Source organism: Suncus etruscus, chromosome 3, assembly GCF_024139225.1.
Source record: "Suncus etruscus isolate mSunEtr1 chromosome 3, mSunEtr1.pri.cur, whole genome shotgun sequence".
NCBI lineage: Eukaryota > Metazoa > Chordata > Mammalia > Eulipotyphla > Soricidae > Suncus > Suncus etruscus.
The window spans coordinates 97,446,761-97,588,130 of NC_064850.1; the positions used below are offsets into that span (position 1 = coordinate 97,446,761).

At 42.9% G+C, this 141,370-nt stretch overlaps 5 protein-coding genes and 1 non-coding gene across 6 annotated transcripts; 3 read left to right on the top strand and 3 right to left on the bottom strand.

The window, feature by feature from the left end:
• The first annotated feature begins 11,831 nt into the window (after window positions 1-11,831).
• LOC126004408 (tripartite motif-containing protein 75-like) lies at window positions 11,832-22,808 on the top strand. Its single transcript, XM_049770846.1, has 2 exons — window positions 11,832-12,701; window positions 22,254-22,808. The coding sequence occupies exons 1-2, from the start codon at window positions 11,832-11,834 to the stop codon at window positions 22,806-22,808; spliced, it is 1,425 nt and encodes a 474-aa protein (XP_049626803.1).
• A 9,478-nt stretch (window positions 22,809-32,286) lies between these two features.
• On the bottom strand, window positions 32,287-33,711 carry LOC126004409 (tripartite motif-containing protein 75-like). Its single transcript, XM_049770847.1, has 2 exons — window positions 32,605-33,711; window positions 32,287-32,532 (listed from the first exon to the last, which is right to left on the bottom strand). Exons 1-2 carry the CDS (start codon window positions 33,709-33,711, stop codon window positions 32,287-32,289), a joined length of 1,353 nt encoding a protein of 450 aa, XP_049626804.1.
• Window positions 33,712-38,666: 4,955 nt separating this feature from the next.
• Window positions 38,667-40,091, bottom strand: LOC126004410 (tripartite motif-containing protein 75-like). Its single transcript, XM_049770848.1, has one exon. The coding sequence runs from the start codon at window positions 40,089-40,091 to the stop codon at window positions 38,667-38,669; it is 1,425 nt and encodes a 474-aa protein (XP_049626805.1).
• Window positions 40,092-50,235: 10,144 nt separating this feature from the next.
• LOC126004412 (tripartite motif-containing protein 75-like) lies at window positions 50,236-53,948 on the top strand. The gene is made up of 2 exons (XM_049770849.1): window positions 50,236-50,298; window positions 52,518-53,948. Exons 1-2 carry the CDS (start codon window positions 50,236-50,238, stop codon window positions 53,946-53,948), a joined length of 1,494 nt encoding a protein of 497 aa, XP_049626806.1.
• Window positions 53,949-60,532: 6,584 nt separating this feature from the next.
• Window positions 60,533-61,906, bottom strand: LOC126004413 (tripartite motif-containing protein 75-like). The gene has a single exon (XM_049770850.1). It carries the CDS (start codon window positions 61,904-61,906, stop codon window positions 60,533-60,535), a length of 1,374 nt encoding a protein of 457 aa, XP_049626807.1.
• A 36,569-nt stretch (window positions 61,907-98,475) lies between these two features.
• Window positions 98,476-98,582, top strand: LOC126004603 (U6 spliceosomal RNA). The gene has a single exon (XR_007493873.1). It is a non-coding gene; the product is annotated as a U6 spliceosomal RNA (small nuclear RNA).
• The last annotated feature ends 42,788 nt before the right edge of the window (window positions 98,583-141,370 follow it).

Consider the following 141,370-nt stretch of genomic DNA (forward strand, 5'->3'; position numbering starts at 1 on the left):
CATATGGTCCCCCAAGCCACGAGCGACTTCTGAGCTCATAGCGAGGAGTAACCCCTGAGCGTCACCGGGTGTGGGCCCAAAACAAACAAACAAACAAAAAAAGAAGTGCCCTCTAGATCCTGAACACAGTGGGCACTAAATTAGAAATGAAGTTCCTCCATGACTTCAAGAAACCAAAATTGTGTACTTATTGCTTTGTGTGCCACCAATCCAATAACTGCATTTGCTGCACTGATCCCTACTCATCTAGGCTTGACTCTGGCTTGTGGAGTCCTTGGTGCTAAACCTGTGCTCACTTTCCTTGTAGGCATGGCCTTCAGTCAGACACTCCAGAGCATAGTATGTGCACAGCAGTGACCACAGCCTTTATATATTATTGTGGGTGGATATCTAGGGAGATTCCTGGGTAGGTAGGGTGGGTCTCAACTGATAAAGGAATTTTCCCATGCAATTGATTAGGTCCAACAACTGCAGGAACTGTTCCTCTTCTGTGAGCACTATCACCTTTTCTTATTTCATGGACTTATGTGTTCTGAGAACCTACTTCATATTCAAAATCTTACTTTCACACAGTAAAGCAACTCTTTACTTAATTGTTGCTCTACCCATTAAGCTCATTGATACCAAGAAATATTCCATGTATTAGAAAATTTGGGCCCTTGTTGGAGAGACAGTATAGTAGGTGAGGTACTTCCCAGGAGTGATCCCTGTGTACATAGCTTTCACAAAGCCCTGAGCACTATAGGATGTGGCACCAAATCAGAACAAACCCAACTGCAAACTGTCATGCAGGACTTAGGTTCACTCTCTCCCCAAGAAGTGTAATTGGGGAAAGGAGATCTCTCTCTCTCTCTCTGAGACTCTACTGATACAAGGAGGCCTTGGAAATTATATTAGTCAGTCCTACTAAGAGAAATCCTGATTTCAGTCCTATGAAACCACAACTTTAGCCACACCACAGTCTAGGTCCCCTTCTCTTACCTTCTGTTCTTTTTTCTTTGGGGGAGTGTGTGTGGCTTACACCTAGTGCACTCAGGGGTTTTTCCTGGCTCTCTGCTCAGCAATTATTTATGGCAGGCTCCGGAGACCATATGTGATTTCTGTATTCAAACCAGTCTCTCCTGTGTTGGCTTGTGTGCAAGGCAATTGCCATAGAGCTATACTATCTCCCTGGCCCTTATCTTCTCTTCTTATCTTATTTAGTGCCCTATATGTCTGTGAGTAAAAACCCTTTTCTTGTGAAACCCATATATCAGTCTGTTTTAGATAATACTGTGAAAATATTTTTGATTATATTGCTAAGAATAATGATAATATGCCAAGAAAAGGCATCTCTGATACAGTTCCTGTTTGGGATTGACCCAAAATTGGATTCATACAGTGCCTTAACACTTCAGTGACTCTCTAATTCTCTTATAAAGTCATCTGCAACTTGGCTCAGAGGAGTCAGTATAAGGTCATGCTCTCAGCCCTGAAGGTGCTGCTCCAAAATGCCTTGGACTTTCTGCATTTCCTCTGCCTCCTTGGCCACAGCTCAAAGCACCTTCTTTCCCTTGGCACCCCAGGACTGACTGCTGTACATGGTGACCCACAGTACCTTCGACTCCAAGTTTCTGCTAAAGATGCCAAGATGCTCCTTCTCACCTTGCTTCAGACTCATGTCTACCTTCAGGTTCAGAATTGTAGAACCAGAGCCTCCCTCTTCCCATGTCAGGGATGGCAAGGGGCTTGCCAGCCCCTGGGCCTGGGTGAACGAGCCTGCCAGGTAGAGCTTGGGCTGGAGCCCAGAGAGGTGAGGCTACTTGAGGGTGCTTTATATCCTTAACAATATGTGAATTATTTCCTATGTCTGTGTATTTTTCAGACCCATATCTCCCCAATCCCCTGGGATTGAGGCATGAGGCTTCTGCTAAGTTCATATAGTAATATATTGATTGTAGGTCAAAGTCATTTGAGATTAAGCAAGACAATTTGTATTTGCTTTATTTTTTAATATTATAAAGTGTACTCTAAGTCAGGTGAAATATCTCAAATAACTGAAGTGAGTATTGTGTATAAACAGGCACAAGTTCAAACACCACACTATGAATTCCCCAAAACTGCTGAGGTTTTCACAGAGTACCACAAAATATAGACAATAAATTAAAGGAACCAAAATATTAAAAACCAACAACAAAATATATACACACAATTAAGTTACTAGGATAATAAACTTCCACAATCATTCTTAGTACATAACAGATGATCAAACTTGCTACATATCCTTGTTCTTCCCAACACTTTGAGACTAATTTGTACACAGTAACAAACTCTAAAGCCATCACTATTTGTTTAAATAATTTCCAACACTAATATTTTAAAATAAAAGCCTGTGGAGATATTTGCAATAATATAGCAGAAACTACCTGCCTTCCATGTGGCTGACTCAGGTTTGGTTACCAGCATTCAAAATGGTCCCTATAGCCCTATTAGGTGAAAGGTGAACCCTTACTGCAGAGCCAGGAGTAAGCCCTTAACATTACCAGATGTGGCACACACACAAACACGCATGCACACACACACACAAACACACACACACAGTTATATAACTAAATAAATAAGTAAAATAAAGGACTGCATGCTTTAAGGCCAGAAATTTAGAAGTCCCTTTGGTGCTTGCCTTGTAAAGAGTCAACCTGAGATCTCATGACTGGCAATTAAATTTTTTAATTTCCTATATATCGTTTAAGGGGCTACACACAGTGTTTCTCAGGCTATATTTCTGATTTGCACTCAGGAATTATTCCTGGCAAGTTCAGGGCAAACAACATACCTCCATGCTATCTCTTTGGCCCACTTTTATATTTTCTTGTTGTGATACATATTGGGGATCTCTCCTTCTTCAGATAAGCCTACACTCTCCTGAATGCATTACTTTCCTTCTCTTTGTCTTTATTTTCCTCTCATTCCCCTTTCTCTGTATGTCTAAATATAGCCTGAAAAAAAATGTTCTTGAGGCAGGCTGAGTAATAGCACAGCAGTAGGGCTTTTGCCTTGTATGCTACTGACCTAAGATAGACTTATTTAAATTCCTGGGTGTCATATGTCCCCCAAGCCTGCTGGGAGTGATTTCTTAGCACAGAGCCAGGAGTAACCCCTGAGCAAGCCTGGGTGTGCTCTCCCCAAAAGAATAAATTTGTTTATTTTTTAACTCCCCCAAATATATTTAACCCAGAACTCAGTGGGTGCTGCCCTCATTTGACCATGTGAGGTTGCATTTCTCCATGTGTATATTTACTTTTTGGTTTTATACTTGATAGTATATCATTTTCCAATAATTTCTTTCTTTCTTTTTCTTTTGGCTATCCTGGGCAGCAATCAGGGCTTACTCCTGGCTCTATATGTAGAAATTCTCCTCTAGACTCAGGGGACCAAATGAGATGCTGGGAATCCAATCTGGGTCCATCCTGTATAAGAACATTCTATTGCTGTGCTTTTACTTCTGGTCTCAAATAATTTCTTGTTAAAAAAAACTGCCTTATGCAGAATTATCAAGAAACTAACTAGATTTTTTAAGAATTCAGGTAGATTTGATGAAAGGAGGGGACAGAGGAATAGCACAGTGTTAGGGCATTTGACTTGAAGCGTACAACTGTGGAATTATCCCACCATACCATATGGTCTCCCAGTCCTGCTAGGACTGATGTTTGAGCACAGAGCCAGGGATAAACCCTGAACACCATCTGGTTTGGCCCACACCTACTTTTCAAAAAAGGAATAAAATATATTGGATGATAGGATACAAAACTTCAGGGACAAGCAATAGCCAAAGGAGTCACTGCCTTGGAGCCAATCTTACAGGAGAAATAAGTTTCTTTAAAGGACAAAAAAGTTGTCATGAGTGTAGCTTTCCCTTATTGTGCTTCTGAGTACATTATTCTGTGTACATAATGCACATCTGTGCTCTCTGAACATTAAGGAAAGGAAGATTACTCCAGCTTGCTTAGGTATATTATACATCTTTATTAATGAGTCAACACCTACTTAATATAAAATTTTTGTCTTATTAGTCTCTTCAATATTCCCTCTCTCAAGAAAAATATTTATACTTTCGTAGGCATATTAATATTTTCCTACATTAAATTTTATTAATTAAAAAATTAATGTTCGAGGTGGGTCCCTTGGAGGAGTTTATTAATTTTCCTAGGCTTTCCCCCTTTCCCTCCCAACTCCAAAGGGAGGGTCTGGGGGTGGGGGCTCTGACCTTCCAGCCTTCTAGCTCGGGAAGGATCTCCCTTACTTCCTGGGAGCCTGGAGGTTTGGCCAGCATGGCATTTGGCAGCCCTCCGCCATGCCAAGGGCCTCTCTAACCGGGCCTAGGAAGGGGTGCAGGATATGGGTCACCCAGCACCCCTCTACCTCCTTCCTCCAGTGCTCCAGGGCTTTTCCTGGCCACATGGCTGGGCAAGCCAGCGAGGTGGGTCCCTTGGAGGAGTTTATTGGTTTTCCTAGGCTTTCCTCATTTCCCTCCTGGCTCCAAAGGAAGGGTCTGGGGGTGGGGGCTCTGAATTTTTGGCCTTCTAGCTCGGGAAGGATCTCCTTCCTTCCTGGAAGCCGGGAGGAATAGTAGCACAATAGGTTCTGGCAATAAGACTTACCAGGAAAGTTTCCTTATTAAACCTGTGCATTGTGGAATCTCGCGCAGGCTAGCTCCTCCGCGCAGAGCATTATGACAAATGTATGAATATCATTGTGTTTCATTGCTTGTCATTATCTGAATGCCGTCCAGGAGCACGTCTTATTCCTTTACTACCTCACTCCCATCTCTTGTTACCCCACATTTAAGCATTTTCTGTACTAATGATTTTTGTTTTGGCCAAGGTGGATTACATATCTTTCACAGTAATTTTTTGGGTGGAGTCTGAAGCTTCAGCAGGCAATGCATCATGGCAAGGTTTTATGCTGTAGGCTTTTTGGCCAAGATAAGGTGAAGATGCAGCCTCGGCTGCCCCTCACAGCTTTCTCTCTCCTTCCTCCCCGTCCCCAGGGTTATTTCTGGACACCTGCTCAGGGTCCCAGCAAGTGGGTTCTGGTGAGGTGGAATTTAAAAGAGACCTCGCAGGCTTCCTTGCTCCTGCAAGGGGTTGGGAGGGGACTGGTGAACTTTCAACTTCCAGCAATTAGGAAGCAAACGACTCTCGGGGAGTCTGAAGCTTCAGCAGGCAACAAGGGGAGGACATGACTCCATGTTCTCTTCCCTTGTCCAACTCACAGACCAAAGTGGTGTCTCAGAAATACCCCCCTCCCTCTCGACTATTTCTAAAACACAAAAGGGACACGTGTATCTCTTTGTATATCTCAGATGTATTTCCTTAACATCAATAACCCTGTATGGGAGACTTCTGCTTCGATCTGGATGTTAAAAAGAGACCTCTAAATCTAGAGGTCTCAGTCTGTCCACAGTTCAAGGAGTGGAACTTATGATGAAGACTTTCTTTGTGATTTTAGAAATTCTGTTTCCTCGATGTCATTTTAATCTGTCTTCTGTGGTTAGTGGTCTTGGACCTTGCGCTGAAACTCAGATGGAGCCTGGGATATCTTCTTTCCTTATGTTTCCAGAAGACCCGTTCAGTTGCAATTGCCTCAGTCAGGACTCTGGAATTGGGGGTCATGATTGTTAGGCAGGACGTAGACCAAACCCTAGACTAGGGCTTTCTTGTTGGTCCCAGAATACATACTGCCTGGTCATGGTTCTATCAGCCGGTCATCTGTAGATCACGTTCTTGGCTTTTGCACAGCCCTATGGGTGTGGCAAGCCTTCTGATTTTGTTTTATCATTAGTTGGTTGGGTAGGATAACCTGTTCTTATGTCCATTTATTCCCAATTTCCTCGTTGTCAGAATATCATATTAGAACTGGCTCATGTTGGAGATCAAGTAGTATTCAGGATGTCCCAGATGGGCTTTGGTTCCTGTAGCTGTTGTGAAAAACTTTGTTGATTCTATGTCTGGGGCTAGGATTCAAGTCTGGACGTTCGGTGTATAATCTTCTGGCGTCTAAAATGGATCCACATGACATATTTTCAAGGTGGGAGATTCCACTGTATTGTAAATAAGTATGCTTTCTTATTCCTAGTAGATAAGAGCTTGTTTATTTATGTGGGATTTCCCTTTTTTAGTGTGCCTTTGCAGAAAGAAATGGTGCTTCATTTGGGGGTGAAAAGAACAGAGAAACAAGTCACACACCCAAAAAACATAAAAATAGAAATAAAATATATATATTTGTTCACATATGTGTAGTGAAAAAAATGATTTTAAATAAAATGAAATAAAAAATAAAGAGGTAGTGTTATACAGGTCTTATACTTATGATGGAAGTATAGGTTTCCCCATTGCCTTTTGAGATTTTCTTGTGGGGTGTAGGTTCCCAGGCACCTTTTCATCGCACACCCTGCCCTTCCTGAGATTGGTAAAAAATTTGAGGGGGGGTCTTGTTTTTCAAACATCCTCATATATTGACAATTTTGCCCACTGGATTTGTTGTTTGATTGATTGATTTTCCCCCTTTGAGATCTGTTTTATAAGCAATACAGGTAGAAGAGTATCTCTGTATAGATTTCATGTTTGAACCAAGTTATGGGGAATGTTAGATTTCATTTGTCAGCCCCCAGAATCAACAACAATATGAATGCTTATAAAAATTGTAGATTAACAAAGACATCAAAGAAATGTTTGAACATGTTTTCTTAGTGATTATCAACAACTTTCCTCATATGTGAGACTTTTCTGAGAAAATAATTCTTAAAATATTCATTAAAGTTAAAATTGTAAGACATTACCACTGTGAAATATTGGTAATGCATTAACAAAGAAAAAAATAACAACCCATACAAAAACAACCCATAAAATTCATGGTCCAGATTGGTAGCACTCACACTTGGCTTACTTTCTCTGAATTTTGACAAAATGACTAGAATTAAACAGAAGTGACCCCTGAGCAGAGCGAGAAATATGCATTGAACACACCTATGTGTGGTCAAAACAAAGCAAAAGTTTTACAGGGTAACAAATGGTAAGACCAGAAATGCACACAACAGGAGCCAGAGCAATAGCACAGGGAGTGGGGCATTTGCCCCACTGGATGAGACACATCCAGGTTTGGTCCATAGCATTATATATGGTTTGCAGAGTTTTCCTAGAGTGATTTCTGAATTAGGAGTAACACCAGAGTGCCACCAACTGTGGCCCAAAAACCAAACAAATAAACAAAAACCCCACAAACCAAAACATATGAAATGTTCCTGATTAGAGGGTGTAAAGTACAAATTCATTATATGGCTTGATAAATAATGCAAATTATTCACCTGCTCGATTGTCAATTAATTATATATTAATGAGGGAGGGGCTGAAGAGATAGCACCCTGAGCACCTACAGGTTTGGCCTAAAACAAACAGCAAAGCAAACAAGCTAAAAAGAGTTATTGGTTATTTGACTGGTTATTTGGGGGTGTTTTGTTTGGTTGTTTATTTGGTTTTTGGGTCATAATTGGCAGCGCTCGAAAATGACTCCTGACTCTGCACTCAGAAATTGCTCCTGTCAGGCATGGGAGACTTTATAGAATGTTGAAAATTGAACCAGGGTCCATCTTTTGTTGGCCACATGCAAAGCAAATGCCATCCCGCTGTGCTATCTATCCAGCCCCAGGTTTGTTTGTTTGTTTGTTTTTTGGTTGTTGTTGTTGTAGAGAGGTTATTAGTATCTAGAGTTTACACAATCTAGCCCTGAGGTTTTCAGATATAACAGAATTTGCTTTGTTCAAGTTAAGAATAAACCTTGCATCAATGACCCTAATATAAATACCAAGTTTTTATTTTAATCAATAAATAAGAGAATAAAAACAAAAATGAAAAATTAATATATAACAATCAAACCCAAGGCATCACATATTATAGGGTAATTTCTAAAAGTTATACAATTAAAAAGACATAGGTCTCATTCTCTAGATGTGAAATTTTCCAATTCAAGTTATTTTTAACAATGAGTGTTAATCAGGAGATCCTCATTCATAAGAACTATTTTATTTTATCTTGTTTTCATTTGTAAACTGTCCATCCAACTCTACTTGTTACTCTCAAGCTGCAGAAGAAATGACATAGCACATTATATATAAAAAGCAAAAAGTAACCACATAGAGATTCTGCTTAATTAAAAATCTCTATTAAGTGGCCCGAATGACAGCACAAGAGTTTTAGCATTTGCTTTGCAGATGGCAGAGTAGAGTTCAATGTCAGGCATCGCTTGTATTCTCCCAAGCCTGCTGGAAGTGATTGCTGAACAGAGAAAATAAGTAACGCCTGAACACTGCCGTGTATGATACAAAGCCATAATCTTTGTGTATAAGCTCCTGAAACTTCCAGGTTTCAGCCAAAAGAATCCTGAGGAATCCATGGGGTGATGTAGTACTCTCCTGGGCCGAGCCTAAGCCGCGCCAGACGAGGGACAGACATTCATGGCGAATGGGACCGATCTTCTCGCTCTGCCAGCGGGCCCCTCGCTTCTCCCCGCACCGGGTGTGTCGTGGGTGGGCGCAGGGGTGCGCAATCTGGCCCGACCTCGCTCTCTTCACTGAGGGCTGGGGTTCCTTTGACGCAGCAGACAGCCCTCGCGTGGTGGTCTTCTCCAACCGGCCCCCCATCCCCGCCTCCGGGGGAGGTGCAGAGGGGGCCGGCGCCCGGCGTTGCGTCTTGACGCTTCCACCCGGTCTTCGGTGGAGCGCTCCAGGTCGTCCATCAGGTGCCCAAAGCCAAGCTGGTGGCGTCGCTTCCCAGTCCCTGGCGCTGTGCTTCTGGTGTCAGACTGGGCTTTCCTCACTGACATACTTGCCCGCCGGCGCGGTGTTGGTGATCTTTTCCCCGAGGACGGCTGGGGGTGGGAGGGTCCGAGGCGATCAAGCTCGCCGATGATGGAGATGTCGGGCACCGTCCTGCCGTGGCCGGCCCCGGGCGCGTGCCCGCACACGGCCAGCATAGTCCCACGACAGTGGTGGGTGCCGTTGTGTTGTGTCGGCGGGGTCCCCTCGGGACGACCAGGGCCTCTTAAAGATAGGCCTCCCGAGCCCGTCGTTGCTTTCCCCCTTCTCCTCGTTGGGGGAGAGCCGGCCCCTCGTCCAATGGGACCAAAGGCCGAGCTGCCGTGGCGGGGGGGACGCGGGTCCCCCTGCGGGCTCGGCGCACACGGACCTGACCGCGGACGCTCGCGCCTCTCGTTGTGACCCGTACCGCAGCCCCCCCCCCCCCAGTTTCTTCTTCCCTATGGGGAAGTCCGACGGGTGTCGCTCGCCTTGGGTTTCGGGGGTGGCGCCCCCTCGCGGAGGAAGCCTTCTCTAGCAATCCGAGAGGGTGCATTCCGCCGGTTTGTCCTTGCGAGTGCCTTGGTCCCCACTTGGGGTCTGCCGGCCCTCCTTCCGCCTCTGTGCTGTGCCCACCGCCACTCGGGCCCCATCGGCGGGGGTTGCTGAGTAGCGCCTGCTCCTCTGGCCTATAGTGGCCCGCATCTCCCCCCTCTGAATCTCCCCCCTCTGAGTCGCGGGAGGGTCCCGCCAGGCCGAGCTGGCATCCCGGAAATTTTTTTGCGAATTAAAAATAAAAAAATTAAAACAACAACAAAAAAAAGAATTCTGAAGAGCTTGTAGAGTGTTTATGAGTTCCAGGCTCCCATTCTGCTAGTTAATCACATAATCACTACTATTGGATGTCTGGAATAGTAAAAAGGAAAGGTAATTCAATTAGCTTAATGATCTAATTGGTCTGGGTCGGGGAAAGTAAAAAAATAAAAATTGAGTGAAGGTTTTTCTTGTAGATCAGATTCAATGCCAGCACTGCACATTCCCATTGGCATGTGGAGAGTGAGACCAAACACAGAGACACATTTAGCCTAAATCAAAAATAGAAAAATCACACAACTATCTCCTTGAATCTTCTGCACTAGGAGGTAAATGGAAATACAGGTACTTTTAACTCCTGCTCGGATATCAACTTGAAGGTATCAGAAATGAAATCATACTTTTTATTATCTGGGTGCCATACCCGGTGACATTCAGGGTTTAATCCTGAAATGCTCCTGCCTTGGTGGACGATATGGGATGCTGGGGTATCTAACTGCAGACTATCCTAGGCTAGTGCGGGAAAGGCAGAGGCCTTACAACTTGCGCGACCACTCCAGCACCATGAAATTGAATCTTAGTTTAGTAACTGAATAAGAAATGCAGAAGCTGGTAGTATGTGTATTTTTTGAATATTGCTTTGATTCTTGGCAATAGAATGGGAAAATCATTTAAATATTATATACCACTGAACTGATTTATAGGTTTCATCTGAACAGGACTTTTGCTCACAGACTTGTGTCCCTAAATGAGATCACTGAAGAAGTTAGAGCATGGGCCCAAAACAGGGGTATGGCTACAGCAGTGCCAGTTTCATAGGACTGTGCTCAGGATTTCTCTTGATTGGACTGTGTAAACTTGAGTGAAATCAAAGAATTATACAAAGGCTTTTATGTGTCAATAAGGAAAACCTAAATTAATATCTCAACATCTACAGAAGTGTGGGGAAATTCGTCATTTATAATCTCATATATGAACTACTGATTAAACTCCTTATGAAGGTACCATGATTTACCAAGTTTGTCATGGTTGAGTTTGTGGCACACGGACTTTTGTTACCAGCCCCACAATCATCTTCATATGCTGCCGCTCAAGTTACTAACATGAGTTGGAGGAAAAATGCCATCCATGGCCTCACTGAAGCACTGAGACTCAGAGAAGGAGAAACTCTGGTCGTTTTACACTTCCCTGGAGAGAGTAAACCAGAAGACCCACCTGATAGTTTGGAATGTTGATTGTTTTAATTTGGTGCCCCACCCTACAGTAATCAGGGCTTTTGCAGGCTTTGTAGTCAAGTTTCACTTCTGAGAAGCCCTTTACTAATTGAATGGACTTTCTGCTCAAGAGCCCAAATTTTTTATGCATGTACTATTTCTCTATACTTCATAAGTACGAAGATGAAGGGCAGGGCCACAATTAAGCAAGGGCTTGCTATATTGTGAAAAAAAAAAAGACTATTATTAAGAAAATAGGTTTCCTGGGAGTGAAGGTAAATCAAATATGCAAAGAATTCTTCCTAACCAATCTCACTGAAAATCCAATCCTCAGCCAAGCCCCACCCTACCCATCCATCACTCTTTCCTGGGTGGGTCCCGAGGCTACACCCACAGATCTATATAAAGACTGGTCATTGCTGGCTCACAGTTTGCTCTGCTGTGCCAGGCTGAAGGACATTCCTGCAAGGAAAGTCAGCTCAGGACCAGCACCTGAAGAATCTCCAGGCAGAAGTTCGAGACCTAGGTGAGAAGGGATCAATGCAACAAGGACACTTAAAGATTTGGGGATGCACAGAGCAATGGTGGGTAGAGAATGGGTATGGTGTCCCGGGGAGAAAAGCCTAGGACCGCCTTAAGGTGCCAATGAGCTTGTCTGATTCAGTGCTGATGCTTTCTAACCTGTAGAAATTGTTATTTGCAAGAGTCCATCTCTTTTACAGAACTCAAGACTATTGTGCTTGTGCAGAATGACCCAGGATATCTTGGCTTCATAACAACCATCTGAGAGAAGTTGTTGTGGTGAAGTTCTACTGTCCTCTAGGGAGCAGGGTGGCCAGAGAGACCACCGAAGTACTGGGAGAAATACACCCAGAAAGTGGGGAGCAAGACTGAGTGTCTCTGTTTCTGGCAGTAGTGAGCCTTAAACTGAGCCTTGTGAGTTGCCGACCACCAAACTGCCCTCCCCACATCTGAGGATGGAGTTGTCAGCAGGCCTGGCCAAACTGCAGGCAGAGGTCATGTGCCCCGTGTGCCTGGACTACCTCAAGGACCCGGTGACCCTGGACTGCGGACACAACTTCTGTGGCGCCTGCATCGAGAATTCCTGGAAGGAGGTGGAGGGCACGTTCCCCTGCCCACTGTGCAGGCAGCCCCGCCTGACAAGGAGCGTCAGTGCCAACCCGCAGCTGGCGAGGCTGGTGGAGCTGGCCCAGCTCCTGCAGGGCTCCAGGCCCCTTGCAGGCGAGGAGGCGCAGGCAGAGGCGCGCAGCTGTGCGGAGCACCAGCAGGAGCTGAGCCTCTTCTGCGAGGACCACCAGGAGCTGCTGTGCCCGCGCTGCGCTCAGAGCGCGGCCCACCAGGGCCACCGCGTGGCGACGGTGCAGGAGGCCGCGCGCCGGCACCGCCAGAGGCTCGGCGGCTACATCGGGCCCCTCAAGAAGCGCCTGGCCCAGGTGCAGAAGATGACGGTGGCGCAGGACAGGACCCTGCGGCAGCTGCGGGAGGACGTGGACCGGCAGAAGCGGCGGCTGGCGTCGGAGTTCGAGCAGCTCGCGGAGTTGGTGGAGCGCCAGCAGGACGCCGCGCTGGGCAGGCTGGCCGAGGAAGACAAGCGCCTGCAGAGGCAGCTCAGCGCCAACATCGCCGCCTACTCGGACCACATCGCCCGGCTCAAGGGCCTCATGAAGGAGGTGGCGGAGCGCAGCGTCATGTCCGAGGAGATGCTGCTCGCGGGCCTCGGGGGCGTCGTGCGGCGCTGCGAGGACCTGCAGCCCCCGGCCGTGGCGCCCCTGAGCTGCAGGCGCCCCGACTACAGCCTCCCTCCTCTGTGCTCTGCGCTGAGCAACCTCATCCGCAGGTTCCGCGAGCCCGTGAGCCTGGACCCCCCGAACGGCTCACCCCAGTCTGCGCGTGTCCGAGGACGGCAAGTCCGTGTCCTGGGTGCCCAAAAGGCTCAGATCGCAGACGAGCGCCAAGTTCGGAGGCAGCAGCGCCGAGCTGGTGGTCCTGGGGCCGCGAAGGCTTCTCCTGTGGCCGCCACTACTGGGAGGTGCAGGTGGGCGACAAGCCCGAGTGGGCCGTGGGCGTGTGCACAGACGCCCCTTGCAGCCAGGCCCAGGGCTTCCCGCCAGGCAGGAAGGGACTCTGGGTCCTGCAGCTGCAGGATGGCGTCTACCTGGGGGCCGGATCTGCTGTAGAATCCCTGGCTCTCAAAGACAGGCCCAAGGTCATAGGCATTTTCCTGGACTATGAGCTGGGCCAGCTTTGCTTCTACAATGCGAGCGACAGGTCCTACCTCCACTCTTTCTCGGAGACCTTTGCTGAGGTGCTGAAGCCCTACTTCCGTGTGGGGCCCGACTGCACCCCTCTGACCCTGAGCACTGGGAGTGGAGACCTGGACTGACCTGGTCCTAGTTTTTCTCCCCTGATGTAAGGGAAGCTGTTTTGGTTCTCACTGTCATGGACTGGTTTCCCAGATATTCAAGTCAGGGAAGTTGTGCGTTTCTGGTGGTGGGACTTGGGTACATGGTGTGGTTGTCTTGTGGTTATCGTGATTCACGTATTTTTTGCAACTCTTTGTAGAGTAAATCCATTATAATCCATTGTAATAATCAAATGTAATAAATTGTGATTTTAATGACCTAACAAAGTTATATTTCTTTTTTTCTCAAGAGGCTAATACATAGAAGGGCATTATACACATTTTCTCACCACTCTAGTATTAATAGCTTATATATGAGTGGAAATTTGGTCTTTAGATCAAATCTGTATTTTTCTTAGAGAAACTTTCTATTTGTTCCCTTTTCCAAAAAATGTCATAACATATTAATCTCAGGAAATTTCCTAAATATTGTATAAGGAGTTTTATTTAATACAAGTAGGTAATGTCTACCACGTAAATATTAAATCACTACTATAAAACCAAACAGACATTTGAATCAAGAAATAATATATTAGCTTCTTTTCCAAAGGGAGTCAGATTTAAAATAGGTGCACAATCACAATACCACTATTCAGATATGGATGTTGTCCTGTTTATGTAAATGATTTTCTTATACTGCTGATATTTTTATAGTTAGATTATATCCTCGTATAAATTTATAAATATTCTAAATATTTTATTGCTTTAGCAGTTTCTTTTAAAATCTAACTCAAAATCTATGGTAAGAAACATTTCCTTAGATGACCGCTTACATGATTACTTATAAATATATGTAAAATAGCTACAATGACTAGTTCTCTTTTGTCTGTCTGAGAAGCTCAGCCTTTACATCTTAGCAGTGTTCAGTTGTCCTGCTTTCAGGCAGCTTCAAGGATTGCTGAAAAACAACTTCCCATCTAGATCACATATGACCACTTGTGGCCGGAGCAGTGGTTCAAGCAGTAGGGCATTTGCCTTGCATGTGCTGACCTAGGATGGACCAGACCGCAGTTTGATCCCCAGGTGTGCTAGGAGCGATTTCTGCGTGCATATCCAGGAGTAACCCTCAAGCATCACCAGGTGTGGCAGAAAAAGCATAATCAAACAAACATAAAAACAAATATCAATAGCCTCTACTCTATGTCTAAGTGCCTATCATTTTCACTGCACACGTGGAAATCATTATCCCTCACTAAAACTTCTAGAATGGGCTCCCAATTATGGATCTCCACTTTATAGCAGGAAAATCAACACCATTTGGGTAATATGAGATGCTGAATGATGCATGTTGGGAAACATGGCCACAGTTCAGAGACCCTTGTGTACTTCAATGGAAAAAAGGTAGGCTGAGTGATAGCACAGCAGTAGGGCATTTGCCTTGCATGCTAGTTATCCAGTAAAGACCTATTTCAATTCCTGGATGTCATATGTCCGCCAAGCCTGCTGGGAGTGATTTCTTAGTGCTGAGCCAGGTGTAACCCCTGAGCAAGCCTGGACGTGCCCTCCCCCAAAGAATAATGCTGTTCATTTTTTGACACCCCAAATATACTTAACCCAGACCTCAGTGGATGTTGCCCTCCTTTGTCCATGTCAGCTTTCATCCCTCCATGTGTATATTTTCTTTAAAATAGATGCTTTTTGGTTTTATACTTGATGATATATCAGTTTCAAATCATTTTGTTTCTTCTTTTTTTTTTCCTATTTCTTTTGGCTACTACACCAGGCAGGGATCAGGGGTTACTCCTTCTTCTGTACTCGGAGATCCTCCAGCAGGTTTAGGGGACCAAATGGGATGCTGGGAATCAGATCTTGGTCCAACCTGTATAAGCCACGTGCAAGTCAAACATTCTATTGCTATGCTTTTGTTTCAAATAATTTCTTGTTGAAAAAGAACTGCGTTTCACAGAAATATGAAGAATCTAACTAGATTATCCAAGAGTCCAGGTATATTTCATGAAATGAGGGGCCAGAGGAATTTCACATTGGTAGGGCATTTGACTTGAAATTGGCCAATGTGGACTTATCCCACCATACCATATGGTCTCCCGATCCTGCCAGTTCCAATTTCTGAGCACAGAACCAGCGCCATCGGGTTTGGCCCATACCCACGTTCCAAAAAAGGAAAAAATATATTTGATGGAAGGAAAAATAACTTCAGAAACAAGCAATAGCCTAAGGGAGTCAGAGCCTTGGAGCCAATCTTACAAGAGCCTGAAATAAGCTTCTTAAAAAGACAACAAAGTTGTCATGAGTGTGGCTTTCCCTTATTGTGCTTCTGAGTACGTTTTTCTGGGTACATAATGCACATCTGTGCTCTCTGTACATTTAGGAAAGGAAAATTACTCTAGCTTGCTTAGGTATATTATACATCTTCATTAATGAGTCAACACCTTTTTTTTTTCTTTGAGTCAACACCTTCTTAATATAAAATTTGTGTCTTGTTAGTCTTTTCAATATTCCTTCTGTCAGAAAAAACATTTGTACTTTTGTAGGCATATTTATATTTTCCTACATTAAATTTTATTAATTTAAAAAAATAATGTGGTCTATTAGTTTTTTCACTCACTGCTGGTGGGAATGACGTTTAGTCCAACCTTTATGGAAAAAATATGGATATTCCTCAAAAAAAATGGAAATAGAGTTCCCATATAATACAGTTATATTACTCCTAGGCATATACCCTAGGGAGACAAGAACTCAGTACAAAAATGCTTTCTGCACACCTTTATTCATTGTGGCACTATTTACAATAACTTGTATCTGGTAAAAACCAAAGTTCACTTCAACAGATGAATGGCTAAAGAAACTGTGGTACATATACACAATGGAATGTTATGCAGCCATCAGGAGAAAAGAAGTCATGAAATTTTCCTATACATAAATGAACCTGGAAACTATTATGCTGAGTGAAATTAGTCAGTGGGAGAGAGATAGACACAGAAAAGTCTCCCTCATTTATGGGATTTATGAAAAAGTAAAGACATTATTGTAATAAAGACCTGAGATAAGAAAGATGAGGGCTTCAAGGACTGACTCATGAAATGAAGCTCACCACAGAGTGGTGAGTGCAGTTGGAGAGTTGTTGCACTGACAACCATGTTGGTGGGTGGAGGAGTTGATTGCTTATTTTCAGTGTAGGCAGGGTGAGGGGGAGGAGGGAAATGGAGGACATCAGTGCTGGGGGTGTTGTACTCGTGAAAGGGGGTGTTCTTTTGGTGATTGGAACCCAACTAAAAGCATGTTTGTGATAATGGGGCTTAGATAGAGATATTGTTTCAAAAAAATTAAGAAAAATGAAATCAACAATTTTATTTTTATTTTTATTTGTTTGGTTTCTGGGTCATACCTGGCAGTACTCAGGAGTTACTCCTGACTCCACACTCAGAAGTCACTCCTGGAAGGATCAGGGAACTATATGGGAGGCTGGGATTTGAAGCAATGACCTTCTGCATGAAAGGTAAATGCCTTACCTCTATGCTATCTTTCGGGACCCCAATAATTTTATTTTTTCTTTTCACCCTTATTAAATTTTAAAGCTGTAAACTTTACCTAATTTATGTAAATATAAAATAGTTGGGTGAAGAATTTAAAAATAAATTTTATTAATGACAGGGAAGAGAAGATTATTACAAAATGAGGCCCATAAAACAATAATTGACTATTCATATTTACATCAGTAAGTTTTTAATTCTAAAATATATTGTATTAAATATGATTTTATACTTCTAGTATAAGGAACATGCCAGCATGTGTTAGTTTGTGTGGATTATCTGAGATCTGTAGAAACATAGTAATATGCTACTATTCCTTTACCTTTTCCAATGTACCTGACATAGTTTGGTGAGAAATCTAGAGTTTAGAACCAGGTTTAAAGGTAGAAGGAAGTAAAAACACATGAATGAGGCCACAAGAATTTGCTCAGTGTTAGCACACTTGTGTTGCTTATGCTATTGCTCTGGGAGTTTTCTGTAGGACAATGACAAATTAAAATTAGTTGTAATACTCAATTATCTCTAAACAACTAAAAAATATTTGTAATATGGATGCTATTTTAAATAAATAATGTATCTTTAAAACTCTGCAAATAATATTTTATATGTTAAAATATCGGCATTGTGTTTATTATTTTGTATAAATTATTTTTTATTTATTTATTTAAACAAATTTATTACATACATGATTGTGTTTGATTTTCAGTCGTGTAAAGAACACCACCCATCACCAGTGCAACATTCCCATCACCAATGTCCCAAATCTCCCTCCTCCCCACCCAACCCCCGCCTATACTCTAGACAGGCTTTCTATTTCCCTTGTACATTCTCATTATTAGGATAGTTCAAAACTTAGTTATTTCTCTAACTAAGCTCATCCCTGTTTGTGGTGAGCTTCATGAGGTGAGCTGTAACTTTCAGCTCTTTTCTCTTTTGTGTCTGAACGTCATTGCAAGAATGTCTTTCATTTTTCTTAAAACCCATAGATGAGTGAGACCATTCTGCATCTTTCTCTCTCTCTGACTTATTTTTTAATTTATTTCAGTTGGCTTTGGGGGATGCAGTTGACAATGCTAAAGGTTTACTCTGGCTCTAAGATCAGGGATTACTCCTGGCAGGCTCTGGGGAACTTACAAGGCCACACTTAATATAAAGGATTAAAAAGTTTATTTAAAATGAACTTTCGGGGGTAGAGCAACAGCACAGCTGTAGAGCCAGGAGTAACCCTTGAGTCCTGATAGGCATGGCCAAAAAACCCAAAAACAAACAAACAAAAAAACTTTCAAAAAACACATACTACTTTTATCATAATTTTGTTCTCTATTATAAATATTTGTTGTATAATAGTGGAATTTACATGAATTATGAATGGTCATAAAAATTTGTAGATTAACAAAGAAATCAGAGAAACATTTGAGCATGTTTTCTTAGTAATTATCAACAAGTTTCCTCATATGTGAGACTTTTCTGTGTAAAATATTTCTCGTTTTGTTTTGTTTTGTTTTGGGGCCACACCCGGCAGTGCTCAGGGTTATTCCTGGCTGTCTGTTCTGAAATAGCTCCTGGCAGGCATGGGACACCGGGATTCGAACTAACCACCTTTGGTCCTGGATCGGCTGCTTGCAAGGCAAACACCGCTGTGCTATCTCTCCGGGCCCGTAAAATATTTCTTAAAATATTAATCAACAAGAGAATTGTAAGACATTACCACTGTGAACGATTGCTGATTCATTAACTAAGGAAAAAATTAAAACAAGCCATGAAATCCATGGTCTAGAAGAGTAATACCACTCATACTTGGTTTAACTTTTGTGAATTTTGGCAAAAATTCTAGAATCAAACAGAAATGATCTCTGAGCACAGAGTGAGGAGTATGCATTGAACACATGTATGTGTGGTCAAAAACAAAGCAAAAGTTTTACAGGGTAACTTTAGAATATTGAAATTAAAAAAAATATATCCCAACTCTTGCATATGGCTGACTTGGTTTTCTTTATAGATCATAACCCTGCCCAAAAGTTCACTTAAGAATGGTATAAAAGCAAAGCAAAACAAACTACCATAGGTAAATAAAAACTCTCAGAAGGAAAACTTCTGTGCATAAGCATACAGTATATTCAAAATGACAGGAGTGACATGATATAAGCCAGAAGTGAACAAATGGTAAGCACAGAAATCCACACAACAGGAGCCAGAGCAATAGCACAGGAAGTGGGACATTTGTGTTTCATGAGATAAATCCAGGTTTGGTCCATAGCATCACATATGGTTTGCAGAGTTTTTCTAGAGTGATTCTGAGCTAGGAGTATCACCAGAGAGCCACCAAGTGTGGCCCCCAAGAACAAACAAACAAATAAACAAACCCCCCACAAACCAAAACACATAAAATGTTCCTGTTTAGAGGGTTTAAAATACAAATGCATTATGTGGCTTGATAAATAATGCAAATTATTTACCTGCTCAATCTTAAAGTAATAATATAATAATGAGGGAGGGGCTGGAGAAATAGCACAGCATACAGTATTTGCCTTGCAATGGCCCACCCAGGACAGATTTGTGTTAGATTCCTGGCATTCCATATAGTCTCCCAAACCTGCCAGGAGTGATTTCTGAGCACACAGCCAGGAGTAACCTTTGATCACCTACAGATGTGGCCTAAAAACAAACAACAAAACAAACAAACCAAAGAGTATCTAGTTAATTTGAGTGGTTATTTGGGGGTTTGTTTGTTTGGTTGGTTGGTTGGTTTTTGGATCATACTTAGCTGCGCTTAGAGGTGACTACTTGCACTGTACTCAGAAATTGCTCCTGTCAGGCATGGTGGACCATATAGGATGCGGAGAATTGAACCAGGGTCCATCCTTTGTTAGCCACATGTAAAACAAACGCCTTCAGCTATGCTGTCACTCCAGGTTTTTTTGTTGTTGCTGTTGTTGTTGTGATTGAGAGGTTATTAGTATCAAGAGTTTATACAATCTAGCTCTGAGATTTTCAGATATAACAGAATTTGCTTTGCTCAGGTTTTGCAATTTTCCTTGCATCAATGACTCTAATATAATTATATATTTTTATAATTCTTTGTGATTTTTATCATTCTTTGTGATTTTACTCATTTGGAAGCTTTAAACAGTCCAACCAGAGAAATCCTGAGCACAGTCCTATGAAACTGTCACAAAGAATAACGCAAAGGCTTTCAGATGTGTTAAGTAAAGACCTAAATTAATATCTCAACATCTACAGAACTGTGGAGAAAAGTTGGTCATTTTAGAATCTCATATAAGCTATACTGATTAAACTACTTATGAAGGTATCATGTTTTACCAACATGGTCATGGTTGAGTTTGTGACACGTGCACTTTTCTTACCAACCACAAATCATCTTCATGTGCTGCCGCTCAAGTTATAAACATGACCTGGAGGAAAAAATATCATTCATGGGCTCACTGCAGCACTGAGACTCAGAGAAGGAGAAAATCTGGCCATTTTGCACTTCCCTAGAGAGTAAACCAGAAGTCCCACATGATAGTTTGGAATGTTATTTGTTTTAATTTGGTGCCACACCCTACAGTAATCAGGGCTAATGCAGGCTTTGTGCTCAAGTTTCACTTCTGGGAAACACCTTACCTATTGAATTGACTTTCTGACCAAGAGCCCATATTTCTAATACATGTACTATTTCTCTATATTTAATAAGTACGGACATGAAGGACAGGGCCACAGTTAAGCAAAGACTTGCTTTACTGTGAAAATCAGATATTTATTAAGGAAATAAGTTTCCTGAAAATCCAATCCTCAGCCAAGCCCCACCCTACCCATCCATCACTCTTTCCTGGGTGGGTCCCGAGGCTACACCCACAGACCTATATAAAGACTGTGGTCACTGCTGGCTCACAATTTGCTCTGCTGTGCCAGGTTGAAGGACATTTCTGCAAGGAAAGTCAGCTCAGGACCAGCATCTAGAGAATCCCCAGGCAAAAGCCGAGACCTAGGTGAGAAGGGATCAATGCAACAATGACACTTAAAGAGTTGGGGGTGCACAGAACAGTGATTTTGGAAATACTTGCTTCTTATGAGGCCAGAGGAAGCCTATTTCTTTTGTCCATAATGCTTGCAGTGTGCAGGGTCTATAGGGCACGTCTTAATGATCTGCATTTTACTGAGTCCAAAGACTAAGTTCTGATCCATCTGATTGAAATTGAGTGATTTCCTGGTGGGCCAGTATGTGCCTGTGGAGAATCTCACTATAATAATGTGCACTAGTGTGTGGGGCCGTGAAGTGGATTTGATCTATGGTGGGTAGAATCTGGGAATAGTGTCCTAATCTGTACAAATCTTTATTTGCAGGGATCCATCTATATTCCAGAACCAAAGACTATTGTGGTTGTGCAGAATAATTTAAGATATATTTGCTTCATATCAACCATCTGAGAGAATTAGCTGAGGTGAGCTCCTAGTGTCCTCTGTGGAGCTGGGGGGTCAAAGAGATCACTGAGGCACTAGTAGAAAAACACAGAAAGTTGGGGACAGGACTGAGTGTGTGTCTGTTTCTGCAGGAGAGAGCCTTGACTCAGCCTAGTGAGGTGTTGATCAACAAATTGCCTTCCCCGCGGCTGAGGATGGAGTTGTCAGCAGGCCTGGCCAAACTGCAGGCAGAGGTCATGTGCCCCGTGTGCCTGGACTACCTCAAGGACCCGGTGACCCTGGACTGCGGACACAACTTCTGTGGAGCCTGCATCGAGAATTCCTGGAAGGAGGTGGAGGGCACTTTCCCTTGCCCACTGTGCAGGCAGCCCCGCCTGACAAGGAGCGTCAGTGCCAACCCGCAGCTGGCAAGGCTGGTGGAGCTGGCCCAGCTCCTGCAGGGCTCCAGGCCCCTTGCAGGCGAGGAGGCGCAGGCAGAGGCGCGCAGCTGTGCGGAGCACCAGCAGGAGCTGAGCCTCTTCTGCGAGGACCACCAGGAGCTGCTGTGCCCGCGCTGCGCTCAGAGCGCGGCCCACCAGGGCCACTGCGTGGCGACGGTGCAGGAGGCCGCGCGCCGGCACCGCCAGAGGCTCGGCGGCTACATCGGGCCCCTCAAGAAGCGCCTGGCCCAGGTGCAGAAGATGACGGTGGCGCAGGACAGGACCCTGCGGCAGCTGCGGGAGGACGTGGACCGGCAGAAGCGGCGGCTGGCGTCGGAGTTCGAGCAGCTCGCGGAGTTGGTGGAGCGCCAGCAGGACGCCGCGCTGGGCAGGCTGGCCGAGGAAGACAAGCGCCTGCAGAGGCAGCTCAGCGCCAACATCGCCGCCTACTCGGACCACATCGCCCGGCTCAAGGGCCTCATGAAGGAGGTGGCGGAGCGCAGCGTCCTGTCCGAGGAGATGCTGCTCGCGGGCCTCGGGGGCGTCGTGCGGCGCTGCGAGGACCTGCAGCCCCCGGCCGTGGCGCCCCTGAGCTGCAGGCGCCCCGACTACAGCCTCCCCCCTCTGTGCTCTGCGCTGAGCAACCTCATCCGCAGGTTCCTCGAGCCCGTGAGCCTGGACCCCCGAACGGCTCACCCCAGCCTGCGCGTGTCTGAGGACGGCAAGTCTGTGTCCTGGGTGCCCTTGAGCCCCAGAGCACAGGTGACAGTAAAGTCCGGGGGCAGCAGCGCCGAGCTTGTGGTCCTGGGCCGCGAAGGTTTCTCCTGTGGCCGCCACTACTGGGAGGTGCAGGTGGGCGACAAGCCCGAGTGGGCCGTGGGCGTGTGCACAGACGCCCCTTGCAGCCAGGCCCAGGGCTTCCCGCCAGGCAGGAAGGGACTCTGGGTCCTGCAGCTGCAGGATGGCGTCTACCTGGGGGCCGGCTCTGCGGGGGCGCCCCTGGCTCTCAAGTACAGGCCCAAGGTCATCGGCATTTTTCTGGACTATGAGCTGGGCCAGCTTTGCTTCTACAATGCGAGCGACAGGTCCTACCTCCACTCTTTCTCGGAGACCTTTGCTGAGGTGCTGAAGCCCTACTTCCGTGTGGGACTCGACTGCACCCCTCTGACCCTGAGCTCTGGGAATGGGGACCACGACTGACCTGGTCCTTGTTTTTCTCCCCTGCTCTCAGGGAAGCTGTTGAGTTTGTAAATATCATGCACTGGTTGTCCAGATATTCATCTCAAGGAAGTTGTGAGTTTCTGGTGGTGGGAGTTTTGGACATGGCGTTGTTGTGGTGTGGTTTTAAATATGTGGACCTTGTACCACAGATATTTGTCTCACAGAAACATGTGTGTGTATTATTGTGGTGTTTTTACAGATATATTTTTGCAACTGTTTTTCATTCCAAATCCATTGTGCCCTCTATTCTAATAAAATGTGATATTAGTGACCAAGAAAAATTCATTTTATTCAGAACCAGGCTTATATACTCACTTTATGAACAATTCATGGTCACTTATAATTAATATGTTATGTATATATTGGAAAGTTTTGTCTTCATGGTTCAAATTTGTACCGTACTTAGAGAAATTATATAGTTACCTATTTGTGTAGAATTTTATCACATTAAGATGAATTTACAGGAAGTCCCTTTGCATATCTTGCAAGTTTCATCCCCTATGTTAATCTTCGTGAGTCCCACAAATCAAAATTTTAAGAAAAATAAGTTAATAATGCTTGTTTCTATAAATAAATTCTTCATTCATTTTTTGAATAAAGTATCAGACTGATTGCTACCTTTAAAAAGTGAAGTAGGACTAAAATAACTTATGCACTCACTAGTTCTCTCCTCAAGAATAATTTTCTTTCATTTCAATAATTAGGTTCTTCTCTACATTCCACAGCCCACTGAGACTTCAGGTGGCTAAATTTATTTGCTTGCAAGTAGATCATGTGACATTCATGTATATATTAATGGCTGCAATATGAAGCTAGAGAGATCTGCTTCCTATAATGCTTATGTGCTCTTGGGAGATGCTCTCAGTCCTTGACTCAAATTTGGCATTTCTGAGACTGGCCCAAAGAGATAGAGAGAAAGTGACAGAACCCCATATTACTACTATTACTTCTCTTCTCTCCTCTTCACCTAATAACCTTCAACACCTAAAATGAATCAAACACATCATGATATAAAATAAAACATTACATGCAAACCAGTGATAGAATTTTTTTGTTTCTAAAAGCCAGAGAGATGCTGTCTAGAATCTAGAGACAAGTTAATTTTCCTCTGTAAAGCAAGTTTGGATCCAATTTGCTTGATTTCTCCTCACATTTGTTCCACAAAGCCCTCTTACTTGCATTGGAAGGAACCTACTATAGCTTGTTAAGCTAGGGACAGCCAGGTCCTTTTTAATATAGGTACAATCGCACTTAGAAGATTCTAACTGCTAACACTTAGAGATGACTTAAACTAGAAACCATAGCTATGCTTTGCGTGTTCAAAGGTTAAATAAAATGAACTGACATATCATAGTTCCAATCAGAGAAACAAAATATCATCTGTAAAAATTTAAATAAGAGTAGCTGGAGTGAAAGCAGAATTGGTAGGTTATTGTCCTTGCAAGTGGCCTAGTAGGGTTAGATCCCCAGCATCCAATATGGTCCCTATGATATATATACACATATGTATATATACCTATATACATGTATATACATGCATATATACATACACATACATATGTATCCATACATAAATATGTATATGTGTGTATTTATGTATATACATAAATATGTATAAATATCTATACATATGTATAGAAGTTAGACCTACAGTTTCCTAAAAAGAATAAAACCACTATTCTAAAACTTTTCAAAGAAAGATAATTAATAATCTGGAAAATATTCATGAATTATACACTAATTTCCTTTTTAGAAATCTAATAAAGCACTAGTTTGCGTAAGGTTTCATACAATGAATGATACACTAAGTCACATATGACCTATTCTGGGAATAGAATTCGATTTTTTTTTCCTAAAATAGACTTTTATCCCTCTCCCCCCTTGAACTGGGGGATATTCCCAAGGCAAACGGGAACCACATATACAGAAATAAGGTTCTCTAAGAACAAAACACCGAGTTAATCCCAACTGATCTGGACAACAGGGAACGAGCTTGGACAACAAAACGGGTCAAGTCTGTGTCTGCCACTCCCACCCCAAGTCGCCTCCAGGAGCCCACTGGGCCAGCCCTGGATGGCAAAGGCACCCGAGCAGGGCACCCACGTGCCGGAGGTGGGGGGCTGGCCCCAGCAGCTGCGGGGCACAGAGTGGGAGGGCCACCTTCAGCCCCTACATCTCGGCAGCATCTTCATCCTCCTCGTTATCATCCTTGGCCCGGAAGTGCAGCTTCCGGAACTTCCTTCTGCTCATGGACGGGCATGCGGAGGACGCAGGGGGCAGGTCCTGCATGAGCTCCACATTGCCGAAGAAGCAGCTGACGGGGAGTGGCTGGCTACTATCGTCTAGATACACGTCAGGGTCCAGGTGCACCAGGGGTGGCTGGGTTCCATGCTCCCCTGAACAGGCCTGGCTCTCTGCTCCCAGCTCCGGGAACACGCCAGTGGCCCCGGACGCAACCCCATTTCCAGCTTTGGGGAGATCTCGGTGTTCTGAGCTGCAGCGGGCTTTGGGGGGGCACTCGGGGGGTGCCAGGGCTCTTCCAGGCTACCCGCTGCAGCTGGGCCTTGCCCTGATGTCCTCGGTCAACCTTGAACCTCTTGGGAGTGCGGCCGGACGAGGTGGGCTGGCATCCCGGCCTGGCAGGTGCAGCGCTGGGGACGTCCCTGGAGCTGGACAACCTGGCAGAACAGCTTCGGGCATGGAGCCGTGCAGATGCCCGCAGGCCAACTGCGAGCTAGAGCAGCGGTGGACACCAGGGGCTGGTCACCAGGATGCAGCAGCACCCTGGGCTCAGACACCCAGACATGGTAGGGGAACCCCCACTATGGCTGCCGTGGCCCACAAGGAGCAGGAATAGAAGGGTGTCCTTCCAAGTCGCGCAGCGCCCACCCCGGAGAGGCCTCTGCTCAGGGCTCAGACACAGCCAGGCTGAGAACTGGGGGGCACCCAGGGCAGAGGGAACGACAGGATGTCTCCTGCAGAAGGGCCACAAGCATGTAAAGGGATGGCACAGCGACCAACTGAGTCCCAAGGCAGGGAAAGGGGGTCCCAAAGGTGGCACCTTCCTAGCGTGGAAGGAAGACCAGGTCGGATCCTCTGATGCGAGCTGGGGTACAGCTGTGGGAGGTGCTGGGAGGTCCCCGGGGTGCAGCTGTGGGTGGTGCTGGGGGGGGGGTCCCCTGGGTGCAGCTGTGGTGATGCAGAGGGGTCCCCGGGGTGCAGCTGTGGGTAGTGCTTGGAGGGGGTCTCCTGGTGCAGCTGTGGGTGGTGTTTGGGGGGTCTCCTGGGTGCAGCTGTGGGTGGTGCTTGGGGGGGTCCCCAGGGTGCAGCTGTGGGTGGTGATTGGGGGGGTTCCTGGGGTGCAGCTGTGGGCGGGGCAGGGCCAGGTCCCGGGTCTCCCCCCGGGGCAGACACCGCCCCCAGCTCTCCGGGCCGCCCGGCCCACCTTGCGACTCCTCATGGGTGCGAGTGGCAAGGCCGCCTGGCGCCTCTGACCCAGCGCACAGACCAACGTCCTGGGACCAGAATTCGAAAAATTTAAAAATGACATTAGTAGCTAAGGCATATATGAAGATTCAGCCTCAGTATCACCAGGATATTCTCTACTTCTCAAGACAGTTCAGTACTGAAAAATTAATTCAGGGAATGGGGATAGACAGATGTTACACAGATGCCTCTGTGCTAAGAGCTCCAATAACTCCTAGTGTTAAGAGATACATTTATGGGGTGGAATTTTCCATCAGAGAATGTAAGTCTGAACACTTTTGTTTAAATGACTTCCTGATTTGGAATCCTGGATGGACATAAAATGTGACCAGATAACATCATTTAATTGTGGAAAAAATTACTCAAAACTTCTCCCTGCCTCTGAAATTTATGAACTACATTGTACCTGGGAATCACCATAATCATGAAAGTATGGGTGAATAAAACATAGTAATAAATTGGTGAACTGTTTTTCTAGAAACAGGCAACAATTATATAAGAATGTGCTTCATTGCCCTAGTCCAGTGGTGAGCAGCCGTTTTTTCAACTGAGAAAATCTCGCCAAAACCACGATTGAAATTTATTTTGAGAGCCACATTTTGAAAACCGAAAATGCATAGAATGGTACGCTGTTTTTAGTTTTAATAAGTTTTTATTGAGAATATTCTGCATGCAAGTATCCACATAGGTTGGGAGGATACAAATAGCACAATAAAATAAAAATTTTAGAATGATATTATTTATCGATAACGTTAAATTCTTTACAATTTGCCTTACAATGACGAGAAAATTACATCCTGACAATGACTGACAAAATCACAAACACTAATGTGAGCATTGGCCTTGCATTTCCTTGGATAGTTTGAGTAAGTCAGGTTTGTATGTTGTTGTTTTTCATTGTAGGCACGATTGCAGGTTCTCATCGATGAGACAATTTCTCAAATTACTCTTGATAAGATTCATGCTTGAAAATGATTTTTGCATAAATATGTAGACCCGAACAAGGAAAGAACAGCAAACACTAGCTTTTTTAATTGATTATATGAGTCAGGAATACTATTTCAGGTGTTAAAAATCAACATATCTTCCTTCTCCAGGTCTTTCAAAGCAGACCACTTGTGCTGTGAACTAAGTTCACATTTGTGTTTCTCCAATCTTTCTAAATTAGCACAAAGGCATTCCAATTTCGAGCTCCACAGTTCTTTGTTTTTTAAACCCAACAATTGCATTTCAAAGTTGCCAATGTCGATATTAAAGGGAGAAAAAATTAATTCTGTTACAGTGGCATCCAGAGGTTTTTTAAAAAAAGGCCAATGTCGCTTTGCTGTTTCTGAAATCCTGAAACCTCTTGAGAAAAGCTTCCCTCATATTTAAACGAGCTGTTTTAAAATAGGTAATGTCAATATCAGAATTATTTTCTTGGCGATGTTTCAACAGCCTTGGAAAGTGAATCAAAGTTTCTCTGTCAAAATCTTGAGCAAAAACAGACAATTTGTTTTCAAATGAAATAACGTTTTCTAACATCAAAAAAAGCGTGTTTCCTTTCCCCTGTAGTTTATGATTAAGCTGATTTAGATTTGAGGTAATCTCCACCATAAAATACAGTTTTTGAATCCACTGATCATTCGTTAATTCTGGATAGCGAACACCCTTCTCGAGGAAAAATGCTTTGATTTCTGATAATAAGGAAGCAAAACGTTTCAAAACGTTTCCTCTTGATAACCAAAATGTGCTGAAATTTTGAAACCCTACAATATGGAAATGAAACAGGTAAAAGAGAAAAACCTTTTAACTATCTTTAAAAGCAAGAAGAGTGTTCCAGAGAAAAGTAGTGATTTCACTGAAAGGAAAAAAAAAATCTACTGACACTTTAGTGTGTGCTGCAAGAAACCAAACTAAAATACACACAAAAACAAAAACAGCACTTTGTTAAAGGCATATGACATCATATCATAAAGGGATTATGATAGAGTACCTGACACATTTTTAAAATAATTCTTAAGCATATTTGTTACAAATTATTCATACTTGCATTTCAATCATAGAATGTACACCACCCTTCACTAGTGCACTTTCCCCACCACCAATAACCCCTTGTTCCCTTCCCCTTCCCCCTCCTCTGCCTATGTCAGGGGCAGGCATTTTGCATTTTTTCTCTCTATCTCTTTTCCTTTATGACACAATGGTTTGCAATATTGTTGATTAAAGGTACCATGCACGACACTTATCCATTTTCAGCATCCAGCTCTTGTCCAGAGTGATAAGTTTCAACTATCAAATCATCGAATGTACACCACCCTTCACTAGTGCACTTTCCCCACCACCAATAACCCCTTGTTCCCTTCCCCTTCCCCCTCCTCTGCCTATGTCAGGGGCAGGCATTTTGCATTTTTTCTCTCTATCTCTATTCCTTTATGACACAGTGGTTTGCAATATTGTTGATTAAAGGTACCATGCACGACACTTATCCATTTTCAGCATCCAGCTCTTGTCCAGAGTGATAAGTTTCAACTATCAATGTCATAATGTACCTTCTCTATTCTAACTGAACTCGCCACTTTTAATGGCAAGCTTCCTATCATGGACTAGTCCTCCTGTCCCTCATCCCTATTTTTTTCTAGATATTATTACCATATTGTCATTTACTATTCTTATATGCCAAAAATGATTATTCTGTGTCTACACCTCTCCTTCTGACTCATTTCATTCAGAATAATAATCTGATGTGTATGTAGAGATGATGCACTGTGCATGATTCAGTGTTTTTGTGTAGTCATAAGAAACAGAAGTTGCTAACCCTTACATTGTATCCACTCATTGTATGATAGACTGGATTAAAGAAAAACCTCCATACTGAACTAAACTCTGTGACAGATGACACAGTAAAGATAATTTGTGAAATTCACAATTGTGATCAAATTCAGGCTATTCACCACCCTGGGTGAGAGTATGAATGCCCACTACTAGAATCTTCTCCATGAAGAAGTGAAGTGGCTGTTCAGGGGAAGGGTGCTCTCTCGCCTTGTTGGCAAGTAGGAAGAAGTAGTGCAGTTCCTGTGAGAGCAGAACTCTTTGTACAGCCCCAGTTGGACAAGGAATGGGTAGCTAAGCTTGTGTATTTGGCAGACATTGTTCATTTTCTCTATGAACTTAATAATTCTCTGCAGGGGAGTTTCATAAGTAGCTTTTACAGTGATACTTAAGATGGATGTGATTCTGGGATAGCTGTGTCTGAGAAGGAGATATTGAAATAGTTCCACTCTTGCAATAAAAATTCTGATTGACACTTATATCATGCAGAAAGTCATAATCAAAATGAAAAACAGCATTTAAGGGCATTAGCTCACAACTTTAATCATGAGTACTCTGAACATGAGAATCCACGGAAAAGAAAACTCTGGGTTGAGAATCCCTTCATGGAATATGCCCACTCTTATGCAAAATAAAATATGTGGTTTAAGATCACTCCAGGCACTGTATTTCTAAACGCCACCCAACCTGGTCTGAATAATTAGGGTAGCAGGAAAGAAATAATAAATCAAGCTAGCCAGGAAAGGATGATCATGGAGTCCATGGCCTTTTACCTTGTACTTGTTTCCTGTAGCTGTTGTGAAGAATTGTGTCATTTCTATGTCTGAGATCCAAGGTTCAAGGCTGGACAAATGGTGTCTAATCACCTGGGGTCTAAGTTGAGTAGTGTGGAGCAGATTTTTATAGTTTTTTTTGTACAGGTCCTTCACATATTTGGTCAATTTGACTCCAAGATAATTGAGTTTGTGTGGCACTATTGTGAATGGGGTTGTTTTCTTAATGTCCATTTCTTCTCTATTATTATTGGTGTATAAAAAGACCATTGATTTCTGTATGTTAATTTTGTAGCTTGCCACATTGCTCTATGAATCTATTGTTTCTAGAAGGTTTTTGTTAGAGTCTTTAGGGTTTTCTAAGAAGAGTATTATGTCATCTGAAAACAGTGAGAGCTTGACTTCTTCCTTTCCTATCTGGATTCCCTTGATATCTTTTTCTTGCCTAATTGCTATAGCAAGTACTTCCAGTGCTATGTTGAATAGGAGTGGTGAGAGCTGACAGCCTTGTCTTGTACCAGAATTTAGAGGGAAGGCTTTTAGTTTTTCTCCTTTGAGGATAATATTTGCCATTGGCTTGTGGTAGATGGCCTTAACTATATTGAGAAAGGTTCCTTTCATTCCCATCTTGTTGATAGCTTTGATCAAGAATTTGATCAAATGCTTTCTCTGTGTCTATTTATATGGTTGTGTGATTTTTATTTTTTTGTTGTTGATGTTGTGTATTATTTTGATAGATTTATCAATGTTAAACCATCCTTGCATTCCTGGGATGAAACCTACTTGATCTTAGTGAATGATCTTCTTGATGAGGCATTGGATCCTATTTGCCAGGATTTTGTTGAGGATCTTTTATCTGTGTTCATCAGAGATATTGTTCTATAATTTTCTTTGGCAGCATCTCTGTCTGGTTTTGGTATCAAGGTGATGTTGGCTTCATAAAAGCTGTTTGGAAGGGTTCCTGTGTTTTCAATTTCATGAAAAAGCCTGGCTGAGATAGGTAGCAGTTCCTCCTGAAAGGTTTGAAAGAATTCATTCGTAAATCCACCTGGGCCTGGGCTTTTGTTTTGGGAGAGACATTTGATCACATTTTTGAATTTTCTCAATAGTCATGGGGGTGTTCAGATATTCTACATCCTCCTTATTCAACTGTGGAAGGTCATGAGAGTTCTAGAATTTATCCATTTCTTCCATGTTCTCATGTTTAGTGGTGTAGAGTTTCTCAAATTAGTCTCTGATTACCCTTTGAATGTCTGCAATATCTATTGTGATCTCCCACTTTACTTTTAAATATTAATATGTGGACATCACCCAACTATAATAAAGAAAACTCCTTACATCCTAGTCAAGACATTCACCTCAAAATTATAAAATCTTGTAGAAAAATGGAACAAAGTTTCTCTAATGAAAATACAAATTTGAACTATAAAAACAATTATTCCCAGCATAGATATAACCTACTAATGCTAAAGTGGTCACAAAGTTTTTAATGCAAACACACACACACACACAGACACACACACAATATTTACAAAATTCCCTGAGATTCATAATGTCATAACATTTTGGTGAAAAGGGAACAAATATGAAGTTTTTCTTAAAAAAAATACAAATTTGATAATAATGAACAAATTCCCACATTAGAGATAAGCTATTAATAATAGAGTGATCACAAAATATGTATAATGCCTTTCTATATATAAGATTCTTGAAAAAAAAGAAATATAACTTTGTTTAGTCATTAAAAATCACAATTTATTACAACTGATTAAATATAACAATAGGTATAATAATGACTTACAGTACAAACATTTGCAAGAAATATATTAGTCACCAGTCACCACACAACTGTTGCAAGTCAGCCCCTGAAGAGGTTGACTGATGGAGGGATGGAGGATGAGGTCTTTCCCCTTCAGCTCAGAGCAGGCGTCTGCCAAACTGTCTAGCCTATGGTTCTGAGGTGAAACGGCGGGAAAACAGCTCTCAGACAGTCAGGTTTGTGGAAATATTAGCTTTATTCGGTGGACAAGAAGTCCAAAGCCTCTCGCCTTCCACAGACCCTTGTTTTTATCCCCCAGAATCAGGTACCACCCAATGGTGGGAACAGATACCACCCAATGGTGGAAGCAGAATCAGGTACTACCCTAGGGTGGGGGCAGAATGCCAGGTCACACCCTATGGTAGGGCACAATCACCGATCAGGTTAGGGTCACTAACATAATAATCCCCTAAAATATTTACATACACAACAACCACAACAACGCCTTGTCCCAAACTCCCAACACCAGAACTCACAACTTCCTTGAGATGAATATCTGGACAACCAGTCCATGACATTTACAAACTCAATAACTTCCCTTACAGCAAGGAGAAAAACAAGGACCAGGTCAGTCCAGGTCCCCACTCCCAGTGCTCAGGGTCAGAGGGGTGCAGTCGAGTCCCACACGGAAGTAGGGCTTCAGCACCTCAGCAAAGGTCTCCAAGAAAGAGTGGAGGTAGGACCTGTCGCTCGCATTGTAGAAGCAAAGCTGGCCCAGCTCATAGTCCAGAAAAATGCCGATGACCTTGGGCCTGTCCTTGACAGCCAGGGGCGCCCCCGCAGAGCCGGCCCCCAGGTAGACGCCATCCTGCAGCTGCAGGACCCAGAGTCACTTCCTGCCTGGCGGGAAGCCCTGGGCCTGGCTGCAAGGGGCGTCTGTGCACACGCCCACGGCCCACTCGGGCTTGTCGCCCACCTGCACCTCCCAGTAGTGGCGGCCACAGGAGAAGCCTTCGCGGCCCAGGACCACCAGCTCGGCGCTGCTGCCTCCGGACTTGGCGCTCGTCTGCGATCTGAGCCTTTTGGGCACCCAGGACACGGACTTTCCGTCCTCGGACACGAGCAGACTAGGGTGAGCCCTTTGGGGGTCCAGGCTCACGGGCTCGCGGAACCTGCGGATGAGGTTGCTGAGCGCAGAGCACAGAGGGGGGAGGCTGTAGTTGGGGCGCCTGCAGCTCAGGGGCGCCACGGCCGGGGGCTGCAGGTCCTCGCAGCGCCGCACGACGCCCCCGAGGCCCGCGAGCAGCATCTCCTCGGACAGGACGCTGCGCTCCGCCACCTCCTTCATGAGGCCCTTGAGCCGGGCGATGTGGTCCGAGTAGGCGGCGATGTTGGCGCTGAGCTGCCTCTGCAGGCGCTTGTCTTCCTCGGCCAGCCTGCCCAGCGCGGCGTCCTGCTGGCGCTCCACCAACTCCGCGAGCTGCTCGAACTCCGACGCCAGCCGCCGCTTCTGCCGGTCCACGTCCTCCCGCAGCTGCCGCAGGGTCCTGTCCTGCGCCACCGTCATCTTCTGCACCTGGGCCAGGCGCTTCTTGAGGGGCCCGATGTAGCCGCCGAGCCTCTGGCGGTGCCGGCGCGCGGCCTCCTGCACCGTCGCCACGCGGTGGCCCTGGTGGGCCGCGCTCTGAGCGCAGCGCGGGCACAGCAGCTCCTGGTGGTCCTCGCAGAAGAGGCTCAGCTCCTGCTGGTGCTCCGCACAGCTGCGCGCCTCTGCCTGCGCCTCCTCGCCTGCAAGGGGCCTGGAGCCCTGCAGGAGCTGGGCCAGCTCCACCAGCCTCGCCAGCTGCGGGTTGGCACTGACGCTCCTTCTCAGGCGGGGCTGCCTGCACAGTGGGCAGGGGAACGTGCCCTCCACCTCCTTCCAGGAATTCTCGATGCAGGCGCCACAGAAGTTGTGTCCGCAGTCCAGGGTCACCGGGTCCTTGAGGTAGTCCAGGCACACGGGGCACATGACCTCTGCCTGCAGTTTGGCCAGGCCTGCGGACAACTCCATCCTCAGCCGTGGGGGGGGTAGTTTGGTTGTGGCACCTCTAATGCTGAGTCTAGGGCTCTCTCCTGCCAGAAAGAAAACACAAACTCAGTCCTTTCCCCCACTTCATGTGTGTGTTACTCTCAGTGCCTCAGTGGTGTCTTTGTCCACCAGCTCCCCAAAGGACACTAGGAGCTCACCTCAGCAACTTCTCTCAGATGGTTGATATGAAGCGAAGATATCCTGATGATTCTGCACAGCCACAATAGTCTTGGGTTCCGGAAGAGAGATGGGCCCCTGCAAATAAAGATTTCTACAAAATTTCTACAAAGTTTCAGTACTGTATAAGAGGAGCTCACTAGCACCTTAAGGCATTTCCACACTTCCTCCTCCTTTGACACCATTCCCAGATTCTACCCACCATAGGCCATATCCACTCAAAGACCTCACACACTATTGCATGTTATTAAAGTGAGATTCTCCACAGACACATACTGGCCTACCAAAGAAATCACTCAATTTCAATCAGAGGGAAGGAATTTAGTACTTGGACTCATTAAGAGGTGCCCTCTAGACCCTGCACACTTCGGGCATTATGGCCAAAGGGGAGGCCTCCTATGGCCTCAGAAGAAGCACTTATTCCCAAAACCAGTGCTCTTTGTATCCCCAACTCTTTCAGTTCCTTTGTTGCATTGATCCCTTCTCACCTAGATCTCAGCTTCTGCCTGGGGATTCTTTAGGTGCTGGTCCTGAGCTGACTTTCCTTGCAGGAATGTCCTTCAGCCTGGCACAGAGGAGCAAACTGTGAGCCAGCAGTGACCACAGTCTTTATATAGGTCTGTGGGTGTAGCCTTTGGGACCCACCCAGAAAAGAGTGGGTGGGTAGGGTGGGGCCTGGCTGATTATTGGATTTTCAGAGTGATTGATTAGGCAGAGTTCTTTGCATATTTGATTTAGCTTCACTTGCAGAAACCCATTTTCTTAATAAAAATCTGGTTTTCACAGTAAAGTAAGTCTTTCCTTAATTGTGGCCCTGCCCTTCATGTCCTTACTTATTAAATATAGAGAAATAGTACATTCTTTAGAAATATGGGCTCTTGGTCAGAAAGTCAATTCAGTAGGTAAGGTGCTTCCCAGAAGTGAAACTTGAACACAAAACCTGTAAAAGCCCTGATTACTGTAGGGTGTGGCACCAAATCAAAACAAACAACGTTCCAAACTATCAGGTGGGACTTCTGATTTACTGTCTAGGTAAGAGCAAAATGGCCAGAGTTTCTCCTTCTCTGAGTCTCAGTCTTGCAGTAAGCCCATGGATGATATTTTTCCTCCAGCTCATGTTAGTAATTTGAGCAACAGGACATGAAGATGATCGTGGTGTTGGTAACAAAAGTGCATGTGTCACAAACTCAGCTATGACCAACTTAGTATATCATGGAACCTTCATAAGGAGTTTTATCAGTAGATAATATATGAGATTTTTAATATGACCAAATTTTCTCCACAGTTCTGTATATGCTGAGACAATAATAGCAGAGTGTAGTCATTGTTGTTTGCATTATAAAAATGGCAGTTAATATAGATGGTCTGGGGGCCTGAGAGAATGCATGGAGGTAAGGCATTTGCCTTTCATGCAGAAGAATGTTGGTTTGAATCCCGGCATTCCATATGCTCCCCTGTGCCAGGGGCGATTTCTGAGCATAGAGCGAGGAGTAGTCCCTGAGTGTTGCCAGGCGTGGCCCCAAAACCAATATGTGTGTGGATAGATAGGTAGATAGATAGATAGATAGATAGATAGATAGATAGATAGATAGATAGATAGATAGATAGATAGATAGATAGATGGTCTTGTGTGAAAACAGGTGGGCACAGAGCCAAGCAAAGTCCAGCAGTTAGGGTACTTGCCTTGTACAGAGCATACACAGGTTTGATCTCTTATTGGTTCTGCAGGCCCAATAGTAATAATTTCTAGGTGCAGTACCAAGTGTAAACCCTGAGCACAGTTGAGAGTGACCCAAAACAAAACTTAGCAATAATAATAAAAAATATGAATGCCACTTTAAATAGTAAAAATTACCTGATAAGTACTTGATTGACTTGTATCTTAGTATCAAGAGTAATGTTCTACAAAGGAGGTAGGGTTACATTTTTTAAGTTCATACAAACGGTGCCCCAAATACATGTGGCCCTCATCTCATCTCTTGAAATGTGAACTTTCATGCTTTTGTATTTTTATGTTATGCTATGTACTGGAGCACTCTCCAACTTTGGAGAAGCCTGCACTCTCTTGAATGCATAACTTTCCTTCTATTTGTCTTTCTCCTCTCTCATCCACTTCCTCACAATGTCTAAATTTAACCTGTTTTAAATTCAACAAATTCTGGATGTGACCTGACAAACAAAACATAATTTTGTTCATTCTTTGACTCCCCCAAACATATTTAACCCAGACCTCAGTGGGTACTGCTCTCCTTTGACCATGCCAGCTTTCATGCTTTTTATTTGATGGTTTTATCAGTTTAAATAATTTCTTTTCTTCCTCTTCTTCTTTTTTTCTTTTGGCTAAACCAGGCAGCACTCAGGGGTCATTATTGGCTCTGCACCCAGAAATCACTCCATCAGGCTTAGGGCATCAAATGAGGTGCCAGGAATCTAACCTGGGTCCATCCTGTATCAGTTGTTTGCAAAGCAAATACCCTATGGCTGTGCTATTACTCTGACCCTCAAATAATTTCTTGCTGAAAAAGCTGCCTTCAATAGTAATATCAAGAATCCAACTAAATTATTTAAGAATCCAGGTAGATTTGATGAAAGGAGGGGCCAGATGAATAGCACAGTTGTAGGGTATTTGACTTGGAAGTGGCCAACTTGGGACCTATCCCACTATACCATATGGTACCCCGATCCTGCCAGGGATATTATCTGAGCACAGACCCAAGAGTAACCCCTGAGTGCCATCTGGTTTGGCACGAAATCCCCTTCCAAAAAAAGAAAAAAACTAAATTGATGTATGGTTCCAAGCCTTCAGGGACAAATAGCTGATGGGAGTCACAGCCTTGGAGCCAAATTACAAGAGCATGAAATGAGCTTTTTTTAAAGGACAGAGAAAACTTGTCATGAGTGTGCCCTTCCATTATTGTGCTTCTGATACATTATTCTGCACATCTGTGGCCTTTGTACATTAAGGAAAGAATATTTACTTTAGTTTGCTTAATTTCCAGCATCTTCTTGGCATAATGTCTTTATTCTTATCAATATAATTAAAAATATTCTCAACTTATTATCTCAAAAAATAATCTCAACTTACTGTCTCCAACAAACCAATTTATAGGATTCACCAGAAAAGGGATTTTGCTCACAGACTGATACAGCTCTATTTGAGATGAAAAGAGAAGGTAAGGGGCCAGGGAGATAGCACTAGCTCTAGTACATTTGCATTGCATGCAGTCAACCCAGAACTGACTTTGGTTTGAATTCTGGAATCACATATGATCCCCTGAGCCTACCTGGAGCGATTTCTGAATTGATAGCCAGGAATGACCCGAGAGCTCACTAGGTGTGACCCCCCAACAAAAGAGAGAGAGAGAGAGAGAGAGAGAGAGAGAGAGAGAGAGAGAGAGAGAGAGAGAGAGAGAGAGAGAGAGAGAGAGAAGTGAAGGTAAGAGCAGGTTGCCTAGACTGGAGTGTGGCTACAGTAGTGATAGTTTCATAGGACTGAGCTCAGGAATTCTCTTAGTTGGACTGACTAAAATATTTTTCAAGGCATCACTGCATCAATATAGACTCAAAAAGACATTTTCTGACCAAATTACACATCTTGGGGAGAGTAAACCTGAGTCCGCACAACAGTTTGCAGTAGTGTTTGTTCTAATTGTGTGCCACATCCTACAGAGATCAGGGCTTTGTCAAAGCATTGTACCATGAATCACTTCTCCAATCAAGGGCCCTAATTTTCTAGTACATGTCATATTTCTTGTTTTCCATGGGCTTAAAGGGTAAGAGCAACAATTAATGAAAGGGTTTCTTTACTGTGAAAACCAGATTTTGAGTATGAAGATAGGTTCTCAGAACATGAAAGTTCAGAGTGAGAAAAGGTGATGGTCCTCACAGAAAGGCGCTGCTCCTGCAGGTGTTCCACCTAAACAATCACACTGGAAAAATCCCTTCATCAGCAGAAACCCACCCTAACTACCCATGACTCTCCCTAGAGATCTACCCACAGAACTATATAAGGCTGTGGTCACTGCTGTGGGTGAAGGCCTTTTCTACAAGAAAAGTGAGCAGAGGACTAGCATCCAGAACTCTACAGGCCAGAGTCACAGCAGTATAAGAAAATAATTTATATAAACAGGACAACATCCATATCTGAATAGTGGTATTGTGATTGTGCACCTATTTTAAATCTGACTCCCTTTGGAAAAGAAGCTAATATATTATTTCTTGATTCAAATGTCTGTTTGGTTTTATAGTAGTGATTTAATATTTACGTGGTAGACATTACCTACTTGTATTAAATAAAACTCCTTATACAATATTTAGGAAATTTCCTGAGATTAATATGTCATGACATTTTTGGAAAAGGGAACAAATAGGAAGTTTCTCTAAGAAAAATACAGATTTGATCTAAAACCAAATTTCCACCCAAGATATAAGCTATTAATACTAGAGTGATAAGAAAATGTGTATAATGCCCTTCTATGTATTAGCCTCTTGAGAAAAAAAGAAATATAACTTTGTTAGGTCATTAAAATCACAATTTATTACATTTGATTAAGTATTACAATGGAGTATAATGGATTTACTCTACAAACAATTGCAAAAAATACGTGAATCACCATAACCAAAAGACAACCACACCATGTACCAGTGTCCCACCACCAGAAAAGCACAACTTCCCTGACTTGAATATCTGGGAAACTAGTCCATGACAGTGAGAACCAAAACAGCTTCCCTTACATCAGGGGAGAAAAACTAGGACCAGGTCAGTCCAGGTCTCCACTCCCAGTGCTCAGGGTCAGAGGGGTGCAGTCGGGCCCCACACGGAAGTAGGGCTTCAGCACCTCAGCAAAGGTCTCCGAGAAAGAGTGGAGGTAGGACCTGTCGCTCGCATTGTAGAAGCAAAGCTGGCCCAGCTCATAGTCCAGGAAAATGCCGATGACCTTGGGCCTGTCCTTGAGAGCCAGGGGCGCCCCCGCAGAGCCGGCCCCCAGGTAGACGCCATCCTGCAGCTGCAGGACCCAGAGTCCCTTCCTGCCTGGCGGGAAGCCCTGGGCCTGGCTGCAAGGGGCGTCTGTGCACACGCCCACGGCCCACTCGGGCTTGTCGCCCACCTGCACCTCCCAGTAGTGGCGGCCACAGGAGAAGCCTTCGCGGCCCAGGACCACCAGCTCGGCGCTGCTGCCTCCGAACTTGGCACTCGTCTGCGATCTGAGCCTTTTGGGCACCCAGGACACGGACTTGCCGTCCTCGGACACGCGCAGACTGGGGTGAGCCATTTGGGGATCCAGGCTCACGGGCTTGCGGAACCTGCGGATGAGGTTGCTCAGCGCAGAGCACAGAGGGGGGAGGCTGTAGTCGGGGCGCCTGAAGCTCATGGGCGCCACGGCTGGGGGCTGCAGGGCCTCGCAGCGCCGCACGACGCCCCCGAGGCCCGCGAGCAGCATCTCCTCGGACAGGACGCTGCGCTCCGCCACCTCCTTCATGAGGCCCTTGAGCCGGGCGATGTGGTCCGAGTAGGCGGCGATGTTGGCGCTGAGCTGCCTCTGCAGGCGCTTGTCTTCCTCGGCCAGCCTGCCCAGCGCGGCGTCCTGCTGGCGCTCCACGAACTCCGTGAGCTGCTCGAACTCCGACGCCAGCCGCCGCTTCTGCCGGTCCACGTCCTCCCGCAGCTGCCGCAGGGTCCTGTCCTGCGCCACCGTCATCTTCTGCACCTGGGCCAGGCGCTTCTTGAGGGGCCCGATGTAGCCGCCGAGCCTCTGGCGGTGCCGGCGCGCGGCCTCCTGCACCGTCGCCACGCGGTGGCCCTGGTGGGCCGCGCTCTGAGCGCAGCGCGGGCACAGCAGCTCCTGGTGGTCCTCGCAGAAGAGGCTCAGCTCCTGCTGGTGCTCCGCACAGCTGCGCGCCTCTGCCTGCGCCTCCTCGCCTGCAAGGGGCCTGGAGCCCTGCAGGAGCTGGGCCAGCTCCACCAGCCTCGCCAGCTGCGGGTTGGCACTGACGCTCCTTCTCAGGCGGGGCTGCCTGCACAGTGGGCAGGGGAACGTGCCCTCCACCTCCTTCCAGGAATTCTCGATGCAGGCGCCACAGAAGTTGTGTCCGCAGTCCAGGGTCACCGGGTCCTTGAGGTAGTCCAGGCACACGGGGCACATGACCTCTGCCTGCAGTTTGGCCAGGCCTGCTGACAACTCCATCCTCAGCTGTGGGGAGGGCCTTTTGGTGGTCGGCAACTCACAAGGCTCTGTTTAAGGCTCACTACTGCCAGAAAGAGAAACACTCAGTCCTGCTCCCCACTTTCTGGGTGTATTTCTCCCAGTACTTCAGTGGTCTCTCTGGCCACCCTGTTCCCTAGAGGACAGTAGAACCTCACCACAACAACTTCTCTCAGATGGTTGTTATGAAGCCAAGATATCCTGGGTGATTCTGCACAAGCACAATAGTCTTGAGTTCTGGAAAAGAGATGGACTCCTGCAAATAACAATTTCTACAGGTTAGAAAGCATCAGCACTGTATCAGACAAGCTCATTGGCACCTTAAGGCGGTCCTAGGTTTTCCTCCCCGGAACACCATACCCATTCTCTACCCACCATTGCTCTGTGCATCCCTAAATATTTAAGTGTCTTTGTTGCATTGATCCCTTCTCACCTAGGTCTCGAACTTCTGCCTGGAGATTCTTCAGGTGCTGGTCCTGAGCTGACTTTCCTTGTAGGAATGTATCTCAGCCTGGCACAGCAGAGCAAACTGTAAGCCAGCAGTGACCACAGTCTTCATATAGGTCTATGGGTGTGGCCTCGGGACCCACCCAGGAAAGAGAGATGGATGCGTAGGGTTGGGCTTGGCTGATGATTGGATTTTCAGTGTGATCGATTAGGCAGAGTTCTTTGCATATTTTATTTTGCTTCACTTGCAGGAAACATATTTTCTTAATAATATTTTTTTCACAATATTGCAAGTCCTTGTTTAATGGTGGCCCTGCCCTTCATCTTCGTACTTATGAAGTATAGAGAAATAGTACATGCATAAAAAGTTGGGCTCTTGAGCAGAAAGTCCATTCAATTGGTAAAGTGCTTCTTAGAAGTGAAACTTGACTACAAAGCTTGCAAAAGCCCTGATTACTGTAGGGTGGGGCACCAAATTAAAACCATCAACATTCCAAACTATCAGGTGGGTCTTCTGGTTTACTCTCTCCAGGGAAGTGTAAAACGACCAGAGTTTCTCCTTCTCTGAGTCTCAGTGCTTCAGTGAGGCCATGGATGACATTTTTCCTCCAGCTCATGTTAGTAACTTGAGCGGCAGCATATGAAGATGATTGTGCAGCTGGTAACGAAAGTCCATGTGTCACAAACTCAACCATGACCAACTTGGTAAATCATGGTACCTTCATAAGGAGTTTAATCAGTAGTTCATATATGAGATTATAAATGACGAATTTTCCCAGCACTTCTGTAGATGTTGAGATATTAATTTAGGTTTTTCTTATTGACACATAAAAACCTTTGATTTTACTCAAGTTTACACAGTCCAATCAAGAGAAATCCTGAGCACAGTCCTATGAAACTGGCACTGCTGTAGCCATACCCCTGTTTTGGGCCCATGCTCTAACTTTTTCAGTGATCTCATTTAGGGACACAAGTCTGTGAGCAAAAGTCCTGTTCAGATGAAACCTATAAATCAGTTCAGTGGTATATAATATTTAAATGATTTTTTCCCATTCTATTGCCAAGAATCAAAGCAATATTCAAAGAATACACATACTACCAGCTTCTGCATTTCTTATTCAGTTACTAAAATAAGATTCAATTTCATGATGCTGGAGTGGTCCTGCAAGTGGTAAGGCCTCTGCCTTTCCCACACTAGCCTAGGACAGTCTGCAGTTAGATACGCCAGCATCCCATATCGTCCACCAAGACAGGAGCTATTGCAGGATTAAACCCTGAATGTCACCGGGTATGGCACCCAAATAATAAAAAGTATGATTTCATTTCTGATACCTTCAAGTTGATATCCGAGCAGGAGTAAAAGTGCCTGTATTTTTCAATCACCTCCTAATGCAGAAGATTCAATGAGATAATTGTGTGTTTTTTCTATTTTTGATTTAGGCTAAATGTGTCTCTGTGTTTGGTATCACTCTCCACATGCCAATGAGAATGTGCAGTGCTGGCATTGAATCTGATCTCCTACAAGAAAAACCTTCACTCAGTTTTTTTACTTTCCCTGACCCAGATCAATTATATCATTAAGCTAAATGAATTACGTTTCCGTTTCCTTTTTACTATTCCAGACATCCAATAGTAGTGATTATGTGATTAACTAGCAGAATGGGAGCCTGGAACACATACACACTCTGTACAAGCTCTTCAGGATTCTTTTTTTGTTTGTTTTATTTTTTTTTTTATTTTTAATTCGAATAGAAATCTCCGGGATGCCAGCTCGGCCTGGCGGGACCCTCCCCGACTCAGAGTGGGGAGATGCAGGCCGCGGTAGGCCAGAGGAGCAGGAGCCGCTCAGCACACCCCTGCCTCTGGGGCCCGAATGGCGGTGGGCACAGCACAGAGGCGGAAGGAGGGGCGGCAGACCCCAAGTGGGGACCACGGCACCCCCAACGACAAACCGTCCGAACGCACCCTCTCGGATCGCTAGAGAAGGCTTCCTATGCCGAGGGGGCGCCACCCCCGAAACCCAAGGCGAGCGACACCCGTCGGACTTCCCCACAGGGAATAAGAAACTGGGGGGGGGGGGGGCTGCGATACGGGTCACAACGAGATGCGCGAGCGTCCGCGGTCAGGTCCGTGTGCTCCGAGCCCGCGGGGGACCCCTGTCCCCCCGCCACGGCAGCTCGGCCTTTGGTCCCATTGGACGAGGGGCCGGCTCTCCCCCAACGAGGAGAAGGGGGAAAGCAACGACAGGCTCGGGAGGCCAAACTTTAAGAGGCCCTGGTCGTCCCGAGGGGACCCCGCCGACACAACACAACGGCACCCACCACTGTCGTGGGACTATGCTGGCCGTGTGCGGGCACGCGCCCGGGGCCGGCCACGGCAGGACGGTGCCCGACATCTCCATCATCGGCGAGCTTGATCGCCTCGGACCCTCCCACCCCCAGCCGTCCTCGGGGAAAAGATCACCAACACCGCGCCGGCGGGCAAGTATGTCAGTGAGGAAAGCCCAGTCTGACACCAGAAGCACAGCGCCAGGGACTGGGAAGCGACGCCACCAGCTTGGCTTTGGGCACCTGATGGACGACCTGGAGCGCTCCACCGAAGACCGGGTGGAAGCGTCAAGACGCAACGCCGGGCGCCGGCCCCCTCTGCACCTCCCCCGGAGGCGGGGATGGGGGGCCGGTTGGAGAAGACCACCACGCGAGGGCTGTCTGCTGCGTCAAAGGAACCCCAGCCCTCAGTGAAGAGAGCGAGGTCGGGCCAGATTGCGCACCCCTGCGCCCACCCACGACACACCCGGTGCGGGGAGAAGCGAGGGGCCCGCTGGCAGAGCGAGAAGATCGGTCCCATTCGCCATGAATGTCTGTCCCTCGTCTGGCGCGGCTTAGGCTCGGCCCAGGAGAGTACTACATCACCCCATGGATTCCTCAGGATTCTTTTGGCTGAAACCTGGAAGTTTCAGGAGCTTATACACAAAGATTATGGCTTTGTATCATACACGGCAGTGTTCAGGCGTTACTTATTTTCTCTGTTCAGCAATCACCTCCAGCAGGCTTGGGAGAATACAAGGGATGCCTGACACTGAACTCTACTCTGCCATCTGCAAAGCAAATGCTAAAACTCTTGTGCTGTCACTCTGGCCACTTAATAGAGATTTTTAAGCAAGCAGAATCTCTATGTGGTTACTTTTTGCTTTTAATATATTAAAATTAATATATTATGTGCTATGTCATTTCTTTTGCAGCTTGAGAGTAACAAGTAGAGTTGGATGGAAGTTTACAAATGAAAACAAGATAAAATAAAATAGTTCTTATGAATGAGGATCTCCTCATTCACACTCATTGTTAAAAACTTGAATTGGAAGATTTCACATCTAGTGAATAAGACCTATGTCTTTTTAATTATATAATTTTTAGAAATTACCCTATAATATGTGATGCCTAGGGTTTGATTGTTATATATTAGTTTTTTTTGTTTTTATTTTGTTATTTATTGATTAAAATAAAAACTTGGTATTTATATTAGAGTCATTGATGCAAGGTTTTTTCTTAACTTGAGCAAAGCAAATTCTGTTAAATCTGAAAACCTCAGGGCTAGATTGTGTAAACTCTAGATACTAATAACCTCTCAACAACAACAACAACAACAAAACCAAAAAACCTAAGGTTGGATAGATATCACAGCGGCATGGCATTTGCTTTGCAGCTGGCCAACAAAAGATGGACCCTGGTTCAATTTTCAACATTCAATAAAGTCCCCCATGCCTGACAGGAGCAATTTCTGAGTGCAGAGCCAGGAGTCACCTCTGAGTGCTGCCAATTATGACCCAAAAACCAAATAAACAACCAACAAACAAAACACCCCAAATAACCAGATAAATAACCAATAACTCTTTTTAGCTTGTTTGTTTTGCTGTTTGTTTTAGGCCAAACCTGTAGGTGCTCAGGGTGCTATCTCTTTAGCCCCTCCCTCATTATTATATTATTAATTGACAATCGAGCAGGTGAATAATTTGCATTATTTATTAAACCATATAATGTATTTGTACTTTAGACCCTCTAATCAGGAACATTTCATATGTTTTGGTTTGTGGGGTTTTTGTTTGTTTGGTTGGTTTTTGGGCCACATTTGCTGGCACTCTGGTGTTACTCCTAGCTCAAAAATCACTCTAGGAAAACTCTGCAAACCATATATAATGCTATGGACCAAACCTGGATATGTCTCATGAAAGGCAAATGCCCCACTCCCTGTGCTATTGCTCTGGCTCCTGTTGTATGCATTTCTGGTCTTACCATTTGTTATCCCGTAAAACTTTTGCTTTGTTTTGACCACACATAGGTGTGTTCAATGCATATTTCTCGCTCTGCTCAGGGGTCACTTCTGTTTAATTCTAGTCATTTTGTCAAAATTCAGAGAAAATAAACCAAGTGTGAGTGCTACCATTCTGGACCATGGATTTTATGGGTTGTTTTTGTATGGGTTTTTATTTTTTCTTTGTTAATGCATCACCAATATTTCACAGTGGTAATGTCTTACAATTTTAACGTTAATGAATATTTTAAGAATTATTTTCTCAGAAAAGTCTCACATATGAGGAAAGTTGTTGATAATCACTAAGAAAACATGTTCAAACATTTCTTTGATGTCTTTCTTAATCTACAAATTTTATAAGCATTCATATTGTTGTTGATTCTGGGGGCTGACAAATAAAATTAACATTCCCCATAACTTGGTTCAAACATGAAATCTATAGAGATACTCTTCTACCAGTATTGCTTATAAAACAGATCTCAAAGGGGGAAAATCAATCAATCAAACAACAAATCCAGTGGGCAAAATTGTCAATATATGAGGATGTTTGAAAAAAAAGACCCCCCCCTCAAATCTTTTACCAATCTCAGGAAGGGCAGGGTGTGTGATGAAAAGGTGCCTGGGAACCTACACCCCTACAAGAAAATCTCAAAAGGCAATGGGGAAACCTATACTTCCATCATAAGTATAAGACCTGTAAAACACTACCTCTTTATTTTTTATTTCATTTTACTTAAAAATCATTTTTTCACTACACATATGTGAGTAAATATATATATTTTATTTCTATTTTTATGTTTATTGGGTGTGTGACTTGTTTCTCTGTTCTTTTCAACCCCAAATGAAGCACCATTTCTTTCTGCAAAGGCACACTAAAAAAGGGGAAATCCCATGTAAATAAACAAGCTCTTATCTACTAGGAATAAGAAAGCATACTTATTTACAATACAGTGGAATCTCCCACCTTGAAAATATGTCATGTGGATCCATTTTAGACGCCAGAAGATTATACACCGAACGTCCAGACTTGAATCCTGAACCCCAGACATAGAATCAACACAGTTTTTCACAACAGCTACAGGAACCAAAGCCCAACTGGGACATCCTGAATACTACTCGATCTCCAATATGAGCCAGTTCTAATATGATATCCTGACAACGAGGAAATTGGGAATAAATGGACATAAGAACAGGTTATCCTACCCAACCAACTAATGATAAAACAAAATCAGAAGACTTGCCACACCCATAGGGCTGTGCAAAAGCCAAGAACGTGATCTACAGATGACCGGCTGATAGAACCATGACCGGGCAGTATGTATTCTGAGACCAACAAGAAAGCCCTAGTCTAGGGTTTGGTCTATGTCCTGCCTAACAATCATGACCCCCAATTCCAGAGTCATGACTGAGGCAATTGCAACTGAACGGGTCTTCTGGAAACATAAGGAAAGAAGATATCCCAGGCTCCATCTGAGTTTCAGTGCAAGATCCAAGACCACTAACCACAGAAGACAGATTAAAATGACATCGAGGAAACAGAATTTCTAAAATCACAAAGAAAGTCTTCATCATAAGTTCCACTCCTTGAACTGTGGACAGACTGAGACCTCTAGATTTAGAGGTCTGTTTTTAACAGCCAGATCGAACCAGAAGTCTCCCATACAGGGTTATTGATGTTAAGGGAATACATCTGAGATTTACAAAGAGATACACGTGTCCCTTTTGTGTTTTAGAAATACTCGAGAGGGAGGGGGGTATTTCCGAGACACCACTTCGGTCTGTGAGTTGGACAAGGGAAGAGAACATGGAGTCATGTTGCCTGCTGAAGCTTCAGACTCCCTGAGAGGCATTTGCTTCCTAATTGCTGGAAGTTGAAAGTTCACCAGTCCCCTCCCAGCCCCTTGCAGGAGCAAGGAAGCCTGGGGGTCTCTTTTAAATTGCACCTCACCAGAACCCACTTGCTGGGACCCTGAGCAGGTGTCCAGAAATAACCCTGGGGACGGGGAGGAAGGAGAGAGAAAGCTGTGAGGGGCAGTCGAGGCTGCATCTTCACCTTATCTTGGCCAAAAAGCCTACAGCATAAAACCTTGCCATGATGCATTGTCTGCTGAAGCTTCAGACTCCACCCAAAAAATTACTGTGAAAAATATGTAATCCACCTTGGCCAAAACAAAAATCATTAGTACAGAAAATGCTTAAATGTGGGGTAACAAGAGATGGGAGTGAGGGAGTAAAGGAATAAGACGTGCTCCTGGACGGCATTCAGATAATGACAAGCAATGAAACACAATGATATTCATACATTTGTCATAATGCTCTGCACGGGGGAGCTAGCCCATGTGGGATTCCACAATGCACAGGTTTAATAAGGAAACTTCCCTGGTAAGTCTTATTGCCAGAACCTATTGTGCTGCTATTCCTCCCTGCTTCCAGGAAGAAAGGAGATTCTTCCCAAGCTAGAAGGCCAAAAGGTCAGAGCCCCCACCCCCAGACCCTCCCTTTGGACCCAGGAGGGAAATGGGGAAATCCTAGGAAAACCAATAAACTCCTCCAAGGGACCCACCTCGCTGGCTTGCCCAGCCATGTGGCCAGGAAAAGCCCTGGAGCACCGGAGGAAGGAGGTAGAGGGGTGCTGGGTGACCCATATCCTGCACCCCTTCCTAGGCCTGGTTAGAGAGGCCCGTGACATGGCGGAGGGCTGCCAAATGCCATGCTGGCCAAACCTCCAGGCTTCCAGGAAGGAAGGGAGATCCTTCCCGAGCTAGAAGGCTGGAAAGTCAGAGCCCCCACACCCAGACCCTCCCTTTGGAGCTTGGAGTTAAATGGGAAAAGCCTAGGAAAACCAATAAACTCCTCCAAGGCACCTACCTTCCACATTAATTTTTTAATTAATAAAATTTAATGTAGGAAAATATAAATATGCCTACAAAAGTATAAATGTTTTTCCTGAGAGAGGGAATATTGAAAAGACTAATAAGACAAAAATTTTATATTAAGGAGGTGTTGACTCATTAATAAAGATGTATAATATACCTAAGCAAGCTGGAGTAATCTTCCGCTCCTTAATGTACAGAGAGCACAGATGTGCTTTATGTACCCAGAATAATGTACTGAGAAGCACAATAAGGGAAAGCCACACTCATGACAACTTTGTTGTCCTTTAAAGAAGCTTATTTCTCCTGTAAGATTGGCTCCAAGGCTGACTCCTTTAGCTATTGCTTGTCCCTAAAGTTTTGTATCCTATCATCCAATATATTTTATTCCTTTTTTGAATAGTGGATGTGGGCTAAACCAGATGGCGGTCAGGGTTTACCCCTGGCTCTGTGCTCAAACTTCGGTCCTGGCAGGATTGGGAGACCATATGGTATGGTGGGATAGGTCCACAGTTGGACGCTTGCAAGTCCAATGCCCTAACACTGTGCTATTACTCTGGCCTCTCCTTTCATCAAATCTACCTGGATTCTTGAAAAATCTAGTTGGTTTCTTGATATTTCTGTGGAAGAGAGTTTTTTTTTTTTTAACAAGAAATTATTTGAGACCAGAAGTAAAAGCACAGCGATAGAATGTTCTTATACAGGATGGACTCAGGTTGGATTCCCAGCGTCCCATTTGGTCCCTTGAGTCTAGTGGAGAATTTCTACATATAGAGCCAGGAGTAAGCCCTGATTGCTGCCCAGTATAGCCAAAAGAAAAAGAAAGAAAAAAGTTATTGGAAAATGATATACTATCAAGTATAGAACCAAAAAGCCTCTATTTTAAATATTTAAAGTAAATATACACATGGAGAAATGCAAGCTCTCATGGTCAAATGAGGGCAGCACCCACTGAGTTCTGGGTTAAATATATTTGGGGGAGTTAAAAAATAAACAAATTCATTCTTTTGGGGAGAGCACACCCAGGCTTGCTCAGGGGTTACTCCTGGCTCTGTGCTAAGAAATCACTCCCAGCAGGCTTGGGGAACATATGACACCCAGGAATTTAAATAAGTCTATCTTGGGTCAGTAGCATGCAAGGCAAATGCCCTAAAGCTGTGCTATCACTCAGCCTGCCTCAAGAACATTATTTTTTTTCAGGATATATTTAGACATACAGAGAAAGGGGAATGAGAGGAAAATAAAGACAAAGAGAAGGAAAGTAATGCATTCAGGAGAGTTTAGGCTTATCTGAAGAAGGAGAGATCCCCAATATATATAACAACAAGAAAATATAAAAGTGGGCAAAAGAGATAGCATGGAGGTATGTTGTTTGCCCTGAACTTGCCAGGAGTAATTCCTGAGTGCAAATCAGAAATATAACCTGAGAAACACTGGGTGTAGCCTCTTAAACAATATATAGGAAATAAAAAAGTTTAATTGCCAGTCATGAAATGTCATTTGACTCTTTACAAGGCAAGCACCAAAGGGACTTCTAAATTTCTGGCCTTAAAGCATGCAATCCTTTATTTTACTTATTTATTTAGTTATTTAACTCTGTGTGTGTGTGTGTGTGTGTGTGTGTGTGTGTGTGTGTGTGTGTGTGTGTGTGCCACATCTGGTAATGCTAAGGGCTTACTCCTGGCTCTGCAGTAAGGGTTCACCTTTCACCTAATAGGGCTATAGGGACCATTTTGAATGCTGGTAACGAAACCTGAGTCAGCCACATGGAAGGCAGGTATTATTGTAAATATCTCCACAGGCTTTTATTTTAAAATATTAGTGTTGGAAATTATTTAAACAAATAGTGATGTCTTTAGAGTTTGTTACTGTGTACAAATTAGTCTCAAAGTGTTGGGAAGAACAAGGATATGTAGCAAGTTTGACCATCTGTTATGTACTAAGAATGATTGTGGAAGTTTATTATCCTAGTAACTTAATTGTGTGTATATATTTTGTTGTTGGTTTTTAATATTTTGGTTCCTTTAATTTATTGTCTATATTTTGTGGTACTCTGTGAAAACCTCAGCAGTTTTGGGGAATTCATAGTGTGGTGTTTGAACTTGTGCCTGTTTATACACAGTTATTTGAGATATTTCACCTGACTTAGAGTATACTTTATAATATTAAAAAATCAAGCAAATAGAAATTGTCTTGCTTAATATCAAATCGCTTTGACCTATAATCAATATATTACTATATGAACGTAGCAGAAGCCTCATGCCTCAGTCCCAGGGGATTGGGGAGATATGGGTCTGAAAAATACAGAGACATAGGAAATAATTCACATATTGTTAAGGATATAAAGCACCCTCAAGTAGCCTCACCTCTCTGGGCTCCAGCCCAAGCTCTACCTGGCAGGCTGCTTCACCCAGGCCCAGGGGCTAGCAAGCCCCTTGCCATCCCTGCCATGGGAAGAGGGAGGCTCTGGTTCTACAATTCTGAACCTGAAGGTAGACATGAGCCTGAAGCAAGGTGAGAAGGAGCATCTTGGCATCTTTAGCAGAAACTTGGAGTCGAAGGTACTGTGGGTCACCATGTACAGCAGTCAGTCCTGGGATGCCCAGGGAGGAAGGTGCTTTGAGCTGTGGCCAAGGAGGCACAGAAAATGCAGAAAGTCCAAGGCATTTTGGAGCAGTACCTTCAGGGTTGAGAGCATGACCTTATACTGACTCCTCCGAGCCAAGTTGCAGATGACTTTATAAGAGAATTAGAGAGTCACTGAAGTGTTAAGGCACTGTATGAATCCAATTTTGGGTCAATCCCAAACAGGAACTGTATCAGAGATGCCTTTTCTTGGCATATTATCATTATTCTTAGCAATATAATTGAAAATATTTTCACAGTATTATCTAAAACAGACTGATATATGGTTTCACAAGAAAAGGGTTTTTACTCACAGACTTATAGGGCACTAAATAAGATAAGAAAAGAAGATAAGGGCCAGGGAGATAGTATAGCTCTATGGCAATTGCCTTGCACACAAGCCAACACAGGAGAGACTGGTTTGAATACAGGAATCACATATGGTCCCCTGAGACTGCCATAAATAATTGCTGAGCAGAGAGCCAGGAAAAACCCCTGAGCATACTAGGTGTAAGCCACACACACTCCCTCAAAGAAAAAAGAAGAGAAGTAAGAGAAGGGGACCTAGACTGGGGTGTGACTAAAGTTGTGGTAGTTTCATAGGACTGAAATCAGGATTTCTCTTAGTTGGACTGACTAATATATTTTCCAAGGCCTCCTTGTATCAGTAGAGTCTCAGAGAGAGAGAGATCTCCTTGCCCCAATTACACTTCTTGGGGAGAGAGTGAACCTAAGTCCTGCATGACAGTTTGCAGTTGGGTTTGTTCTGATTTGGTGCCACATCCTATAGTGCTCAGGGCTTTGTGAAAGCTATGTACATAGGGATCACTCCTGGGAAGTACCTCACCTACTATACTGTCTCTCCAACAAGGGCCCAAATTTTCTAATACATGGAATATTTCTTGGTTTCAATGACCTTAATGGGTAGAGCAACAATTAAGGAAAGAGTTGCTTTACTGTGTGAAACTAAGATTTTGAATATGAAGATAGGTTCTCAGAACACATAAGTCCATAAAATAAGAAAAGATGATAGTGATCACAGAAGAGGAACAGTTCCTGCAGTTGTTCCACCTAATCAATTGCATGGGAAAATTCCTTTATCAACTGAGACCCACCCTACCTACCTATGAGTCTCCCTAGATATCCACCACAATAATATATAAAGGCTGTGGTCACTGCTTTGCACATACTATGCTCTGGAGTGTCTGATTGAAGGCCATGCCTACAAGGAAAGTGAGCACAGGTTTAGCACCAAGGACGCCACAAGCCAGAGTCAGATCTAGGTGAGTTGAGATCAGTGCAGCAAAAGCAGTTATTGGGTTGGAGGCACACAAAGCAATAAGTACACAATTTTGGTTTCTTGAAGTCATGGAGGAACTTCATTTCTAACTTAGTGGCCACTGTGTTCAGGATCTAGAGGGCACGTCTTTTTTTGTTTGTTTTCGGGCCACACCCGGTAACGCTCAGGGGTTACTCCTGGCTTTGAGCTCAGAAGTCGCTCGTGGCTTGGGGGACCATATTGGATGCCGGGGAATCGAACCGCCGTCTGTCCTAGGCTAGCGCTGCAAGGCAGACACCTTTCCTCTAGCGCAACCGCGCCGGCCCTTAGAGGGCACTTCTTAATAATCTGCATTCACTGAGTCCCAGATATTAAATGCCCATCTCCAGATCTATAGTAGGTGCCTGCTTGGAAAGTCACTTGCATCATATGGACTAGTACCTGAAGACCCTGAGGGGGTTGGTAGGGTCTGTGATTTGGTGTCCAGGGAGAATAAAGAGAATGGCTGCCATAAAGTGCCAAAGAGCTTCTTGCTGCAGAGCTGAAGCTTTCAAACCTGCGGAACTCCTCCTCATTTGCAGTAGCCCATGTGCCTTCCAAAAATAAAGACTTCTCTGGTGATGCAGAGTGTTGCTGAACTTCTCTTGGCTTCAAACCACTCTGAGAGAAGCTGCTGAGGTGAATAAAGAGCCTTGGGCACAGATCCACAGCACCTGTGCCCTCTGGTGAGTGGGGTGGACAGAGAGACCACTGAAGCACTGAGAGAAACACACACAGGAAGTGGGGGGAAAGCACCTATAGTGTGTCTGTTTCTGGCAGGAGAGAGCCTAAACTGAGCCTTGTGAGTTGCCGACCACCAAACTTCACTCCCCACAGCTGAGGATGGAGTTGTCAGCAGGCCTGGCCAAACTGCAGGCAGAGGTCATGTGCCCCGTGTGCCTGGACTACCTCAAGGACCCGGTGACCCTGGACTGCGGACACAACTTCTGTGGAGCCTGCATCGAGAATTCCTGGAAGGAGGTGGAGGGCACGTTCCCCTGCCCACTGTGCAGGCAGCCCCGCCTGACAAGGAGCGTCAGTGCCAACCCGCAGCTGGCGAGGCTGGTGGAGCTGGCCCAGCTCCTGCAGGGCTCCAGGCCCCTTGCAGGCGAGGAGGCGCAGGCAGAGGCGCGCAGCTGTGCGGAGCACCAGCAGGAGCTGAGCCTCTTCTGCGAGGACCACCAGGAGCTGCTGTGCCCGCGCTGCGCTCAGAGCGCGGCCCACCAGGGCCACCGCGTGGCGACGGTGCAGGAGGCCGCGCGCCGGCACCGCCAGAGGCTCGGCGGCTACATCGGGCCCCTCAAGAAGCGCCTGGCCCAGGTGCAGAAGATGACGGTGGCGCAGGACAGGACCCTGCGGCAGCTGCGGGAGGACGTGGACCGGCAGAAGCGGCGGCTGGCGTCGGAGTTCGAGCAGCTCGCGGAGTTGGTGGAGCGCCAGCAGGACGCCGCGCTGGGCAGGCTGGCCGAGGAAGACAAGCGCCTGCAGAGGCAGCTCAGCGCCAACATCGCCGCCTACTCGGACCACATCGCCCGGCTCAAGGGCCTCATGAAGGAGGTGGCGGAGCGCAGCGTCCTGTCCGAGGAGATGCTGCTCGCGGGCCTCGGGGGCGTCGTGCGGCGCTGCGAGGACCTGCAGCCCCCGGCCGTGGCGCCCCTGAGCTGCAGGCGCCCCGACTACAGCCTCCCCCCTCTGTGCTCTGCGCTGAGCAACCTCATCCGCAGGTTCCGCGAGCCCGTGAGCCTGGACCCCCGAACGGCTCACCCCAGTCTGCGCGTGTCCGAGGACGGCAAGTCCGTGTCCTGGGTGCCCAAAAGGCTCAGATCGCAGACGAGCGCCAAGTTCGGAGGCAGCAGCGCCGAGCTGGTGGTCCTGGGCCGCGAAGGCTTCTCCTGTGGCCGCCACTACTGGGAGGTGCAGGTGGGCGACAAGCCCGAGTGGGCCGTGGGCGTGTGCACAGACGCCCCTTGCAGCCAGGCCCAGGGCTTCCCGCCAGGCAGGAAGGGACTCTGGGTCCTGCAGCTGCAGGATGGCGTCTACCTGGGGGCCGGCTCTGCGGGGGCGCCCCTGGCTCTCAAGGACAGGCCCAAGGTCATCGGCATTTTCCTGGACTATGAGCTGGGCCAGCTTTGCTTCTATAACGCGAGCGACAGGTCCTACCTCCACTCTTTCTGGGAAACCTTTGCTGAGGTGTTGAAGCCCTACTTCCGTGTGGGGCCTGACTGCACCCCTCTGACCCTAACCGCAGGGAGTGGGGACCTCGACTGACCTGGTACTTGTTTTTTTTTCCGTGCTCTAAGGGAAGCTATTAAGGTTGTACATATCATGAACTGGTTGCCCAGATATTCATCTCAAGAAAGTTTTGATTTTCTGGTGGTGGCAGTTGGGGACATGGGGTTTTTATGGTGTTATGATTGGTGACTAATGTATTTCTTTCACTGTATGTACTGTAATTGCCCATTGTAATACTTAATCAATTGTAATAAATTGTGATTTTAATGACTAAACAAAGTTACATTTATTTTTTTCAAGAGGCTGATATACTGAAGAGCATTATACACATTTTGTGATCACTCTAGTATTAATAGCTTATCTCTAGGGTCGGAATTTGGTCTTTATGATTAAATTTGTATTCTTCTTTGAGAAACTTTATATTTGTTCTCGTTTCTCCAAAATGTTATAACATTATGTATCTCATGGAATTTCCCAATTATTGTGTAAGGAGTATCTTTAATACATGAGGGTAATGTCTACATATCAATATTAAATCAATACTAAAAACCAAAGAGACATTTTGCATCAAGATACAATATATTAGCTACATTTCCAAAGAGAGTCAGATTTAAAATAGGTACACAATCACAATACCACTATTCAGAAATGGTTGTAGCCCTGTTTATGTAAACAATTGTCTTATACTGCCTATATATGTAATTTATAGAGTTAGGTCATCTCATTAGATCCTGATAATAATTTATAAATATTCTATTGCTTTAGCAGCTTTTATTTTTATCAAATCTATCTCAAAAACTATAGTTGAGTGTTTAAATGATTACTTATAAATAAATGTAATATAGCTACAATGACTAGATCTCTTTTGTCTGTCTGAGGTGCTTAGCCTTTACAGTTTTGGGGGTTTTTGTTTGTTTGTTTTGGTTTTTGGGTCGCACCCGGCAGCGCTCAGTGGTTACTCCTGGTTCTATGCTCGGAAATTGCTCCTGGCACAGTCTTTACATCTTAGCAGTGTCAGTAGTCCTGCTTTCAGGCAGCTTCAAGGATTGTGAAAAAACAACTACCAAAGTAGATCAAGTATCATCACAAGTGGCCAGAGTGGTAGCACACAGTAGAGTGTTTGCCTTACATATGCTGATCTAGGATGAACCAGACTGCAGTTTGATCCCCAGGCATCCCAAATGGTCACTGAAGCCTGGAGCGATTTCTGAGCACATAGCCAGGAGTAACCCCTGTTGTTCACACATACCACAGGAGCATCATAGGGTATGGCACAAAAATCAAAAAATAAATAAACAAAAAAAAAACACAAACAAATATCATCACTAGCTTCTACTCTATGTCTAACTGCCTATCATTTTCACTGCACACGTGGAAATCATCATCCCTCATTGTACCTTTTATTATGGGAACACATTTATAGATCTCCTCTTTGCAGCAGTGAAATCAACACCATTTGGGTAATATGAGGTGCTGAATGATACATATTGGGAAACATGTCTGCAATCTGGAGACCCTGGTTCTGTTGTTGTTCTCTCAACAGCAAAAAAAAAAGAGGTTCAGCATCCACTTCACTATGAATAAAGTTGAATTTCTTTTTATAAGATAAGCAAATGTTAATGATTCTATATTTTGATTGTTTTGGTGGGAGGAGGTCACACTCGGCAGCTCCCTGGTGTTGCCTTTGTGGTCCTATAATTGTAGGTGACCACAGGGTATAAAGGACTGTCTATTTGTTGTTACAAAAACTGCCTGATTCATATGTCTTTTTTTAAAAAGATGATTAGACATAATTTCCCCAATGCTGACCCTTGTCTCTGCCTGAAAAGCTATCAGCACCAAGTAACACTATCATATTCCCAACTAAAAAACTTCCCAGCTGTTCCACCAAGCTCGAAAATAAAAGAATGTCCTCTCATACTTCCATCGTAGGCCAATTCTTGGGGCATTACCTCTGTGAATTCTCAAAAGAAAGTGCAAATTCTGCTTTCTGTATGATCCACAACAGCCCAATGTCAATCCAGTCTCTAAGCAATTGAAATCAAATAATAGGAGCATCTAAATCCTTGCAAGTGAGACTGGGCTACAGGGATACAACTCTAGGCCTTCCCTTTGGAAGTATTTTTGGCAGAGCCCCACCTACCATCTACCACTCAAAACCCAGCAGTTCCACATCTCAGCAGGAAATGACCTGCCCCATGACAATGCTCCAAAGGAAATCGATGGCTGCCCCTACTTTCCTCTTCCCAAGTAGTCCAGTCCTGGTGGAAGCATTGTCAGAAAGGGGTTTGGAAGAGTTCAGATTTCCCTTTCTGCATGAATTATAGTAGCCAATAGCACCTCCAACAACCTCTGACATAAATAGCCCAACTCTGCAACTTAAACCTATTACAGAAATGATGTTGCGTTCCTTGCTACAATGGGGATATCCATAATTTGGGGCCTATTCTAGAAGTTTCAGTTCGAGATGATGATTCCCACGTATGGAGTTTCTGAAAATGGCAGGGAGTTAGAAATAGGGTAGAGGCTTGTGATGATATTTGATCTAGTTGGAAAGTTACCCTTTCACAATTCTTTAGGCTGCCTGAAAGGACAATCGAACACTGTTAAGATATAAAGGCTAAGGGCTGGAGTGGTGGCAAAGTGGTAAGACGTCTGCCTTGCATCTGCTAGCCTAGGAAAAACCATGGTTCAAATTCCCCTATGTCCCATATAGTCCTCCAACCCAGGAGTGATTTCTGAGTGCATAACCAGAAGTAACCCCTGCACATCACCAGTTCTGGATTAAAAAACACAACACAAAAACAAAAACAACAATAAAAATGATGCAAAGGATAATTGCAGACAGACAAAAGAGATCTGGTCTTAACTCATTCCTTTAAGGCCACTACATTTAATGAAAAAAAAATGCTAACAATAATAAAATAATCCATGCTCTCAAGAGTGCCGGAGAGATAGTACAGCAGTAGGATGTTTACCTTGCATGCAGCCGATCCAAGACAAATTCAGGTTCTATCCCTGGCATCACATATCCTCGCCTGAGCCTGCCAGAAGTGATTTCTGAGCACAGAGTCAGGAGTAACCCCTGAACCCCTCCAGATATGACCCAGCAACAAACAAATAAACAAACAAAAAACAAACCAAACAAACAAAAGCTCTCAAGAGATCTAGTCACTAACAGACTTTCAAAATTACTAAAAACACTTTTAATTGAACTATAATAATCCAGTGTAAATTATTTTGAGTTTAATATGAAGAGAAGTGAATTATGTAAATTTTTTCAATCACCTGCTGGGAAGATTCAACCAATGTAAAGATAACTAACTGCCTTCTAAATTAACTTCTTTAGGCTTTCTCTTCTTTCCCTATGTATTTTTTATTCTACAGCTATTATAAATAATAAAATTAGTCCTCTAACTTGGAAGCCTACCACAAAATTTTAGTTTTAATACATATCCTGCCTATTGGTAAAAGCATAACAGCTAAAAAGGGAGCTTAATTATGAGAATTTATAAGAATACTATAAAGCTATTATTTTATATGGAAAGAGGTAGTTTAAAAAAAGTAATACAAGAAAATACAACTGAATAATTACAGAATCAGAACTTATAAATGATGAACTGTGATATTTAGCTGATATTTCCAAGAAAATTATACATTATTTCTTCTTACTACTTACAGAAAGAGGTGAGACTAAAATAGAAATTGGGAGATTCAAGAATATCTTGATAGATATATCATGATAAAATGCCTACCTTATAGTCATGAGACCATGAATTTGATGCCAAGTGGGATCCCAAGTTCAGTGTCATTTAGAAACCCCCCATCCTTAATAACAAATGATGTGACTCCAACTCTGATCTATGCAGTTTCAGTTGCAGGTTTGCTGTTCTACTTTTAGGGATTGGGGTTTCTATGGCTTTCAGAGTCCCCCACAGCTTTACCCCCATTTTTGGAGGTCAGGAACAGTGGCACTACCCTCTGCTTTCTGTGGGATCTCTGGGTTCATATCTTTGGCCAGTTCCCACTGTTAACTGTATCTCTAAAATGCCTTGTTCTCTCAATATTCTATACCTCATTCTGAGGAACTCTCTTTAGAGGGAAACAAGACAAGTTAGTACTCTACCAAAGCCTAGGCAACAAAAACAAATGTTCAAAATCTCATCATTCAGGAGGTCAGAGTGATTCTACAGTGGGTAGGACAAATGCCTTGAATGGAGCAGGCCTAGGCTTTATCCCTGTCATTCCTTGAGTTTACGAGTTCTCCTAAGTGCAAACCCGGGAGTAAGTCCTGAGTATCCCTAGGTTTGACCTCAAACCAAACCAAAACTAACAAAAAAAAAATCAAGATTTCACAATTTTTTCTTGGGCACAATGCCAAGGCTCCACTGTTTTACCTAAATCAAAGATTCATATTCATTCCCAAAATATGTTATCAGTCAAAGAATCCCTTCAGACCAAGTGCTCAGTTGTGCTTGGTATGGGAGAAAAGACTATTACTTTTCCCAAACCTCACAAATATATTTTTATTTTATTTTAGAATTTAAAAAAACATTTTGCATTACTATAATTCTCTAAAAATTGAGAATTTATAAAAGCAATACTACAGGTAATTATAGAATAGAATGACAAAACTTGTTTTATGGTAGTACAAATTAATAAAATCCATACCTTGTGCTACCTGAGATTAGAATATTTCTAGAATTTAGTTAAAATTATAAAATATTATAATAATTGTTGCCACCACAAAACATAGGATTAAACAAAATTTCTTCAAAATATTAACGTTTTTATATAGATGGCATCACATATATATGTTGGGGGAAGAGGTTTGTAATTTGAAGAAATTCTGCAGAGGATATTAAAATAAGTTTAGGCAACAAGGAAAGAAAATTAGTTGCTTAATTCTTGTGGCCCAAGTGCAGAAGTCGAGTTGAAGGGGGCAGTTGGATTCTTTCATCAAGATAGGACTGAGGGGCCCGGAGAGATAGCACAGCGGCGTTTGCCTTGCAAGCAGCCGATCCAGGACCAAAGGTGGTTGGTTCAAATCCCGGTGTCCCATATGGTCCCCCGTGCCTGCCAGGAGCTATTTCTGAGCAGACAGCCAGGAGTAACCCCTGAGCACTGCCGGGTGTGCCCCCCCCCCCCGAAAAAAAAAAGATAGGACTGAGATGGTTTGCTTGGTATTCTTCAAAGCACTGGTTTACAACTGTATATGTAGATAGGTGCAAGTATTCAGTTATAAAAAGGTAAGTAAGACATACTGCCTGCAACTACAGAAGGATATTATGCTTCTGAGCTTCATCAGAACACCTTTGTATGGAGCAGAGGGGTCAGTGGGGTACATAAGCAATCATAGTTGTCACTAGTCTCTTGTGAAAAGGATTCTTGCTTTCTTACTATTCACCCTACATGTCTAATTACTGAATGAATATATCATTTTATTTACTTGAACTAGACTTGTTAAGAAAGTCATTATTTGAGGGCCTGGATATATAGTATAGTGAGTGGGTAGGAAGCTTGCCTTGCATGTTGGCCCACCTGGTTTTAATCCCTGGCATACCATGTGATCCTCAAGCACTGCCAGAACCTCTGAATACCATTAAGCATAACTCAATAGCCAAAAAAAACCCAACTATTTTTAATACACTTGCATCTTTAATCAGGAAACCTTTTTATTGATGCCTGTTTATTATTAAAAAAATTACTATGTGAATTCTCAGTATCTATCAACATTATCTGGAATTCCAAAGGTGATGAAGGATGTACAAATCTTATATTCTTAGATTCTGAAATTTATCACTAAGATATGATTAATCATCTGAAAAAATCATCTAGTATATATTTGATGGAAAATACTTTGGGTATCCATGAGGCCAGAGTTCTACCATTCTGTGCAGTGAAAACTTTAGGAAAACTCCCATGAACTGGAGAAATAGTATAATGGATATAGAATTTTCCTTATACATAGACAACTTGGGTTTAATCCTTGACGACCCATATGTTTCTCAAGCTATGCCAAAAAAATATCCCTCAGCACAAACCCAGGCATAACTCCTGAGCACTGTTTTTGAGGCATGTCTCAAAAACAAAACTAACAAATAACTAGGTAGAGAGAACAACTTAATAGCCTGAAAAATCCTCAGAATTGACACAAGTCAGCAAATGCAAACAAAACAGCACAGCAGCACAGTTGAACATGCCTAGACATTTTTGGAAACAGTAATAACTATGGTCAAATAATAAGCTGCAAACATGAGGCTGTGAAAAGTTGTATTACAGAATAAGGCTTTATTTTCTGTAATAGAAAAAGAAAAGTGGGAATAAAAAAAACCCTGAGTTTTGGAAAAAAAAAAAAAGAGGATAGTTAAGGTGTTTTTGTGCTGTTGAATGGTGTAGGGTGAAAATTCCAGTATAACTAGGGGCATGTTTGCTTTGAGGGTCTATCTCCCTTGATATATAGGGCTACCTTATCAGGTTTTTTATCTTTTTATGTAGAGTCTAAAGGGAAAGAAAAAAGGAGACTTTCAGTAATTGAGTCACAAAATAAAAGTTTTATTCAGTGTTTCTTTTAACAACAGTGGAAAAAAAGACCATACCAAGCCTCTCTAATTGGCACATCATTGTTCTGTAACCATACGAATTGTAAGAGACTTTGAAAAAGGTCCAATAGCAAAAAATGGCATTACTTTCTCTGTGAGTGTACCAGTAATCCTATGCATATATGACCTGCACTTTAAATTATAAAAAGAAAGTTCTCCCAACTCATAATCTAGAAAAATACCAATTCTCTCAACTTGTTCTGTTTGTTCATGGGTATCACTGAGTTTCAAAGTTAGATCAAGTTGCCAGAAGACATCTTCAGAGACTGGTGATTGTTTATCTATGAAGGATTTTGTACACATTCCTACCGAACATTCACCTCTGCCTTTTATTTCTATCTGCCAAAAATGTCTGCCGCTACCAAAGTCCTCATGGCAGAGCACAGCTGGGTAAGGAATCATTATCCGGGGATCGTCAAGGAAGAGTGGTAGACTTGTATTAATTGTCACACTTTTTCTGTCTTCTGAGATAATAAGATTTGGATGGGCAGTTTGAGGATCTAGTGTTAAATTTTCCTGGAACGTTCTGATCATTTTGTGCAGACCAAAATAATGTGGAAGAATAGTGTTGCTGTTTGTCTCGAATTCATATGTAAAGACCATGAGGGATGGTTGGTTTTCATATCGACTTTGAATGTCCTTAAAATTTTCTAGTAAATAATGGTCAGACTGCAAACATTTCATTATTTTACTTAAAAGTTTTTTAAGTGTGTTCATATGGTTAAAAATTTGACTCTTGTTTTGAATTAGTTTTTGTTCCATATTTTTCTCTGCATCAAGTAATCTGATTTGAATTAAAATGTGCTCTTGTTTTAAGTAAATGTTAAATAGCTCAAATTCAGGGTGTAATTGTTCTTTCCAATCTTCTATCTTCCACCTCCCTTCCAAGCATTTTGTAAGTTGATTTTCACACCCCTTCTTAGCATCATCGAGCCGTTGACTCAGACCTTCCAAGCACCTTTTCAGCTTCTTTCTTTGACTCAGCGCAGCTTCCTTAATGCAGATCAGGTGGTGATCCTGGTGGTCAGAGGAGGCACACCGAGGGCACAAGAGCTCTAAGTCCTCCTCACAGAATATGTCTAGGACCTCATTGTGATTCTCACACAGAAGTTTCTTTTCCTGCCGTTTCCTTTTATTGTTTTCTATGGGAAGATGCTTAATGATATCAGTAATGTGACATAACTGGGAATTCCTCTTGAAATTCTTACCAGAGCATTCATGGAAGCAGATAGGACATGGCATCATACACTGTAAATCTTCCCAGCGCTGGTGGATGCAGGAGCTGCAGAAGTTGTGCCCACAGTCAAGGGTGACTGGGTCTTTCAGGTAATCCAGACAGAGAGGGCAGCTGGCCTCTGCTTGGATCTCAGCCAGGGAAGCTGGAAAGGCCATTGGTTTAGAATAGGGCTAGCTCAGAAAATTCCTTTCACGAAGTTTTGGTCTCCAATCACTCTGAGAAAAGAAGAAAATTTCTTCTTAGGAGTCACTCTTCAAGGAAATGTGAAGTCTTTCCAGGTTCCCAGAAAGCTCCAACCTCAAAAACTTGTTTCTGGTTTTTTCTCTTCAGATCCTGAAGCATCTATGAAGTGAAAGTGAATCTAGTTAATCTCTGGGTCCCCTTTACTCAAATCATCTCAATCATTTGGTTTTCTTTGGCACCAAACAAGATCAACGAGTAATGATCTACGTCAAGTAGAGCATATCCAAGTTACTTCATAAAAAAAAAAAAAAAACTGTCGGGCCCGGAGAGATAGCACAGCGGTGTTTGCCTTGCAAGCAGCCGATCCAGGACCAAAGGTGGTTGGTTCGAATCCCAGTGTCCCATATGGTCCCCCGTGCCTGCCAGGAGCTATTTCTGAGCAGACAGCCAGGAGTAACCCCTGAGCACCGCTGGGTGTGGCCCAAAAACAAAAAACCAAAAAAAAACAAAAACAAAAACAAAAAAAAACAAAAAACAACTGTCAAAGGAAACATGTTACAAATGGCATGCATAAAAAAAGACATAAAATTGGGGCCAGAGAGATAGCGATAGCATGGATATAGGGCATTTGCCTTACATCCAGAAGGACGGTGGTTTGAATCCCGGCATCCCATATGATCCCGTGTGCCTGCCAGGGGCGATTTCTGAGCAAAGAGCCAGGAGTAACCTCTAAGCACTGCCAGGTGTGACCCAAAAAAAAGAAAAGACATAAAATTTCTTGACTCTATATATTATTTCTGGCACAAATTAATAAACAAATGTAATTTATTATCTTATTATTAATACTATTTTTTTTTGTTTGGGAGCCACACCCTGTGATGCTCAGGGGTTACCCTTGGCTATGTGCTCAGAAATTGCTTCTGGCTTGGGAGATCATATGGGATGCTTGGGGATAGAACTGCGGTCCATCCTAGGTCAGTGCTTGCAAGGTAAATAAATGCCCTACCACTTGTGACACTGCTCTGGCCCCTATTAATAGTATTTTAATTTATGATGTTATGTGTCCATGTTTTAAATATTAGAATAGACTATCACTATATAGAATTGTGTTGTGGAATTTGCTTCTTGATGTTAAAGGAAGAAATAAAGTTGAGACAATATTTTTTGTGGACAGAATTATGAGGTTTACTGTATAACTTTTCCACATAATTTCAATGTTTTCTATTGAAACTATTAGAGCTAGGAACATATCTGCTTCTATCATCACTACTAATAGAGTCTTGTGCCCTCAGAAGGAGCTGAGTGTTCCCTCAGGTCAATCAGGAGAACAGAGCCACATCATCATGTCATTGCCATAAGTAGTCCTGAACCTCCATCTAGAGAGAAGGGCAGGGAAGCCTACAGATGACATAGCAGACTGACATCTGTCATTAAGTGTTAAGAGACAGAGAGAGACAGAGCCAGACAGAGTCACTCACCTAGCCCTAAGACAGAGAAGCAGAAAGCTAAATTACTACTGTGATCTCCTTCCCATTCACATCTGACTAACATGCACATGTTCTGTCCCTGATTAAATGTCAAATAGAACATTTTAAAAAAAGGGGAACAAGAAAATAAAATAAAGAAATTTTTTTTTTGGTTTTTGGGCCACACCCGTTTGACGCTCAGGGGTTACTCCTGGCTATGTGCTCAGAAATCGCCCCTGGCTTGGGGGGGACCATATGGGACGCCGGGGGATCGAACCGCGGTCCTTCCTTGGCTAGCGCTTGCAAGGCAGACACCTTACCTCCAGCGCCACCTACCCGGCCCCTAAAGAAATATTTTTTAATGAAAAAATGCCAGAGATTTATGGTTTAGGATGAAGGGAAATAGCATTCAGAGTAAAGGATCTCAAAGTTAATTAAGGAGATGCTGTGGAGAGAGCAATTAAGCAGATAAACTCTTTAGTCTAAGGCTTGACTCATACACTCAGATCCAAGAAGCTTTAAAATTTTCAAACAGTGGGGCCGGAGCGGTGCTGCAAGCGGTAAGGCATCTTGCCTTGCCTGTGCTAGCCTAGGACAGACCATGGTTCCATCCACTGGTGTCCCATATGGTCCCCCAAGCCAGGAGCGATTTCTGAGCACAGAGCCAGGAGTAACCCCTGTGTATCACCGGGTGTGGCCCAAAAACAAAACAAACAAACAGAAGAAGTTCGAAACAGAATAAATTCAAACAGAAAAATATCAAAACATATGCCAAGTAAAGCATAAGTCAGGGGGCTGAAATGATAGCACAACAGGTAGGGCATTTGCCTTGCATGTGGTCTACCCAGATTCTATCCCTGGCATCCCATGAGCCTGCCAATAGTACTTTCTGTGAGTAGAGTCAGAAATAATCTCTGAGTACCAACAGATGTGGCCCCCAAACCAAGGAAATTAAACACACACACACACACACACACACACACACACACAGACAAGTCAAAGATAAAGATACAGTCCTAAAAGCCTCAAGAGCAGATCAATATTTTACTTACAAGGGACCCCTCTAAAAATAACAGCAGGTATAGAAAGTTTGCCCATAGGGGTAGGAACATAATATGACTTAAACTCAGTCATGAAAAATATTGTAATTGTGTATTTCATGGTGATTCAATTATAATCTGTTTTAGTTAAATAAATAACATTACAGTAAGGAACAGTGAGTAAGCCTTGCATATGGGAGCTGACACTGGTGGTGGGATAGTGCTGAAATATTAAATGCCTAAGCTCAACTATCAATCACTTTATAAATCATGGTTCTTTAACTAAATAAAATTTTCTTTAAAAAACGTTTAGGTAATAGAGACCAGAAAGGGTAGGGGATTTGCCTTGCATGCTGCCAACCTAGATTTGATCCCCAGCATCCCATATGGTCCCTCAAAACTACCAAGAATAATTTCTGAATAAAGAGCCAACAGTAAACTTTGAGTACTGCTGGGTGTGGCAAAACAAAAATAGTTACTCAATGCAATCTTTTAGGGGTCGAAGTGATAGCACAGCAGGCAAGGTCGTTACCTTGCATGCAGCTGTCCTGAGTAAGATCCCCAGAAATCCACATAATCTTTAGAGACTTCCAGGAGCAATTTCTGATTGCAGAACCAGGAGTAACCCCTGAGCGCCTCTAGGTGTGGCCCCAAAACAAAACAAAACAAAAAGTAGGTAACAGGATTACAATGGTATTTATATTATGGAAGTTATAGTATTGATGTATAAACATAATGTGCCCAGCCAACAAAGTAACTCACCACCTTCCAGCTCTATCCTTAAGTCAACTCCAGGCCAGTTCTCCCATCTTCTCTGCACTGTTTTTTAATGAGTTCTGTAATGGAAGGTCAACATTTTACTGTTGCTCCAACTCTCTATTCCCTTGTCAAAACTCTAACATTTTCAAGTCTACCCTTTTTCTACAGTTTGTCACCAAATGCTCTAAACCCTTATGATCCAAATTCTTTTCTCTCCTGGTTCCAACTTGAAACATCTTTCACCCCCATCATAAATTCAGTTTGAAGCCCAAGCAAGGCAGATTTATATTTAATACTAAGAAATATTCACAATTGGGGGCTGGAGAGATAGCATGGAGGTAAGGTATTTGCCTCTCATGCAGAGGACGGTGGTTCAAATCCCAGCATCCCATATGGTCCCCCGAACCTTTCAGGAGCGATTTCTGAGCGTAGAGCCAGGAGTAACTCCTGAGCGCTGCCGGGTATGACCCAAAAACTAAAATAATATAATAATAATAATAATAATAATAATAAATAAGTAAAAAATATTCACAATTAGGCTTGTGCTGCCTCTTTAAACACCAATTATTGCTTCCTTTAAAGAATCTGTCTCCATCTTCTCAAATAAATTGCCCTATAGGTAACTTTGAAATGAATGCTAGTATCTTCCCAGACCTCATGGCCCCAAGTTGTCTGGAACTCTTCAATATGTTCTTCAGTGTTCCTGTCTCCTCAGAACCCATATTAAGTCATTTCCCTGCTTACCTGGAGGGCCAGTTCAAAGGTTTCTGAATTTTTTCTGGAGCTGATCTACAGCAGATATCCTCAGGTGCTCTCTGATGGAGACCTTGTACCAATGTGTGACCTCTGATCTAACCAAGCTATTTATATGTCACTGGGTGGGTCTTCTAGTTGTGGCCATGCCTAGAAAATAGCATGGATTTGGAGACTCCGCCTCCAAATACAAGAAATCGGGAAGAGCCTCAGGCTAACAGAATATTTACTTCTTTACACCTTTATTCCTCATTTAATCCTTTTACTGCCACTTTGTTCTACAAAGAAAGGCATCTTCCTTCGTTAACCACTGAAGTAAGAACTAGATTCATGAGGCCGGGAAGGTGGCTTTAGAGGTAAGGTGTCTGCCTTGCAAGCGCTAGCTAGGACGATGTCCCATATGGTCCCCCCAAGCCAGGAGCGATTTCTGAGCGCATAGCCAGGAGTAACCCCTGAGCGTCAAACGAGTGTGGTCCAAAAATAAAAAAAAAGAACTAGATTCATAACTGTCCTAATAATGAGAATATATGAGGGAAATGGAAAGCCTGTCTAGAGTACAGGCGGGGGTCGGGTGGGGAGGAGGGAGATTTGGGACATTGGTGATGGGAACGTTGCACTGGTGATGGGTGGTGTTCTTTACATGACTGAAACCCAAACACAATCATGAATGTAATCAAGGTGTTTAAATTATATATATATATATATATATATATATATATATATATATATATATATATATAAAAGAACTAGATTCATAATTTCCACCCTAGGTTTACTGTTAGCAGTTTTCTGTTGCCTGGAATTAGTTGAAATAACTTCTATTTAATAGGTAGAAAATATTTCTTGACTTGCAAACAGCTTAATCTGAGATAGATAGACAGATAGATAACCTTTTTAGTATCTGTGATGAATCACCATTTGGCTAAGAACAAATATCTCTTGATTTCCAAACAATTTAAGATAGACAGACAGACAGACAGACAGACAGACAGACAGACAGACAGACAGACAGATAGATAGATAGATAGATAGATAGATAGATAGATAGATAGATAGATAGATAGATAGATAGACTTTTCTAGAGTCTGTGATGAACCACCATTTGTCTAAGAGCAAATATATAAGTTCTTGGAAATGAATCCCTTAGATCACATGCAAGCACCCTGTATTTTCCAGCCTGGAAGTGTTTTGAATTCCCTCACTCCTTCCATTCCAACACATCTTGGGAATCAGTGGGAAGCTGCATCATAGAAAAAAAAGTCTCATATCTGTTACTTTGAGCTTCCTGTGTTATTTCTTACCCTCAATTCCCACATTTAGGCCACTAAACTATCCTTTTCAGGGTAGTTTCTGTTCATGTAAACCTGGCAAAGAGTAGTCTGGGAAAGAATCAGAAGGGTTCTTAGTCTTACTACTAAGAGTGGAAAATTAAAATTAAATCCCAATAGGGCCGGAGAAATAGCACAGCAGTGCTTGCCTTTAAAGCAGCCAATCCAGGACCTAAGGTGGTTGGTTCAAATCCTGGCATCCCATATGGTACCTCGTGCCTGCTAGGAGCTATTTCTGAGCAGATAGGCAGGATTAAACCCTGAGCACTACAGGGTGTGGCCTCCAAAACAAAACAAAACAAAAAGCCCAAATATTTTTTTCCAAGGTTTAACTGTTAGAATGCTTGTGAAACTTCAAAAAGTAGTTTTAATTAAAGGATAAACATTAGGATCAGAGAGAGTACTGTGGGTAAGGTTCTCACCTAGACTTGACTGGGTTTGACCCTCTAGAATAGATGAACACTTCCTTGAGCTCTGAACACAAAGCGAAAAGTAAGTCCTGAGCACTTTCTGGCCTGGTCCCCCCGCCCCCAAACCAGCTAGAACCAAAACTGTGTGATTTGAAGTGCTGCCTGGAGCAAGCACGATGTGGTGCAACCTCTGAGCAGTAAAATGAAATAACAAATAAAGAGCTAGTGTTATGCAGGTCTTATACTTATGATAGAAGTAAATGTTTCCCCATTGCCTTTTGAGATTTTCTTGTGGGGTGTGGGTTCCCAGGCACCTTTTCATCGCACACCCTGCCCTTCCTGAGATTGGTAAAAGATTTGAGCGGGGGTCTTGTGTAAAGTTCTTGCAATGGGAGTCCTTTTAGGGCTAAGTCTGGTATCCAGCAAGAGTCCACGATAGGATAAGTTGGTAGGGAGAGTCACACAGCATGAGTCAGTTAGGGGTGTTGGTTGTCTTTTCCTGCCAGGGACGAGGTGTGGGTTTGAGCAGATGTCTCTTCGCTCGGGTGCTGGGTACTGGTTCCTTGGGGTAGGAGGTCAGTCTTGATGCCTAATAGGTTAAGAACTGAGGGTGAAGAGTTTTAATAAATTGGAAAATCTGGATGGGATTGAGTGGTGAAGGGGTAGTCGGATTCCTGGAGGGGGTTTAGGGGAGAGTATTTAGAAGGGCCAGAAGGGACCGGCAGGATAGCATGGAGGTAAGGCGTTTGCCTTCCATGCAGAAGGATGGTGGTTCATATCCCGGCATCCCATACGGTGCCCCGTGCCTGCCAGGGGCGATTTCTGAGTGTAGAGCCAGGAGTGGCTTTTTGGGTGTGACCCAAAAAGCGAAAATTTATTTTTGGTTTTGGGGCCACTCCTGGCAGCACTCAGGGGTTACTTAGTGCTTAGAAATCACTCCTGGCAGGCTCTGGGGACCATATGGGATGCCAGGGATCAAATCGGGTCAGTCCTGAGTCAGCCCCATGCAAGGAAAATGCCCTACCGCTCTTCAATCACTCCAGTCCGGATTTATTTTGTTTTTAATAGTCCTTTAAATTGATTTTTAAAAACAGGCTAGTTGGGATGGGAGCGATAGTACAATAGGGAGGGTGCTTGCCTTACTATGGCTGACCCTGATCTATTCCTATATGTTCCCCTGAGCCCACCAAAAGTGATCCAGTGATCCTGAGCCGCCACCACACACACACACACACACACACACACACACACACACACACACACACACAAATACACATAAGAATCTGCCAGAATTCATACTGTTTGAACACACACAATGGTAAGGTCAACCAGGCTTGGGAATTATATAACTTTAGTGTTTAAGCAAAAGCAATTTCAAAAACAGCTTCTCTCGGCTGCCCTCTGGCGGGAAGAAGCGGCTCCTGGATATTGGTATCAAGTGGTTGTTGATGATGTTGATCTGGGTGAGCTGAGCTGGGGCCTGCTCAGAGAGGGAGAAGAAGAAAGGAGAAACAGCCAGCAGATACGGGGCTGTTTTTCCGACGCTTCCTGCTACCTTCATTTCAAAATAATAATGAATAAAATGTTCTGTAATACCCTGAAACCAGGTTTTTGAGGAGATGGTTTCTCTGCCAGCCCAGTCAGATCCGTGGCAGGAAAATGGATGAAGTGGGAGATGGGTGACAACGGGGTTCTGGGAGGTTTTCTGCAGATAGACAGTAAACCTATGAGGCATAAGGTATAGGAAGAGCTGCAGGCCTCAAGGAACCACCTAGGAGAATGCGGGGTTAGTAAGTTTCTTTCCTGGAGCTGTTATTGTGGCATAAGGCAACAACCATAGCAAACGCTGCAAATCTTTTTTTATTTTATTGGGGGGCGGGGTAGTTGTGTCACACCCAGAAATCCCCAATAGCTGCCCTGGCTTATTCCTATTAATGCTCAAGAGTCCATATGGGATACCGTTCATAGAACTCGGGTCAATAAGGCAAGTGCCCAACCCGTTATACTTTGTGTCAGTTCCAAACTGCAATCCTTTTTTTTCCTCTCTTCTTCTGCTGTTAACTCCACTTTACCTCCTCCTTTTCCTGACCCATCCCAGTGTCTCCTGTCCTCCTCCTCTCTTCCTTTTCCTCTTCTTCCTCTTCCTCCTCTTGCCCCTAGCTGCAATTCTTAACTCACAGGATGAAAATCTGAGGGACAGGACCCTTAGCTGGCAAAACATACCACACATTTTTCCCATACCTGTTCTTTTGTGTGTATGTGTGGTTTTTGGGTCACACCTGGCAGTGCTCAGGGGTTATTCCTGGCTCCATGCTCAGAAATTGCTCCTGGCAGGCACGGGGGACCATATGGGACACCGGGATTCGAACCGATGACTTTCTGCATGAAAGGCAAATGCCTTACCTCCATGCTATCTCTCTGGCCCCATACCTGTTGTTCAGTTCTATGTAGATAGCTTTTTGTAAAGTCTTTGATAATTTGTTATCTATGCTTGTTAGGAATGATGTCTATTAAATTATTTTCTTTATTTCTTTTAAATTTTGGAGTCAGACCAAGCCCAGTGCCTAGCAGTTACTCTTAGGCTGATGCTCAGTGTTGCTTTAGTGATGCTGAGTGTTCAGGCCTTGACTGCCTCCTAAGTATGTATTCCAATCCGTTGAGCTGTTTTTGTGGCCACTAAATTATTTTGTGATTTCAGGCATTTTTTTCTTGTTTTTTTTTTTTATCTGTATTTTTTGTTGTTGTTGGATACAATTAGCATTTAGGAAATAGCATAGTGTCTCCATTTTCACACTGGCTTTTTGCCAGTAAATTGCTTTCTGCCAGGTAGATTTCTTTGAGTCTAGAAGTTTGCTTTAGGTGAAAACTTGATTTCTGGAACTCTGGAACTCTCAGTGCTCTTCTGAGCACAAGCTCTTCTTGGCCTGTGTGTGGAGTTCTCCCAGTGCAAATCTACCTTTAAGTGACATAACTTTTTAAAAAGTCTAACTGTAGTTTTTTAGGTTACTTTCCTAGTCTATTATATGTCTCCAACCATCATTTGTTCCTTAAGATTCCTGTACCTATGTTCAGTGACATTGATTTTCCTTTTCCAACTGAGAAAAAGAAATATTATATATAAAAGTATATCTATCTATCTATCATTTTAAAGTATATCCTTTACAACAGAGCAGCCTTTCAAACAGCTTCAGACAGGTTAGATAAGATAAAAAAGGATAGAACTTGAGGTGATTATGCAAAGGAAGTAAGTAACTAAAAATAATTACTAATTAACTAATGTGAGCATGAATAACATACCATCTCATGCCACAGAGACTGGCACACGTCACAAAGAACAAGAACAATCAGTGCTGGCAGGAATGTGGAGAGAAAGGAACTCTCATTCACTGCTGGTGGGAATGCCATCTAGTCAAGCCTTTATAAAAAATAATTTGGAGACTCCCATATGATCCAGCTAGACCACTCCTAGGGATATATACCCTAGGAACACAAAAATACAATACAAAAATGCCTTTCTCATATCTATATTAATTGCACTGCTATTTACAATAGTCAGACCATAAAAAGCAACCAAGATACCCTTAAACAGATGAATGGCTAAAGAAACTATGGTACATATACACAATAGAATATTATGCAGCCATCATGAGAGAATAAGTCATGAAATTTTCCAATACATGGACGTACATGGAATTATTATGCTGAGTGAAATAAGTCAGAGGGAGAGAAATAGACACAGAATAGTCTCACTCATCTATAGATTTTATTTTATATTATTTTATTTTTGTTTTTGTTTTTTTGAGGTCACACCTGGCAGTGCTCAGGGATTACTCCTGCCACTATGCTCAGAAATCGCCCCTGGCAGACACAGGGACATATGGAATGCCAGGATTCAAACCACTGTCCTCCTTCATGAAAGGCAAACACCCTACCTCCATGCTATCACTCCAGCCCTCATCTATAGATTTTAAGTAAAATTAAAGCCATTACTAGTATAAAGACAATAGAGATGAGGGCCCAAAGGACTCGCTTATGATATTAAGCTCACAACAAAGAATGGTGAGTTTAGTTAGAGAAGTAACTGCACTGACAACTATCATAACAATGTCATTCAGTGAGAGAAGTAGAAAGCCTGTCTCGAATACAGGCAGGGGAGGGGGACATTGGTGATGGAAATGTTGCACTGGAGAAGGGTGGTGTTCTTTATTTGACTGAAACCCAACTACAATCATGTCTGTAATCAATGTGCTTAAATAAAGATATTATTAAAAACATGAATAACAAAAGCAATTAAATTGGTCAAAAGCAACAAAATTTGCCAGTGACATAGTACAGAAGGTAAGATGTACTTGCTTTACATTTAGCTGATCCAGGTTTGATTCCCAGAACTGCATATGGTCCTTTAAGCTTCACCATTGTAATGTAGTCCCATTTTATAACCATGGGGGCCCTAGGTAGCTCTCTGGGGGCTCAAGACATCTTGGTGATTTGGGTTAACATGATACTGATTGAGTTATGAAATCTGAAAGAAGGTGATTTCTCCCATAGACACAAAGAAGTATCCATGCATCAAAAAAAATTGGGAAGTTAAGCCCCATATTCAACTAGTTGTAAAAGTCAGAAGCTCTGATCTTCAATGACCTAAAACTTAATATTATATTGCCCTAGGGAGGATAATCTTTATCACTTTCTGAACATGTAACCGAAAATCATACCATCATGAACATGTTAAATAATGAAACTACTCAGTGGCAAATCAAATTGTCCTTACATCCTAGATACACCAATCCCCTGAATATTATCTATTATCTCAGATCAGCAAGCACAGAGAGGTAATGCTTCAAAACAGTAGATGTTTTTTCGGGGGGGGGGGGGCCACATCTGGCTTTGCACTCAAAAATCATTGCTTCTGAACTCGAAGGAAAACTGCAAACAAAAAATGATCAAGAAACCAACAAAGAAATAAAAGGCAAAGCACTGGAAGGAAAGGTCCAGTATCTAATGAACAAGGACAAAAGAAACAACCTAAGAATTGTGGGTATACCAGAAGGGGAGGAAGTAGGGAAAGGGGAAGAACAAGTAGTCAGAGAGATAATAGCGGAGAACTTCCCCACCCTCTGGAAGGAAACTGCAATGCCAATACAGGAAATAAAAAGAGTTCCCAATAAGATAGACCCTAATAAACAAACACCAAGACACATGGTAATTCAATTGGCAAAAAAAAAACAAAGAGAAAGAGGAACTCCTTAAAGCAATAAGGAAGAAAAGAAACCTCAAGTACCAAGGTAGGGACATAAGAATCAAACCAGATCTCCCATTCGAAATAATTCAAGCAAGAAGACAGTGGAATGACATATTTAAACGACTGAATGAAAGAAATTTCCAACCTAGGGTCCAATACCCAGCAAAACTTACATTCATATGGGAGGATAGACTAAAAACATTCTCAAACAAGAACGAATTTGAACTATTTGTGCAAACAAAACCGATCATAAACGACTTACTCAAAGACGAATTACACAATCCAAACCCCCGATTGTAACAAAAACTACCCTACACAACACAACTACACAACAATCCTCTCTCTCAATAATCTCCCTAAATGTTAACGGACTAAACTCTCCAATTAAAAGACACATAGTAGAGAACTGGATTAGGAAAAATAAACCGGACTTCTGCTGTCTGCAAGAAACACACCTACAGATGCAGGATAAGCACAGGCTTAGAATAAAAGGATGGAAAGTAATTATTCAGGCCAATGGAAAACAAAAAAGAGCAGGGACAGCCATTCTTATATCAGACCAAATTGCATTCAACCTCAAAAAAGTGATCAGAGACAAAGAGGGTCACTACTTACTGATCAGGGGAACATTAGATCAAGAAACACTAACCCTGGTCAATATCTATGCACCTAATGTAGAGTCAGCAAAATATGTGAGGCAACTACTGGCAAACCTGGAGAAACACATGAAGGGAAATGTGATAATAGCAGGGGACCTCAATACTCCACTATCACCACTGGACAGATCCACCAAACAGAAAAATAGCAAAGAAATAAGAGCTCTGAATGAAAAATTAGAAGATTTAGGGCTAATAGACTTATATAGAGCACTCCACCCCCAGAAAGCAGAATACACATTCTTCTCAAGCCCACATGGAACCTTCTCCAGAATAGACCATGTATTAGGAAACAAAGCCAACCTATATAAGACCACAAAGGTAAGGATCATTAGAAGTACCCTCTCAGATCACTATGCCACAGAGCTCAAAATTGAGGTCAAGAAGAAGCAATGGAGAAAAACTAATACCTGGAGATTAAACAACATGCTGCTCAACAACAGCTGGATCAAAGAACAACTCAAGGAAGAAATAAAAAAGATTCCTTGAGACAAATGACAATGAAGAGACAACATGTCAAAATTTATGGGACACAGCAAAAGCAGTAATTAGGGGGAAACTCATAGCAATACAGGCCTATGTCAAGAAACAGGAAAATAACAAAACCAACAGTTTAAAAGATCACCTCAAAGAATTGGAACAACAGCAACAGAGAAACCCAACCACAACCAGAAGGCAAGAAATAATAAAAACCAGAGCAGAAATAAACAGCATAGAAACTAAGAAAAGAATACAAAAAATCAATGAGACCAGGAGTTGGTTTTTCGAAAAAATAAACAAGATAGACAAACCACTGGCAAAACTCACCAAAAAAAAGGGAAAACACCCAAATCAGTAGGATCACAAATGAAAGGGGAGATATTACAAAAGAACCCCAAGAAATACAACATATCATGAGATCATATTATGAACAAGTATACTCAACTAGGCTAGAGAACCCAGTAGAAATCGATAGATTCTTGGAAAAACACCCTCTTCCAAGACTGGAAAAGGAAGATCTAGAAATCCTAAACAGACCAATCACCTCAGAGGAAATTGAAGATGTAATTAAAAAACTCCCTAAGAACAAAAGCCCAGGCCCAGATGGATTTACAGGTGAATTCTATCAAACATTTCAAGAAGAGTTACTACCACTTTTCCATAGGCTCTTCCAAACCATAGAAAAAACAGGAATCTTCCCCAACTCCTTTTATGAGGCTAATATCACACTCATTCCTAAAGAAGGCAAAGACACTACCAAAAAAGAAAACTACAGACCAATCTCACTAATGAACATAGATGCAAAGATACTCAATAAAATATTAGCAAACCGAATCCAGCACTTCATCAAAAAGATCATACATCACGATCAAGTGGGATTCATCCCAGGAATGCAAGGTTGGTTCAACATACGCAAATCAATCAACATTATACACCACATCAACAACATGAAAGACAAAAACCACATGATCATATCAATCGATGCAGAGAAGGCATTTGACAAAATCCAACATCCTTTCATGTTAAAGACACTCAGCAAAATAGGGTTAGAAGGAACCTTCCTCAAGATAGTTACAGCTATCTATGAAAAGCCTACAGCCAACATTATACTCAATGGTGAGAAACTAGAAGCATTCCCACTAAGATCAGGAACTAGGCAAGGCTGTCCACTCTCTCCACTCTTATTCAATATAACCTTAGAAGTCCTAGCAATAGCAATCCGACAAGAGAAGGAAATCAAAGGAATTCAAATTGGGAAAGAGGAACACAAGCTATCTCTTTTTGCCGACGATATGATGATATACATAGAAAACCCTAAAGAGTTCACAGTAAAACTCCTAGAAACAATTAACCAATACAGCAAAGTGGCTGGTTACAAAGTCAATACACAAAAGACAGTAGCGTTTCTATATACAAACAATGAAGTTGAGGAGAGAGAGATTAAAAATACAATTCCATTTAAGATAGTATCAAAAAATAGCAAGTATCTAGGAATCAACCTTACAAGAGAAATGAAAGACCTATACCAGGGAAACTTCAAAACACTTCATAAAGAAATTGAAGACGATCTAAAGAAATGGAAGAACATCCCATGCTCATGGGTAGGTAGAATTAACATAATCAAAATGACTATCCTACCCAAACTCCTTTATAGATTTAATACAATCCCTATCCAAATCCAGACACAATTCTTTAAAGAATTAGAACAATCATTCACAAAATTTATCTGGAACGACAAAAGACCCAGGATAGCCAAACAAATACTGAAAAACAAGAAGCTGGGAGGTATCTCCTTACCTAACTTGAAACTATACTATAAAGCCATAGTAATCAAAACAGCATGGTACTGGAACAGAGACAGGACCTCAGACCAGTGGGTCAGAACAGAATTCCCAGACATAAACCCCCAGGTATATAGCCAACTAATATTTGATAAAAAAGGCAAGAATCTGAAATGGAACAAAGAAAGCCTATTCAACAAATGGTGTTGGTACAACTGGAAAGCCACATGTACGAAAGTGAAAATCAATCCATACCTTACTCCTTATACAAAAATCAACTCAAAATGGATCAAAGACCTTGAAATCAGACCCGAATCCATAAAGTTTATCGAGAATAAAATAGGCAGAGCCCTCGAAGACCTATATATCAAAAAGGTCTTTGAGAATGGAGCACCAATGGCAAGAACGTTAGCATCAAATATAAACAAATGGGACTACATCAAACTAAAAAGCTTCTGCATGGCAAAAGAAACCCTACTTAATGCAAGAAGACAGCTAACAGAATGGGAAAAAATCTTTTCACTCGACATATCAGATAAAGGGCTGATATCTAGAACATACAAAGCACTCAGAAAGCTGAGCCCCCCAAAACCAAACAAAGCTATAAAAAAATGGGGAGATGAAATGAATAGACACTTCTCTGAGGAAGACAGAAGGATGGCCAACAAACACATGAAAACATGCTCACCTTCACTCATCATCAGGGAGATCCAAATCAAGACAACAATGAGATACCACCTTACACCAGTGAGGATGGCCCACATCAAAAATAATGGAAACAGCCTTTGTTGGTGGGAATGTGGTATGAAAGGAACTCTCATCCACTGCTGGTGGGAATGCCCCCTAGTTCAACACCTATGGAGGAAAGTCTGGAGAGTGCTCAAAGAACTCAGAATTGAGCTGCCATTTGACCCAGCAATTGCTCTCCTAGGCATATACCCACAAGATGGAAGGACATTCATTCCAAAATACGTATGCACCCCACTATTTATCGCAACACTCAGTATAATAGCCAAATCTTGGAACCAACCTAGATGTCCAACAACAGATGAATGGATCATTAAGATGTGGTACATATACACAATGGAATATTACATGGCAGTTAGAAATGATACAATCACAGACTTTGCAGCAACGTGGATGGACCTAGATCATGTTATGTTAAACGAAGTAAGCCAGAAGACAAAAGATAAACACAGAATGGTAGCACTATTCTGAAACACCTAGAACATATATTTTATACACAACTAATACCTAACAATCATATAACAGGGTTTAACAGGGTAGAAACTCCGAACACTGTAATAGTCAACATATATGTGGGAGCAGTGTCCAAAATACATGAAAAAGGAACAATGCAAACTCTTGACTGCACATTATACCACAAAGAAAACAGCAACAACAGAAACAGCAACATAGAGAGAACAGGTATGTAATCAGACTCCTACAACAAAGGCCCACAATAATCCCTTATAGATCGTAAACAGGAACACAAGTATAGAACACCACGGGAAATCACGGAATGCAGTGGCAACATACCATAACACTACGTTTTAATCCCTTTACCTTACTATATTTTAAATAACCTCTCAGCTTCTCTGTCCACAGGCGCCCTTAGATACAAAGGGCGGACAAACTAAGATGGCAACTCGGGATACCACACGAGATACCATACCTTGCTTGCACTACGAGATGGCCACGAGAAAACTCTTTAACATACACTTTATCTCTAGGTTAAACATCTTTTAGGAATTGAAGCACATGACCAGTCAGACCACCAAAGCAGTACCTGCGACGTACAGACCTAAACTACAGGCTCTAGTCATCGAACACATTCAACCAAACCAGCATTCCCTTGCTATTCTCTCCTTTCTTCTCACTACTTTTTTTTCTTTTCTTTTTCTCTTCTATTCTTCTCTTTACTTTTTTCCCTTTCTCTTCTCCCTTTCTTTCTACGGTATTTTCTCTTTTCTCTTCCTTCATACCCCTCCCATATACCTTCCCCTTTCTCCCCCCCTGAAATCCAACTATCCCTTCACCCCTCAATCCCATCCAGATCTCCCACCATATTAAAACTCTCCACCCTCAGTCCTTAATCTTTTAGGCATCAAGATCGACCTCCTACCCAATGAACCAGTACCCAGCACCCAGGCGAGGGGACACCCAGCCGAACCCACACCTCGTCTCCTGCAAGAAAAGACAGCCAACTCCCCTGTGGACTCATACTGCGAGACCCTCCCTACCAACTCCCCCTAACGTGGACTGTTTCTTGAAACCGGACTTAGGTCCAATAGTATCCCCAATGCAAGAACTCTTCCAAGACCTCCCTGCTGCAAATTTTTACCAATATGAAGAGGGTTAGGGGGTGTGATTAGAAGATGCCTGGGAACCCACACACCACAAGAAAAATCCAAAAGACAATGGGAAAACTGTACTTCCAACATAGGCATAAGACCTGTAATACACCACCACTTTACCTGTTCTCCCCCAAATGCAAAGTAGTCTTTTGCACCACTTTGGCCCTTTAAAAACTTCGCTAACTCATTTTATTTCTTTATTTTTTTTAATTAATTTATTTTTTTTTAAATGTTTGCCCTACATATACATTTGTGGGCACACACACTTTTATTTCCTTTTTTTTTTTTTAATCGTTTTTGGGTATGTGACCTATTTCTGTTATCCACTCTGTCCACCCCAAATACTCCGACATATAATGGAGCACCACTTCCCCCTGCAAAGGCACACTAAATAAAGGGGAAATCTTACATATTAAAAAAAAAGAGCTCTTATCTACTAGAGATAGAAACTCATAGTTTTTTACAATACAGGGATATCTCCTACCTTGAAAATATGTCATGTGGTATCAACTTAGACCTCAGGTGATTAGATATCATCCATCCAGCCTTGAACCCTGGATCCCAGACTTAGAAATGGCACAGCTCTTCACAACAGCTGCAAGAAACAAACTCATCTGGGACAGCCTTAATACTGCAGGGTCAACAACAAGGGCCAGCTCTAACATGATATCCCGACAATGAGGAAAATGTGAACAACTTGACCTTAGAGCAGTTTAGCCTACCTTACCAGCTAACGACAAGACAAAACCAGAAGACGTGGCACCCTTTGGTAGGTCCAAAAGCCAAGATCGTGATTTACAGAGGACTGGCTGCTAGAACCACGACCAGACTGTATACAGCTTGGGACCAACGTAAAAGCCCTAGTCTAGGGTTTGAACTAAGACCTGCACAATAAGCATGATCCCCAGTTCCAAAGGTCTGGCAGAGACAATTGTAACGGAAAGGGGCTTCTGGAAGAACAAAGAAAGACGCTATCCTAGATGCCTTCCTAGGTTCAGTGCAAAGACCAAGATCACCAACCACAGAAGATGGATTAAAATGGCACTGAGGTAACAGAACCTCTAGATTCACAAAGACTGACTTCACCATAAGTCCCACCTCAGGATATGTACAGATACTGAGACCTCTAAACACAGAGCTCTGATTGTACCACACTGGACAGAGCAGAAGTCTTCTACACACCAAAAAACAAACAAACAAACAAACAAAACCACCACCAGGAGTGTAATGATCCTGAGCAAAGACTAGAGCTGATCCCATGACAGTATACTCCAAGGAAGGAGAAACCCCATATCTCATAGTGCAAGTGAATTCCTTTTCGAATGACCCCAATATTTACTGTGCCAGGGCAGGAGAGAAAAAAACAAGAATACAAAAAACACAAAACCTTGGTTATATATATATATATATATATATATATATATATATATATATATATATATATATATATTACCTTCATTTATTATTGTTATTATTATTTTTATTTACCTAGCTATTTTGGTCGATTTCTCAGTTTGGATGTGATTATTGAAATTGTTGTCCCCAATTATTCTTATTTTTTTTTCGCTTCCTTTCTTTTCTTTTCTATGTGCTACGCCATGTTTCTTATTTCAAGACCACGGCGTGTTTTTTGTTTGTTTGTTTGTTTTTGTTTGTTTTTTGTTTGTTTTGTTTTGTTTTGTTTTTTAATTTGTTTTTTTTTTTTGTGGTGCATATCCTTATAGCTGGAGTCCTCACTGGATATTTGACACTTCTTTTGGTACTGGTGGAGTGTTTCACCTTCTTTTTCTCCTTCATTTCCCAAATTGATGATGAGAACCTCTAGAAGGATTCTGCCCATTTTCAGGGTATTAAACTCTTACCCCAGTTTATTTATTTTCTCTTTTTCAGGCAAAACCACGCAACTTGAACTAGCTACCCCTGCCCCTACTTAGAGGGGGAAATAAGGGAGGCATCAAGACCAAACTGATGCAAGACTACTAAGTAGTTGGTTAGAGACAGAGGGGACCACATATTCTAGCCGCCCTGGGGGTGAGGGAAGAGGAAATGGGAGGTAGGACAAAAACGGAGGTGTAGGGAGGACAATTTGGGGATGGGAATCCCCCCTGATTTTATGTAAATATGTACCTAAAATATTATTGTCAACAATATGTAAGCCACTATGATCAAAATAAAAATTATATTAAAAAAATCATTGCTTCTTGTTACCCCACCCTGAATTTATGTGTAGCGACCTGAGACCCACCCATTCTGGGAGGGGTCTTGGAATAGGTAGATAAACCCGGAAGCCAGGGGATTAAGGGTCTTTTGCCTTTTGGCCCTGCTGGGCTCTCTGAGGGAGATGGCTGAAAGAGGATAAGACGCAGGGCAAGCCTAGAATGGCTGTATGCTTGAAAGGTTATGAGATAGGCCACACACATGTGGTGGCTAGGGCCTAAATAAAGATGATTCTTCCTGAAGCCTGCCTGTGAGTGAGTGCCATCACTCACAGCCATCCAGCCTCATCTTTAATTATGTAATGCAAGAGCTTCTGGCTTGGGGGACCATATGGGACACCAGGGATTGAACCGAGGTACGTTCTGGACCAGCCACGTGCAAGGCAAAAAGCCCTACTGCTGCGCTATCACTCTAGCCCAAATGTTTTGTTTTTATTGCTGACTACCAATAATAAAATGACCTTTTATCTATTTGTGTCTTGGTTGTGTCATTTGGCTTAATACACATCAAGAATTAAACCCACTGAGTTCAATAACAATTTCATTGGAACCTAGATAGACCCTACTTTGACCTTTATATACCAATTATCTTGAACAATGAGTAGCAGCAGCTTGGCTTGTCCTGGCTCATCTGCACTATCAATGACACAGAGATGGGCAAAAGAAAACTAAGATTTGGCACCTGATTCATTGGTGCACTGCCAATGCCTCAGATTAAGTTGCTTTTCAGTCTAGTTATTACCATATATGACTCATTATTACCACATGCACCTCTGCTCACTTGTAATAGTGAATTTCATATTGGACAGAATACAATTTATAAAAGATAAAATTTTATACAGAACTCATCTAGTCTACTATTTTTTATATATTTTTTGCTTAGTCTTAGAAAAAGTGTTGGTCACCTGCGCTTTAAATTTTTTGAGAAAAATTAGGCTGCCTAACCTATAATTTCTTTTTTTCTTAAAACTGAATACTTTAATCCATCTGCCAGTAGCCCACACACTGGCCACCCAGGGTCATCTCTAGAAGGCATTGACCCCACCTAAATACATAAATAGGATTACATAAGGAAGGTTTTTAGGGAGGTGCAGGCTTTCTGATGATCTTTCAAATAATTGGGTGGGGCTGGAGCGGTGGTGCTGGAGGTAAGGTGTCTGCCTTGCAAGCCCTAACCTAGGGCAGACTGCGGTTTGATCCCCTGGCATCCCATATGGTCCCCTATGCCAGGAGCGATTTCTGAACGTATAGCCATGAGTATCACCGGGTGTGCCCACCCCCAAAATAAAAGATTGGCTATTGTCTAGGGTACCCTCCTACTGTTCCTTTGTGTCTTTTCCTGATAGGCTACGTGGTATGGCCAGGTAGCTTGGGGCAATGTTAATTAAAATAGGCTCTTGGAAACCTAGCATGTGACTTACACAATGTGGTCCTTACAAAATGGCATCCTCCTTGTTCAGAACAGAAGAGAACCCTGCTATGTGGCCTTTACAAAATGACTTCCCTCTATTTTTCAGAACCCAGGACTCCACATTCCCTCCTCTTCTTATGGACTTGAGTCAAATATTTGGCTCTCCTTGAGGTTCCTAATGTTTTCCCTAATTGTGGGCACATACTGGATTTTAGCACAAGCATCTTAATTAGGGAAGTTTTCCAGGATGATTGAACCACTGTTCTTACCAGGTGGCAAAATTTTCATCATTTTGCTCCTGCAAACTAGCCTTTATCTTTTGCAACATCTCATGGATAACCCCTGACTTGTTAGCATAGAAACAACATAGAAAAAACATTGCTCCCAAGAGTCCTCTTTCCTTCAGGAAGGGTAAGTCTAACTCCCACCTGTCGTGGAGAGCAACTTTAGCTAGAGAGGCAACTTGTTCTTCTAACATCACAATGTTTAAGCAGCATGTCTCCCCTGATAAGGGAGGTCACTCCCACACCAATTTCTAGAAGATCTGGAATAAGAAGGGGAATTGGCCTCTTTTAGTGGGGATGATAACTCTGTTCAACTTGTTTCCACACACCTTCTCCAGCAAGGTATGATACCTGGGGTAGGAGAATGACCATGATGCATAACTCATCTTGATTTGCAAAAACAGTGGCAACACACAGGGAGTCGGTCCCTTGTTACACATGGCAAGCCATGATTCAGTCCCCATTGGAGATTATATTCCCATGCAGCTCTATTGGACTCTACAGTCTCATTGCAACAGTCCAGGTGAGGGGAAGGGAGCCTGGTGGCCACTCCAGGAGTGGGTAAGTGGCACATACCCATCACTGTTATTCCCTACAAGGTGATCCTCCCCTCAGTCCAGGGGAAGCCAGTATCTGATATTTAGAACACTGCTCCCATTCCCACTCCAATGAAATATAGGGGTCTATCTTTGGCCAGCACCAGTCAGGTGGCATTAAGATAATGGTAGGCAGTTTATTTTTTTTTGGGGGGGAGGCTGCTTTTATGGTCCTGAGTGCCTCTTTCCCTTCAGTTTATTAAACCAAGAAGAAGTGCAGGGTAGTGGAGCTTTACTGGCATCTAAAACCATGTTGAGATGCCAGCACCCTTCTGCCTCTCTACTCTGCTGTCCTGCATTTTCGGCCTGATTTCACCCTTGGTGCGGCTCATCAGCCAGCCTGCCTTCCTGTGAACTTTCCGGGGAGTCTGCCTTCCCGTGAGCCTTCCGTGGAAGTGAGTCGACACGCCCAGAAAGGGAGGAGCCACTGAACTTCGCTGGATCTCAGATGCCAGCACCGTTCTGCCTCTCTACTCTGCTGTCCTGCATTTTTGGCCTGATTTCATCCTGGGTGCGGCCCATCTGCCAGCCTGCCTTCCTGTGAGCCTTCCGTGGAGGTGAGTTGACACGCCCAGAAAGGGAGAAGCCAGAGGAGCACGGTTGCTCCGCTCCCCTTCGCGACGGTGCACAGCATTTAGCCAATGAATACAATCACAACACGTAGAAAAACACGCAGTACTAGTGTGACAATGGGGAAACAACATGGGCCAGTGCCAGACATAGAGAATGAAGATGGCAACTCTGATGACTTGAACATGATCAACCACCTAGTCAGTCTCTCAGATAAGGAGTTTAGAGTTGCAATATGGAACATGTTCAAAGAACTCAAACAAAGTATAGAAGAGAAAACTAAAAAGAATCAGGAGAATATGAAGATAGAAATGAGAAAACTCCAAACGGAAATTTCAGATCAAATAACAGGTCTGAGAAACTCAGTAGATGAATTGAAGAAAAACATGTTTGAGATTTCCCACAGGTTAACAGCAGCTGAGGATAGAATCAGTACACTGGAAGATGAGATACATAACAATTACATACAGCAGAAGAAATTGGAAAAAAGCCTCAAAGCAAATGATCAAACAATGGAAAAATTACTCAAAGAATGGGAACAGATGAAAATAGAAGTCTATGATAAGCTCAACAGAAACAACTTAAGAATCATTGGAGTCCCAGAGACTCAGGAAGAAAATCTCCGGGAAGAATCAACAGTCAAGAACATCATTAAAGAGAAACTACCAGAGATAATGAATGCATGTGATCAAATCCTGCATGCCCGAAGAGTGCCAACTAAAAGAGACCCCAGAAAAAACACCCCAAGACACAACCTAGTCACAATGACGAATCCCATAGATAGAGACAGAATTCTGAAAGCAGCAAGATCGAAAAGAGAAATTACATTTAAGGGAACATCCTTGAGATTTACTGCAGACCTGTCACCACAAACACTCAAGGCCAGAAGGCAGTGGTGGGACATAGTGACAAAACTCAATGAAATAAATGCTTTGCCTAGAATACTGCACCCAGCAAAACTCACTTTCAGGTTTGAAGGAACAATACATAGTTTCACCGACAAACAACAGCTCAAAAACTTCACAGACTCAAAACCATTCTTAAAAGAAAAACTGAATGGCATACTTTAAGACAAGGCTTACCAACAGACACACCAAACTTTAATATAAAGATGGCACTAACTCCCAGGACAATTCTTTCTCTCAATGTCAATGGACTAAATGCACCAGTTAAGAGACACAGAGTGGCTAAATGGATCAAAAAACTCAATCCAACCTTCTGCTGCCTACAAGAAATGCACCTGAATAGTCAGAACAAACATAGACTCAAAATAAAAGGCTGGAGGAAAATCATCCAAGCAAACAACACCCAAAAAAAAGCAGGAGTGGCCATATTAATATCAGATGATGCAAACTTTATACTTAGGAAAGTTGTAAGGGACAAAGATGGACATTTTGTATTAATCAAGGGATATGTACAGCAGGAAGAAATCACCCTCCTAAACATATATGCACCGAATGAGGGGCCAGCAAAATATTTAATACAACTGTTGACAAATCTGAAAAATAATATCAATAACAACACAATAATTGTGGGAGACCTCAACACGGCATTGTCAACACTAGACAGGTCAACCAGACTGAAACCCAACAAGAATATACTAGACCTGAGGAGAGAAATGGAAGTAAGAGGCCTAGTAGATATATACAGGACACTCCACCCCCAGAAGCCTGGATACACATTTTTCTCTAATGTACATGGGACATTCTCTAGGATAGACTACATGTTAGCACACAAAACATATCTCCATAATATCAAGAGGATAGAAATTTTGCAGGCTGCCTTTGCTGACCACAAAGCCCTGAAATTATATATAAACTACAAAGGGACACAGAAGAAAAATTTTAACACCTGAAAGTTAAATAGCCTCATACTGAATAATCAGTGGGTCCGAGATGAAATCAAAGAGGAAATCAAAACCTTCCTGAAAACAAATGACAATGGAGACACAATTTATCAGAACCTATGGGACACAGCAAAAGCAGTACTGAGAGGAAAATTTATAGCTTTGCAAGCACACATCAGGAAAGAAGAAGGGGCATACCTGAATAGCTTAATGACGCAGCTCATAGAATTAGAAAGTGCTCAACAAAAGGATCCAAAAATAGGGAGGCAGAAGGAAATAACAAAGCTGAGAGCAGAAATCAATGAAGTGGAAACCAGAAAAACCATCCAAAAGATCAACGAAAGCAGAAGTTGGTTCTTTGAAAAAATAAACAAGATTGATAGACCACTGGCAAAACTAACAAAGAAAGAAAGAGAGAGAAACTTGATAACTCGTATTAGGAATGAAAAAGGAGAGATCACTACTGATATGGTAGAGATTCAAAGGGTAATCAGAAACTACTTTGAGAAACTCTATGCCACTAAAAATGAAAACCTGGAAGAAATGGATAAATTTTTGGAATCTTATAATCTTCCACGATTGAATGAAGAGGATGTAGCATATCTAAACACACCCATTACTATTGAGGAAATTAAGAAAGTAATCAAATGTCTGCCCAAAAACAAAAGCCCAGGCCCAGATGGATTTACTAATGAATTCTTTCAAACCTTTCAAGAGGAACTACTACCAATCCTGGCAAGACTCTTTCATGAAATTGAAAAAACAGGAAAACTTCCAAATAGCTTTTATGAAGCCAACATTATCTTGATACCTAAACCAGACAGAGATGCTACGAAAAAAGAAAATTACAGACCAATATCGCTGATGAATGCAGATGCAAAGATCTTCAACAAAATCCTGGCAAATAGGATTCAATGCCTCATTAAGAAGATCATCCACTACGATCAAGTAGGTTTCATTCCAGGAATGCAAGGCTGGTTTAACATCCGTAAATCTATCAACATAATACACAACATCAACATCAAGAAAAATAAAAATCACATGATCATATCAATCGATGCAGAGAAAGCATTTGACAAGGTCCAACACCCATTCTTGATCAAAACTCTCAGCAAGATGGGAATGGAGGGAACCTTTCTCAATATAGTTAAGGCCATCTACCACAAGCCAGAGGCAAATATTGTCCTCAATGGAGAAAAACTGAAAGCCTTTCCTCTAAATTCTGGCACAAGACAAGGCTGTCCTCTCTCACCACTCCTATTCAACATAGCACTGGAAGTACTCGCTATAGCGAGTAGGCAAGAAAAGTATATCAAGGGAATCCAGATAGGAAAGGAAGAAGTCAAGCTCTCACTCTTTGCAGATGACATGATACTCTTCTTAGAAAACCCCAAAGACTCTATCAAAAAGCTTCTAGAAACAATAGACTCATATAGCAAGGTGGCAGGCCACAAAATTAACACACAAAAATCAATGGCCTTCCTATACACCAATACTAATAAGGAAGAAATGGACATTAAGAAAACAACTCCATTCACTATAGTGTCACACAAACTCAAATATCTTGGAATCAACTTGACTAAAAATGTGAAGGACCTATACAAGGAAAACTATAAAACTCTGCTCCAAGAAATAAGAGAGGACACGCGGAAATGGAAGCATATACCCTGCTCATGGATTGGCAGGATTGACATCATTAAAATGGCAATACTCCCCAAAGCACTGTACAGATTTAATGCGATCCCCCTAAAGATACCCATGACATTCTTCAAAGAAGTGGACCAGGCACTTTTGAAATTTATTTGGAACAATAAACACCCTCGAATAGCTAAAGCAATCATTGGGAAAAAGAATATGGGAGGAATTACTTTCCCCAACTTTAAACTTTACTACAAAGCAATAGTTATCAAAACAGCATGGTATTAGAATAAAGACAGGCCCTCAGATCAGTGGAATAAGCTTGAATACTCAGAGAATGTTCCCCAGACATACAATCATCTAATTTTTGATAAAGGAGCAAAAAATCCTAAATGGAACAAAGAAAGCCTCTTCAACAAGTGGTGTTGGCAAAACTGGGTAGCCACTTGCAAAAAATTGAACTTAGACCCCCCAGCTAACATCATGTACGAAGGTAAAATCCAAATGGATTAAAGACCTCGATATCAGCCCCAAAACCATAAGATATATAGAACAATACGTAGGTAAAACACTCCAGGACATTGAGGGTAAAGGCATCTTCAGGGAAGAAACTGCACTCTCCAAGCAAGTGAAAGCAGAAATTAACAGATGGGAATATATTAAGCTGAGAAGCTTCTGCACCTCAAAGGAAATAGTGCCCAAGATACAAGAGCCACCCACTGAGTGGGAGAAACTATTCACCCAATACCCATCAGATAAGGGGCTAATCTCCAAAATATACAAGGCACTGACAGAACTTTACAAGAAAAAAACATCTAATCCCATCAAAAAATGGGGAGAAGAAATGAACAGACACTTTGACAAAGAAGAAATACAGATGGCCAAAAGACACATGAAAAAGTGCTCCACATCACTAATCATCAGGGAGATGCAAATCAAAACAACGATGAGATACCACCTCACACCCCAGAGAATGGCACACATCACAAAGAATGAGAATAAACAGTGTTGGCGGGGATGTGGGGAGAAAGGAACTCTTATCCACTGCTGGTGGGAATGCCGTCTAGTTCAACCTTTATGGAAAGCGATATGGAGATTCCTCCAAAAACTGGAAATCGAGCTCCCATACGATCCAGCTATTCCACTCCTAGGAATATACCCTAGGAACACAAAAATACAATACAAAAACCCCTTCCTTACACCTATATTCATTGCAGCACTATTTACCATAGCAAGACTCTGGAAACAACCAAGATGCCCTTCAACAGACGAATGGCTAAAGAAACTGTGGTACATATACACAATGGAATATTATGCAGCTGTCAGGAGAGATGAAGTCATGAAATTTTCCTATACATGGATGTACACGGAATCTATTATGCTGAGTGAAATAAGTCAGAGAGAGAGAGAAAAACGCAGAATGGTCTCACACATTTATGGGTTTTAAGAAAAATGAAAGATATTCTTGCAATAATAACTTTCAGACACAAAAGAGAAAAGAGCTGGAAGTTCCAGCTCACCTCAGGAAGCTCATCACAAAGAGTGATGAGTTTAGTTGGATAAATAACTACATTTTGAACTGTCCTAATAATGAGAATGTATGAGGGAAATTGAGAACCTGTTTAGAGTACAGGCGGGGGTCGGGTGGGGAGGAGGGAGACTTGGGACATTGGTGATGGGAATGTTGCACTGGTGATGGGTGGTGTAAAAAAAATATACATGCCTAGATCTATGTAAAATTAGCTTAAGCCTTTGACTGCATAACACCTGTGTAATAGTAAAAAAAAAAAAATAAAACCATGTTGAGCTACTTACTTCCTCCTTCTTATTTGCCTTAACTGATGCTTTCCTAATAGGAAGTTAGTCTGAGCATATTCTCATACTGATATCTGGAGCAGAAATATCTGGTTAATAACACTTTTCAAACTCTGCCTGAGACCTCCAGCCTTAGCCTCAGGGTCTGGCTCCCTCTGTGCTACCAAGTGACACATTCCTATACTCTTCAGAGAAAATCTCTCTCCCCCACATTTTGGGGAACTCTATTCTGGACAACCATAAAAAGAGAATGTTCTCAGGGCAACTTATCTATCCCAGGATCCAAACTCATGGGTTGGTACCCACTTATTTTAACACTTATACCTCAGTAGGAGGATATCTTAAAGAGCATAACCAGAAACCCGAAATCACATAAGTAAAAGTTTAGAAGAGGGATAACCAGGGTTACACTTTGACCCAAAAACCCTCTACCCACTGCTGGAAGTCCTGCAGTCACCACACAGTCACAGCCACAGTCAGCAGGAACACCAGGACTATCTCCCTTCTGTCCTGGTTCTGGGAGCTTAGTCTGCAAGGGAGACCTTCTTTTCCAGGCTGTGACTCCATTATGAAGAGAAAAAAGGATTCTGCTTCTTTTTCAATTCTGCAACTTAAACAGCTTTTGGGGTGGAGAGAACAAGATAGAGCTCCCAAAATCCAGTTAGTTTTCCTATACTGGGTCAAAACGAGATGAATAAATGCCTCCACACCTGATGCTAATTCTTTTACCCTTATCACTCCCAGAGGAAGACATATGGTTTGCTCCTTCTTTCCTTATATAACCCATCCTCTTTAAATGTTAGTGTCTGGTTAATTCTTTCTACTAGCCCCAACATCTGGGATACATAAGCCTAATGTAATTTTCAATTTGTGTCAGTGGCCTTAGCTAGTTTAATTCTCATGACCCTTTTTTGCCCTTATTCCCCTGGAAGCTTCGCTGATGACCTTCATGTTCCATATTTTCCCTAGAGATTTTACCACCTTCGAAGTCATGAAAAGGGAGCGAGTCCATCTTCTGTAAATTCTTCAGGCTGGCAAAGGCTGTGGTCCCTGTCTATAAGAAGGGGGTGATACCTCATGCTACCTTGGCTCCTAATGAGAAATTTGATCTGTTCAGTTCTGTAGTTGCAACACCTGAAAAGGATCATATCAATTAGACAGGAGAATATTACTTAAACCAGTCAGGCCATGGAGCAAAAAATGGTCCTCTCTATCATTGGGAGGACAGAGCTCCCTCTGAAATGATAACATAGAAGTTAACACTTAAGGGTTACCCACGCTTGGTTGATGTAAAGATAAGGTCAGTTCACTTTGATCTTAAGGATGGCCTTGGGCATCTCAACCTCTATAGGAAAACCTCTAATTTCTTTATTCACGGTCTCAGAGATTGTATCAGAATTTGCATCCTAATAAATTTGGAGAGGATTTGGTATGCCTAGACCCAATTTATTGGGTAGGCTCATTACTATACCATGGCTATTAAAAATTGATGTGCATTATTTTGGTAATCTAAACTGTTGGTTTATTAGTGTACTATTGAATTGTCAGTTAATAAACACTTAATTTTTGAGTATTATGGGAGATTAATTTTCTATCCTGTATCCCAAAACTGAATTTCTACAAACCCCAGCTTTCATTCTTTAAGACAGACTCTTAATTGATAGTTATTTTACTATATTTTCATGAAGAAAAAATGATCTCATATCTGATATAACTTAATAAATGAACTAGGTTGGGGCCGGCGAGGTGGCGCTAGAGGTAAGGTGTCTGCCTTGCAAGCGCTAGCCAAGGAAAGGACCACAGTTTGATCCCCCAGTGTCCCATATGGTCCACCCCCAAGCCAGGGGCAATTTCTGAGCGTGTAGCCAGGAGTAAACCCCTGAGCATCTAATGGGTGTGGCCCGAAAAACCAAAATAAATAAATAAATAAATGAACTAGGTTAAATTTTAATTTTTTCAGTGTTAAGGATATAGTATAGGGATTACGGCTCTTGCCTTGTCAGCATCTGACTCTTGTTTGATTCTCAGAACAAAATATTGTCCAATTATTACCAGGGATAATCCCTGAGCACAGAGCCAAATGTAATTCTTGAGTAGTATCAGCTACCAATTCAAAACTCATGAAATTAGGATATGAAGTAAAATAAAATACAAATGTTTAGTTAGAAAAATATTTATCTGAAGTTATAAGTAATTGGGTAAACAATTTTACTTATAGACAATAATTGGCTTTAGGAGATTACTTTTGGTACAGTTCTTAAAAGTAATTGTTGGCCATTTTTAGGAGACTAAGGAGTATGGGGAATTAAACCCAGGGCTTTAGTACATGAATTCAACATCTACACTATGTAAAATTTTACATACTATCATGAGTAAATATCATTAAATTCTAATATTCTTATTTATCATTGAAATATGTTTGTATAAATACAGCAAAAATATATTTCATCTGTATAGAGGTTGTTCTATTAACAAGTCTTTAACTGAAGTTTTAGAGACGATAATGCTTTATGATTCAATAGGGTTCAAAAAACCAACAGTGGGAAATCACCCTGATACCTTTCTTATGGGGTTCCCATTTACTAAGAAGGTAAAAATGTAGCTCAATGTGTAAAGTGACTCTTAGGCATACCAGAAACTATACAGTATTAGTGAACATAAAAAAATGATTCCCAGAATAAATAGATGTATGACCTATGACTTTTACTAAGAGAGTGGCTAGATCTTGTTATCTAAACTCTAAATCCAAAGCCACATGAACATTAGCATCTGTGCAAATACATTCCTAAATATTATTCCTATTTTTAGGCAGGTGAGACGTGGTGCTCTTATTTCTCAGACAGTATACAACCTCAAAAGTCATTAACCCAAAAGGAGTACTAGTTGACATTTTTCAGCATACTCAAATATAGGAAAAAAAATATAACCTGAAAATCAAATGTTGACATTTGGTAGCATCAATTCAATAAATTACTTTTCAAGTAATGTAGAATCTAAAACTCCATCTATAATGCCCCTAAAAGCAAAGAACATTGGGAAAACTGAGGAGCTCAATTGCAATTATAGAAAGGAAGAGAAACTTACTTGAATTTACAAGCCCATCATAGCACTAGAGTTTGGTTGATGAGGACCTAAAATCGACACTCAATGAACTAGTGACAGAAATTAAGGTAGTACTACCCAGCAATATTAAATAGTCAATAAAATAAAAATTAAACCAAAACAAATCTTTTCAGAAGGTGAAAAAAATCTATACAAATGGAATCAAAGGAGCTAAAGAATACTCTAGTGAGACAAGTTCATGATCTGGAGAATGAAAGGGCTTGTGACCTGCAGCAGGAGGAGTTGTTATGGGCTGAAAATGGAGTTTGGATTAAAAAGCCCGCCCCCTTTTTTAATTATTTTATTTTTAAAAAAGTATCACATTTTTGACATAACTAAACATAATACATTTGTTTCAGGGTAACAGACAGCAAAACTATTAAGAAATAGGAAGAGAATAGAGAATTTTAAAAAAGGAAAAAGGGGAGAGAGTTCATTAGCAGTTATATTTGTGAAAATTATTGTATCACCAATAAGGTCATTAATGTAATAGCCAAAGGTTTAGTATGATACCATTTATTTCCCTCCAGAGATGGGAAATGCACTTAATGAAAAAAAGATATGTGTGTGTGTTTGTCAATTGTTGTTTTTGCAGGCACAGTAAAATATGGAAAAAGTCGGAAATAAACACCTTTGGCCTTAAAAACAGGGAGATCTTACTCTTGAAGTACTTTGGCATAAGACCAACACAAGGCTCCAGGCATACTCAATTGTCCAACACCCTAGTCATTCTCAGTGGTCAGCTCTTCAGTTTCACAGTTGTGAAACTACAGGTGTCGATAATTATAGATTCTGGTTTTTGTACAGGACCTGTGTGAAAGACCAGGAGGTGTGTAGTGTTTTCTGGTTCCCTCTCTCCATTAGTTAACATTGCAGAGAATCTTGTCCTAAAAGCACACTTTTGCTGCTGTTGCCTGGTTGTCAGGGTGATATAAGAACTGTTTCTTGGAGTAAGTCAGTATCATGGCTGTAGTAGGGCCTTCCTTGATAAAATTTATGTTCCTGGAACTAGTGTGGGAAACCATGTTTGTTTCTGTAGGTGGTATTCTTTTTGAACTAAACAAAAAGAGTGAGCCCAGACAAGAGCATGGACAGAGAAAAAAAAAAAAGACTGGTGATTTGCAGCCTTGCATTTTTTTCTAGTCAAGAAACCTCACCACAACATACTTAAAAAAAAAAACAACCCTCTAACACGCTACAAAAGTAAAAATGAGAAAGCAATGCAGAACATCACCACACTTATTAAATGAAAATTATAGTTCTGAAAACCCAACTACCATCAACCATCTATATAGCCTCTCAATTCAATAATTTAGGGAGAAATATTAGAGATGTTTGAAGAACTCAAACCATGAAATGTACAGCCAATAATATTCAGAGGATTTGAAAGTAGAAATAAAAACCTTCAAAGAGGAGCTGGAGCAATATCACAGTGGTAAGGCATTTGCCTTACATGCAGCCAAACCAGGACAAATGATGATTCACATACCAGTGCCCCATATGGTCACCCAAGCCAAGAATGATTTCTGAGCATATAACCAGGTGTAATTCCTTAGTATCATTGGGTGTGGCCCCTCTCCAAAAAAAAACAACTTCAAACAGAAATATGAGAAATGAAAAACTAGGTAAAATAAAAAATTCATGGGAAAGCCTTACCAGCAGAGTAATAGCTACTAAGAAAAGAGTGAGCTGCAAGAATAAGATGCAGGCCCAGAGAGATAGCACAGCGGCGTTTGCCTTGCAAGCAGTGATCCAGGACCAAAGGTGGTTGGTTCGAATCCCGGTGTCCCATATGGTCCCACGTGCCTGCCAGGAGCTATTTCTGAGCAGACAGCCAGGAGTAACCCTTGAGCAAAAACCAAAAAAAAAAAAAAAAAAAAAAAAAAAGGAATAAGATGCATAGCACCTCCAGCTAACAGCAGAAAATATTTTAAAAGGCCTTAAAATAAATGGACATAACCTGGAAATAAATGTTTAAAATAAGTGAACAGATGACAATAAACCTTTAGGATAAATCCAACAGGAATAGTGTAACAATTATTGGGGTCTCAGACAGGAAGGAAGAGAACACCTATGAATAAGCAACCAACAAAGACATCATCACAGAAGTTTTCAGAAGTGTAGAGTGCTTTCACCAACATTCTGCACAACTAGAGTACCAGCTAAAAGAGATCCAAATAACAGCAGATGGAGGCACGTCTTAGACATAATGATGAAAACCATACATAGAGATAAAATACTGAAAGCCGCAAGACCAACAAAGAAAATTAAATACAAAGAATTATACTTAAGAATTACAAGAGATTTATCACAAGCAACATTCCAGAAATAAAGGCAGTGGTGAGATACAGTAAAAAAAAATTCAATAAAATTAATGCTTTTCAATAAATACTTTATCTATACACACTTTCATTTTGGTTTGAAAAAAGTATGCACTGCCCCACATATAAATAACAGCTCAGGAACTTTAAATTCAAAGCCAACTTTAATATAACTAAAGGGAATACTTTAAGACAAGATAAACAACACAAACTCACCAGACTTCTACCAAAATCAAATAGCACAAAATCCCATAACAAATATTTTGTTCAAAATAAATGGATTAAATGAATCAACTAAATGACACATAGTGAAAATGTGGATCAGAAAATTGAATCCAACATTTTGCAGACTGTAAGAAACACATTTGAATATTCAGAATAAACAGAGACTCAAAGTGAAAGATTGATATCAGACCTGAAACCAAAAGGTATATAGAACAACATATAGGTAAAACACTCCATGACATTGAGACTAAAGGCATCTTTAAAAAGGAAACATCACTCTCCAAACAAGTGGAAGCATAGATAAACAAATGGCAATATATTAAGCTGAGAAGCTTCTACACCTCAAAGGAAATAATGCCCAGGATACAGGAGTCACCCACTGGGTGGGAGAAACTATTCACCCAATACCCTTCAGATAAGGGCCTAATATTCAAAATATACAAGATACTGACAGAATTTTACAAGAGAAAAACATCTAACCCCATCAAAACTGGGGAGAAGAAATAAACTGATACTTCCTCAAAGAAGAAATACAAATGGCCAAAAGACACATGATAAAATGCTTCACATCACTAATTATCAGGGAGATGCAAATCAAAACAACTATGAGGTAGTATTTCAAGCCACAGAGTCTAGCACACATCACAAAAAATGAGAACAAGCAGTGATGGCAGGGATTTGGAGAGAAAGGAACTCTTATTCACTGCTTGTGGGAATGCCATCTAATCCAGCCTTTATGGAAAACAATATGGAGATTCCTCCAAAAACTGGAAATTGAGTTCCCATATGATTGAGCTATACCACTCCTAGGGATATAGCCCAGAAACACAAAAATACAATACAAAAATCCCTTCCTCCCACCTTTATTCATTGCAGCACTATTTACAATAGCTAGATTCTGGAAACAACCAAGATGAATGGCTAAAGAAACTGTGGTTCTTATACACAATAAAATATTATGCAGCATCAGGAAAGATAAAGTCATGAAATTCTCCACCTATTATGCTGAGTGAAATAAGACAGAGGGAGAGATATAGACACAGAATAGTCTCACTCATCTATGGATTTTAAGAAAAATTAAAGACATTACCGTAATAAATCTCAGAGACAATAGAGTTAAGGGCTGGTAGGGCCGGAAGGACGGCTCACAATATGAAGTCACCACAAAGAGTGGTGAATGCTGTTATGGAAATAACCATACCAACAACTAGCATAACAATGTTAAAGAATGAGAGAGGAAGAATGCCTGTCGCGATATAGGCAGGACGGGGCATGAGGTGGGGCTTTGGTGGTGGGAATGTTGCACTGGTGAAGAGCGGGGGTATTCTGTATATGACTGAAACCCAACTATGAACATGTTTGTAATCATGGTGCTTAAATAAAGATTAAATTTAAAAAAAAAAAGAAAATAAGTAGTAAAGATTATGGTTTTTCCTAGAAATGTTAAGAGTAAAAGAGTTAACAACAGATGTAAAAGGCAGTTCTCTTGGACACAGCAGGGAAATGCACCGGACTAACAACTCTCTAATTTCTAGGAATCCTCTCTTTCCTCAAGGTGCAGGACTCTAAGGACCCCTACACATTCAGCTGACTCAATTTTTAAAACCAGAATAGAATGAAGATCATCCTTATGTACCAGCTGACAGAGGTGTCTGCAGGATGACTGGTAAGAATTAACACCTGAGTTATTTATTGACTGTACCTAGTCTCTTACTCAAACTGTAGATGGAGGATTTGAGAGTCAACTGTCACCAAGGATCCCTCCCGTAGACTTAAATTTATGTGATTTTTGAATTGTGCCTTTGCTTAAAAAGAACATTGCTTTGGCTCTTCTGTACCCTGCCTGCTTAAGAAAGTTAGCTGCTGAAAACAAAAGGAGAGATAGAATTGTGAGCCATTAAAAATAATAAAATATGGGGCCGGGCGGTGGCGCTAAAGGTAAGGTGCCTGCCTTGCCTGTGCTAGCCTTGGACGGACCGAAGTTCGATCCCCCGGTGTCCCATATGGTCCCCCAAGCCAGGAGCAACTTCTGAGCACATAGCCAGGAGTAACCCCTGAACGTTACCGGGTGTGGCCCAAAAACAAAAACAAAAAAATAAATAAAATAAAATAAAATGTGATATAACATAATATCTAATTATAATATTCTAATTATATACAAACAATATAACAGAATATAATACTATAATTAAATATAATACATATAATAAAAATAAAATAGCACCCTTAAATAAAAAATAAAAGAAAAATACTTTTTTGCAGTAATTCTCAGATACAAAAGGATGAGGGCTGAAAGGTCCAGCTCACTATATGAAGCTCACTGCAAAGAGTGGTGAGTGCAGTTAGAGAAATAACTACACTGACAACTATCATAACAATGTGAATGAATGAATGAAGTAGAAAGCCTGTCTCAAATACAGGTAGGAAGGAGGGAGATTTGGGACACTGGTGATGGGAACGTTGCACTGATGAAGGCAGGTGTTCTTTATATGACTAAAACCCAACTGCAATCACATTTGTAATCAAGATGTTTAAATAAAAATATTAAAATCTCATAAAAATAATAAAGTAGCAGGGAGTTGGATCCATAGCACACAGTGGCCCAAGTTAATCCCTGGTATTGTATATGGTCCTCATACCCTTCCAGGAGTGATTTCTCCATGTAGAGTCAGGAGTAAACCCTGAGAACTTCTGAGTGTGCAAAACAAGTACACCCAAACAAACAAACAAACAAACAAAACAAAACAAGCAGTCCTTTGTTCTTAGGAAAATCAAGTCCCCCTCCCCCCAAAAGAAACCTCAAAAAACAAAGACAACAAAAAGAAGTAGAAAGAAAGGAAGGAAGGAAGGAAGGAAGGAAGGAAGGAAGGAAGGAAGGAAGGAAGGAAGGAAGGAAGGAAGGAAGGAAGGAAGGAAGGAAGGAAGGAAGGAAGGAAGGAAGGAAGGAAGGAAGAAAGAAAGAAAGAAAGAAAGAAAGAAAGAAAGAAAGAAAGAAAGAAAGAAAGAAAGAAAGAAAGAAAGAAAGAAAGAAAGAAAGAAAGAAAGAAAGAAAGAAAGAAAGAAAGAAAGAAAGAAAGAAAGAAAGAAAGAAAGAAGAAAGAAAGAAAGAAAGAAAGAAAGAAAGAAAGAAAGAAAGAAAGAAAGAAAGAAAGAAAGAAAGAAAGAAAGAAAGAAAGAAAGAAAGAAAGAAAGAAGGAAGGAAGGAAGGAAGGAAGGAAGGAAGGAAGGAAGGAAGGAAGGAAGGAAGGAAGGAAGGAAGGAAGGAAGGAAGAAAGAGAAAAAGGAAGGAAGGAAAAATACACTAGCGAGTCATAGTAGCAAAATTCACAGAAGGAAAATTATATAGATGAATGGTAAAACAAATTTCAAACCAGCATGGAAAGAAAGTAGAAAAAGAAAATAGGGTCAGATAGGTGGCGCTAGAGGTAAGGAGTCTGCCTTGCAAGAGCTAGACTAGGAGGGACCGTGGTTGGATCTCCTGGCGTCCCATATGGTTCCCCCACCCCCAGCCCCCCCAGCCAGGAATGATTTCTGCGCACATAGCCAGGAGTAAACCCTGAGCAATTTCTTTCACTTCCCTAATTCTCTTTCTTCCTTCCCTGTTGCAGTAACTGGATTTCCATTCTATTCAGGATAATTCTTCTTTGTTGGTGCTTGTCAATTTTTGGACAGAAAACACCTTTGGATTTAAGCACATTTTGAATTGGTCCTTTACCCTACTTGTTTTCTCCCTAGGGGGTTGTCTTTAGCTTTCCAATAAAGACCCTAAGTCTTAAGGAGAAACTGCTTTCAATTTCTTTTCCACAGCTGGTAGATGGATCTCCTAGTATATCTTGTTAACGAGTGGAAGGCTTGTGGTGGAAGTCTCTGAACGTGTTTTTATCTCCTTAACTATGTGTGGATTATATCCTGTGTCGCTTTGCTTCCAGATCCATGTCTCTCCAATACCTTGGGTCTGGGGATGAGGCTTTTACTTCACTTCCCTACTTCCAGTAACATACTCAAAATACTTCATAGGTTGGTTCTCTTCGCCAGATACATTTGCAGGTCTTTCGGTAATCTATTCTGCTTAAATAATTATATTATTTAAAAAAAAGAAAGAGAAAAAAAAAAGAAACAAGAACTAAAATATCATCACATATAACTATTTTTGTCAAAATTCTAAATAAATTTAGAAAACTAAAAAACAAAAAACGAACTCAAAAGATGGTGGGAAATACAATGAGAGAAAATATTAAAAAAAAAGTACTCGCTTTGGCAGCACATATACTAAAATTGGAATGATACAGAGAAGATTAGCATGGCCCCTAAACAAGGATGACATGCAAATTCATGAAGCATTTCATATTTATTAAAAAAAAATCAAGTAGAGCCCTCACTTTGTCCCATAGAGAGAGAGATAGTTTATTATAGTATAGAGGTCTGGGCTTAAATGAATATGAGTTAACTCAATGTGCTACAATATTGGGTTTTATTGTTGTTGTTATAAACTATAGGCTCAGCAGTGTAACTCAAAACCAACATTTTTGTTTGTTTGTTTGTTTGTTTGTTTTGGTTTTGGGTCACACCGGTGACACTCAGGGGTTACTACTGGCTATGTGCTCAGAAATCGCTAATGGTTTGGGGAACCATATGAAATGCCGGGTAATCAAACCTCGGTTTATCCTAGGCTAGTGCACACAAGGCAGAGCTTTACCACTTGTGCCACCACTTCTGCCCCTAAATACAACATTTTTAAATGTAGAGTGTTGGTGAGGATTGTTGTCCATGAAGAGATAATATGAAGATACAAGGTGTATTAGACTCACTTTGTGTGAGCCTACTCATATTTGATCCCTGAATTCAGTTCCAGAATTAAGTCCCAAGTAAAGTGTAGCTCAGCACCCCTCGGACAATTTTTTTTTTTTTTACTTTTATTCTTTAAGGGGCCAAAATGTTAGTACAGCAGTCAGGATGCTTGTCATGTAGGAGAATAGCCCAGGTTGACTTCAAGCTACCACATAGTTTCTTGAACACCCCACCAGGACTGATCACTTCATCCAAAGCAGCCAGGAGTAAGCCCTAAACAAAACTAGGTGGGCTTTTATAATAAAAGAAACTAGGGGCCGGGCGGTGGCGCTAAAGGTAAGGTGCCTGCCTTGCCTGCGCTAGCCTCGGACGGACCGCGGTTCGATCCCCCGGCGTCCCATATGGTCCCCCAAGCCAGGAGCGACTTCTGAGCGCATAGCCAGGAGTAACCCCTGAGCGTCACCGGGTGTGGCCCAAAAACCAAAAAGAAAAAAGAAAAAAAAAAAAAAGAAACTAACATTTAATAGCTGAAGCAAAAATATCTGTAAGATTATGATGGACTATCTCATTTATCAGACCATGATGAACTGTCTGCTTTATCAATTAATTATTAAAATTTTTATAATGATGATTATATTGCTTCACAGGAATGACTAAATTATATTACACGGATAGAACCTTTTCTATGAGTGATCTTTAGAACAGGAGTCAAAGTCTAAGTGAGAGACAAAATTTGCCATGGGTCAAAGCAGGAGTCCTCAAGCTTTTTAAACAGGGCCATTTCACTGTCCTCATTCTGTTGGAGGGCCAGACTATAGTTTTAAAAAATTATGAACAGTGTCCCATGGGCCATAGTTTGAGGGGCCCAGCACTAGATTGAGAGGAGGATTCAAGAGACAGAGAGAAGGAGGGGAATCAAAGAGTGCAGTGCATATCCCACACATGAGCACTACGGCCTCAGATGAGTCAGCTGCTAAATAGAACAAGCAGTCACCATAAAAAACACTAGTGGGCCTAACAAATGATCTCAGCAGGCCACATGTGGCCGTTGGACCATACTTTGGGAACCCCTAGATTAGAGTCTATTCCCTGTTATAGCATGATCTAGCATTCATGTCAGAACAGTAAGCTGTGAAGACACACACAAAGAAGTTTTAACTAAAATATATGATAAAACAACTATAAGAAATTGAATCATTTGAGACTGGAACAATAGTAGAGGATAGGGTGTTGGTCTTATATGTTGTCAACCCAGGTTTAATAACCAGCATCTTATATGGTCCCTGTGAAACTGCCAGGAGTAATTCCTAACTAAGTGCAGAGCTAGGAATAATAGGGTATGTCCCCCAAACAAACAAACAAACAAACAAGTTCAAACTTTTAATATATAAATTTTTGTGCCACATCCAGTAATGTCCAGGGCTCTTGGCTCTGCTCTTAGAAATCAGTGGGACATATGGGATGCTGGGGATAGAAACTGGGTCTATCGAATGCAAAGTAAACATCTTAGCCTTTGTAATATTGCTCAGGCCCAATGTTCAAACATTTTAAAGAAGAAAATGATTTTATTCTTAAATGCCATTACACAAAAAAGTTTAATCTAGATTAGTCAGTAGAAATTATCACAAAGCAGCAGAGCAAGTAGTATAATAGTACCAAGACCATGTGGCAGTTGAGTGATTCACAGCTGAAGCCTGAGGAGAGACCCTACTGGTGATCTTACACTTGTCCACATTTACACTCAGAGTACCAATTACAGGGATCAGATGCTATATCAGTTTCACTCACAATATTGTTGAAAGGCCAACAATGAAGCTATAAACATGTGAGGTTATTAAATTTTTATTAATCACACAATAAAATTCCTAAAGAAAAGTTGGGAGGCAATGCGAGCAGGTCCCAAAATGTCCTTGCAGTTAAAAAAAAAGGAATGTTTGAGATATTTTGTTTATGTTTGTTTTTTGTTTGTTTGTTTGTTTGTTTGAGTCACACCTGGTGGCTCTTAGGGGTTACTGTAAGTGTTGGACTCAGAAATCACTCCTAACAGGCTTGGTCAGGGAACCATATGGTATGCCAGGAATTGAACACTGGCCTGTCATATGCAAGGCAAATATACCTGAATCCAAGAATTTTTGAGATCTTTATAGTGGTTCTGGATGTTTTCAGGAGATTATTAGTACAACAAGGACTTTGTTTGTTATAATGTGGCTGGTTTCTGTTTTTATTTTTGCTTTTTTTTATTTTCTCCAAAGATATTTTTATCAGCATTAGCAGGCTTAGGTCAATCTGAAAGTCTTTCATCAGACATACAAGTTTGGATTCAAACTTTATTTAAAAATTTCCCTTCCGGACACTCAGTCAAACCCACACCTCGTCCCCTGCAAGAAAAGGCAGCCAACTCCCCTGCGGCCCTCCCTACCAACTCCCCCTAATGTGGACTGTTACTTGAAACCGGACTTAGTTCCAAAAGTATCCCCAAATGCAAGAACTCTTCCAAGACCTCCCTGCCGCAAATCTTTTGCCAATCTAAAGAAGGTCAGGGGGTGTAATGGAAAGGTGCCTGGGAATCCACACACCACAAGAAAAACCCAAAAGACAATGGGAAAACTTGTACTTCCAACATAAGTATAAGACCTGTATTACACCTCTTTACCTATTTTTCCCCTAATGTAAGGTAGTCTTTTTCATCACTTTGGTCCTTTAAATACTTTGTTAATTCATTTTTTAAATGTCTGTTCTACATATACATATGTGAGCACATACATTTTTATTCCTATTTTTATCTTTTTTGAGTGTGTGACCTGTTTCGGTTTTCCTCTCTGTCCACCCCCAAATGCACCGACAATATAATGTAGCACCATTTCTCCTTGCAAAGGCACACTAAAAAAAGAGGAAATCTTACATATAAAAAAGAGCTCTTATCTACTAGGGATAGGAACTCATAGTTGTTTACAATACAGGGGTATCTCCTACCTTGAAAATATGTTATGTGGACTCAACGTAGACCTCAGGTGATTAGACACTATCCGTCCAGCCTTGAACCCTGGATCCCAGACATAGAAACGGCACAGTTCTTCACAACAGCTGCAGGAAACAAATCCCATCCGGGACAGCCTTAATACTGCTGGGTCACCAACAAGAACCAGCTCTAATATGATATCCTGACAACCAGGAAACTGGAAACAACTTGACCTAAGAGGAGGTTATCCTACCTTACCAGCTAACGATAAGACAAAATCAGAAGACTTGTCACCCTTTGGTAGGTCCAAAGCCAAGATCGCGATTTACAGATGACTGGCTGCTAGAACCATGACCAGACTGTATATATATTGGGACCAATAAAAATGCCCTAGTCTAGGGTTTGAACTATGACCTACACAATAACCATGATCCCCAGTTCCAAAGATCTGGCAGAGACTATTGCAACGGAATGGTGCTTCTGGAAACACAAAGAAAGACAGTAGCCTAGGTGCCATCCTAGGTTCAGTGCAAAGACCAAGACCACCAACCACAGAAGATGAATTAAAATGACACTGAGGGAACAGAACTTCTAGAACCACAAAGACTGACTTCATCATAAGTCCCACTCCTGGACCTATGCAGATACTGAGATCTCTAGTTACAGAGGTCTGATTTTATCACCCAGGACGGAGCAGAAGTCTTCCAAACACCACGAAAGCACCACCTGGAAAGTAAATGATCCTGAACAGAGTCTATAGTTAATCCCATGACAATATACTCCAAGGGTGGAGAAACCCCATATCTCTTAGGCCAAGTAAATTCCTTTTCGAATGACCCCAATACTTACTCTGCCAGGGCAGGAGGGGAAAAAAAGCAAAAAGCACAAAACATTGTTTGTTTTTTATATATTATTTTTTATCTTCATTTATTATTATTATTATTTTTTATTTACCTATCTATTTTTGGTCGATTTCTTTGTTTTGGTGTGGTTATTGAAGTTGTTGCCCCCATTTATACTTACTTTTTTTCTTCTTTTCTTTTCTTTCTTTATGTGCTCTGCCATGTTTCTTATCTCAAGACCATGGCTTTTTTTTTTTTTTTTTTTTTTTGGTGCTTATCATCATTGTTGGAGTCCTCACTGGATATTTGACACTTCTTTTTGTACTGGTGGAGTGTTTCACCTTCTTTTTTTCCTTCGTCTCTCAAACCGATGATGAGAGCCTCTAGAAGGATTCCGCCCATTTTCGGCATATTGGACTTTTATCCCAGTTTATTACTTTTCTCTTCTTCAAACAAAACCATGTAACTTGAACTAGCTAATCCTGCCTCCCAGTTAGAGGGGGAAATAAGGGAGGTACCAAGACCAAACAGGTGCAAGACTACTAAGTAATAGGCTAGGTACAGAGGGGACCACATATCCTAGCAGCCCTGGGGGTGAGGGAAGAGGATATGGGAGGTAGGACAAAAACAGAAGTGTAGGGAGGACAAATAGGTGATGGGAATCCCCCCTGATTTTATGTAAATATGTACCTAAAATATATTTGTCAACAATATGTAAGCCACTATGATCAAAATAAAAATTATATTAAAAAATTTTCCTTCCAATAACAGACGAAAACAAAAGCAGCCATGAAATCAAGTTGTATGTGTTATTTTATTCCTCTGTAGTCAATGTAATGGAAAATTGACTTGCAGATGATTCAATAGCAAAATATGCCATTAGTTTATCTGTGAATTGATCAGTATATTTATACAAACATTTTCTTTTACTCAAATTATAAACTGAAAATTCTCCAAACTCAACATCTAAAAAAGCACCAAATCTTTCAACTTGTTCTCTGTCTTCAGTTTCCGGTGTAGAAATGTTCCTCTTTGACTCATAGAATGCCCAGTAGCTAGATTTTTGATTTGGTGTCTTCATCAACTGATCTCTGAACATTAATTCTGTACACAATCCCAAGGACCATTGGCCAGATCCTCTGACTTCTACCTGCCAAAAATACCTGCCATTGTCAAAGCTTTCACAACTGAGTACAGAAGGGTAGGTGTTATTTTCTGTGGTATATTCAGCAAAGGATGGTAGACTTGTATTAAGTGTCAAACTTTTTCTGTCTTCAGAGACAGTAATACTTGGGTGGGCAGTTTCAGGATTGAGTGTCAACTCTACCTGGAATGTGCTCATCATTCTGTGTAGACCAAAATAATGCGGAGGGAGAATGCAGCTCCCTTTCTTGATTTCATATGAACAGATGTCTGGGGCTGAAAGCTGTTCATATCTCTCATGAACATTTCCGATGGTTCGTAGTAAATCCATGTCACTCTGCAAAGTTTTCATTGTTATATCACTTAAGAGATTTTTACGGATAGATATATGCTTTAAAATTTGGAGTTTCTTTGTTTTTATTTTTGTCTCTGCATTATTTTCTTCCAAGCAAAACTCAGTAATGGTTGAAAATTGGTTCTTTTTCAAGAAGATTTTAAATTCTTCAAATTCAGGTTCTAATTCTTTTGTCAAATTTTCAATTTTCTTTCTCAATTCAAGTGATCTGGTAGCCTGGCTTTTACAACCAAATTCAAAATCTTCAATCTGCATCATCAAATCCCTAATATATCTTTTGAACTTCTTTCTTTGACTAGCTATAACATTATCAATAGGGATCAACTGGTGATTCTGGTGGTCAGAGAAAGCCCTGCATTGGGGACACAACAGTTCTAGGTCTTCCTCGCAGAATAGGTCCAGCAGCTCATTGTGGATATCACACAGGAGTTCCTCTTCTTGAATTTTATACTTACTCATTGTGATGGGAAGCTGCTTAACAATGTCAGTGATATGACACAATTGAGTGTTCTTCTTGATGTTATTATCAGAGTTGTGGTGAAAGCAGACAGGACAGGGGTAGACATCCTCTAAATCTTCCCAACACTCTTGAATGCAGGGGTCACAGAAGTTGTGTCCACAGTCAAGAGTCACCGGGTCTCTCAGGTAATCCAGACAGAGGGGACAGGTTGCCTCTCTTTGGAGCTGAGCTAGAGAAACTGCAAAGGCCATTGTTCTAGAAGGGAGAGAAGTCTGTGAATGAAGTCTTTCAGTAAATTCTGATGATCTGGTAACTATAAAAAAAGAGAGAAGCAAATATTATATAATCACTCAATCTCCTGAGTAGATTTCTTAAACTCTTCTAGGTTTCCAACAAGCTCTACTCCCACAAATCTGGTTTTCCTTCCTCCCCTTTGAGCTCTAGATGCAGTCCTCAAAGGAGATCTGATCCAGACAACCACTGAGCCTCTGAATTCTTTTTGTTTTGGTTTGGCATGGTTTTGTGGGGTGGGGGTTTCCACACCCAGCAGTGCTCAGGGATTACTTCTGGCTCTATGCTTAGAAATTACTCCTGCCAGACTCAGGGTACCATATGAGATGCTGGGCATCTGGTCCCTCTGAATCATTACTCTTAAATTGATCAGTTAGTCCTCTTTGACTATAACACACAAGACTTCAAAAAATGATGAAATTAAGCCACTCTGAATATCCCTGAGACAAGTAACAAAACAAAACAAAACAAAAAACATACCCACATTCTCTCTATATATGTATATATGTATATATTCATGTTTATTAGTGACAAATATAACTGATTTATTTAATTTTTATTGAAAATTTATTTTATTTTATTCATGTCTTTCTTACAAAATTACAAAAAAATGATTACTTAATAAAAATTCTTATTCAAAATGTCATTATGATATTATAAACTTAGAATTAAGAGACTTCTTTATAGTATAGTTGAATGGTTACACATAAGAATAGTGTTTACACATGTAAATTGAATTGCTTGGTTATATTTAAAATAGAATAGGGACATTTATAAATGGATTTACTGTGCTTACTGTATGTTTTTCTATGATTTGGGGGTTAATATATTTTAATATAATTAGTGAAGCTAATCATTACTATTGTGTGACATTGCTCCTATTTTAACTATGCTAACATTTGTCTTACTCTTTTCTTTGTCTCAGCTTTCTTTGTTCATCTATTTAAAAGCTCTGAGATTTTCCAGTCCAAAATTTCTCACAGTTTGCCCCAAATGCCCTAACCTTTTATCTTGTACCCCATTTTTTAGACCCCTGTATAAATTTCCCAGTAAGATGAATTCAGTTGGATGCCAGAACTAAGACCGACAGTATGAGTCTACTAGTGATGGTTGACTATCAAAACTGGGCTTAGCCTCTAAAACTCAAATTATTTTATTTTTCCCAAGTCTTCTATTCCTACTTTCTTAGTTCAAAGGTGCCTTCAAAATGAATATCATCAACACTTCTCTGAACCAATTCTGAGTCCCCTACATTTAGGTGAAAAGAAAGCCATATTCCTCCTTTCTCCTTCTCTTCACACTTATAGCTGACTATTCTATAGTTTCTATTGTCGTTAGCAATCACTCATTCAGTCTTCTTGCTCAAGACTATTGCTCATTGTTGAGTCTGCTCAGGGTCTGGTTCACAGAATAACTAGCTCCACGACTATAAAGCTTTAATCAGTCTACTCTCCCACAGATAAATAACCAACCATCATGAAATATTCTGAAAAGAGATTCCACATGTAGTTTCAGACAACACATCTTGAGGATTTGTCAAATTGCAAATTATTAAATAGACTCGCTTATTTCCTTATTCCCACACACATTAAAAACTGTTCACTATTTTGGTCCCAGAATAAGAAAGGATATTAATTTTACTAATAAACAGAATTCATATGAATGAAAACAAGTCTCTTTGGCAGACCAAGTTAAAAATGAATAAATAAAATATATTTTGGAACAAACTGAACATCATTTGAAGGTATGAATTTCTATACTTGCAAAGCAGAAATATCAAGAAATTAGGACATTTCGATATTTCCTCCTGCTCACTGCCCTAACTGAGGTTTTCAACTTACCTGAATATGGAAGTTCCGTGTAGCCCTTGTTTTCTCTAAGCTGGTCTGAGATAAATGTTCTCGAATCATGTCTGAACCAGTGAGGCATCTGTGTGGCCTCTCAGCTCATCAGTGTTTATATAACAATGAGTGGGTGGAGCTGTTGATGCCAAGTCCAGTAAAAATTGGTGGTTCATTCCCCTAGAAGAGGATTGGACTTATCTGAAGTTTAGCATATTTTCAGAATTACTATTTGAAAGTAAAAAGGAAGGGATTAAATTAACTACCAGATTTTTCATGAAAGTAATGAAAACAATTCCAATAGAGTAAACATCATACTGAATAAATTGATGGGCAAAGAGGATTTAAATATATTCTTTCAGTCATCTATACTAGGAACTCAGCAATCATGAAGCAACTACTTCTTTAAGTCATTTTCATCTAAGTTCATTTTTATATTTATTTATACATTTCACTTAGATCAAAGAAAGTGGAATTTCATAACATATCAATTCAGTTTAGAGAATACTAACACTGTATTAATAACTGTTGATGCATGCATAGAAGTTAAATGTGACTATGGTGAGGATCACAGGTAAATGAGACACAAAAGTGTCTTTGAAACTGAAAAGTATGGAAATCTATTCTTACTACATAGTAAGAAAAAGCATTGTGTCCCTAAGTGTGCAAAACAGATTTTTTTTTCCACATGAACATAAATTGTTATCTTTAGTGAGCTTTCCAAGGGAAGTCTTAAAGTTGCAGGTCAGTTTCTGTTAGATACTCATACAAATGGATACAAATGGAGAATTGAACAAAAAAAAAAAAAAAAAAAACAATCGAGTCCAGTAGGGCATTTGCCTTGCATGTGGCCTACCCTGATTCTATTCTTGGCATCCCATATCATCCTCCAAGTCTGCCAGGTGCTATTTCTGAGGGCAGAGCCAGGAGTAACCCCTGAGTGCTGCTGGGTATAGACCCCAAACAGCAGCAGCAACAACAATAACAAAACAACAACAACAAAAGAACAAAAGTAAACCTCTAAATTTTTATTTTGAGAAATTAAGTTTATACTTATTTTAAAAGTAGAGAAAATTAGGTGATAGGATTTAGGAAGTGCACACTGGAGAGGAATTATCTCACCAGTTCTTTCTGGGCTGTATCATAATGAGTGCCTGTGTGTTGTCAGCCTATTTGACAAAGAGATTAGCTAAACTGTGTTTTCTCCTTACTCTACCCAGACAGCAGGACCTAGACATTGACCATGATCTACAGAGAAGTTTGAGAGCTTGAAGTGTAGGACTTTTTAAAATAAAAACAGAGTTTTTGGAAAGATATTGAGGAAGGGAAAAAAGAGGATTAAAAAGGGAGAAAATAACATGTTCAAGAGAGAAAGCAAGGGGTTTGAGGGATAGCACAGTGGGTAAGGCATTTGCCTAGTACATTGCCAACCTGCATTTGATTCTGCCAGGACCAATTTCTGAGCTCAGTGTCAGAAGTAATGTCTGAGCTTCACTGGGTGTGGCTCAAAACAAAAGACAAAACAAAACAAAACAAAGAGAGATAATGAAAGAGAAAAACAGGCTTTTTCTGGGATTGAGAGAGTCCTGGTATATAATCCAGCATGAAAGTAGTAATGTTTGAAAGTCTACATTTTAAGAAGGAAGATGCACATGGGCATGCATGTCCATATCTATAAGCCTCAGAAGCACATGAATTATTACAAATCTTTAATTTTCAGCTTAATATGCATTTTAGATTTGGAAATGTCCAAAACAAGCTTTCACAGAAAATTTTTAAAAAGATGTCAGCTCCCTGTTTTTCAATGTGCTTACATGGATAATTGTAACTGCCAATGAATAGGGAATAAGCTAGTCGTATTTTAGGTATAAGACCATCTACTGGCAAGACCACAATTAAACCAGATGTTCCCTGTTGAATGATTGAGATTACACAATCCAGCAGGGCAAGGCTATCCAGAGGCATGCAGGAAAAGATACTCTTACCTCCATCAAAGGAATCTAGCAAACTATCCTGAGACTCTTCTCTCATGGCATATTTTCCAAATATCAGCAGTGTAACACAAATTTATATGATATAGAATTTTAGTCTTTTGCAATATATTTTGTGGGGAGCTGAGGTCTAATAAGTCTCTAGCACATGCCTGAGGCCTAACAGTCTCTAGCAGTCTCTCAAGAGGCTTGAACAAGGATGCAGCCTGCCTTTACTAAGGTCAATCTAAAAGGCTACGTGAGGCATTGTGACAAGCCAAAGGGAACACTGAGGCCAGTAACCTTGAGAGCAAAGCATATTTTAGACAAGGCATATTCTAGACAAATCTAAGCCAAGGGGGAACACTGACCCAGTAGCCTTGGGAGAAAAACATATTTTAGACAGAGCATATTCTAAACATATCCAGTAGGTTGGGAGAAGCAATATTTGTTATCTATGTAATCAGGTGCTAGAGGGAGTTATGCTAGGGGATTATTGCTTATTATGTAGCTAGACGACTTGAGGAATCTTAGGGAAAAAAAAAAACCTATGCTGTTATCTGTGTAACCACAAGCCTTGAGAAGTAGCTCAAACAAAGTGTTTTTGCTCTACACTTCTTTTTATGCTCTTTGTTTGCCCACCCACCCCACCCCACCATGAATGATATATAATGATCTGCCCTATTTTCAATAAACGGAAGCTAACTAATTCTCACTAGATTTCCCATTTTCTTTGTCTGTGTCTGTTCTTTCTTTGTATGTTCTAAATCCATATTCCCTCCAAGAAATTAACTCATATATGTGGTTTCCGTGCAGGGGAAAGGGAGCCCACATTTACTGTATAATTCATAAATATGTACTATAAGCACATAGTTTATAAAGTGTGAAGCAAAGAAGATATTAAATTTGAATAAAGAAAGTTAATGTGAAATGGTATGGTGTATGGTGTATGGTGTATGGTCCTTTGTATACTTTGAATAAATACTTTGTAAATCATTGTAAACTTGACTATATTGTGTATTTGTTCACTATTTACCAAGTCAAAATCAGATCAGAACCATAGAACCATAGAGGTTAAGTCACTTGCCTTGTATACAGCTGATCCTGGTCCTATTGTAGGCACAGTATATCAACACTGGGCACCTCCAGTAGTGATACTTGAGCAAAGACTCTAAGGTAAGCCCTGAGAACTTTCTGGTATGCTTCCTATGGCACAACAACAACAAAATTTGGGTACAGTGGTGATTTTGTCCCTGATAATTCTTCTAATTTATGAGCATAGCACATATTTTCTATTTCTGGTGTCCTCTTTTATTTCTACCAATAATAATGTATAGTCTTCAATATTGTCTTTCACCTTCTTGGTTAAATTGTATCCTAGATACTTGGTATTTGTGATATGGTTTTAAAATTGAGTTGTCTTTTTAATTTTCTTCTAATTAATGGCATATATTAATTCAATGCATTTTTGTGTGTTGATATTATAGCTTGGTGCTATTTTTTTGGATTTTTTTTGTTTGATTTTTGTTTTGGAACCACACTCAGTGGCACTCAGAAGTTACTTTTGGCTCTGTGCTCAGAAATTACACCTGGCAGGTTTGGGGAACCATATGGGATGCCAGGGATTGAACACAGGTAGGCCATGTGCAAGGCAAACACCCTACCTACTATACTATCACTCAAGCCATTAATACTTTTTTCTTTCTTTATTTTTTGCTGGTTTTTTTTTGAAATTGAGATTGTATTTACATGGAAATATGCTTTTTTTTTAAATTAGCTTATTGGATCTAAGTTTTTGAGTGAATATTTAGAGTTTTCCGTATATATTATCATATTATCTGCTGAGAGTAATAGTTTAATATGTACTCCAATTTGGATGGATTTTTATTATTTTTCTTGCTTTGTGAGAACTTAAAAAACTATATTGAGAAAACTGAGAGATAGGACAGTCAGTAAACATGTGTCTTGCATACTGATACCCAGTAATATATTTGATGCACCAAATCTTTTCAGGAGTAATCTCTGACCATAGAACAAGAGTAAATTCTGAGCATCACTGAATGTAATCTCAAAATAAAATAATAAAATGACCTAAAATATTAGTAATCTTGCCTTGTATACTTTATCTCAGAATGAAGACATTAACTTTTATTTTCACATTGAGTCTGATGTTGGGTTTGGATTTGTTGTAAATTTTCACACTCTCAGGTATGTTTTGTCTATCTGTATTTTGTTTAGAACTTTTTATACAAATGGATCTTAAATATCTTAAATTTTGTCAAAATATTTTTATGTATTTGTAGCAATGATCATATGATTTAAAAATTCTGTTTGGTTATGATCTTTGTGTTTCATTTTACTGATTTGATTAAAACTTTAATTTACTGGTGTAGATTGAACAGTACTTGCATTGCTCTGATGAATTCTCACATGATCATGTAGTTTCATTTTCTAATATAATTATTGCATTTGATTCACTAAGATTTTTTTTCTTGTTTTTGGGCCACATCTGATGATGCTCAGGGGTTACTCCTGGCTATGCACTCAGAAATCGCTCCCGGCTTTGGGGACCATATGGGAACCGGGGGATTAAACCGTGGTGCGTCCTAGGTTAGCCTTGTGCAAGGCAGACTCCCTACTGCTTGTGCCACTACTCTGGCCTCAATTCACTAAGATTTTGTTGTATATATTTGCATCTATGTTCATTAGGAATATCGGTCTGCAAATTTCTTTTTTTAAAAATATCTGTGAAATTATGGGTTTTTAAGGTCTCTTTAAAAGGACTCCCTTTTCTTCAATATTTTGCAGTTGCTTGAGAAATATAGGCAATAAAAATTTCAGTGAAGAATTTACTAGTGAATTCATCTGGATCAGGGACTTTCTTGTGGGAAGGATTTTTAGTATTGTCTACATTTTAAATGTCCTTACTTCCTTATTGATCTGTTAAGTTTTTCTGCTTCCTGTGATTTAATCTTAGAGGTTTTATGATTCCAATAATTCATACCATTTTTAGTTTCTCCAGCATTATATGGAGGGTTGTTGGTTGTAAATACTTTTTGTATTTTAGAGGTGTCTGTTGTAACTTTCCCCATTTGTCTCCTATATAATTTACTTGGTTTGTTTCCTTTTCTTCCCTGGTCAATATAAAGAATCTGGTTTTTGTTAGTTGTTTTGCAATTTTTGGGGGGGGGGTCATATCCAGCAGTGCTCAGGGGTTACTCCTGGCTCTACACTCAGAAATTGTTTTTGGCAGGCTCAGGGGACCATATGGGATGTGGGGATTCAAACCACCGTCCTTCTGCATGCAAGGCAAAAGCCCTACCTCCGTGCTATCTCTCCAGCCCCTTGTTTTGTAATTTTTTAAAGAGCCAGCTCCTAATTCATTGATCCTTTGCATTGCTTTTTTACATGCATATCATTAACACACGTTCAAAATTTTATTATAACATTCCCTCTATTTCATACTCATTTTCTACTCTTTAATAGTATTTTCAATTTTGATATTAGGTTATTGATTTTGAATATTTCTTTTGAGATATTTCTTTATTGCTAGTCATAGAAATACTAGTTTGCATCTTCACTTTTGTTCATTCGTGAAAATAGTAATTTTTATAATTTTTTGCTTCCTCTGGCCCAATGAATAACAATATGTTGTTCAATACCCAACTGTTGGTGCTTTACATTAGTTTCTTTGTATGATTTATTTCTACTTTCAAGGAATGTGGCCTGAAAATATTCTTTTTTTTTAATTTTGTTATTTTGGAAATTTTCATAATTTTCATAACAAAGTTACTTTTTCTGTGGTATTATTTTGGGGTTCTGAAGTCAGAAATGTCAATTTTAGCCCACCACTGTTACATCATGATTCATGATTTTGAATTCAGAATGGATATTATTTTTTCTAACCATGTGATCATGAGTCATGATTCAGACATCAAAATTGGCTTAATATGGTGAAAATTTTTCATAGCAAATATCATTTTCTGATGCCATATTTTGAGATTCTGCAGTCACAAATGCCAGTTTTAGCCCATCACTCTGACATCATGTTTCATGATTCTAAATTCATATTGGATATTAATTTTTGATCCAGTGTGATCTTGAGTCATAATTCTGACATCGCTATTGACTTTATGAGGTAAAAATTATTCATAACAGAGGTCCTTTTTCTGAGGTCTTATTTTGGGTTTCTGTAGTCAGAAATGTCAATTTTTTTTTAATTTATTGAAAGAAAATGCACTACATAGTTGACATAACTGATAATACATTTTTAGGAAGACCAAAAGCAACATGTTTTAAAAAAAAATAGAAAGGGATGGGGCCGGAGAGATAGCATGGAGGTAAGACTTTTGCTGTGCATGCAGAAGGTCGGTAGTTCGAATCCCGGCATCCCATATGGTCCCCCAAGCCTGCCAGGAGGGATTTCTGAGCGTAGAGCCAGGAGGAACCCCTGAGCGCTGCCGCATGTGACCAGAAACCGAAAAAAAGAAAAAGAAAAAAAGAAAGTGGAAAGAAAAACTAAAGAGATGGAAGAGAAAGGAAAGAATATTTTTGAAAACCATTGACTCACAATGAATTCATTTAAGCACCAGCAGAAAGTTTAGTAAGCTCTTCCTATATTTAAAAAGGATAGGAGTTGGGACCGGAGAGATAGCATGAAGGTAGGGCATTTGCCTAGCATGCAGAAGCATGGTGGTTCGAATCCTGACATCCCATATGGTCCTCCGAGCCTGCCAGAAGCGATTTCTGAGCGAAGAGTCAGGAGTAACCCCTGAACCATGCCGGGTGTGACCCAAAAACTAGAAAAAAGAAAAAAAAAGATAGGAGTTCAAAAAAAGAAAATGCAGCAATAATGGTGTGAGAGTGGCAAGTGTTGATGTTTGCATAGGCCCAGCAAAATATGGGTAAAATGGAAAGAACAAAAAAATCCTTGTCCTAAATACAATGAGATCTTATTCCTGAAGTTCTCTGGTATAATATCAACTCCGGGTTCCAGGCATACTAGATTGTCCAACCAAGTCATTCTCTGTGGCGAATTTTTTTCACACATTATCTGTTCTTGTTGTCCGGTTTCTGTAGTTAAAGATTCTGGTTTCTGTGTTTCATCAAAGTCAGGATGTTGAGTGTCCTCCAGTTTCACCTCACCATCAGATGTGGAGTGTCCTGCCCTGCAAGCAAGTTGCTGCTGTTGCTGAGTCATCTGGGTGTCAAAGGAACACTTCTTGGAGTAAAGTCAATGCCAGGGTAGTGGCAGGGTCTCCCCTGGTAGAGGTTTGCCTTCTGGTGATGTGTGGTTGTTTCCGTATGGTCAATGGTTCAGGGGTGTACGGGCAATGCCCTGAACCAAGTCATTATGCCAGTGTATAAGACCTAACTGCATTACAAAATTGGTGTTCCTATCTCTGTTAGATAATAACTAGTTTGCATTTGTAGTATTTTCCCATTTTAATGTGCCTCACTGGACCCCTGGGCATGTGGGCCAGGGGTAACCCTGAAGTTCTCGAAAGAATAAGGTGGAACAGTGCTGGGGTGACCCAATCCCCGCTCCCTTCCTAGGTCTGGTTAAAAAGGCCTTTGGCATGGCTGAGATCCCCTCTCCCCCATGCTGGCAAACAGTCCCTGCCACCAGGAAGGAAAAACTGAAAATATATTTATATTGTTGTTGTTAGCTTGCATTTTTTTTAATTTAAGCAATGTTGTTACAAAATTGTTCATAATTGAGTTTCAGTCATGCAAATGTACAGCATTCTTCACCAATTAACATTTTCCAACACCAAAGTCCCCATTTTCCCCTCAATCCTCTCCCCTGCCTGCCTCTGGGGCAGATATTTACTTCTCTCTCTCTCTTTCTCTCTTTCTCTCTTTCTCTCTTTCTCTCTCTCTCTCTCTCTCTCTCTCTCTCTCATTTATTTTTGACCCTGTGATTTGAACTATTGTTAATGAAGGGTACCATGAATAGAACTTTATTACCTTTCAGCACCCGGTTTATGACAATATAATTCATATCCAGATAGTTCCAATTATTATTGACAAAGTGGATACTTCTCTACCATAACTACACCCACCACTCTTTGTTAAGTTTTTTTTTATCATGGCCTAGTCCTCCTGACCCTCCTCATTTCTATTGTCTGGAAATTATACCATACTATCTTTTATTTTTATTAAATCCTACAAATGAGTGAAACTATTCTATGTCTATGCTTCTCCCTCAGGTTGATTTAATTCAGTATAATACTCTCCCTATCCATTTATATGTAAGCAAATTTCAAAATTTCATTTTTTCTAATTGCTGCATAACATTCCATTGTGTAGATGTACGACAGTTCCTTCATCACTCATCTGTTCTTAATAACGTGGGTTATTTCCAGATTTTGGCTATTGTAAACAGTGCTGTGACGAACATAAAATGCAGAGGATCCTTTTGTGTTCCTAGGGCATATCCCTAGGAGTAGTATTGCTGAATCATATTGAAGCTCAATTTCTAGTTTTTTTGAGAAATATTTATATTGTTTTCCCAAAAGGCTAGCCCAATCAACATTCCTACCAGCAATGAATGGATGATAGTTTCTTTCTCCTTGCATCCATACCCAGCACTGATAATTCTTGTTCTTTGTGATGTGCACCAGTCTGTGATATGAGGTAATATCTCACAGTTGTTTTGATTTGCATCTCCCTGATGATTAGTAATGTGAAACTTTTGGGCATCTGTATTCTTTGAGAAAATGTCTGTTCATTTCTTCTCCCCATTTTTTCTTCTCCCCATTTTTAATGAGATTAGATTTTTTCTCTTGGTAAGATTTACCAGCTCCTTGTATATCTTAGATATTAGCCCCATATCTGATATACATTAAGTGAATAGTTTCTCCCATTCTGTAGGTAGTCTTTGTATCCTCATCACTGTTTTTTTTTTTTTTTTTGAGGTGCAGAGGCTTCTCAGTTTAATGTAATCCCATTTGTTTGGCTCTGCTTCCACTTACTTGGACATTTTTGAATTTAGTGAATTTGAATTTGAATATAGTGAATTTAGCTTCAATGTCATGTAGTGTTGTGTCACATTTTCCTCTATGTACCTTATGGTTTCAGGTCTGATAGCAAGGTCTTTAATTTTGTTTTGTTTTGTTTTGGGGTCACACCCATTTAACACTCAGGGGGTACTCCTGGCTATGTGCTCAGAAATCATTCCTGGCTTGGGAGACCATATGGGACACCAGGGATCAAACCTCGGTACGTCCTAGGCAAGTGCTTGCAAGGCAGACACTTTACCTCTAGCACCACCACTCCAGCCCCCTTTAATTTCTATGAATATCTATGAGTTATCTAAGAATTTATCTCTTTCTTTCTGTGGTGTTTCTGTCTGCTTTTTGTGTCAGAGTAATATTCATAGAAATAATCATAGATAAATTTATAGATAACTCATAGATATTCATAAATAAATTCATATAAATTACTTGGGAGTGTTTCAGTTTCTTCAATTTTCCTGGAAGGCTCTGAAAAGAATTTGCAGTAGGTCTTCTTTGAAAGTTTGGAAAAGTTCACTAGTAAAATCGTCTGGGCTTTAGTTTGGGGATGCCTTTTGATTATCTTTCAAATTTCCTCAATAGCGATAAGTCTGTGCAGGTATTTCAGATCATCTTGATTCAACCATGGAAGGTTATAGGACTCTAAAAACTTGTCCATTTTTTCCATTGTTTTTGTGACATGAAGATTATTGATATAATCTCTAATTACCCTTGAAATTTCTGTAGTATCTATAATGTCACCTCCCTTTTTATTTTATATTTGATTTATTAAGTTTCTTTCTCTGTGAGTCTTTCTAATGGTTTATTGATCTTGTTCATTTTTTTTTTTTTTTGGTTTTTGGGCCACACCCAGTAATGCTCAGGGGTTACTCCTGGCTATGTGCTCAGAAGTCGCTCCTGGCTTGGGGGACCATATGGGACACCGGGGGATCGAACCGCGGTCCGTCCAAGGCTAGCGCAGGCAAGGCAGGCACCTTACCTCTTGCGCCACCGCCCGGCCCCAATCTTGTTCATTTTTTTTCAAAGAACAAACTCTTGTTTTCATCGATCTTTGAATTGATTTTAGTGTTCAATTTATTACTTTCTGCTCTAAATTTTATTATATCCTTCTGCCTACCTGTTTTCAGCTCATTTGTTGGTTATTTTCCAATTTCTTAAGCTGTGCCATTAACTTATATATGTAGGCTCTTTCTTCCTTTCTGATGAATGTTGTAAAACTTTAAGTTTTCCTCTTATATGGCTTTTGCTGTGTCACACACATTTTGATAATCTGAGTCTTCATTTTAATTTATTTCCAGGATTCTTTTTATTTTATCTTTGATTCTGTCTCTGACTCACTGGTTGCTAGTAATGAGCTATTTATTTCAGGTTTTAAAGTTATTTCTCCATGTCTGTTTGAAATTCATTTTCAGTGCATCAATATCTACAAAGATCATTGATAAAATTTCTGTTCTCTTGACTTTATGGAGGTGTGCTTTATGGTCCAACATGTGCTCTATCTTAGAGAATTTTCCATTTTCATTGAGAAGAATGTGTATTCAACTTCTGAACATAAAAAGCTACATATAGGACCCGGAGAGATAGCACAGCGGTGTTTGCCTTGCAAGCAGCAGATCCAGGACCAAAGGTGGTTGGTTCGAATCCCAGTGTCCCATATGGTCCCCCGTGCCTGCCAGAAGCTATTTCTGAGCAGATAGCCAGGAGTAACCCCTGAGCAATGCCGGATGTGGCCCAAAAACCAAAAAAAAAGCTACATATATAATATACATATATTATATATTATATTATATATTATATTATATTACATATAAATATATATTATATACAATAATAAGTCACTCTCTTCCATTTCTTTCTTCAAATCCAGTATATCCATTTTAAGTTTTAGCCTATTTGATCTATCAAGAGGTGACAGGGTTGTATTGAAGTCTCCCACTACTATTCTGTTGATATTGATGTTTCTCTTTAAGTCTATTAGCAATTATTTTAAGTATTTTTCTAGCCTTTCATTGGATATATGTGTGTATGTATGTTGAGGAATGTGATTTCTTCCTCAAGAACATATACCTTGGGCCCGGAGAGATAGCACAGCGGTGTTTGCCTTGCAAGCAGCCGATCCAGGACCAAAGGTGGTTGGTTCGAATCCCGGTGTCCCATATGGTCCCCCGTGCCTGCCATGAGCTATTTCTGAGCAGACAGCCAGGAGTAGCCCCTGAGCGCCGCCGGGTGTGGCCCAAAAACCAAAAAAAAAAAAAAAAAAAAAAAAAAAGAACATATACCTTGGTTATTAAGTAATGTCCATCTCTATCTCTTGTAACCTGCTTAAACCTAAAGTCTGTGTTTTCTGATATTAGTTTAGCTACCCCAACAGTTTTTTGAGGGGTCACACCCAGTGGCGCTCAGGGATTACTCCTGGCTCTGTACTCAGAAATCATTCCTGGCATGCTCGGGGGACCATATGGGATGCCTGGAATTGAACCACCTTCTGTCCTGGGTTGGCTGTGTGCAAGGTAAATGCCCTACTGCTGTGCTATCACTCTGGCCTCTGCCCCAACATTTTTAAGAGAGTTATTTTCTTGAAGTTTTATCCTTCAACACTTGATTTTGAGTATGTGTTTGCTCTGACTACTCAAATGTGTTTCTGGCAGGCACAATATATTGGATACAATTTTTTGATTCATTTTGCCACTCTGTGTCTCTTACATGGTGTACTTAGTCTGGTAATATTGAGAGAATATTGTCATGTGATTTTTTTTTGCCATCTTTTTGTAAAAAATTTGCTGTTTCTGGGGTGTGTATTGCCTTAAAGTAGATTCTTCAGTCTTCTTTCAATATTGGCTTTGAGTCTGTAAATTCCCTGATCTATTGTTTATCCATAAAACAAATTTATTCTTTCTTCAAATCTCAGTCAAAGACTGCTTGGGTAAAGTATTTGTGGCAAGGTGCTCTCTTTATTGAGTTTTTTTCATTATATTCCACCATTGCCTTCAAACTTTGAGTGTTGTTTTTGATACATCTGCTGTAAATATTAAAGATTCTTTTTATATGTAATATTTCTTTTCAATCTTGTTGCTTTTAGTATCCTATCTCTATCAGTGGTTATCATCAGAGTAACTAGGATGTGCCTTGAGGTATTTTTATTTATGTCTCTTTTAGCTGGTTTCTTCAGGCTTCCAGAATGTCCTGCAAACACTGCAGGTTTAACTTCTTTTTTTGTTTTGTTTTGTTTTGGGACCACACCCAGTGACCCAGTGACGCTCAGGGGTTACTCCTGGCTATGCGCTCAGAAATCACTCCTGGCTTGCGGGACCATATGGGACTCCAGGGAATGGAACCACAATCTGTCCTAGGCTAGCATGCCATGGAAGACACCCTACTTCTAGAGCCACCTCTCTGGCCCCAAGGTTTTCAACTTCTTAGTAAAAATCATTTTAACTGATACTTCTTCCTGCCTCTCTGGCACTTTAATTATTCTTATGTTGTTTTTTTGAATTTATCCCAAATGTCTATTTTCATTTCTTTGCTTATTTCGAGGATGTTTTATATCTTTTGGTCATTTATTTTAAGGCACCTCTCCCAACTTCTTCTGTTTTAGGGAGGTGTTATGCAGCTCCTTATCCTGCAGCTCAACTGATAGTGTTCTTTCTCAACAGTTGTTACTCTTCTTTGAAGCCTTTCCGTGAGTTTTACATTTGCCTACCAAGTTTTTCAATACTGTTATTTCCGTTTGAAATTTTTTTCATTTCAACTCTCAGATCCTCTAGAGACTAATGGGTTGTTTGTTATGTTCATTTCATGGTTTGAGTTCTTTGGACATCCTCCACATTTTCTCTCTAAAGCCTTCAAAGAAGAGTGATGAAATTTTAGAGTGGAATATTCTGGGTTGCAGGTTATTTTTATTTAGTACTCTGAGTAGAGCATTACCTTCTTCCCTTGTGTTCAAGACATTTTTAAAGAAATCTATTATGAACTCTGTTTTTTCTTTTCAGTTCTGTCTTGATGTTATTCTGTTTTGGTTACTTTTGTTTAGCATACTTTGGTTCTCCCATATTAGTATATATGCCTCCTTCCTCAGACTAGGGACGTTCTCAATGATTATTTTTTCCACTAACCATTCCCCGCTTCTTTTTTATTTTTTGAATTCCTGTGATTCAGGAATCTTCTTGTTATTGTTCATTAAATACTTGAAATTATCTTCATTATTTTAAAATATATTTTCTATTACCATATTTTGGGGGATTTGCTTGTTTTAGGAAGCCATGTCTTTTTGTGTTTGCTTTGCCATTCAGGTCACTGATTCCATTTTTGCCTTCTTCCTTTTTGCTGATAAGCCACCATACTATGTTGTACATTAACTCTTTTAATTCTATTTAAGAATTCTATAATTTTTACATTGAGATTTTTTTCTTTTTGAGCCACACTCTGTGACACTCAGGGGTTACTCCTGGCTATGCTCAGAAATTGCTCCTGGCTCAGGGGACCACATGGGACGCAATGGGATCAAACCAAGGTCTGTCCCATATCTGCTGCGAGCAAGACAAATGCCCCATCCCTGTGCTATTGCTCCGGCCCCTACATTGATCTTTTATTAGATTTATCAAATGTCTGTTCCAATGATTTCCTCAGTCCAGTAGGCATGAAGCAGATTCATGTACTGACATACCTAGGTGGCCACAGTTAATTTATGAGGATTTCTTAATGCCTCCAAAACCAAACTCATGCCTTTGGCTTTTTGATATGCGCCAAAATGAAATTTGTGGCATTTGTGTTATAGATAACTGCTTAGCAACCAAGTTAGCTGTTCTGGACAGTGGTTTGTGGTTAACAGTTGTTGGTTTCTGGTAATTGCTGTGACATCACCAACTGATTTGGACAATGACTGTGGATTATTGAACATGTAATTAGTTGCAGCTATCCATAAAAGCCTCTTTTAATAGCTGTTGTGGTAGTTCTTCATTTTCCAATGTCAGTTTAAGATTACTTTGCCAACCATGATCAATGGGCAACACTTAACTCCAGGCTACCTGCTACCTCTGGGATGGTAGCTCTAAGTTATTTATTTATTTATTTGGAATGACTACTTTCAGCTGTGTAATGGTATCTCTGTGCTACATACTGAAAGCTCCTAGGTTTTCTCTGACATGATGCGTACAAACACAAAACTGAATCATTTGTTATCCTTTGCACTAGAAGTTATCTGGTTAAAAATTGAGTTTGGTATACCTACTTAGCTAGAGATTCTTTTTGTTCTGAGCTGGCTGCATCAACATGTATTGTATTGTGTGACAGCTAGAATCTAAAAGATGGGATCTATCAGGGCAGAACATGTCAGGACAGGGTGAAACTGTAAGACATCAGGGGTAGAATTTCTCATGTGACACTCTCCTGTGATCCTGCAGCGTGTTGCTCACATCATGAATGGCCTCTTCTACCTAGAGGCAGGTGTGGCCACATCAAACTTTGTTGTATTTAATAAGTCATGTGTAGGCCTCATGATGGCAATGTGTAAGGTGTTTGCATTGCAAGCAACAGACCAGCACCTCATATGATCTCCCGAGCCTACCAGGAGTGATTTCTGAGCACAGAGCCAGGAATAACCCCTGAGTACTGCCAGGTGTGGACCAAAAGTCAAAAGAAAAAAGAAAATAGGGGCCGGAGAGATAGCACGGAGGTAAGGTATTTGCCTTGCATGCAAATGTACGGTAGTTCAAATCCCGGCATCCCATAATGTCCTCTGAGCCTACCAGGAGCGATTTCTGAGCGTAAAGCCAAGAGCTTTACCCTGAGCGCTGCTGGGTGTACCCAAAACAAAAAACAAAAAAAAATGTCCAGAGAATCTGCATTATATGATATTTACTACAAGAATGAATTTGTGATCATTCTATTTGCTCCTCAGTAATCTAACTGATACAGGAGGGTTGGGTTTGCATCAACTTTGAATGTGAACCTATTTGGATAGAGTCAAGACCACTCCTATATGATACAAAATACCTTGTCTGTTCTGCTGAAATCTAAGTCTCTAAAATTTAAAACTGTGTCGGAATAAAGCTGATGTTCTTAAATCATAGGGTTGTTTTATTATTTATTTTAATACCTATGTGGTATTTTCACTTGGCTGCACAACTTATGGTCCATTAATATTTCAGTTTCTGCTTCTCTATTCCCTATATGTTGGAAAGCACTCCTTAGCTTTTGATTTCAGTAATTCTGCCTCATGCAGAGTTGAATTCCCCCCTCTCAGTGGCTATTTATTTATTTATTTTTGGTTTTGAGGTCACACCTAGTGGTACTCAGGGGTTACTCAAGGCTCTTGACGCTCAGAAATCACCCCTGGCAGGCTCAAGGGATCATATGGGATGCCGGGATTCAAACCACCGTCCTTCTGCATGCAAGGCAAACACTCTACCTCCATGCTATCTCTCTGACCCCTTTTGATGACTATTTTTTCTCACAAATTTTCTCTGAAATATTCTTTGTGGGGTGCTGTGCTCCCACAGTTTTACATTTGCTTGTGTAGATGCCACATGCACACTTTTAGAACTGTTTCCTGTCTCATAAGTTAGTTTTTAAACAGTTTTAATTATATTAATTTTCACTGAAAAATATGTTTAGAATTGAAAGTCCTCACTAAATATAATGGAGAGAAATTGTTTTTCTATAGTTGACTATAAATAAACAGCATTTTGTGTAGTGGTTTTAAGAGAGATGGGGAGCAAGAAACAGTAAAGAAGAAATTTTTCTATAGGAGTCTTACCTTCAATAAAATAAGAAATGATTGAATCAAAGTTTAAAAGCCAAATTGAGCTTTTGAAGCAAATTAAAGAGTCTACAGGTCACGATATACAAGTTTCAAAAATTTTTTGAAAATCTTTTAAATTGTAGAATCAATGAAGAGATATGCAACTTGAATGGACTTTTTTTAGTTTCTCATTGAGCAGAATAACTCAAGTCCAAATGTATTATAAATTAAGAAAAGGGGAACTGCTCCTTACTCGATTGGGGATATGGAATGTCAAGGAAATGAACACTATGACAATGATGGAGGTAAGTCATCATTCCAGATAAAGGGCTAAAAGGAAGAAATATGACAGGCATGATACCCTAATAGTAACAAGATTGTAAATGATTGTGCCTAAAAAGGAAAAAAAAGAAAAGAAAAATAGAAGCAGACTTAGGTGAAATGGAGAAATTGGTGGAGAGAGGTGGTAACTAACTGGACATTGGTAAAGGGGTTGATTGATGTTGTAATATTGTATGCCTAAAACTCAGTCATTAATAAATTTGTATTTTATGGTGTGATTCTATAGACTTTTTTTAAATTGAAGACTTTCTACAGAGGGAAAAAAGTTATTTATTTTTAAGTCACAGACTAAATATCTTTGTTCAAGAAAATACCATTGAAAACAGTGCAAAATTCCTTCATCACGCATCCACATGCTTATCTTAAAAATTGCTTATCTGTTGTGATTAATATTTTTCTTTATTTAAATCACTGTGATTTATAAAGTTACTGGTCATTGGGTTTTAGACATACAATGTTTTAGCAACAATACCACCATCAGTGTCACCCTCTCTCCAACAATTCTCTCAGAGTCCATCAAATACCACTACCACCACCAACAACTCTAGCCTGTTATCATAACAAAAACCATTTTAAATTTTGTTGTTAAATTGTGTTTCAGGAGGGAGGGACTTCAGAGCATAAAAACCGGCTAACCTTTGCAAAAGCTGGCTCCCTGTGTGTGACACCAGGCGGGGAAAATCCGCAAAAGTACACCGGCCCAGTGGGGCTCAGCTGTGAAAGACTGTGAGTGTGACCTGTCTATGTCTGTCTACTGTCCTCTTGCGTGAAACTCTTGCCAGTGGGGCAAAAAGAGCCTCCAGAAACCTTGCTCGCCCAGACGCCATTTTCAGGGAGGGACTTCAGAGCATAAAAACCGGCTAACCTTTGCAAAAGCTGGCTCCCTGTGTGTGACACCAGGCGGGGAAAATCCGCGAAAGTACACCGGCCCAGTGGGGCTCAGCTGTGAAAGACTGTGAGTGTGACCTGTCTATGTCTGTCTACTGTCCTCTTGCGTGAAACTCTTGCGAGTGGGGCAAAAAGAGCCTCCAGAAACCTTGCTCGCCCAGACGCCATTTTCAGGGAGGGACTTCAGAGCATAAAAACCGGCTAACCTTTGCAAAAGCTGGCTCCCTGTGTGTGACACCAGGCGGGGAAAATCCGCAAAAGTACACCGGCCCAGTGGGGCTCAGCTGTGAAAGACTGTGAGTGTGACCTGTCTATGTCTGTCTACTGTCCTCTTGCGTGAAACTCTTGCGAGTGGGGCAAAAAGAGCCTCCAGAAACCTCGCTCGCCCAGACGCCATTTTCAGGGAGGGACTTCAGAGTATAAAAACCGGCTAATCTTTGCAAAAGCTGGCTCCCTGTGTGTGACACCAGGCGGGGAAAATCCGCGAAAGTACACCGGCCCAGTGGGGCTCAGCTGTGAAAGACTGTGAGTGTGACCTGTCTATGTCTGTCTACTGTCCTCTTGCGTGAAACTCTTGCAAGTGGGGCAAAAAGAGCCTCCAGAAACCTCGCTCGCCCAGACGCCATTTTCAGGGAGGGACTTCAGAGCATAAAAACCGGCTAACCTTTGCAAAAGCTGGCTCCCTGTGTGTGACACCAGGCGGGGAAAATCCGCAAAAGTACACCGGCCCAGTGGGGCTCAGCTGTGAAAGACTGTGAGTGTGACCTGTCTATGTCTGTCTACTGTCCTCTTGCGTGAAACTCTTGCGAGTGGGGCAAAAAGAGCCTCCAGAAACCTCGCTCGCCCAGACGCCATTTTCAGGGAGGGACTTCAGAGCATAAAAACCGGCTAACCTTTGCAAAAGCTGGCTCCCTGTGTGTGACACCAGGCGGGGAAAATCCGCGAAAGTACACCGGAACAGTGGGGCTCAGCTGTGAAAGACTGTGAGTGTGACCTGTCTATGTCAGTCTACTGTCCTCTTGCGTGAAACTCTTGCAAGTGGGGCAAAAAGAGCCTCCAGAAACCTCGCTCACCCAGACGCCATTTTCAGGGAGGGACTTCAGAGCATAAAAACTGGCTAACCTTTGCAAAAGCTGGCTCCCTGTGTGTGACACCAGGCGGGGAAAAACCGCAAAAGTACACCGGCCCAGTGGGGCTCAGCTGTGAAAGACTGTGAGTGTGACCTGTCTATGTCTGTCTACTGTCCTCTTGCGTGAAACTCTTGCGAGTGGGGCAAAAAGAGGCTCCAGAAACCTTGCTCGCCCAGACGCCATTTTCAGGGAGGGACTTCAGAGCATAAAAACCGGCTAACCTTTGCAAAAGCTGGCTCCCTGTGTGTGACACCAGGCGGGGAAAATCCGCGAAAGTACACCGGCCCAGTGGGGCTCAGCTGTGAAAGACTGTGAGTGTGACCTGTCTATGTCTGTCTACTGTCCTCTTGCGTGAAACTCTTGCGAGTGGGGCAAAAAGAGCCTCAAGAAACCTTGCTCGCCCAGACGCCATTTTCAGGGAGGGACTTCAGAGCATAAAAACCGGCTAACCTTTGCAAAACCTGGCTCCCTGTGTGTGACACCAGGCGGGGAAAATCCGCAGAAGTACACCGGCCCAGTGGGGCTCAGCTGTGAAAGACTGTGAGTGTGACCTGTCTATGTCTGTCTACTGTCCTCTTGCGTGAAACTCTTGCGAGTGGGGCAAAAAGAGCCTCCAGAAACCTTGCTCGCCCAGACGCCATTTTCAGGGAGGGACTTCAGAGCATAAAAACCGGCTAACCTTTGCAAAAGCTGGCTCCCTGTGTGTGACACCAGGCGGGGAAAATCCGCAAAAGTACACACCCAGTGGGGCTCAGCTGTGAAAGACTGTGAGTGTGACCTGTCTATGTCTGTCTACTGTCCTCTTGCGTGAAACTCTTGCGAGTGGGGCAAAAAGAGCCTCCAGAAACCTCGCTCGCCCAGACGCCATTTTCAGGGATGGACTTCAGAGCATAAAAACCGGCTAACCTTTGCAAAAGCTGGCTCCCTGTGTGTGACACCAGGCGGGGAAAATCCGCAAAAGTACACCGGCCCAGTGGGGCTCAGCTGTGAAAGACTGTGAGTGTGACCTGTCTATGTCTGTCTACTGTCCTCTTGCGTGAAACTCTTGCGAGTGGGGCAAAAAGAGCCTCCAGAAACCTTGCTCGCCCAGACGCCATTTTCAGGGAGGGACTTCAGAGCATAAAAACCGGCTAAACTTTGCAAAAGCTGGCTCCCTGTGTGTGACACCAGGCGGGGAAAATCCACAAAAGTACACCGGCCCAGTGGGGCTCAGCTGTGAAAGACTGTGAGTGTGACCTGTCTATGTCTGTCTACTGTCCTCTTGCGTGAAACTCTTGCGAGTGGGGCAAAAAGAGCCTCCAGAAACCTCGCTCGCCCAGACGCCATTTTCAGGGAGGGACTTCAGAGCATAAAAACCGGCTAACCTTTGCAAAAGCTGGCTCCCTGTGTGTGACACCAGGCGGGGAAAAACCGCAAAAGTACACCGGCCCAGTGGGGCTCAGCTGTGAAAGACTGTGAGTGTGACCTGTCTATGTCTGTCTACTGTCCTCTTGCGTGAAACTCTTGCGAGTGGGGCAAAAAGAGGCTCCAGAAACCTTGCTCGCCCAGACGACATTTTCAGGGAGGGACTTCAGAGCATAAAAACCGGCTAACCTTTGCAAAAGCTGGCTCCCTGTGTGTGACACCAGGCGGGGAAAATCCGCAAAAGTACACCGGCCCAGTGGGGCTCAGCTGTGAAAGACTGTGAGTGTGACCTGTCTATGTCTGTCTACTGTCCTCTTGCGTGAAACTCTTGCGAGTGGGGCAAAAAAGAGCCTCCAGAAACCTTGCTCGCCCAGACGCCATTTTCAGGGAGGGACTTCAGAGCATAAAAACCGGCTAACCTTTGCAAAAGCTGGCTCCCTGTATGTGACACCAGGCGGGGAAAATCCGCAAAAGTACACCGGCCCAGTGGGGCTCAGCTGTGAAAGACTGTGAGTGTGACCTGTCTATGTCTGTCTACTGTCCTCTTGCGTGAAACTCTTGCGAGTGGGGCAAAAAGAGCTTCCAGAAACCTTGCTCGCCCAGACGCCATTTTCAGGGAGGGACTTCAGAGCATAAAAACCGGCTAACCTTTGCAAAAGCTGGCTCCCTGTATGTGACACCAGGCGGGGAAAATCCGCAAAAGTACACCGGCCCAGTGGGGCTCAGCTGTGAAAGACTGTGAGTGTGACCTGTCTATGTCTGTCTACTGTCCTCTTGCGTGAAACTCTTGCGAGTGGGGCAAAAAGAGCCTCCAGAAACCTTGCTCGCCCAGACGCCATTTTCAGGGAGGGACTTCAGAGCATAAAAACCGGCTAACCTTTGCAAAAGCTGGCTCCCTGTATGTGACACCAGGCGGGGAAAATCCGCAAAAGTACACCTGCCCAGTGGGGCTCAGCTGTGAAAGACTGTGAGTGTGACCTGTCTATGTCTGTCTACTGTCCTCTTGCGTGAAACTCTTGCGAGTGGGGCAAAAAGAGCCTCCAGAAACCTCGCTCGCCCAGACGCCATTTTCAGGGAGGGACTTCAGAGCATAAAAACCGGCTAACCTTTGCAAAAGCTGGCTCCCTGTATGTGACACCAGGCGGGGAAAATCCGCAAAAGTACACCGGCCCAGTGGGGCTCAGCTGTGAAAGACTGTGAGTGTGACCTGTCTATGTCTGTCTACTGTCCTCTTGCGTGAAACTCTTGCGAGTGGGGCAAAAAGAGCCTCCAGAAACCTCGCTCGCCCAGACGCCATTTTCAGGGAGGGACTTCAGAGCATAAAAACCGGCTAACCTTTGCAAAAGCTGGCTCCCTGTGTGTGACACCAGGCGGGGAAAATCCGCGAAAGTACACCGGCCCAGTGGGGCTCAGCTGTGAAAGACTGTGAGTGTGACCTGTCTATGTCTGTCTACTGTCCTCTTGCGTGAAACTCTTGCGAGTGGGGCAAAAAGAGCCTCCAGAAACCTTGCTCGCCCAGACGCCATTTTCAGGGAGGGACTTCAGAGCATAAAAACCGGCTAACCTTTGCAAAAGCTGGCTCCCTGTATGTGACACCAGGCGGGGAAAATCCGCAAAAGTTCACCGGCCCAGTGGGGCTCAGCTGTGAAAGACTGTGAGTGTGACCTGTCTATGTCTGTCTACTGTCCTCCTGCGTGAAACTCTTGCGAGTGGGGCAAAAAGAGCCTCCAGAAACCTTGCTCGCCCAGACGCCATTTTCAGGGAGGGACTTCAGAGCATAAAAACCGGCTAACCTTTGCAAAAGCTGGCTCCCTGTATGTGACACCAGGCGGGGAAAATCCGCAAAAGTACTCCGGCCCAGTGGGGCTCAGCTGTGAAAGACTGTGAGTGTGACCTGTCTATGTCTGTCTACTGTCCTCTTGCGTGAAACTCTTGCGAGTGGGGCAAAAAGAGCCTCCAGAAACCTTGCTCGCCCAGACGCCATTTTCAGGGAGGGACTTCAGAGCATAAAAACCGGCTAACCTTTGCAAAAGCTGGCTCCCTGTATGTGACACCAGGCGGGGAAAATCCGCAAAAGTACACCGGCCCAGTGGGGCTCAGCTGTGAAAGACTGTGAGTGTGACCTGTCTATGTCTGTCTACTGTCCTCTTGCGTGAAACTCTTGCCAGTGGGGCAAAAAGAGCCTCCAGAAACCTTGCTCGCCCAGACGCCATTTTCAGGGAGGGACTTCAGAGCATAAAAACCGGCTAACCTTTGCAAAAGCTGGCTCCCTGTATGTGACACCAGGCGGGGAAAATCCGCAAAAGTTCACCGGCCCAGTGGGGCTCAGCTGTGAAAGACTGTGAGTGTGACCTGTCTATGTCTGTCTACTGTCCTCCTGCGTGAAACTCTTGCGAGTGGGGCAAAAAGAGCCTCCAGAAACCTTGCTCGCCCAGACGCCATTTTCAGGGAGGGACTTCAGAGCATAAAAAACCGGCTAACCTTTGCAAAAGCTGGCTCCCTGTATGTGACACCGGGCGGGGAAAATCCGCAAAAGTACACCGGCCCAGTGGGGATCAGCTGTGAAAGACTGTGAGTGTGACCTGTCTATGTCTGTCTACTGTCCTCTTGCGTGAAACTCTTGCGAGTGGGGCAAAAAGAGCCTCTAGAAACCTTGCTCGCCCAGACGCCATTTTCAGGGAGGGACTTCAGAGCATAAAAACCGGCTAACCTTTGCAAAAGCTGGCTCCCTGTATGTGACACCAGGCGGGGAAAATCCGCAAAAGTACACCGGCCCAGTGGGGCTCAGCTGTGAAAGACTGTGAGTGTGACCTGTCTATGTCTGTCTACTGTCCTCTTGCGTGAAACTCTTGCGAGTGGGGCAAAAAGAGCCTCCAGAAACCTTGCTCGCCCAGACGCCATTTTCAGGGAGGGACTTCAGAGCATAAAAACCGGCTAACCTTTGCAAAAGCTGGCTCCCTGTATGTGACACCAGGCGGGGAAAATCCGCAAAAGTACACCGGCCCAGTGGGGCTCAGCTGTGAAAGACTGTGAGTGTGACCTGTCTATGTCTGTCTACTGTCCTCTTGCGTGAAACTCTTGCGAGTGGGGCAAAAAGAGCCTCCAGAAACCTTGCTCGCCCAGACGCCATTTTCAGGGAGGGACTTCAGAGCATAAAAACCGGCTAACCTTTGCAAAAGCTGGCTCCCTGTATGTGACACCAGGCGGGGAAAATCCGCAAAAAGTACACCGGCCCAGTGGGGCTCAGCTGTGAAAGACTGTGAGTGTGACCTGTCTATGTCTGTCTACTGTCCTCCTGCGTGAAACTCTTGCAAGTGGGGCAAAAAGAGCCTCCAGAAACCTTGCTCGCCCAGACGCCATTTTCAGGGAGGGACTTCAGAGCATAAAAAACCGGCTAACCTTTGCAAAAGCTGGCTCCCTGTATGTGACACCAGGCGGGGAAAATCCGCAAAAGTACACCGGCCCAGTGGGGCTCAGCTGTGAAAGACTGTGAGTGTGACCTGTCTATGTCTGTCTACTGTCCTCTTGCGTGAAACTCTTGCGAGTGGGGCAAAAAGAGCCTCCAGAAACCTCGCTCGCCCTGACGCCATTTTCAGGGAGGGACTTCAGAGCATAAAAACCGGCTAACCTTTGCAAAAGCTGGCTCCCTGTGTGTGACACCAGGCGGGGAAAATCCGCGAAAGTACACCGGCCCAGTGGGGCTCAGCTGTGAAAGACTGTGAGTGTGACCTGTCTATGTCTGTCTACTGTCCTCTTGCGTGAAACTCTTGCGAGTGGGGCAAAAAGAGCCTCCAGAAACCTTGCTCGCCCAGACGCCATTTTCAGGGAGGGACTTCAGAGCATAAAAACCGGCTAACCTTTGCAAAAGCTGGCTCCCTGTATGTGACACCAGGCGGGGGAAAATCCGCAAAAGTACACCGGCCCAGTGGGGCTCAGCTGTGAAAGACTGTGAGTGTGACCTGTCTATGTCTGTCTACTGTCCTCCTGCGTGAAACTCTTGCGAGTGGGGCAAAAAGAGCCTCCAGAAACCTTGCTCGCCCAGACGCCATTTTCAGGGAGGGACTTCAGAGCATAAAAACCGGCTAACCTTTGCAAAAGCTGGCTCCCTGTATGTGACACCAGGCGGGGAAAATCCGCAAAAGTACACCGGCCCTGTGGGGCTCAGCTGTGAAAGACTGTGAGTGTGACCTGTCTATGTCTGTCTACTGTCCTCTTGCGTGAAACTCTTGCGAGTGGGGCAAAAAGAGCCTCCAGAAACCTTGCTCGCCCAGACGCCATTTTCAGGGAGGGACTTCAGAGCATAAAAACCGGCTAACCTTTGCAAAAGCTGGCTCCCTGTATGTGACACCAGGCGGGGAAAATCCGCAAAAGTACACCGGCCCAGTGGGGCTCAGCTGTGAAAGACTGTGAGTGTGACCTGTCTATGTCTGTCTACTGTCCTCTTGCGTGAAACTCTTGCGAGTGGGGCAAAAAGAGCCTCCAGAAACCTCGCTCGCCCAGACGCCATTTTCAGGGAGGGACTTCAGAGCATAAAAACCGGCTAACCTTTGCAAAAGCTGGCTCCCTGTATGTGACACCAGGCGGGGAAAATCCGCAAAAGTACACCGGCCCAGTGGGGCTCAGCTGTGAAAGACTGTGAGTGTGACCTGTCTATGTCTGTCTACTGTCCTCTTGCGTGAAACTCTTGCGAGTGGGGCAAAAAAGAGCCTCCAGAAACCTTGCTCGCCCAGACGCCATTTTCAGGGAGGGACTTCAGAGCATAAAAACCGGCTAACCTTTGCAAAAGCTGGCTCCCTGTATGTGACACCAGGCGGGGAAAATCCGCAAAAGTACACCTGCCCAGTGGGGCTCAGCTGTGAAAGACTGTGAGTGTGACCTGTCTATGTCTGTCTACTGTCCTCTTGCGTGAAACTCTTGCGAGTGGGGCAAAAAGAGCCTCCAGAAACCTTGCTCGCCCAGACGCCATTTTCAGGGAGGGACTTCAGAGCATAAAAACCGGCTAACCTTTGCAAAAGCTGGCTCCCTGTATGTGACACCAGGCGGGGAAAATCCGCAAAAGTACACCGGCCCAGTGGGGCTCAGCTGTGAAAGACTGTGAGTGTGACCTGTCTATGTCTGTCTACTGTCCTCTTGCGTGAAACTCTTGCGAGTGGGGCAAAAAGAGCCTCCAGAAACCTCGCTCGCCCAGACGCCATTTTCAGGGAGGGACTTCAGAGCATAAAAACCGGCTAACCTTTGCAAAAGCTGGCTCCCTGTGTGTGACACCAGGCGGGGAAAATCCGCGAAAGTACACCGGCCCAGTGGGGCTCAGCTGTGAAAGACTGTGAGTGTGACCTGTCTATGTCTGTCTACTGTCCTCTTGCGTGAAACTCTTGCGAGTGGGGCAAAAAGAGCCTCCAGAAACCTTGCTCGCCCAGACGCCATTTTCAGGGAGGGACTTCAGAGCATAAAAACCGGCTAACCTTTGCAAAAGCTGGCTCCCTGTATGTGACACCAGGCGGGGAAAATCCGCAAAAGTTCACCGGCCCAGTGGGGCTCAGCTGTGAAAGACTGTGAGTGTGACCTGTCTATGTCTGTCTACTGTCCTCCTGCGTGAAACTCTTGCGAGTGGGGCAAAAAGAGCCTCCAGAAACCTTGCTCGCCCAGACGCCATTTTCAGGGAGGGACTTCAGAGCATAAAAAACCGGCTAACCTTTGCAAAAGCTGGCTCCCTGTATGTGACACCAGGCGGGGAAAATCCGCAAAAGTACTCCGGCCCTGTGGGGCTCAGCTGTGAAAGACTGTGAGTGTGACCTGTCTATGTCTGTCTACTGTCCTCTTGCGTGAAACTCTTGCGAGTGGGGCAAAAAGAGCCTCCAGAAACCTTGCTCGCCCAGACGCCATTTTCAGGGAGGGACTTCAGAGCATAAAAACCGGCTAACCTTTGCAAAAGCTGGCTCCCTGTATGTGACACCAGGCGGGGAAAATCCGCAAAAGTACACCGGCCCAGTGGGGCTCAGCTGTGAAAGACTGTGAGTGTGACCTGTCTATGTTTGTCTACTGTCCTCTTGCGTGAAACTCTTGCCAGTGGGGCAAAAAGAGCCTCCAGAAACCTTGCTCGCCCAGACGCCATTTTCAGGGAGGGACTTCAGAGCATAAAAACCGGCTAACCTTTGCAAAAGCTGGCTCCCTGTATGTGACACCAGGCGGGGAAAATCCGCAAAAGTTCACCGGCCCAGTGGGGCTCAGCTGTGAAAGACTGTGAGTGTGACCTGTCTATGTCTGTCTACTGTCCTCCTGCGTGAAACTCTTGCGAGTGGGGCAAAAAGAGCCTCCAGAAACCTTGCTCGCCCAGACGCCATTTTCAGGGAGGGACTTCAGAGCATAAAAACCGGCTAACCTTTGCAAAAGCTGGCTCCCTGTATGTGACACCGGGCGGGGAAAATCCGCAAAAGTACACCGGCCCAGTGGGGCTCAGCTGTGAAAGACTGTGAGTGTGACCTGTCTATGTCTGTCTACTGTCCTCTTGCGTGAAACTCTTGCGAGTGGGGCAAAAAGAGCCTCTAGAAACCTTGCTCGCCCAGATGCCATTTTCAGGGAGGGACTTCAGAGCATAAAAACCGGCTAACCTTTGCAAAAGCTGGCTCCCTGTATGTGACACCAGGCGGGGAAAATCCGCAAAAGTACACCGGCCCAGTGGGGCTCAGCTGTGAAAGACTGTGAGTGTGACCTGTCTATGTCTGTCTACTGTCCTCTTGCGTGAAACTCTTGCGAGTGGGGCAAAAAGAGCCTCCAGAAACCTTGCTCGCCCAGACGCCATTTTCAGGGAGGGACTTCAGAGCATAAAAACCGGCTAACCTTTGCAAAAGCTGGCTCCCTGTATGTGACACCAGGCGGGGAAAATCCGCAAAAGTACACCGGCCCAGTGGGGCTCAGCTGTGAAAGACTGTGAGTGTGACCTGTCTATGTCTGTCTACTGTCCTCTTGCGTGAAACTCTTGCGAGTGGGGCAAAAAGAGCCTCCAGAAACCTTGCTCGCCCAGACGCCATTTTCAGGGAGGGACTTCAGAGCATAAAAACCGGCTAACCTTTGCAAAAGCTGGCTCCCTGTATGTGACACCAGGCGGGGAAAATCCGCAAAAGTACACCGGCCCAGTGGGGCTCAGCTGTGAAAGACTGTGAGTGTGACCTGTCTATGTCTGTCTACTGTCCTCCTGCGTGAAACTCTTGCGAGTGGGGCAAAAAGAGCCTCCAGAAACCTTGCTCGCCCAGACGCCATTTTCAGGGAGGGACTTCAGAGCATCAAAACCGGCTAACCTTTGCAAAAGCTGGCTCCCTGTATGTGACACCAGGCGGGGAAAATCCGCAAAAGTACACCGGCCCAGTGGGGCTCAGCTGTGAAAGACTGTGAGTGTGACCTGTCTATGTCTGTCTACTGTCCTCTTGCGTGAAACTCTTGCGAGTGGGGCAAAAAGAGCCTCCAGAAACCTTGCTCGCCCAGACGCCATTTTCAGGGAGGGACTTCAGAGCATAAAAACCGGCTAACCTTTGCAAAAGCTGGCTCCCTGTATGTGACACCAGGCGGGGAAAATCCGCAAAAGTACACCGGCCCAGTGGGGCTCAGCTGTGAAAGACTGTGAGTGTGACCTGTCTATGTCTGTCTACTGTCCTCTTGCGTGAAACTCTTGCGAGTGGGGCAAAAAGAGCCTCCAGAAACCTTGCTCGCCCAGACGCCATTTTCAGGGAGGGACTTCAGAGCATCAAAACCGGCTAACCTTTGCAAAAGCTGGCTCCCTGTATGTGACACCAGGCGGGGAAAATCCGCAAAAGTACACCGGCCCAGTGGGGCTCAGCTGTGAAAGACTGTGAGTGTGACCTGTCTATGTCTGTCTACTGTCCTCTTGCGTGAAACTCTTGCGAGTGGGGCAAAAAGAGCCTCCAGAAACCTTGCTCGCCCCGACGCCATTTTCAGGGAGGGACTTCAGAGCATAAAAACCGGCTAACCTTTGCAAAAGCTGGCTCCCTGTATGTGACACCAGGCGGGGAAAATCCGCAAAAGTTCACCGGCCCAGTGGGGCTCAGCTGTGAAAGACTGTGAGTGTGACCTGTCTATGTCTGTCTACTGTCCTCCTGCGTGAAACTCTTGCGAGTGGGGCAAAAAGAGCCTCCAGAAACCTTGCTCGCCCAGACGCCATTTTCAGGGAGGGACTTCAGAGCATAAAAACCGGCTAACCTTTGCAAAAGCTGGCTCCCTGTATGTGACACCAGGCGGGGAAAATCCGCAACAGTACACCGGCCCAGTGGGGCTCAGCTGTGAAAGACTGTGAGTGTGACCTGTCTATGTCTGTCTACTGTCCTCTTGCGTGAAACTCTTGCGAGTGGGGCAAAAAGAGCCTCCAGAAACCTTGCTCGCCCAGACGCCATTTTCAGGGAGGGACTTCAGAGCATAAAAACCGGCTAACCTTTGCAAAAGCTGGCTCCCTGTATGTGACACCAGGCGGGGGAAAATCCGCAAAAGTACACCGGCCCAGTGGGGCTCAGCTGTGAAAGACTGTGAGTGTGACCTGTCTATGTCTGTCTACTGTCCTCTTGCGTGAAACTCTTGCGAGTGGGGCAAAAAGAGCCTCCAGAAACCTTGCTCGCCCAGACGCCATTTTCAGGGAGGGACTTCAGAGCATAAAAACCGGCTAACCTTTGCAAAAGCTGGCTCCCTGTATGTGACACCAGGCGGGGAAAATCCGCAAAAGTACACCGGCCCAGTGGGGCTCAGCTGTGAAAGACTGTGAGTGTGACCTGTCTATGTCTGTCTACTGTCCTCTTGCGTGAAACTCTTGCGAGTGGGGCAAAAAGAGCCTCCAGAAACCTTGCTCGCCCAGACGCCATTTTCAGGGAGGGACTTCAGAGCATAAAAACCGGCTAACCTTTGCAAAAGCTGGCTCCCTGTATGTGACACCAGGCGGGGGAAAATCCGCAAAAGTACACCGGCCCAGTGGGGCTCAGCTGTGAAAGACTGTGAGTGTGACCTGTCTATGTCTGTCTACTGTCCTCTTGCGTGAAACTCTTGCGAGTGGGGCAAAAAGAGCCTCCAGAAACCTTGCTCGCCCAGACGCCATTTTCAGGGAGGGACTTCAGAGCATAAAAACCGGCTAACCTTTGCAAAAGCTGGCTCCCTGTATGTGACACCAGGCGGGGAAAGTCCGCAAAAGTACACCGGCCCAGTGGGGCTCAGCTGTGAAAGACTGTGAGTGTGACCTGTCTATGTCTGTCTTCTGTCCTCTTGCGTGAAACTCTTGCGAGTGGGGCAAAAAGAGCCTCCAGAAACCTTGCTCGCCCAGACGCCATTTTCAGGGAGGGACTTCAGAGCATAAAAACCGGCTAACCTTTGCAAAAGCTGGCTCCCTGTATGTGACACCAGGCGGGGAAAATCCGCAAAAGTACACCGGCCCAGTGGGGCTCAGCTGTGAAAGACTGTGAGTGTGACCTGTCTATGTCTGTCTACTGTCCTCCTGCGTGAAACTCTTGCGAGTGGGGCAAAAAGAGCCTCCAGAAACCTTGCTCGCCCAGACGCCATTTTCAGGGAGGGACTTCAGAGCATAAAAACCGGCTAACCTTTGCAAAAGCTGGCTCCCTGTATGTGACACCAGGCGGGGGAAAATCCGCAAAAGTACACCGGCCCAGTGGGGCTCAGCTGTGAAAGACTGTGAGTGTGACCTGTCTATGTCTGTCTACTGTCCTCTTGCGTGAAACTCTTGCGAGTGGGGCAAAAAGAGCCTCCAGAAACCTTGCTCGCCCAGACGCCATTTTCAGGGAGGGACTTCAGAGCATCAAAACCGGCTAACCTTTGCAAAAGCTGGCTCCCTGTATGTGACACCAGGCGGGGAAAATCCGCAAAAGTACACCGGCCCAGTGGGGCTCAGCTGTGAAAGACTGTGAGTGTGACCTGTCTATGTCTGTCTACTGTCCTCTTGCGTGAAACTCTTGCGAGTGGGGCAAAAAGAGCCTCCAGAAACCTAGCTCGCCCAGACGCCATTTTCAGGGAGGGACTTCAGAGCATAAAAACCGGCTAACCTTTGCAAAAGCTGGCTCCCTGTATGTGACACCAGGCGGGGAAAATCCGCAAAAGTTCACCGGCCCAGTGGGGCTCAGCTGTGAAAGACTGTGAGTGTGACCTGTCTATGTCTGTCTACTGTCCTCCTGCGTGAAACTCTTGCGAGTGGGGCAAAAAGAGCCTCCAGAAACCTTGCTCGCCCAGACGCCATTTTCAGGGAGGGACTTCAGAGCATAAAAACCGGCTAACCTTTGCAAAAGCTGGCTCCCTGTATGTGACACCAGGCGGGGAAAATCCGCAAAAGTACACCGGCCCAGTGGGGCTCAGCTGTGAAAGACTGTGAGTGTGACCTGTCTATGTCTGTCTACTGTCCTCTTGCGTGAAACTCTTGCGAGTGGGGCAAAAAGAGCCTCCAGAAACCTTGCTCGCCCAGACGCCATTTTCAGGGAGGGACTTCAGAGCATAAAAACCGGCTAACCTTTGCAAAAGCTGGCTCCCTGTATGTGACACCAGGCGGGGAAAATCCGCAAAAGTACACCGGCCCAGTGGGGCTCAGCTGTGAAAGACTGTGAGTGTGACCTGTCTATGTCTGTCTACTGTCCTCTTGCGTGAAACTCTTGCGAGTGGGGCAAAAAGAGCCTCCAGAAACCTTGCTCGCCCAGACGCCATTTTCAGGGAGGGACTTCAGAGCATAAAAACCGGCTAACCTTTGCAAAAGCTGGCTCCCTGTATGTGACACCAGGCGGGGAAAGTCCGCAAAAGTACACCGGCCCAGTGGGGCTCAGCTGTGAAAGACTGTGAGTGTGACCTGTCTATGTCTGTCTTCTGTCCTCTTGCGTGAAACTCTTGCGAGTGGGGCAAAAAGAGCCTCCAGAAACCTTGCTCGCCCAGACGCCATTTTCAGGGAGGGACTTCAGAGCATAAAAACCGGCTAACCTTTGCAAAAGCTGGCTCCCTGTATGTGACACCAGGCGGGGAAAATCCGCAAAAGTTCACCGGCCCAGTGGGGCTCAGCTGTGAAAGACTGTGAGTGTGACCTGTCTATGTCTGTCTACTGTCCTCCTGCGTGAAACTCTTGCGAGTGGGGCAAAAAGAGCCTCCAGAAACCTTGCTCGCCCAGACGCCATTTTCAGGGAGGGACTTCAGAGCATAAAAACCGGCTAACCTTTGCAAAAGCTGGCTCCCTGTATGTGACACCAGGCGGGGAAAATCCGCAAAAGTACACCGGCCCAGTGGGGCTCAGCTGTGAAAGACTGTGAGTGTGACCTGTCTATGTCTGTCTACTGTCCTCTTGCGTGAAACTCTTGCGAGTGGGGCAAAAAGAGCCTCCAGAAACCTTGCTCGCCCAGACGCCATTTTCAGGGAGGGACTTCAGAGCATAAAAACCGGCTAACCTTTGCAAAAGCTGGCTCCCTGTATGTGACACCAGGCGGGGAAAATCCGCAAAAGTACACCGGCCCAGTGGGGCTCAGCTGTGAAAGACTGTGAGTGTGACCTGTCTATGTCTGTCTACTGTCCTCTTGCGTGAAACTCTTGCGAGTGGGGCAAAAAGAGCCTCCAGAAACCTTGCTCGCCCAGACGCCATTTTCAGGGAGGGACTTCAGAGCATAAAAACCGGCTAACCTTTGCAAAAGCTGGCTCCCTGTATGTGACACCAGGCGGGGAAAATCCGCAAAAGTACACCGGCCCAGTGGGGCTCAGCTGTGAAAGACTGTGAGTGTGACCTGTCTATGTCTGTCTACTGTCCTCTTGCGTGAAACTCTTGCGAGTGGGGCAAAAAGAGCCTCCAGAAACCTTGCTCGCCCAGACGCCATTTTCAGGGAGGGACTTCAGAGCATAAAAACCGGCTAACCTTTGCAAAAGCTGGCTCCCTGTATGTGACACCAGGCGGGGAAAATCCGCAAAAGTACACCGGCCCAGTGGGGCTCAGCTGTGAAAGACTGTGAGTGTGACCTGTCTATGTCTGTCTACTGTCCTCTTGCGTGAAACTCTTGCGAGTGGGGCAAAAAGAGCCTCCAGAAACCTTGCTCGCCCAGACGCCATTTTCAGGGAGGGACTTCAGAGCATAAAAAACCGGCTAACCTTTGCAAAAGCTGGCTCCCTGTATGTGACACCAGGCGGGGAAAATCCGCAAAAGTACACCGGCCCAGTGGGGCTCAGCTGTGAAAGACTGTGAGTGTGACCTGTCTATGTCTGTCTACTGTCCTCTTGCGTGAAACTCTTGCGAGTGGGGCAAAAAGAGCCTCCAGAAACCTTGCTCGCCCAGACGCCATTTTCAGGGAGGGACTTCAGAGCATAAAAACCGGCTAACCTTTGCAAAAGCTGGCTCCCTGTATGTGACACCAGGCGGGGAAAATCCGCAAAAGTACACCGGCCCAGTGGGGCTCAGCTGTGAAAGACTGTGAGTGTGACCTGTCTATGTCTGTCTACTGTCCTCTTGCGTGAAACTCTTGCGAGTGGGGCAAAAAGAGCCTCCAGAAACCTTGCTCGCCCAGACGCCATTTTCAGGGAGGGACTTCAGAGCATAAAAACCGGCTAACCTTTGCAAAAGCTGGCTCCCTGTATGTGACACCAGGCGGGGAAAATCCGCAAAAGTACACCGGCCCAGTGGGGCTCAGCTGTGAAAGACTGTGAGTGTGACCTGTCTATGTCTGTCTACTGTCCTCTTGCGTGAAACTCTTGCGAGTGGGGCAAAAAGAGCCTCCAGAAACCTTGCTCGCCCAGACGCCATTTTCAGGGAGGGACTTCAGAGCATAAAAACCGGCTAACCTTTGCAAAAGCTGGCTCCCTGTATGTGACACCAGGCGGGGAAAATCCGCAAAAGTACACCGGCCCAGTGGGGCTCAGCTGTGAAAGACTGTGAGTGTGACCTGTCTATGTCTGTCTACTGTCCTCTTGCGTGAAACTCTTGCGAGTGGGGCAAAAAGAGCCTCCAGAAACCTTGCTCGCCCAGACGCCATTTTCAGGGAGGGACTTCAGAGCATAAAAACCGGCTAACCTTTGCAAAAGCTGGCTCCCTGTATGTGACACCAGGCGGGGAAAGTCCGCAAAAGTACACCGGCCCAGTGGGGCTCAGCTGTGAAAGACTGTGAGTGTGACCTGTCTATGTCTGTCTACTGTCCTCTTGCGTGAAACTCTTGCGAGTGGGGCAAAAAGAGCCTCCAGAAACCTTGCTCGCCCAGACGCCATTTTCAGGGAGGGACTTCAGAGCATAAAAAACCGGCTAACCTTTGCAAAAGCTGGCTCCCTGTATGTGACACCAGGCGGGGAAAGTCCGCAAAAGTACACCGGCCCAGTGGGGCTCAGCTGTGAAAGACTGTGAGTGTGACCTGTCTATGTCTGTCTACTGTCCTCTTGCGTGAAACTCTTGCGAGTGGGGCAAAAAGAGCCTCCAGAAACCTTGCTCGCCCAGACGCCATTTTCAGGGAGGGACTTCAGAGCATAAAAACCGGCTAACCTTTGCAAAAGCTGGCTCCCTGTATGTGACACCAGGCGGGGGAAAATCCGCAAAAGTACACCGGCCCAGTGGGGCTCAGCTGTGAAAGACTGTGAGTGTGACCTGTCTATGTCTGTCTACTGTCCTCTTGCGTGAAACTCTTGCGAGTGGGGCAAAAAGAGCCTCCAGAAACCTTGCTCGCCCAGACGCCATTTTCAGGGAGGGACTTCAGAGCATAAAAACCGGCTAACCTTTGCAAAAGCTGGCTCCCTGTATGTGACACCAGGCGGGGAAAATCCGCAAAAGTTCACCGGCCCAGTGGGGCTCAGCTGTGAAAGACTGTGAGTGTGACCTGTCTATGTCTGTCTACTGTCCTCTTGCGTGAAACTCTTGCGAGTGGGGCAAAAAGAGCCTCCAGAAACCTTGCTCGCCCAGACGCCATTTTCAGGGAGGGACTTCAGAGCATCAAAACCGGCTAACCTTTGCAAAAGCTGGCTCCCTGTATGTGACACCAGGCGGGGAAAATCCGCAAAAGTACACCGGCCCAGTGGGGCTCAGCTGTGAAAGACTGTGAGTGTGACCTGTCTATGTCTGTCTACTGTCCTCCTGCGTGAAACTCTTGCGAGTGGGGCAAAAAGAGCCTCCAGAAACCTTGCTCGCCCAGACGCCATTTTCAGGGAGGGACTTCAGAGCATAAAAACCGGCTAACCTTTGCAAAAGCTGGCTCCCTGTATGTGACACCAGGCGGGGAAAATCCGCAAAAGTACACCGGCCCAGTGGGGCTCAGCTGTGAAAGACTGTGAGTGTGACCTGTCTATGTCTGTCTACTGTCCTCTTGCGTGAAACTCTTGCGAGTGGGGCAAAAAGAGCCTCCAGAAACCTTGCTCGCCCAGACGCCATTTTCAGGGAGGGACTTCAGAGCATAAAAACCGGCTAACCTTTGCAAAAGCAGGCTCCCTGTATGTGACACCAGGCGGGGAAAATCCGCAAAAGTACACCGGCCCAGTGGGGCTCAGCTGTGAAAGACTGTGAGTGTGACCTGTCTATGTCTGTCTACTGTCCTCTTGCGTGAAACTCTTGCGAGTGGGGCAAAAAGAGCCTCCAGAAACCTTGCTCGCCCAGACGCCATTTTCAGGGAGGGACTTCAGAGCATAAAAACCGGCTAACCTTTGCAAAAGCTGGCTCCCTGTATGTGACACCAGGCGGGGGAAAATCCGCAAAAGTACACCGGCCCAGTGGGGCTCAGCTGTGAAAGACTGTGAGTGTGACCTGTCTATGTCTGTCTACTGTCCTCTTGCGTGAAACTCTTGCGAGTGGGGCAAAAAGAGCCTCCAGAAACCTTGCTCGCCCAGACGCCATTTTCAGGGAGGGACTTCAGAGCATAAAAACCGGCTAACCTTTGCAAAAGCTGGCTCCCTGTATGTGACACCAGGCGGGGAAAATCCGCAAAAGTACACCGGCCCAGTGGGGCTCAGCTGTGAAAGACTGTGAGTGTGACCTGTCTATG

What these genes read in the sequence shown, in the direction of transcription:
- LOC126004409 (XM_049770847.1), bottom strand. Translation starts at nt 33,711, where the DNA reads ATGGAGTTGTCCGCAGGCCTGGCCAAACTGCAGGCAGAGGTCATGTGC. An exon ending in AGCCCGAGTGGGCCGTGGGC is followed by an intron (nt 32,533 to 32,604) that starts GTGTGCACAGAC and finishes TGGGTCCTGCAG; the next exon opens with CTGCAGGATGGCGTCTACCT.
- LOC126004410 (XM_049770848.1), bottom strand. Translation starts at nt 40,091, where the DNA reads ATGGAGTTGTCAGCAGGCCTGGCCAAACTGCAGGCAGAGGTCATGTGC.
- LOC126004412 (XM_049770849.1), top strand. Translation starts at nt 50,236, where the DNA reads ATGAGCCTGAAGCAAGGTGAGAAGGAGCATCTTGGCATCTTTAGCAGA. An exon ending in GCAGAAACTTGGAGTCGAAG is followed by an intron (nt 50,299 to 52,517) that starts GTACTGTGGGTC and finishes CACTCCCCACAG; the next exon opens with CTGAGGATGGAGTTGTCAGC.
- LOC126004408 (XM_049770846.1), top strand. Translation starts at nt 11,832, where the DNA reads ATGGAGTTGTCAGCAGGCCTGGCCAAACTGCAGGCAGAGGTCATGTGC. An exon ending in TGTGCTCTGCGCTGAGCAAC is followed by an intron (nt 12,702 to 22,253) that starts CTCATCCGCAGG and finishes GCGCTGAGCAAC; the next exon opens with CTCATCCGCAGGTTCCTCGA.
- LOC126004413 (XM_049770850.1), bottom strand. Translation starts at nt 61,906, where the DNA reads ATGGCCTTTCCAGCTTCCCTGGCTGAGATCCAAGCAGAGGCCAGCTGC.